The 120,232-nt window shown below is 35.8% G+C and overlaps 4 protein-coding genes across 5 annotated transcripts; 2 read left to right on the top strand and 2 right to left on the bottom strand.

Moving 5' to 3' along the window:
- The first annotated feature begins 13,254 nt into the window (after positions 1 to 13,254).
- Positions 13,255 to 40,348, top strand: LOC138315483 (phagosome assembly factor 1-like). Its single transcript, XM_069256536.1, has 14 exons — positions 13,255 to 13,442; positions 15,684 to 15,766; positions 18,772 to 18,855; positions 32,220 to 32,263; positions 32,375 to 32,454; positions 32,800 to 32,879; positions 33,231 to 33,334; positions 35,023 to 35,135; positions 35,289 to 35,365; positions 35,823 to 35,963; positions 36,522 to 36,604; positions 37,823 to 37,934; positions 38,445 to 38,576; positions 39,069 to 40,348. Exons 1-14 carry the CDS (start codon positions 13,379 to 13,381, stop codon positions 39,144 to 39,146), a joined length of 1,275 nt encoding a protein of 424 aa, XP_069112637.1. The 5' UTR covers positions 13,255 to 13,378; the 3' UTR covers positions 39,147 to 40,348.
- Positions 40,349 to 43,605: 3,257 nt separating this feature from the next.
- On the bottom strand, positions 43,606 to 73,839 carry LOC138315481 (CCR4-NOT transcription complex subunit 1-like). Its single transcript, XM_069256534.1, has 49 exons — positions 73,531 to 73,839; positions 71,930 to 72,037; positions 71,538 to 71,636; positions 70,857 to 71,037; positions 70,308 to 70,454; positions 69,998 to 70,107; positions 69,488 to 69,543; positions 65,820 to 65,955; positions 65,539 to 65,646; positions 65,065 to 65,232; positions 63,624 to 63,751; positions 63,287 to 63,419; positions 62,958 to 63,065; positions 62,483 to 62,602; positions 62,074 to 62,196; positions 61,727 to 61,884; positions 61,148 to 61,301; positions 60,500 to 60,701; positions 59,941 to 60,129; positions 59,413 to 59,600; positions 58,941 to 59,065; positions 58,690 to 58,800; positions 58,330 to 58,408; positions 57,737 to 58,006; positions 57,419 to 57,559; positions 56,873 to 57,052; positions 56,260 to 56,376; positions 55,885 to 55,995; positions 55,477 to 55,611; positions 54,805 to 55,101; positions 54,333 to 54,473; positions 53,606 to 53,770; positions 53,020 to 53,265; positions 52,657 to 52,773; positions 52,280 to 52,468; positions 51,723 to 51,877; positions 51,205 to 51,412; positions 50,381 to 50,448; positions 49,886 to 50,120; positions 48,989 to 49,225; positions 48,460 to 48,623; positions 48,060 to 48,177; positions 47,698 to 47,799; positions 47,171 to 47,428; positions 46,873 to 46,941; positions 46,422 to 46,599; positions 44,916 to 45,048; positions 44,538 to 44,672; positions 43,606 to 44,076 (listed from the first exon to the last, which is right to left on the bottom strand). Exons 1-49 carry the CDS (start codon positions 73,630 to 73,632, stop codon positions 43,992 to 43,994), a joined length of 7,287 nt encoding a protein of 2,428 aa, XP_069112635.1. The 5' UTR covers positions 73,633 to 73,839; the 3' UTR covers positions 43,606 to 43,991.
- Positions 73,840 to 77,214: 3,375 nt separating this feature from the next.
- LOC138315482 (uncharacterized) lies at positions 77,215 to 92,901 on the top strand. The gene is made up of 6 exons (XM_069256535.1): positions 77,215 to 77,324; positions 79,702 to 79,956; positions 82,201 to 82,341; positions 83,010 to 83,233; positions 85,431 to 89,907; positions 89,944 to 92,901. The coding sequence occupies exons 1-5, from the start codon at positions 77,261 to 77,263 to the stop codon at positions 85,761 to 85,763; spliced, it is 1,017 nt and encodes a 338-aa protein (XP_069112636.1). The 5' UTR covers positions 77,215 to 77,260; the 3' UTR covers positions 85,764 to 89,907; positions 89,944 to 92,901.
- Positions 92,902 to 97,810: 4,909 nt separating this feature from the next.
- Positions 97,811 to 118,858, bottom strand: LOC138315479 (BTB/POZ domain-containing protein kctd15-like). 2 transcript variants are annotated; one of them, XM_069256530.1, is made up of 3 exons: positions 117,439 to 118,858; positions 115,171 to 115,519; positions 97,811 to 99,899 (listed from the first exon to the last, which is right to left on the bottom strand). In XM_069256530.1, exons 2-3 carry the CDS (start codon positions 115,338 to 115,340, stop codon positions 99,254 to 99,256), a joined length of 816 nt encoding a protein of 271 aa, XP_069112631.1. In that variant the 5' UTR covers positions 115,341 to 115,519; positions 117,439 to 118,858; the 3' UTR covers positions 97,811 to 99,253. The 2 variants fall into 2 exon arrangements, with proteins under 2 accessions (XP_069112631.1, XP_069112633.1); XM_069256532.1 differs by lacking the exons at positions 115,171 to 115,519; positions 117,439 to 118,858 and adding an exon at positions 103,979 to 104,530.
- Between the last annotated feature and the right edge of the window lie 1,374 nt (positions 118,859 to 120,232).

Here is a 120,232-nt window from a genome sequence, read left to right as displayed (position 1 = left end):
AACTGTTTCAGCTTTATATTTGAAAACGGTCATTGAGACACTTTCTGAGAGACGCCAACGAAGAAAACTTTATTTAGTCTACAAAATCGAAAATAATTTGGCACCAAACTATCTCCATTCACTTCTTCCTCCAAAAGTCGGCGATACTAATAACTATGCTTAAAAACAGCTAACAGTAATTATACAATTCTCTTTACAGACTTTCTTGAACTAAATCCCCTAATTTTACCTTCTTCTCTTCATATGTGGAATGACTTGGATGAAAATCATCACCTCCATTAGAAACTTTAAAAAAATACATATCACATAATTCTAATGAAAATATCCAGCCTATTACAATTTTGGTGACAGAAATATAAATATTGTACATACAAAGTTAAGACACCGATGTAGTCAGTTAAATCTCGATTTATTTCTAATCAACAGTCCAAATTGTATCTGTGGTCATAAGTGTGAGGGTGCTTAACTTTTTTTCTTCCAACGTAATAAGTATGTGAATCGCAGAATTATTTTATTAGGTATCTTAAGAAACTTGGATGTTGATGTAAATTTGAAAGTTTTACTATGTGGCAGCGAGCTATAACAAAAGTATTTTCAGACACGTGCATCTTTTTATAAAGTTCAGCAAACGATTTTGATTTTATAAAAATGTAAATTTTGTATCCAATGTTATTAATATTGTCTACATCTATTGTATCTTGTTACGTCATTGTATGTTAGGAGAAGGCTTTTATAAGTTGTAATAACTTTTGTCTTATCCCTTTTTCTTTTTTTGACAATAAAATATGTTTAAACTAAAATTCAAAATGTTAGCGATTTTCACTGGAGAAACAACACAAATGGGTCGCCGAAAGCTAAAGAAAGAACAATTTTAGTTAGAAAAGTAAAAAGAACGAAAAAATCATAATTATTGAGAGAAAAAAAAATGCCGGCGGTTTACGTAGGATCCAACCGCAACATCGAGCGTGGTAGGGACAAATATCTCACTGAACGAAAACCGCAACAGCTGAAAATTTTGCCGTGCGAGCTAAGACTAAGAGATGAAGAATTTCGCTACAGACAGAAAATTACTTTTCAAATATTAACTCAGAAATATGCCAGTTTGATACGGTTTTATAATGAAATTCGGACATGCTGCATGAGGGTATTATCCCAATCGCTGTTACTAAATATCTGTATTTCCGTCATCTATATCCTCCATAATTCACTGATAGTCATTTTTGGAAATTAAGACACCCCCATGGTTCAATAAATCAAAAGTTCGATTAGGTCTAGTTTAGAACAATTGCTCTAGAAACTGCCTGAGAAACCACAACAGCTGAACAGCCCAAGTAGTAACCGCCTTCGCGGCAACCGCAATGGCGCCGATCACAGGGGTTTAATCTCCAACATGGCCGACTCGAAATCGACTGATCGTGAAAAAGTGATAATTATTGATTTTGTTTATGGACTGTGCTCATTTTTATGTTACTATTAACTTTGTCCTATTTTTCTAACTGGATATTACACATAACCACAACAGCTGAAAAATAGTCCAAGGGTGTATACAGTGAACATCGTAAATTCAGCTGATCGGTGTTAACAAATGATTATGATCATATTTGTGAAATAGTCTTAATTTTATGTTATTAAGAACGCCAAGGCGGAAATTACGACTGACCACAACAGCTGATAAATTTGTTTTCCTAGTGGGTCTTCGTCGTAACTATAATGGTTGTACCGGCATGTGCACTGGATGTGGGATTGTGTAATCGGTAGTCATGTCAATTTCGCCTTTTTAAGATTGTAATGTCTGCAAATGAACTTTCATTTTATGTTTTGCTTTTCACGGTTTTATAATCAATCTGCTTTACAAAACATATAAAATGTTGAAAAATGAATACATTTCACTGAATTTTTCTCTTAATGGGTATATTTTAGATATGATAATATCATCCAATAAACTATTTTGGGCGATATGGATTCTTCATTTTGAAAAAAGTTGTTTTTTTAACTAAGGAAGGAAGATATGCTTGATCTGTTTACCAACTAGTTTTCGCAGCGACGTAATTTGGTATGTTCATACCTAACGACTTGTTTATGGTGATTTGATTTCGCGATTTAAAGTCATATGATTCTATCTTGGAAGTTCTTCTTATCTGGGCGATCAATTTCCGCGATTTCTTATAGCTCGTGAAATACGCGAAATTTACAGTTGGTTTACAGTAAATTCTTCTAACTAAATTATTTCTGATTATTTCTGATTTGCAGGGTTTTAATTATGAACTGTTTTGTATGTGAATAATATTGCCAAGATTCCTATACAAGTATAAAGATATGTATATTGCTTTGTATACAATGTACATACGGCTGTAGAACGAATATACGTATCCGGCCTACTATCCGGGTACGAAATGGTGCCTATGTGTCCTAGTGATTTTGTTTGTTTGTTTGTTTGTTTGATTAATTAACGTCCTCTTAACAGCTATGGTCATGTAAGGACGGCCTCCCATATATGCGGTGTGTTGCGTGTATGTTGTTCGAGGTGCGTGTTTCGGGAGACTGCGGTATATTATGTTGTGTCTTCTTGTATAGTGGAACTTTTGCCCTTTTTATAGTGTTATATCACTGGAGCATGCCGACGAAGACACCAAGCAACACACCCCACCCGGTCACATTATACTGACAACGGGCGAACCAGTCGTCCTACTCCCTTTTCGCTGAGCGCTAAGCAGGAGCAGAAACTACCACTTTTATGGACTTTGGTGTGTCTCGGCCAGGGGACAGAACCCAGAGCCTTCCTCACAGGGGCGAACGCTCAACTCAAGGCCAAAAGTGAGGCGGTGCCAAGGGAGGCATTAGGAAGGATAAAGTCAGTTATGAAGAATAGAAAAGATAAGATCCTAAATTTAGTCGCCTTTTACGATCATGCAATAGGGGCAGCAGGTACAATTCTAACGCCCTACCTGCAGGGTGAAGCACTGCCTCAGAAAATCACTAGCACAATTTTCCATACTTTTTAGTAGGTAACCAATTATTTTATGCGTATACATGGCCTAGAATTTATCTATTATTTTTGTCCAAAACAAACATAACTACCATTCTTAATATCTAACGTACCGCTCATAGGACGTCAAGATCACAATTTGTAGACTTGTCGTATAAATTCCGCTCAGAAAGACCTTCATATACCATATGAAGAAAAAATTCGAAAATGGCGCGAAAATCCGACGTATTCATCACGTCACAATAGAGACGTAGACGTTGCGTATTGATTTGGAAAAATAATCCACTGGAAAATCAAAAGAATCGTACGTTTAAACGTACTTTATGTTATCAAGTAGTCTGAAAATTAATTATAAGCATTGATTTAACTATTTTTTAACTTCATAGGGTTATGAAATACATTTTGTTTGCAAACTTTTGTGAGAATCCGCTACGCGGATTCACACAGTTTGCAAACAAAATTTCTTTTACTTAAGCATTGATGTCACTATTTTTTAATCTCACAAAAGTATGCAAACAATGTTTTTTTTCATAACCCGATAAAATTAAAAAAATAGTGACATCAATACTTATAATTAATTTTATACTCTATTTGATAAAATGAAGTATGTTTAAATGTAACATTATAGTGGTTTTTCAAGGGATTCTATTTTTCGAATCAATACGCAACGTCAATGTCTCTATTGTGATGTCACGATAAAGTCGGCGTTTCGCGCCATTCTCGGATTTTTTTTCATAGTGGTATGCAAAAAAATATTGGCCAATCAAAAAGCCAGATTTGGTATGAAAACAAAGAAAAATTAATTATTTAAGCATTGATGTCACTATTTTTTAATTTTATCGGGGTATGGAAAAATTAAAAAATAGTGACATCGATATTTATAATTAATTTTATACTCTATTTGATAAAATGAAGTATGTTTAAATGTAACGTTATAATGGTTTTTCAAGGGATTCTTTTTTCCGAATCAATACACAACGTCAATGTCTCTATTGTGACGTCACGATAACGTCGGGGTTTCGCACCATTCTCGGATTTTTTGTTCATAGTGTTATAATTATTTTTTTTGTTTTCATACCAAATCTGGCTTTCTGATTGGCCAATATTTTTTTTGCATACCGCTATGAAAAAAAAATCCGAGAATGGCGCGAAACCCCGACGTTATCGTGACGTCACAATAGAGACATTGACGTTGCGTATTGATTCGGAAAAAAAAAGAGTCCCTTGAAAAACCACTGTAATGTTACATTTAAAGTTGTATTTCTTGTAATTTTCACTAAAACGATATGTCGTTTTAACATTTGATATTGGAACATGGACATGTATCTTGATGATTTAGCTCCCCAAAACCATATGTCAGCCTATAAGAGAGCCGGTACTAACCACTGTCGGTGTTTTTTTCTTCGGGTACTCCGGCTTTCCTCCACTAACAAACCTGGCACGTCCTTACATGACCCTAGCTGTTAATAGGACCTTACACTAATAAAAAAACTATTCTTAAAATGCATAGGTTTCAATTTTACAAGTACATGTACAAATGAGCGCTGAAAATATCATCATATTTACATCTTCAGTGCATTAATGAGTACATACGTCAGACCATAAGTTGTTGTCTACAATTTTGTTTGATCTTATTCGGTTCGATAATCGCCCCAAACTATCAATATTTTGGTGCCCATTACCAAATAATTTGAGGTTAAAATAGCATTGGGTGTCAATCCAAGGGGATCAAAGAACTAACGGAAAAAGATACAATGAATGGGAAGGGCAGAGTGCTTAACGTATACCGTAGTCCTTTACGCTGACTAAATGTGTTAATTGGTATTTGTTTCCCGGGGTTATTATCGCTACTATTGGTCGCATGCTGTGTATCAAAACTCCAGATTTAATGCTCACTGAAATTTCAGAGGTATTAAGAAATATTGTTAAAATTATTGAAGAGAAATCAAGGACCGAGTAGGGTTTGTTGTCAAAACGTACAGATAAGGTTGAATGACTGCAATAGAAAAAAATAATTAAAGAAAAATGAATGACGTATATTGGAAAGTTGATATACATATGAGAGAAACCTTTGACATAATTTTATGTGTATCTACCATACTTACACGTTGAAGCAGCTAAGCCTGTCTCAGGAATTTTCCTCTGTATACGCCATTATGTCTATCGATTTTGATTAGCTTGCACATTTTCTTTAATACCACATACGGAAATGGCGTCGCTGTTTATAATGTCGCCCTCGATTGTCTACTTCCACGATACCATGGACATGCACTTGCTGGCTGATTGGTTGAATAATTGAGGTCCTAATAACAGCTAAAATCATTTAATGATGACCTCCCCTGTATACAATGTGTAGTGTGTGTGAATACCTGTGTGTTTCGGAGGCTGCGGTATGTTCGTGTTGTGTCTTCTTATAATAGTGGAACTTTTGCCCTTTTTATAGTTCTATTTCACTAATATACATGGCGCCAAAGACACCGAACAGCACATCTTACCCAGTCCCATTATACTAACAACCGGCGAACCAGTCGTTCCTCGTACTCTGGCTACCTTTATGCTGATTGCTAAGCAGGAGCAGAAACTGTCACTCTCCATAGACACTGGCATTCAAAAGGTTGCTTATAGAAGCACAATATAACAATAGTTCAATTATAGAATATCAATAAGATATTTAAGTACATTCTAGAATTGGGAAAGGAACGAATATCGTTTAAATGGAAAATTTTCAGTTATCTTTTATTTTTAAGTAAATAAGTTTCTGCACTTACTGATAAGACAAGGATACCACATGCTTCTATCAGTATGTGTTGATGTTCTGTAAATTATACCATTTACCAAAGAATCAGACTCGTCACCTTCATATATTTTAAATTCTGAATAATCGCAGTAAATTAATATAAACTGATATCAAATAGTACAATTTCAAGTAACAGCTTAGATTACGAAATCATACAATAAATTTGAATTGTAAATCTCATCTAAAACATCCAATTATGCATATTAATAAAATCCATTTCAAGCATACATAGCAATTATGAATTAATATCAAAATATGACCTTCATATATTTTAAATTCTGAATAATCGCAGTAAATTAATATAAACTGATATCAAATAGTACAATTTCATGTAACAGCTTAGATTACGAAATCATACAATAAATTTGAATTGTAAATCTTTTTACAATTGTAAAAAATTGTTCTTGTTTCTTTGTAAAGTTGTTATTATGTATTGTTTGATTCCTTAGTGTTATCTTTGTATCGCTTTGTCCATTTCTCATATGAGTTGTCATTTTGTTAAAAATGAAAAATTATATTTATTTTAGTATGTACAACCTTCGCTGAATTGTACTATTTAATATCAGTTTATATTTATTTACTGCGATTATTTAGAATTTAAAATATATGAAGGTGACGAGTCTGTTTCTCTGGTAAATGGTATAATTTACAGAACATCAACACATACTGATGTGTATTTGTCTTGGTAAAGGGACAGATCGCCTCGAAAATTTGACAATTTTGTTTTGTCCACACGGTTGGAATTACTTCCTTGTCTCATATCAAAATTAATGAAATACAAATGAACCCAAACCTGAGTTTTAGATTTATTCTGTGATATAGCCGGTGTATGAAAATGTAGCGGAAGAACAGTACTTTAAAAGCTTTCATTGTTACTAAATACTCTTGTTGACATTGTGATACATTGTTCTTGTTTCTTTGTAAAGTGGTTATTATGTATTGTTTGATTCCTTAGTGTTATCTTTGTATCGCTTTGTCCATTTCTCATATGAGTTGTCATTTTGTTAAAACTGAAAAATTATTTTACAATGCACAACCTACGCTGAATTTTTGAGAGCAGACATGCCTGTGTTTCACCTTATTATTCTTTTAATCTAAAAGTTTGGCGCTAAATGATCATGACGGACCATTAAACAGAAGAAAAAAATCAATTTCAACAACAACAAAATCAATATACAATACAACTGAAATGGATCAAAATCAATTTCTATGCAAGTTTTCTCTCGGGTAACAAAATGCATATACACAAATATAGTGAATGAATATAATCAACAGTATTGTATTTTGCAATATAAAGAAATTTCTATAAAATATATTCTTAGAAGTAATGACTATACCAGATGTTATATAAATGTAAGGATACTATTTTTTTATTTCCAAAAAATATGATAATACAAATGTCTTCACCAAGTTTTTTTAACAAATATTTATTGGAGAAGTTTTGATTCAATTACTAAATTTATTCACTGTCTGGAATTGAACAAAGACAGGGTCAACTCCCTGAAGTGAGTAAAGGTTCGACTGAATAGATAAGGACTGTCCTCTTTACCGTCAAAGCTATACAATGAGACAAAAAAAGCGTGTGTGACCACATCAGAATGATTTTCTATTGTCTCTGACCTTTTGTTTAAAATTAGTGTAGTTTATTCAGATGAATTAATACAGTTGTGTAACTGGTGTAACGTAAACCCTGAAAACAACGTGTAAGGCAATGACCACCAGGCGATGACCACAGAGTTATAAATGACCATCACAACTGCCGTCCCGTCAGTTTGATAAAGCATTTACTGGAATTTCCATAAAGTAAAAGCAGGTTTTCTATGCGGGATGCTGTCGTCTGTTTTACATTGGTAGAAGATGGATCAGAAACTAACGCATTAAGCGTTAATGTATTAATTGTATATTTAAATTACAGTGACTATCCGAGTCTCTGACCTGCAAGCGACCCTTGATCTGTCTTGTTGGGGGAAAAAAACCTCGCTCAATGTTTAATTAGAATTTAACGTCACCGGTCTAAGTTTTTACCACACGATACAGTCCACGGAGATAAGATAACATCACAAGGCAGACGAATGAAATTCTTGTCTCAAGTGATAATGTGTATGGTGATACCTCTAGACTTAATTATTGATATTTTACGACATTAACAAACTGTCAATGAACTCTTAACTTAAGTTGGTTTGTAATCTTTCATTTCAATTTCTTTTATTAAAATGTGTATATTGAGTACTGTAATATATATTTTACTACGTCCTAGTAGTTGTTATTTAAGCATTAAACTATCTTTCTATGGAATCAATGGTCTATATAAAAATGGTTTTCTTTGGTTGGTCGTTTGCTCTTTATAGTAATTAACATTTAAAGAGTCACATTGTATTCAATTGGGTTGACACCAATTCGAGTAGCTATATTAACATTTGTTCTGCATTCAATTTCTCCGCCAACTTGCATATCGTCCCAAGATTCTGTCACAGTTATAAACCACCTGTGTCGTTGTAAGCTGTCTCAAACAGGGTTGATGATGCTAAAATTGTCAATTAAGACGCCATTTCTGTTGAGAATTCGTCTATCATAGTAGGACTAGAAAGACACACAAACATGATCAATAAGGCATTGAATCATTTATATACACAGAATGGACAAGAGTACTTGGACGACTCATATTTTACTACTCAAGTATATGTTTCATGTATTTTTACTTTTTTTTTTCTGATAATTTTCCTGATCTCATCTGTAGACGGTTTGGTTGCCTTTTTGGTATGAACAATGACGAAAATGACCTCAAAAAGGTTGCCTTTTTGATATGAACAATGACGAAAATGACCTCAAAAAGTTCAAGCGGTGTCCAAAAATAGTGATATTTTGAAAACGAAACTTCGGAAGTATAGAATTTTTTCTGTAAGTATGCCAGATTTGATAAACATCAATCTATAGATGAGATCAGGAAAATTCAAAGATAAAATCAATAAAATACATAAAATATAAGATAAAATGTATGAGATGTCCAGGTACTTTTGTCTGGGTAGTCTATGTAGAGAATGGACAAAAGTAATTGACACCTCTTATTGTACTAAATACATGTATTTCATGCATTTTAACAAATTTTCGATTCACTTTCATGATTTTGTTGTTTATTAGATTTTCTTGAAATTGCAGTGGTTTGAAGAAACCTACTTGCGTTTTCTTCACAGAGGTGTGAAATAACTCTCCTTTATTGAATTTTTGAAAAATAGGTTATTACATGTAGTGTGACAATCTTACTTCATAATTCCACTGGCGATAAATAAACAAGCGACAGAAAATTTTATAAATATTTTCTACAGAATTTGCAAGTATTGCAAGAAAATTTGTCAAAATACATGAAATATGTAGTAAAAATATGATGTGTCCATGTACTTTTGTCCGGTCTTTTTGATAACATAACCTTCCTCAAGGTCAAAGACGTCTGATGAATCACATTTTAACTGAATTTGATCTAACGCGATAAACCCTCACAATTACTCCTCCCGTGCGTCTTGTTCAGTACTCGTACTATTCTTAAGTGAAAGTATATAAGGGTCATGCTATTCAATCGAGAACAGTTTCTCTTTATATACTTTTCACTGTCGGCATTGCGTATTTTTTCCACCTAGATCAAGTGCGGTGGCACTTATGTTTCCTCGAGTTTGTGTTTCAATTTTGCTATGTATGGTGCTTTGAACGGCTACAGGGATTTCGTTTTCATTAAACCGGTGTTGCTGAAGCGAGTTGCTCACTACCAGTTACTATTTCGAGCAGGTGTTCGTTGCTGGTCACAAATACTGATATGGAAAATATTTATTGTATTTCTGTGGTTTTCGTTTTAGATGCAGAGCTTCGATTGTCCCTAGAGTCATCTGTTACAATTTCATGTTTAGTTATGGTTTTATTTTTACCAAAATAGACGCGGGAAATCGCTATTAAACCTGTTAGTGATTGACATGGTAACGACCAGTTGTTTGATCGTATTGGTCAAGGCCAGACTCGAGTTTTTTTTTAATTATTTGAACTTATGATTAACTATATTGGGCCCGTCCACACGCCATATGTTTTTTTTTTATATTTTATCTTTTAGCAAAAGTGATATGCGTTAAGGGATAGGGTGTTACATTTAAAAAAAAGTATATGTGTGGGATAAATATTGGGCTACCTTCGTATTCAATAAAGTCCATGTCAAAATTTTGATAACCAATACTTAAACTTAGATTTTAGTAAATGGAAAATAAAGATGGTTTAGATATGAAAATATTATATTAGTTTCAACACTATTTAATGTCAGCGTAATTCCAGACAGAAATTAGCCATCAGCTGACAATCGAGAAGTGAACTTTCCAACGTCACAGCAATATACAGACTGCATTTACATTGCCACGGCACAGTACCTATTGGTTGATACCATACCCCGTACCCAATGTATGAGTATTTCCAATATTAATATTGTCAGTCAGGCTTTGGCGTACTTATACCTTCATTCCGACAGCAGTACATGGCTTGACCTATTCTTGGCTCCTGGTATAAGCCGCATGGACTTTTATTATATTTTACTCCTGAATACATAAATCGTATTTGATGCAGTATCATAATAATTCAAATATCAAATTCACTTCATTTGAATAGCTCCGAAAGACGTTGAGGCGGATAATGAACATTTCTTAAATGAACAACAGCGAGTGTACCCTATGTACCCATTGATACTTACACCACCCTGCTGTTTATATCCGAGGGTGGACCTAATCTGGCGGGTATATATGGCGCCGTTCAACACAGAATCTCTACTTTCCAGTACACGCAGCTCTGGAAGTGTGTGAAGGACTCAAGAACACTGAAAAGACAGACATACCAAGAGAGATAAATGCATAGGTATTCCTACAACGAATTTTGCCATGGTAGTTACATTCGAGGAGTTCCAAAGACCTCTCAGAAGATGGCCTGGGGTTTATTAGTGCTTTTCCACAACAGGACAAACCTCCTATCAACATCTTTTGTGGAGGAGATGAAGACCGGGAAAGTAAAACAGATTTATCATGGCAATAAAAGACTTCAGAGGAGAGGACAGTCGTATGTACTGTGTAGGTGTATATACAGGAAGTCAGCAAAGGTAAACTGGGCCAGAGCACAGATTGTACCGCAATGTAGGAATAGTCTGGCTTGAAAGAGGGTTGCATTGGGAAGAGACCTTATTACTAATGTGTAAAGATGGTATCTTATAAAGAGAAGATATGAAGTACAGAAAAAGTTCAGACACCAAGAGGAAGCCAAAACAGGAAAGTTTTGGAGATATGAAGTCATGAGTCGTGGACCCGGTGGAAGACTGAAGTGAAAAGAAGAAACTGTTATTGGAAGAGATCTTGAAATACGTTCCATGAAAGCTCTCGTTCATCCCGAGAGCTGTCCGTGATGTTTTGCCTACACCAAGCAAAAGTTATATATATAGGAGATGGTAAAAGAGCATCCATACTAACAGTGTGACATGGTCGGAATCCTTTCGCACGTTTTGCCATCGTTTGAAGTGGCACGAGTCAAAGCCGATAATGATATGCATGGAAATAATTGGAGTATCGGATTTTCAGACAAATTGTAGATACATTGGAGAGGGAGATGAAGATGGCGAGGGAAATAAAGAAAGTACCAACATTCAGGACGTGTCAGAGGGAAGGCGAACCAACCTTGGCAGGAGACTTGAAAATGCATGTCTTTTGGAGGGAGAAAGCTTGGGTAAAAGGCAGGTGCGGAAAGGTGGGATGGCGGGCATTGAGTTCCCTGTAGAAGATTTTGGAACCCTTGACATCACTAGGACTGTAAAGAAGACTGCAATGAGAACGATTGGGCAGAGAGAGTAATCCGTCGACGCGCAGATGAGAGAGTAACCGGAAGCTAACAGTTGGAAAGACACTAAAGAGGTGAAGATTTCATACGTGTACGTAGCTACACGTACACGTACAAGTTTAGATTATTAACCTCTCTACTTACTCGACATCGTGATATAAAAGGATGAAACTTTAAGGCAGTTGAGCGACAATACCAAGAGCTGTTTTCAGATACTATCGGGCAAGGCCCATATTTCAGACAACTTTATTTCTTCACCAAATCTACACTTTTCAATGACCGTTTTTGGTAAAGCCAGAGGTCAGGATATATACTGTACTTGAACAAGACCGCGGACACTCGTGATCGACATATTTTACAAGACTATGCGCCGTGCTAATCATTTCTAAAACTGTGCCTGTTGGCGTGAGATTGTTTTCGAATGTATTGGAAACGATTGTATATTGTTTGGAAAGGCAATAAGTAAGACATATTTTTGTATTTGTGTAATTTGATTGACCTTATATTGAGCATGCCAACGCAATACATTCTTCAAGTTTGAGTTGTACGTTTCTAAATGAAAACTGCATATGCATGAATATTGCATTTGACCTTAATGCTAAGTCAAGGTCAAAAATCAAATGTGTATGAAAACCAGGAACTCCGACAGATACACGTATAGATATAATGTATACATAACAAATGTTCCTATCACGGTGTAAAAAGATACTTGTATGTTATTTTGGATCTTAACGGATAATTAGTTAAACCCAATGCCAAAACATTTTGCTCTTGAAACGAAATAATAGAAACATACATGATATATACAAATATGATGTTTCAGTGTGTTAACTGCGCCACTGCATGGTTAACACGTTTGTTGATTTTAGTGGACTTTTTTTGACTTTTGGTGAGATATTTTTCGTGTCGAGATACAGTTTTAATCTTTGGTTATTCTAGTTAGTGCAGAAAATAACTGATTCTCTGATATTCATGATAATGATAATAGAGCTCGGGATTTCGACATTGATAAAGGCCATAAATTATACCATGTAAATACGATAGGAAATAACGCAAATGTTTTTAATAGACATAAACATGAATAATATTTTGCATTATATGTAACACTGAAGTTTCCATATTTTTCTTATCAATCCCAAAGTAGACATTTAGCATTAACAGTAGGCTTATACGCTATGCTACCCCATCCACGCTATTTTTTAATTAATTAAGGCAAAATTTTAAATTAAAAATTGGTAATCATTTTATAGTGTCGTTTCATACTTATGTAATTTCATTTCAAATAACAAAAAGTTTTTTTTTTATAATGTTTAGAGTTTTTTTAATCAATGGTATAAATATTGCATGTACTGTATATACTAATTTCCTGGGTCCAGTTTCATGATTCCTTATTCCTTAATTTTAGACAAAAAAATCCATAATGCATTGCAGATTTTAAGGCAGGCTCCTTAACTTTGTTTTTTCCTTAACTTTTGTAATGCTTTTCTATGGGGAAATTTAAGTTAGGAATTTCCTAAATTTATGGAATGTTCGTGAAACTGGACCCTGGATCGTCGTGGTGATCGAAGTGTCATTCGTAAGGCTTATAGAGGGCGGGAAGATATCCGCGCATGCGTAATATATGTAAACAAACATGGCGTTGAAGTATCATAAGATGTAAACAAGAGAAACATACGGATCAGGCATTGGTTTCATAGTTTTCTTCTATTAAGCGATCTGTATATTTATTTTGATCGCAAAAATAGTTAACAATGCTTGATCTTGAAGTAGTTCCAGAGCGATCTCTAGGCAATGAACAATGGGAATTCGTTTTAGGTGAGTCATTCTTGATCGCCATTTGGCTTTTCTACGTACGTCTGTTATTGAATGTGCCCGATCGATCATAATTTCCTTCTTATAGTAGGCATACGTCTACAGCAATCGATGCATTGGAGTTAAAATAGTTTTAATTGTCTTATATGGCGGTATTAAATTTCCTATTTGACCAACAGGATTATTTCACAAGGGCAAGACATCATAACACAGAAGACATTCACAAGCCAAGGTGAAGGTCGATTCAAACAGCTGATCATGTTTGACATAAGGCTAACGTTAGGCTTCTTCTTTATTATTATTTAATACGTATCAAGGTAGCAACTACCGAACGTGCGGGTAATATTGTGTATCATGTTATAGCTGATATAGCGGTAGTCATAAATAGAGTAAATTCCCAGTAATAGAAGAATGGAAATATATGTAACTGGGCGAGAGCTTAGTGTGCCCCCAGCCGGGCTCGAACCCGCGACCCCGGGCTTAATGGTCCACCGCTCTACCGACTGACCTAAAGGGAAATTCCCCTGAGCGCAAAGCTAGAAGGCGACCGTATCTCTACATACAATTAAAACCTGCTACAAATACATGCACTTCGACTGCTCCAACCAGGAATCGAACCAGGTCTCATAATCTGGACAGGTGTGAACATTAAACAAATTTGGCATTACCCACTGAAAAAAATTAATGTAGTGACCACTGACCAGTTATAGAGTTTAGGACTAGAATCCTTCAGAGCTAAAGACATGTTCAGTCACTCTACCTAAAAGGTACTCCAACAATGTTAGAGATATAGCACGATGAGACACTTTTGACATCTAATATTATTGGATTACCTGAACGGAAGTCTCCATATACGTTACTTAAGTCTCCCACTACGCCGAAAGAACACTTGACTTTAATTGGTGGGTAAGACCAAACTTAGCAATAGGCAGAGTCATCTAGATGATAAACAAGTAACTAACTAGGCTCTACAAAAGGTGATGAGGACAGAGGTGAGACAGAGCCTAGTATTAAATAGGCATGTATAGGTACATGTGATAAACCAGTAACTAACTAGGCTCTACAAAAGGTGATGAGGACAGAGGTGAGACAAAGCCTAGTATTAAATAGACATGTATAGGTACATGTGATAAACCAGTAACTAACTAGGCTCTACAAAAGGTGATGAGGACAGAGGTGAGACAAAGCCTAGTATTAAATAGGCATGTATAGAGGTATGTGATAAACCAGTAACTAACTAGGCTCTACAAAAGGTGATGAGGACAGAGGTGAGACAAAGCCTAGTATTAAATAGACATGTATAGGTACATGTGATAAACCAGTAACTAACTAGGCTCTACAAAAGGTGATGAGGACAGAGGTGAGACAAAGCCTAGTATTAAATAGGCATGTATAGGTACATGTGATAAACCAGTAACTAACTAGGCTCTACAAAAGGTGATGAGGACAGAGGTGAGACAAAGCCTAGTATTAAATAGGCATGTATAGGTACATGTGATAAACCAGTAACTAACTAGGCTCTACAAAAGGTGATGAGGACAGAGGTGAGACAAAGCCTAGTATTAAATAGACATGTATAGGTGCATGTGGTAAACCAGTAACTAGCTTACACTTCTCCAACTGATTTCCAACTTCAAGTGAATTGTTCCTGAAGGCATTAAAAAACACAGGCAGACACATGCAAAGCTCTTTAAGTCTAGTTGTGTTCCTGAGTTGGCACCGCACAATGAAGAAAATGATTAAAGCTTTACTGCTAGACCAAAGTTCAAAACCTTAATCTCTTCAAACTGAATTTGGGCCGTTCCACCGTTTTCCAAAATGGTTGAGTTCAGGGCTCATTTGATCAAAAGATAATGAACGTAACCAAATATCATATTTAAACACAAATATTGGCACCAGCTAGGTCACCATCAAAACCTATTTCTCTGCCATTTTTGTGTAAGGATAGATATTGTCTCAAAATGGTCAATGGTCAAGTGAAATAACCATTGAGTCCATATATATTTTAACAGGAGTGAAAATTGTTTTTATGTATGGTGTACACTAATAAATATGTATGTTAAGCCTGTGTTCACTGCTCTGATAATCAAAAGAATTTCTGGGAAAAATGAAATCTTTGCATTTTGGGATGTTAAATCTTAATATGAAAAAGAAGGACTCAAGGAAATTAATGGTTTTGTCATTGTTCATACATTTATCATTACTGTGTAGATCTATGTAACATTGCTTAATTTTTTATAACAGGAATGCCATTTTACCAAGCCGTGAGCATCCTCAGGCGACAGGACCGTGTGATCAAGGGGGTACAAGTATGGTACAGTCAGCAGGTTAGTAATACTTATTCAGAGGATTAGGTCATCAGATTTTCAGTCTGTAATCTTTAAACCATTTACTAGTCCAAAGATAAGGACAAAGAAATTGAAATGTTAATAATGTTAACTCAATGTCCTTATCCGATATGTCAAAAACATTTTTTTCCAGATTCAGACTCTTTTAATGCAGTGTCACTTTGAAACATGAAATGCTGTTGACCATGATAATTACTCAATGCTGTAGTCTTTATCTTTCCACTTAACAATTCTATTAGGCTATCAATGGCTGATGCAATTGTCTGTGGAACAGTTTAAACTTGTTCTCAAGTTCCATCAGTGGGGAAAAGGTGAAACTTTTTTGCCCAAGTGTTGTTACTTTTTGGTTCGTCACTAATCAATTCAAGATCGCTGTCACAATTACCATTTGAAAAACACATTGAGTACGGTAAACTTATATCCAGCAACCAGATCATACACTAACATAATCATCCCAGGAGGAATTTTAGTCTGCAAAAATGAGTGTTTAAATGTGAGTCAGTTTCCATTGTTATGAACAGTAATTACCCTTTGTTTTATGGTTAAATTTTCCAAATGAATGACCTTGACCATCATTGAAGGTCATACATGCCAAATGGGTAATTTGTACTCAACCTTAATTGGAGTAAGTGACACATTGACCTAATATTGGGCCTATAGATAACTGAGGTAAATCTTAACTATCAAGTTTGTTACAAAAAATACCTTGAATTTTATCCAAGGTTATATGGTCTGAGTTAAAGAACTTGGATAACTTTACATGAACTTACTTACAGCATGCCAGGGTTACAGTAACGACTACCAAGTTTGTTAAAGTAACTTTGAACTGCCTTTGACATATGCATTCATCCAATGTTCCTGGACTCAAATGGCATGGCTAGCATTAAATGACTCACTTGATTCTGCTCAATAGCCAAGACTAATTAGATGTTTCTAAATATTCAGAGTTGTTGAACTTAAAACTTTCTTTGATGATTCAAATATTAGATATTTTAGGAATCAAGCAATGTCCCCAAGAACTTGAACGACAATTTTGATGGGCCTAGATTTGAAAATGAAATACAAATATAGTTTATTTTAATATAGTGTAATTTGTATAACATTTTTGGCAATACATTTCAAATTCTAAGAGACCCATTGGAAAGCATGAAACAGTTTCTTCTACAACTCAGGCCTCTACTTATACACTCAGTGGTGTTACGATTAATTGAGTTTGTCGAGTATCGTTGGTTTGAGGTGTTTGATCAATTAATCGCGTAAGAAATCTGTAATCGAGTTTGTCGGAATTTGCCGACACCGTGATAAACTAAAGAATAAAGTTAGCTGATCAGTAAAACATGCAAAAAATCATAGCCAACTTACTAAAATCATTCCCTTGTGTGTGGTTGTCACTCATATCATTTCAAATTTTAAGCGTCTATTCGAATTGAAGAGCACATAAGCACTACATAGTAATGTAAACGTTCAGATGAGCATGATTTGTGAAGAAAATAAGTGACATGAAAACATGACAGCATAGAGAGAGGCCTCGCGATCGTAAGCCTTTTTATATGAGACTTGTTTATACATCAAGAAAAAATAATCGATTTTAATCGATCATTGATTGGTTAAATAAAACTGGTGATTGACCATGAAATTTCAACCGATTCCCAACACTACATACACTACCATTATGCATTTATGTATTGTACAAATAGGAGAACCATCCTTATGAAAATTCATACAAACATGCAAGATAAAAAGAGACCTCGTAAAGCTTCAGGATGAGCTGATAAAAACTGCTAGAAACATCACACTGACATTGCACAGATGGTAGCATCATATCCACTTTTTCATTCTCTCAAATTTCAGGAAATCATATAATGACCAATACAATTGGTCCTAAATGCATATAATGGACACTGTCATGGTCAAGTGAAGACATAAAGTGGACAGATCAGATTTCAGCGATGCTGACATCTTTGTCCAGTTCTGTGTTAAGATGATTGCATTTATGTCCTTATTTTGGTCAATAGCCGACAGTAAGTTATGTTTTTTGGTTTCTGTGGATGGACTGGACAAAGGGTTAAGGGTCATTACTGGTCGTGTTCGGGTAGCGTCCAGTCAGAGGTATTGACAGTTTATTGTCTGAGGGAAGTCCCAGATATTCATTATGGTATTTGTATAGGCAGATTAGTACAGGGGACTTGTTAAACAAGGTAAAATAAAAAATTACTTCTGAATAATAACCGGTGTCGGAATATAACAATGTGATGGTCTGCTTCTGTTGTTATCTTCACTAATGAACCAACTGGCAAATATGTACATTTTCTGGCCATGGTCAGTGGATTATTCAGTGGAAGAAGGAAAAAAAAAAGAAGAAATTTCCATAGAACGATTTTAATTAGCTAAATATCCTTGATGAGGTTTTAACAAAGAATAGCTATAAAGCTGTAGAAAACAGTCTGCTGATTACTTATAATTATCAGTACTCTTGTATAAAATCACTAATCTATTGATTTCCTATGGAAGAATTTTGGACAATGTCCACTTTTCTGAAGTAATCTTTTGCCACAGAGAAAAAACCCTTACCAATTAATAGATCAGTCATACCATTTTTCCACAGAATTTTAAATCACAATATACAGCTACTTAGTATCTAAATATCAAAACAGTTCACTAATTTGGTAGTATTTATTTCTGATGTACATAATATTATTGATTAGTACTCCATATTTTCTGTTTCATCATAATAATTCTACAGATATTTCTAGCTTTGGTTTTAATGTAGTTAAAATTATGTAGATTTAGTGAAAATTGGAAGTTACAAGGTATTCTGTAGTCTGAGAAGGACATTTTGGTTACCATCTTCTCTCTTTCATTCCAAACAAAAATTTTGTGAGAAAATTATGAAAAGGTATTGTTTACATTGATGGAGTCCGGATACTTCAGCTGATAAGGTAATTATTAACAGATATGTAAGTGTTTTCAATGTTTTATTATAGTACCCACTACAGATGGATCTGGTCCTCAACCTCTCCCATGATGGTATCCGTCTCATCTTTGATCCCGTCTCACAGCGACTCAAGGTAAGTTACAATATCAGATGTTGTAATGACTAATCTAAATAACATCTAAATCTCATGGTTGCTTATTATTATAGCCCTTCACCATGGATATCACAATATCATATCTTTTATCTTGCCTCGGCAGAATTTCTACTCGCAGCTAATAATCTCATTTCAATGATGGCTAAGTTTTTATAGGAAAAACCTAGGTATTTTTATCCCCCGCCCAACAAAGTTGGCGGGGGATATACAAATGGGTTCCATCCTTCCGTCCGTCCGTCCGTCCGTACGAATGGTTTCCGGAGCATAACTCTAAAACCAGTAGAGATATTTCCATGAAACTTCATACACACATTGGTCTTATGGTCTAGTAGTGCCTTTTGCTATTTTTAGGTCATCTGACCCAAAGGGTCAGGATGACCTATTGTCATCATGCACCGTCCGTCGTCGTGCGGCGTCCGCCGTGCGCCGTCAGTCGTCCGCCGTCCGTAAACTTTTCATTCAAACGACTTCTTCGGAAGGCCCAGGGTACTCATATTTGGCCTGTAGGTTGCTGGGATGAAGGGCTACCAAGTTTGTTCAAATAAATGACCTTGACCTTCATTTAAGGTCACAGGGGTCAAAAAGGCTAAAATCTTTAAACGACTTCTTCTCAAGAACCAGAAGGCCCAGGGTACTGATATTTGGCCTGTAGTATGCTGGGATGAAGGGCTACCAAGTTTGTTCAAATGAATTACCTTGACCTTCAATCAAGGTCACGGGTCAAATAGGCTAAAATCTTTAAATGACTATGTTGTATTGTACTAATAGTCAGATGACCGTTAAGGCCCATGGGCCTCTTGTTAGGTTTTCACTTTTTGTACTTTTTTCCGTAACCATGGAAACATTGCTGAAAATATCATATTTTTGTACCAGGTTTGTTTCCGGAGCATAACTCTAAAACCAGCTGAGATATTTCCACGAAACTTCATAGACACATTCTTTTAATGGTCTAGTAGTGCCTTTTGCTATTTTTAGGTTTTCACTTTTTGTGCTTTTTTTCTTTAACCATAGAAACATTGCTGAAAATATCATATTTTTGTAGCAGGTTCATTTCCGGAGCATAACTCTAAAACCAGCAGAGATATTTCCACGAAACTTCATAGACACATTCTTTTTATGGTCTAGTAGTACCTTTTGCTATTTTTAGGTTTTCATTTTTTGCACTTTTTCGTTACCATGGAAACATTGCTGAAAATATCATGGTAAATGGTAAATATTACTTTGCAAAACTCGACCCATCTTTGTGTATATAGTCTAATATAAATGTCAAGGCTGTATACCTGATTCAACAATTGCAGCCCCGCTCTACTTGAATATTACTCCATCTTTCTTTAGCTCAACTTCCTTTTTCCTGTTTTTTTTTAATACATAAGTCTCCACAATCAAACTTACTTCAGCTTTGATATCTCCATTGGCGGGGGATCTGAATGACTATGTCCTTGTTTAATTTGAAGATTTTTTAATTGATTGAAAATTTTCTGTATAAATCACTCATTGTGTAATTAGGGTTTAATGAAATGGATCCAGAAATTCTTGTCTATTATACTTGTCTTTAAAATTTCAATTGCCGCTGACTGTAGGGGTGGGAAAATATGGAATTGTTGTATTGTAGTTACTAGTAATTGTCTGTGTTGCAGTGACCTCAATATTACTGTAAATTTTGGTCTCCATACCATTTTCCACTCTAACATTAACTCTGCCTGTGGACTTCGTCTTTGCTTCTACTCATCTATTTTTATCGACAAAAACGAACATGAATGAGCTTTAGTAAACAGAACCCGGGGTGTAAATTTTCATTTTTGTAATAAATCAAAAAAGATTAAAAATTAGCAGTAGCGGTTTTGATCCATTGACCGCGGTTACCACATATTTCCTCATCAGGTTATAGAAGCCCTGACAATGGCCAGTAATTTGAGAGATGACCATTTCTCATGTTATTACATTACCGCAGCAAGCTTTGTGTGGTTTTAGTCCTCAATTAGGCGCTGACAGTGTACATTCATGTAGCCCGTATAGTATCGGTCAGTAGTGGACAAAAGTCGTGTCTCTCCATCATAATCCTGTCTGTCTGGGGTATCGTCACTCAAGCATTGTTAGGTTGAAACTCTACTGTGCTACAGTAGTAGGGCGTCAGTGATATAATATTAAGGATTTTAGACACAATCATGTATAGTGATACACTAATGAATTATGCTTGCAATGCAGTAAAACTTAACTTGATGAATTGTTACAGGTCATTTTGTACTGATAATATTTTATTTGCTCTTGGTAAAGATATTGGTATTTAGAAAGTCTAAAATATAACAATGTACATTGTATACAGTCAATTATTCATGGTGCCATTTAGGATAAAAATGGAGAAAAAAAATTTAATCAACAATAGAACATTTTATCTTGTATGCAAATAACATTCCTAGAATAGTAGGTCAAATGCATTAAATCTGTTCATTTATTTAGACTTAACATCAATTTTATTTTAGAATCTTAGAAATTTACTGTGTTACATTACTGGTGATGCTATGGATACAGTATTTAATAAAAAAAAAAAGTTAACAATACACTGTGCACTAGCTATATAGTACCATTACCAAGTTGTTCACAACGTAAAGAAGCTCTGTGTCAATGTATTATACTGGTCCCAATGTGGAACAGGCTGGTCTTCATTAGTCGAGTAGAGCCTGTGTAGGTTAAATGGTGGTCAGTGACAGAGGAAAGTTAGCCTGTATTACAGCGGAGGTCATCAGGGTGGACATGGTGACACACCCCCTCGTAATGGATGACTTTTATCTCTTTTTTTATCAACTCAAAACTGCTGGCTTCATCAAATTAATCGGTTTTCACCACCATGGATCAGATTTCAGCCCACATATTTTCTGGGTGTTGACCAAATGTTGGAAGATTTTTTTCCTTGATATTTTATTTTTGGGCTTTAATAATGTTTCCTTGATATTTTATGTCTGTTTATATTCCATGTTCAATAAAACTTTGCTGTCTTAAGTTTGACCATTAAATGGCTATCACAAAATAATAAACAACATTGTCTCTTTGTATTTAGCAAAACCTGGAGTATGCTTCATGATGACCAAAATGTGACATACAAGAGAGCTGAGACTAACAAATTTTTACACTTTTCATTGTTTTATATGGTATAGATTAATACTGTATATAAAACCCAATGTAAAAAAAGTCCTGCTACATGACTATGCAACCTCATTAGACAATAGCCTGTCCACTCTATCGTATGTTCATATGAAGTAGAAAAATTGACTTTTTATGACCGTGTTTTTTGCCTGACCTCCAATTTGTAATGATCAAACTGTTCCAGCGTTTAAATTAGTTCACATCAAAGAGTTCACATGCGTCTTCAGTTGTGAATAATTGGTTTATACATTTCTGAAAGTATTTTTTCATCAAAAATATTGTGGAAGAGATATGTTATTGGGTTTGTAGTCAAGTCATTAAGAGGCCGTGCCAATAAGCATCAAGCTTTAGGTGGAAAGTGAAAAAAATAGAAATTCAAATTATATACTGTAAAGTAACCCCCTTTGGTTAAGAAACAAATTCCATAAAGAATTAAGTTGTTTGGAAGGCCATTTTGTACTGATTGGCATGGAAATTTGGTTGCCATGGCAACAAGGTCTCATAATTGGAAAAATGTTGAAAAAGAAGGATATTTGTATGGAAAATTCAAGCATTTATAAAAATGACATTTGTATGAAAACAAAATATATTCATAATATGAAGTATATTTGATTAAAATAAATCATCAATAAACAATCCAAAATTATAGGATGGTTGCTATGGTAACAGTAAATAGCCACATCCCTGATTTCCAAAAATTGACGAAAAATGTGTACTTTTTGTTGAAAAATTATGGAAAATCCGTACATTTGCCATGCAATTTATATTATTGAGGATCATTAATGGATGTTTAAGTAATGAAAGAAAAAATAAAATTGGGTAGAAAATTTAATCTGTTTTCTTAATGGATGACTAAAATTAGGTCATTTTTTTCACATTTTTATTAGAAAAATAGGGTCATTTCTGTTTGTTATTCTTTCAATGTTGTATTTGTTTCATTCAAAAAAAAAATATCACTGCTGGAAGCTTATTGAGTATGCTTAAAACTGATTAATTATATAAAAAGTGAAATTTTAGGACCATTTGTCATTGCAAATATCCCTAGCAACACTATTTATTCCTTAGCAACAGCTTATTATTACTTATATTTCTACTGCCCCTCTTTCAAATAGAAATAATTATATTGTCACTATAATATGTGAACTTTGACATTACTTGACACCAAAAATACAGTTAATTCCCACACCAAACCATATAATATATATGTAAATGGATTTGAGGGAAAAGGCAGATATAGAGACAAAACTGCATCAATAGAAATTCTTTTGTCAACTTTTATTCAGCTTATATAATAAAAAAGTCATCACACTATAAACATATGCCCTCATCAGTCATCACACTGTAAACTTGTGCCCTCATCAGTCATCACACTATAAACTTGTGCCCTCATCAGTCATCACACAATAAACTTATGCCCTCATCAGTCATCACACTATAAACATATGCCCTCATCAGTCATCACACGATAAACTTGTGCCCTCATCAGTCGTCACACTATAAACTTGTGCCCTCATCAGTCGTCACACTATAAACTTGCGCCCTCATCAGTCGTCACACTATAAACTTGTGCCCTCATCAGTCGTCACACTATAAACTTGTGCCCTCATCAGTCATCACACTGTGAACTTATGCCCTCATCAATCATCACACTATAAACTTATGCCCTCATCAGTCACCAAACTGTAAACTTATGCCCTCATCAATCATCACCCTGTAAACTTATGCCCTAAGCAGTCATCACACTATAATCTTATGCCCTCATCATTACTGAGACATCAGTCATCAGAGTGTAAACGTATGTCCTCATCACACTATAACTTTTGCTTCTCATCAGTCAGAATTACTTGACTGTAAACATACACTTATTACATCAGTCATCACACTATAAACTTGTATGCCATCATTCAACATTCCCTCACCAGACTGAAATATCTTCATTAAACATCCTTTCACAACATTTGATGTCCTCATTAAAAAAATTCAACTAAAATGATTTGTCTATATGGCTTGATAACAGATCTCTGTAGACTCATTTTGTGAATGTATCTGTTCCAAACTGAAATTAAAACCAACACACTTTAAGCTTATTAATTTATCTGAATTAATAAGCATCACTTTGGTCTTTTGATATCACACACTTCACCAAACTGTGTTGGTCAGTTCACAACTAAGAGTCTGCACAGTGGTTAAGATGTCCCGACATATTACCACAAGCCCTCCACCTCTTGAATGCGGGTTCGAATTCCATGTGGGGCAGTTGCCAGGTACTGACTGCTGGTTGGTGGTTTTTCTCCGGGTAGGCTGGCTTTCCCCCATCAACAAACCTTGCACGTCCTTAAACGACTCTGGCTATTAAAAGGACGTTAAACTAATATTAAGAGTATCCAGCTTCATTTCAATTGCTTGGTGAAAGTAGAGTGATAAAATGTCTGCTAGACAGAACTCCATGTATTTTAAGTATAGAACAAGCGCCTTCGATGGTATGTATAATTACTATGGTCTATGGGTCTCGCACTGGTATTTTGTGGAACTTTCTTAACTTGGTACGCCTTGACAATTGGTCCATCAGCAAAATGCCAATACCTGATCCACTGAGTCTTTTAATGTAGATGTCATTCTAGAAGTAAAAATTGAAAAAAAATATTTAAAATTTACTACTAATTGATTTCTAAAACAGAATGTATGTTTGCAAAATTAAATGATACAGATAATATTGCCATAGGCAGCACAAGTTTCAGAGTCAACATTTTAACAAATTAAGCTTAATAGAATCAGAATTAGAGACAGAAAAGTTTGTACAGATGGTCAGAGGGACACTACATTAAAAACACACACACACATATGTACACGTTTGTGTATGTTTTATGGTGGAACAATTAAATGATATGAATTGCAGTAAAACATCCGATGATTCAATTAATCTGTGTTTTACTGTTCAAGAAACATTGACACTTAAGTTATACAGACTGTACCGACTGTGTCCAGGTTGGTGTTTTACACACATATTGGTTTAAGCACTGGGGTGTCAGTCTTTTATATCGTTATCTTAAATATTTAAAATGTCACAATATGAAATATTCTTGTTAAGAGAACAATCAGTAACCTATATTACTAGTATTAGAGTACTTGAAATCATTTCTGTTTTGTCTGACTATACATAAAAATAATTTTATATACCGGTATGTGAATGTTTCTACATAATACATGATATAGTGCTTTTATATAGAGTCTACATAAGAAATAATTCCTGTACTACTAACGAATTACAGTAATAAATGGCTGTACAGCACTTAAAGGACGTACAGAAACTGAAAACAGAAAAGGAATATCCAACAATCATTCATTCAAGATATCAATAATTTAATAAGTTACTTACACTTACTAAATATTGCATGTTTTTTAAGTTTTATTTTTTCATGTATATTTATAATAACTTATACACCTAGATTATTCTAGATATTATAAAATAGTCAGTTTCTTCAAAATTTTCATCAATTTATCTTTACCATATGGTCATGATCAGTGATGGATCCAGAAGGGTTGAAAAAGTTTTGACAGTCAGGCAACCGCCCCCTCCACCCACCCCCACCGGAATTGTCTTTGATTCTGCCACTGGTCAATGTACTCTCAACGAACTATATATAGCTATAAGGTTATACACCGGCAATAGAATAGAATATATGAAGTGATTTTTGTTGGAATTCATTCAATTTCTGTCTCATTAAAACATTTGCATAATAAAAAAAACTTACCAAAAGTAATCCTGTCACTTCTTCTCCATTCCTCCGCACATATCAAGGCCAAAGACATAGTTAACAGCACATTTATGCAGGCTTGAAAACATGCTGTTCTGTAAATAGATCGCCTTTTGTTGTTTCATGAATGGAGAGTTCCAGGCAAGGGAGGTAATTATATACTCAATCACTGGCTAGACTGGTTCCCGCCTCAGTTACCTCCCTTACGTACGCTTCACTGAGGACCGGTAGCGGGTAGCCATCTTGAGTGGGAATTCCAACTCCAGAGTAGTGCGCATCATTTCTGCGCATGATATGTCATCATGGAGACGGCTACTTCCGTTAAGAGAAAATAACGTCATTAACGTCGTTCCTATGAACACTCTAAACTCTGTTAGCACGAAATGATTTCAAAACTTAAGATCTTATTTACTTTTGTTTATAAATCGTTCAAATAAATTATTTATTCTTTACGTTAAGGTCCGTCGCTTCGTGCTTAAAGGGGTTTCCCACGCCTAAAAAAAGTGATGCAGGCGAACCGGATATGTAGATTGACCAATCAAAAAAATCATCATGGTTACCCGCTACCGGTCCCTAGTGAGCGGAGCGCAGCCTGGCGGAGAGTAGAGAACTAAGGGAAGGGAACCAGTCTAAATCACTGGCAAGGGAGATAATCCAAATGCTCAATTATGCCAAATTTCAGGAAATTCACAGGAAAAATATATAATTTATTCTTTCAATTTCATTTTTCTACCCAATTTTATTATTGATTATTTTTAACCAATTAATGCTTATTGTTTTAGTATAAATAACATTATCAAGCAATGTATGGATTTTGAGAAATTTTTCATTACTTTTAGCAACATTTCAACATATTTTAACTAATATTTTGGGGGTTTCCGGCCTCTTGGATCTTAAGAAAATTATGAAAACATATTTTTTGTTAATTTTTCACACGCCTATAAGGATTTAATCAATTTAAAATGATGTGCATTATGAAACATGGCATAAATTTTAAGAAATTTCGTTATTTTTAGATTAATGCATTTTTTCACATACATAATTGTATATACCCCCGGTTGCCATGGATACAAAAAATATTTTTTCATATCAACCAACTTTTTATGATTAGTTCTTTATATATAACAAATAAACAAACAATCATCAACTTCTGTGATTTTCACACTTTCCACTAATATAGTGTATGAAGCTCGATGCTTATTGGCACGGTCTCTTAAATCTTTAGACTTAACTCATTGACCCCTAAACACACATTTGAACTCTTCTGATTCAAAGACTGGAACAGTTCATCAAAAAAGTTTCAGGTGTAAATAAAATTTAAATTAGATCATGATCAGGTACAAATTGTCACATAAGGTCCATAGATTTGCCAAGATAGTGGTGTCTTTAGTTGGTCAACACCTTTCTGAACTTGGATTGGTTGGGACATTTGATTCGTTTAAACATTATGGAGTTTTATTGGTTGATACATTATGACATTTTATTGGTTTAGACATTATGACATTTGATTGGTTTAGACATTGTGACATTCTGATTAGAAGAAACCATAGGTTACTGGGTTGGCATAAACATAATGGCCTGTAGATTGACGGAGTGGTTGTCTTGGATTGACTGAGATACAATGGTCTTAGATTGACTGTGATATGAATGCCTTTGATTGGCTGAGATACAATGGTCTTAGATTGGCTGTGATATGAACGCCTTTGATTGGCTGAGATACAATGGTCTTAGATTGGCTGTGATATGAATGCCTTTGATTGGCTGAGATACAATGGTCTTAGATTGGCTGTGACATGAATGCCTTTGCTTGGCTGAGATACAATGGTCTTAGATTGGCTGTGAGATGAATGCCTTTGATTGGCTGAGATACAATGGTCTTAGATTGGCTGTGAGATGAATGCCTTTGATCGGCTGAGATACCATTATGACTTTGGATTGGGGGAGATGTTTTACATTAATTACTCTTGTTGTAAGGAGACATAGCAATTTGTTTACTGATGGCATGTCATATATTTCCCAGGGCAATAGAATGTTTTTGTTTTACCAGGATTCAACTCCTTCTAGCATGCGTACATTTCACTGCTTCAGTCTTTATGTTATCTGTGTCTATTATCATGTGAATGTTACTTTATTTCTCCTCCTCAAGCATATGAAACGTCCTCTGTTGTCATATCGTTTGTTTATTGGTATACCTTTGAGAGTGAAATCTCACATGCAACATCTTTAGACCAATCAGAGACTTTGTGAATTTGCTTAAGACTTATATAATTTACCAACAATGTATAAAAGATGTTTCAGAATTCTGCCCTAAGTGCATAATATTGTAGGTAAGTGATTATATGTACCATTGATGATGAGCTGTTTAATTCATCGAAAAAGCAAATAAAGTGAGAGATGTGTATTAATCTTGCTTTTCATGGTTTGATTAGTGGTTGTACGTTCCAAACATATTGATTTTGATAAACACATTGATAATGGTACAACTATAGAGAAGATGTGATCAGATATTCTGTAGTACAGTGAGGATAAACGTGGTATTTCTGAGGTCATTGAACTGTTTATATGGTGATTAAAATCTTCACTGTAAACAGACGATGACTTATAGGTTTACATCGGATGCAAAAGAGATACATTAAAAACTTTGTTATTGAGTAATGATTGAACTGTGATGATAATAGGCCATTTTAGGTTTACAGATATTGATGCATATTGAGTGGAAAACATTATCCATAAACAGCACAGATGTGACCTTACTCAAGGTAACACAGCAAACTATTGTTGAAAGGCTACCATAAAACAATACTATACTTTTGATATTTATTAGCTTCGAAACAATATGAATTCAAAAAACGAAGAAAATTGAAATGAGACACATTTTTGTTTTGAAATTTTTAACCGTATTTACATATTTTTGTTTTGAAATTTTTAACCATATTTAAATCCATGGATTATTGAACACCATGATAAAGCAGTAGGGGTCTTTCCTATTACTGTACTGTAGATATCCTCTGTAGATATAATTGTTGTAATATAGCTAGTATGAAGGTCATTGAAGCTTGCTTATCAGATCTCATTATAAATCCATGTATAAAATCTTAATATTTGGGGGACATTCACTGTACATATGGACACATGGTGCCCAATATTCTCCCTTTATGCTTCTATCTTTGGGTTATGATAGTTGATTGGTCACAATGCCAGCTACCTCAAATTTCTCACTTGTCATCCATCTTGCTGTCCTAGTCTACACCTAGCCACATCACATTGGCTTTCTATTATTTGGGATGGAGTTTGAATCCTATGGGACAGGTACTAGTAGTCAGCCTAGTCTAATGTATACTTCAGCTTTCCTCCATTTGAAAATCTTGCATGTCCTTGAATCATAGCATTTATTTGGATAAAAAACTGACAAACCAAACATTTTATATTTGTATACAGTCAAACCTTTCAATAAAGGACACCAAAGAAATATAGCATACATATCCTTTATAGACAGCCAGGTGTCCTTTATACAGAGGTATAGTAATATAAATTGCATCAAATGAGGTCGATAAGACAAATTTCCTTTATAGAGAGGTGCACTTTATAGCAGGTTTAACTGTACATTGTATATAATTTTGGTTCTGTCATAATGGTCAATAATCTTCTACATTATTTTCGTTGGAAAATGTGTATGCATTTCTATGAAATAAAAAATGCATATTCTAAAACCTAAATGTTTGTAGTTGATGCATGCGGCAAATTCGTTGCAAACAAAACATATTTGTAGGGAACAGCTGGTTTTCCTCCCTCACACAATAGGAACACTTTACATCGCCGTAGGTAGCCACTTGATGGATACGTTTTGGAGGGGGAGGAAAACAAACGCGAAATCTGATCTCCTCTTTTCTGTGGCCTTGCTTCCGCCTGACACAGGGGCGCAGGGATGTCAACCTCCCTAGCATCCCCAGACACACTCACGCGGGATAATATGGTCCGCGATCCATCGGAGAGACCACTATAAAACCGATTCATCATGTCACAGATCTATCTATTAGGCGCCTGCATTTGTAATTATCTCATTTTCTACATCCCTTATCAAAGTTGTAATGACACAACTAACATGGTGGAATGGTTTCCACAATAAAACGATTGCAAGTGACACCAAACTAACCCTTTGAGGTCATTTGTAAAATGTCAACACTTACAGTTTTGTCGGATAAGTCAGTGTTTGAATGATTTTTTTCAATATTTTGCTATTGAAAGGAGGACGTTGGTCCTATAGTCAGTTGTTAGTTTATATGTCATTAGAATTAATTGTAGATTTATTCAAATGGTAATGAAAGCAAGTTGATTATGATAGGGATAATTTGTTAATTGCTATCGTTTTTTTATTACATTATTAATTATACAACGTTTAAAAGAAATAAGACCATTGGTCTGGTACAGTTACAGTTAACATTTGGCAGAGCTATTGGTCTTTGTGCCCTTTCACCTTTTGTTCCGAGTCAGATAGAAGTAATTATCTTAATTTCACTCATTTTAATTGTGAAATGAGGGGTAACTGCCCAAATGCAGGCATCTTCTGTTAATAAAATGGAGGGGGCAACTGAATGTTACTGATTCATGTGTGACTGTCTTTTCCTGTCACATCACATGTCAACAGTCCTCTTTGTAACTTTGTAACATTATGAATTTGATAGAGCTGTATGTCTTAAAGGGATTTCTTGTTTTCTATTGGTTGATGTTGTCTATATGGTTTATCTCCACTAAGCCTGGGTGATGGTGTCTGACCTTGTATAACCTTGACCTTATATGACTTTTCATGAAGGCTCAGTGGACACACGTTATTACTGACCTCAGATAACTGACCAGTCCATGAATATCTTTAAATGTGATGCAGATTGCAGCTGACCACAGAAAAATTATTATTTATGGTCAGAAATAAAAATCACAATGGTCTTTTTTTCTGTTTTAATCAAAATAGTTTCCTTTTTGCCATATGCAGTTGTCCAGAATGGCCGTAGCTTGACCAGCAAGGCCAGTTCATGGGTCATACTGAACAATGAAAGTGTTAAGACAAGAAAACTTCACTTTTTATGGCCATCGATACAGTTGGTGTATTCTATATTAATTGGCTACTGACCATTGTCCGAAGTGCTAAAGTTTGACCAGGTCAGGACAGAGGTCAATCTGGACACAATGCTAGGCCAGTGGTCAGTTCGAGACAATAGGAATGTTTAAAGTGTTTTTGAAACTGCAATCTGCCTTGCCAATGACAATTGGTTGATTTATACGCTGGCAGTAATGATCGTACTCTCTTGGGCCGAGGTACCAGTCACTTAGTCACATTATTAGCATTGGATAAAGATTTCAAAAAAGTCATTTTTCACCTAAAGAGATTTGTAACTGTCTGTAGATTTTGTTCCCTTTGTTGACTTGTATAAATTTGCCTTGATTGGACCGATTTTGTACAAGGAAACTGTTAATCTGATTATAAATGAACAGATTTAAAATAAAAGTCTCCTCATAATTTATTTTCGGTGCAAAATCATATTTAAAAATTGAAACTACCTGGGTAGTGTATCCTTAAAGAATTTCATTTTTTAAAGGGATCTACGAAACATGCAAAAAAAAAATAAAAAAAATAAAGGTATTAAATGTATTAAATTATTAGATTAAATTATAAAATAAACAATAAGTAATGCATCTAAAACAATAAAAATGAGTTTGATTTAAAGATTATACTTTTGCTTGTATCAATTGGAAGAAGAATTGTATACTGTAATTTACATTGTTTTATTATTATTCATACCCTAGTATTTAAAAGCTTTTAGTGAAAGACTGATGATCAGCATACTTTGAAATGTGATAAAACTGGCAAGATAATTAAAGATGCTCCACCGCACAGCATAAACAATACTCATCATTTGAACAATAATTGGTGTTTAATCGTGTATATATATATATGTCTATTTAACACAAAAAATAATATAAAATAACAGATTTTGCTTTTGATTCATGCGCAATCAGTACTTCATTCCATATAGGACATAGTGTCACGAAATTTTATCGGGATGCAATTAATTATTTTCAATATTTCTATCTTAGTAAAATCAGAAGCTCAAACTTTTCAATGGTGGTAATGGTGTAAATTAAATAACCTTTGTAACTGAAGAAAAATACTCAATTGTCTGCTCCTATTTTGTATTGAGAAAGAATACCATTTGTCAGAGGTGAAGCATCTTTAAACAATAGTAAACTTTAAAATTTACCCTGTAGTATAGATTTGTCAGTGTCTCCAAAATGAATCAGTTCCTGTCATCAGTCGATTTGTTTTCTCATGTCATTTAACATTTATGACCACATAATTGGACTTTTCAAAGATAAAGTATAACCATAATCTTTACAGTAAGGACACCTAAAAGTTCACACAAGTAAAATGGTGATGATGTTTGTATTTTTCAGATCATGGAAGTAAACAATATGAGTAAAGTGCGTCTAAAATATTGGTAAGTATACAATACTGAATGTGGAAAAATAAGAACATTTGATATATTGATGTAATAATTACAAGTTCTACACTACCACATGGTATGTCAATCATCCATTTTACATTACAGTGGAGTACATTTCAACTCCCCACAAGTTCAGCCAACCATAGAACAGATTGACCAATCGTTTGGCGCCACACACCCAGGTGGTAAGTAATTAATTAATCTAATATATACATCTATCAAAATGTCAGATTTTGATTTTCTATAAACAATTTTCGGAGAAATCCCTCACTGTGAATAAGTTTCATTACTGATATGGTAGGCCTAAACATAGACATTAGTCCTAAAGTATTTTAATTTCAAACTTTAATTGAGAAACTAAATCACTTGTAAAAAATGTTTAAGTAAATATAGTAAATATTAATGATCTTTTACCACAAAACTTTATTGGTTTATTTAGCATCAGTAATAATGATTTTCATGGTAGCAACTCTAGTATAAAGTCTGATTGTTAGAAGGACCAACTTAGATAAGCTCTTATCTGATTTCAGTTTACAACTCTGACAAACAGCTTTTTGTTTTGAACTTCCGAGGTCTGTCCTTTGATTTCCCCATTGAGTCAAAGTTTGAGGTAATATTTAACACTGGAATTGTCTTTATTATTTCTCTGTGCATGGGTTCTAAATAAAAATCAGTACTAATTGTTTGATTTTGAAACAAATTTTATAGATATTATGTCAAGGTTATGCATGGCTTATATTTGCAACCAGAAGGCTTTAACTAATATTGTTTTCCCGAATGGAAGATTTAATAGACTCATAAATTTTTCTCTTGGCTTAGCTCAGATCAAATCCTATGATTTGTTCCTTGGTAAATCTGTGTATTAGAACTCTTTACTTTATTGTTCAAATCAGCAACGTTGATATGATAATTATGATAATAAAGGTAGATGAAGGTTTACCATCCTTTTTTCTTTCTCCAGCCTAAGTATGCCCACGGCCTGGGCTCCCTACAGTTCCCTAATGGGTCATCACCAGTTGTGTCCAGAATGTGTGTTTATACAGGAAATAGTCTCCTAGACACCAAGTAAGTGAAACACAACAGGCAGAAAAGGACCAACATGGCATGATAAGCTTCAAACAAAAATAATATTGATTTTTATAGCCAAGAAATCATATAATTATTGGTCATTTGGGATGTGGAGATTAAAAAAAGGTGGTCGCTAAGGAAGGTTTTGAATATTTACAGCAGTGCTACCCCAACTGAGAACGATGCGTGTATATAAACCCCTACCGCTCTGCCGCTGACTTGTATCGATGTATTGAATGAGTGAAGCTAGTTATTTATAGACTCGAGTACTGTCGCCAATCCACAGGTAAATCGCGGGCGCTCTGGCTACATCAGCTGTACCAAACACAATCGTAAATGTTACAAATACCGTAAAATCTTGTGTTACTTACACACCAGTGTACTTTGCACATGTATTTTTTCTTATGGCTTCTAATGCTGAAAAAATCTACTATCTACTAGTATCGGTATATTTTTGCAATTTTGGGGAAAACGATGTCCGGGGAACCACAAATTCAGTGTTATAAAGGTGGTAATTTCATTGCAAAACATTCACAATAAATACTTGACAACTTGCACAAAAAGTGTTGTATTTAGAAGAAATAACATAATATAATTGCACTGTGTTTGTTTTCTTTTATTGGCCACCGTAACTGAAACAGTGAAATATATCTTGCAGAACATGTCAAAAACATTGGCAGTCCGCCGTACTCGATCCGTACACATGTCAATGTCTGGAGATATTACACATGAATAGTTATCAGAACTATTTGAAAATATTATAATTTAGTTACTTTAAAATTGCCACAATAAGTTATAAGTGTGTTTGAGATCATTAACAAACTTTAAAGAGCAATCCGATAGCATTTACGTTGGCTTGCAATAATCACATTGTGAGTAAACTCACTACCTGTACGGCACCAGATCCAAGCTGATGGCTAATTATATATTACAGTACGGTTAAAATGCCACTAACCTTGTAGCTTGTCAGTTTTGCTGTAATAATATTACAAACCACTTATTGAAAATCCTAAATATAGGACAGTTTAGGACTCATCTTATAAATCCCACGTGTGTTTTGACTTTTTGCACATGGCCTGCAGCCGGGACATGTTATGGCGGTTCCCTACGTAATGAGCATCGCTAGATCTATAAGGAGTTTCATAGGCAATTTTACTAGAAATATGAAGATTTGTTAAGATATATAAAATAAAGAAATACTAGTCAAGTGAATTTTTATGCAATTTGAAGAATAGTTGTTTTGTTTTTAAGTAGATACAGACGCATTGTTGATGATATATAGATCGGTTAAGCTAACTAGCCATTCAGTTTTGTTAAGCTGGATGAGAGGCCCGAGCGTAGCATCCAGTACCAATTTACCTGTGGATTTGGCGACAGTACTCGAGTCTATAAATAACACGGCAACAGTACACTCATTCAATACATCGATACAAGTCAGCGGTAGAGCGGTAGGGGTTTATATACACGCATCGTTCTCAGTTGGGGTAGCACGGCTGTAACAGTGCATAAAAGGTTGAACTTGTCATGAAGGCCATATAAGTCATGAAATGTCTACCATGACAAAAAGCTTTACCATTGCACATAAGGCATTACAAGGTGTACAATGTCTGAAGATCTAGGTCTTGGATAAAGGTATCCCTAATTCAGAAGTTGTTAATATTTACATGTCGGTTTATCTGTTACAGAGCTCCTCCACTGCCAATCATCTGTTTCCAAGGCAACTGTTTTGTGGAGTGTGTGGAGGTGCTCCGTGACCACAGGGTATCCAAAGGACTCAAGTTTTTACTGATTACAGAAGGTCAGTAGTATCAATATGTTAGGAACATTCTAATACAACACAGATCAAATATATGTATTTTTCATCAAATAATTTTTAGCAGATTAGCTGTATCGTTTCTTGATTTATTCTTTTGCAAAATACTGAACAAATTGACTTGGTTGTTTTGTACAGGTAACGGGCCCGGAAAAGTGATAGACCCCAGGAAGAAATCTTTGGAGAGGATGGTAATGTTTGGAGATTCCTGTCAGGTATAACATCATAACACTATTGATCAACCGTACTAAGTTTGCATTCCCATTGGTAGACAGTATGTCTCTTAACTTGTGTAAAAGAGAACAGGGGAAACTATACATTCCTCTCAAATAATGGCCAAAAGTCAAACCTGTGTCTCTGATGTGTAAAACTCTACCGACTGAGCCAAAGACGCATATCATCATCCGTCAGCTGAATGATAAAAATTGTATTTAACACGATATACAAGCGACACTGACCCGCTCCTTTTACATTTATGTTTGATTCTGTTATCATTGAGAGAATATGAAAGATTTGATCCATATAGGATGCACTTTAATGTTTAGTCATTACCGGTATATTTTGATCCACAAGATGTGACTGGTTATTTGTATCCATATGCTGCAATTCTTTAGAGGTTATATTCTGATTCACTGGATGTGAATGGTTTAGAGATTATATTTTGATCCCCAGGATGTGATTGGATCCCTTGGTTGTCCTGGTAAGGTGTTCTACAAGGCCGAGGATAAGATGAAGATCCACTCTCCCGATGCTCACAGAAGATTACGTTCTCGCTGTTCAGACTATTTTTTCAACTACTTTACCATGGGAGTTGTAAGTAGATAAACTGCTGATCATCTCGCATATCACATGGTTTAAAATAAAGGTTACCATAGAAACATAACATTCTATTATGCTATAAAGAGATTAAATTTTTAAGGAAAATCATACAATCATTATGCATGGTTATAGTTTTCAACTCATCAGATGTAATTTTGTTTGCCAAGGTCACCACTTTGGCGTTACCGTAATTAACAATGATTATAAAATTTGGATCATTGGTGAGCATATTTTATCCTATTTTCACAGGTAACTTGTCATTTGGTTACCATGGTGTCAAATGAACTGTGACTAATGAAATACAAATGCAATGACTTTCCCCTGAGAATTTATTTGTTAATAGTGATCGAATGGTGTAGTGGTTAAGCTACTCGCCTTTCACCTAGCCTGCTGTAGTTTGATCCCCGGCACAGACGTGAAAAGGTTAGGGGTCACCTGCCTGATCACCTGGGTTTTCTCTTCGCGTTCCGGTTTCCTCCCACACTAAGACCCCTCACACACTTTCGCAAACGATTTAAAATAAATGAAGTTCGTTTATTTTTCTGTTTGTAGGACATTCTATTTGATGCCACCACCCACACAGTGAAGAAGTTCATCCTACACACAAATTTCCCCGGCCATTATAACTTTAACATGTAAGTAGAATACAAATAGAAATGCAGAGTTATCTACCTTCTGGAGAAAAAGGGTGATGTGTTGTCATTAATATTTGTAAGACGGTTACATCATTTTCCTACAAACCAATGACAAAGTCAACCAGACCAAACAAACTGTGTATTAAACATCTGTCAGTAAAACACTTAATTTGTTCATTGTGTTTTACAACTTTATGTGAAGAGCCTATTAGCTAAATTTTGATCAAGCCTTGTTACTCATGTTATGTTTGGTTTTAAACACCATTTTGTAGGAAAAGATTATGTTTGTTGATGAAATGCAAAGCTTTGATCTGATATTCACCGATATGTATACGGTTGTAGGTATTACCGATGTGAGTTTGATCCAATATTCACTGATATTTATACGGTTGTAGGTATTACCGATGTGAGTTTGATCCGATATTCACCGATATTTATACGGTTGTAGGTATTACCAATGTGAGTTTGATCCGCTAGTATTACCGATGTGAGTTTGATCCGATATTCAACGATATGTATACGGTTGTAGGTATTACCGATGTGAGTTTGATCCGATATTCACTGATATTTATACGGTTGTAGGTATTACCGATGTGAGTTTGATCCGATATTCACTGATATTTATACGGTTGTAGGTATTACCGATGTGAGTTTGATCCGATATTCACTGATATTTATACGTTTGTAGGTATTACCAATGTGAGTTTGATCCGATATTCACTGATATTTATACGTTTGTAGGTATTACCGATGTGAGTTTGATCCGATATTCACTGATATTTATACGGTTGTAGGTATTACCGATGTGAGTTTGATCCGATATTCACTGATATTAATACGTTTGTAGGTATTACCGATGTGAGTTTGATCCGATATTCACTGATATTTATACGTTTGTAGGTATTACCGATGTGAGTTTGATCCGATATTCACTGATATTTATACGTTTGTAGGTATTACCGATGTGAGTTTGATTCGATATTCACTGATATTTATACGTTTGTAGGTCTTAACGATGTGAGTTTGATCCGATATTCACTGATATTAATACGGTTGTAGGTATTACCGATGTGAGTTTGATCCGATATTCACTGATATTAATACGGTTGTAGGTATTACCGATGTGAGTTTGATCCGATATTCACTGATATATATATGGTTGTAGGTATTACTGATGTGAGTTTGATCCGATATTCACTGATATTTATATGGTTGTAGGTATTACCGTTGTGAGTTTAAGATCCCAGTAGCTGTAGAGATGGTCAAACCCAAACTGGTGCAGACAGACGACAGCTCAGAAGAGGAGGTGGTCATTACAGCGTACTCAAAGGTACAAACACCAAGGGTCAATGATTGGGTTTTAGCTCAATTGCCTGAAGGGAAAGTGAGCTTATACTGTGGTGTGGTGTTCACCCTTTGATATTTTCTGTTCTTGTCATGATTTTGAGGGAGGCATATAGTGTTACCAGTGTTTGTCCCATTCTGTCTTGTCCCTATCTACTATGATTTAAGGAGATGGAACCACTTATGTCTTACAGATATATCTCTTATCTACATACTCCATTTAAGTTTTTAAAAATCAAGACTTCAAATTCATCTCAGAAGACTCATTTGAAGTCTCCCAACACTAAAGCTGCAACAGCTCATTATGTTTCATGGGGGGAATAAATTAAGGCTTGCAATATAAATCAAGTGAACAATGACATGTGTCAAATATGAAAAATTGTTGAATGTATTCTTCTCAATAAAACAAAAAACAATAAAATATACGTGGTATGACACTACTATAATAGTTTGCAATTGATCATCACATGAATATTATAAAATCTATTGGTTGTAGTGGGATACAGTCCAGGACTACCTAGTCAGGCCTGACCAGCGTCCAGTTATCCTGAATCGGTCATCCTCCACAAACACCAGCAATCCGTTTGGATCTACATTCTGTTTTGGGGTACAGGACATGATATATGAGGTAGGATTTGGTGTAGATATAAACATAGGTCTAGACATATGATATAAAAAAAATTCCAAAATATTTAATTTAACAGTATGAAGGAATATTAAATCAAATTTTATTCAGTAGTATAATTTTAATTCATGTATGACATTTTTCAAAAGTAATTGAGATGTTTATGTAAACATGTTACACACTAGCCACTTCATTGAGGATTTTAAAAACTTACCAATTGAAAATTTGAGTTTATTTAATTCACGTATGACATTTTTCAATAGTAATTGAGACGTTCATGTAAACACACTACACACTAGCCACTTCATTGAGGATTTTAATACCTTACACACTAGCCACTTCATTCAGGATTTTAAAAACTTAAGACGAATAATTTAAAATAAAATTTGAGTTCAGTAATTGTCAGGTCATGGTCTTTCTTTTCCTATTTGATAAAATCCCTGAACGCGGGGACATGTATTACTTCAGCAATACTTAATATGCTCGTGTTTGTAGGTGATGCATAACCAACATATCGCCTCAGTCACCATCTACCAGAGTACTACTGGGTCCATCCGTGACACTGGATCGTGACGGGTCGCGACAGATGGAAGAACGCCAGAATTCAACCTCTAAAACGGTGTCAGCTGATGATGCATTTACGTTCTGGGATACGCTGCTATTCGAGTCACCGAGAACATGTGAAACAGTGAAAATGAATGTCCAAAAATGCATAAATTTTACATGCGTATTTATGTAACAAGGTCAAATAGCCACATGTGAGTGAGCTTATGTTGGTCAGTTTGAGTGTAATAACTGGTAAATATATATCGAGTAATACTCCTTTTGCCTCGAGGAAAACTGATGATTATCAGATTTAAATCTAACAGCTGTGCAAGAAGCGTAGTGAAATAACTTGGAATCCTTGCCAATATTCATTCAGGCAATCGAAATAATCATGTGATCGAGACAATGGAATACCAAAAACATTCATAGAGACAATGGTATGTTTGTACTGTAACAGTGGCAAGTCTACCCAAGGGACAGATATAAACGTGTACAAGTGATAGTCTTGAAGGGCAAGTTTCCTTAGACATATAGGGATCTCACTGCTATAGTGATATTATCTGTGATCTTTTAAAGCATCAACGACCATAGAAACGAAGATTATTTTAATTTGAATGGACTAATTGGAATGGTGGATTTAAAAGAATGGTCAAACTGTGATGTTATTGTTCTGATATTGACCTACATGTATTTATTTCACTAACTTGATGGTATGCTATTGTACATACTTTTGTGGCAAAAACACTTCGTCCATCAAGAAAATGTTAGTATTGTATTAAATGTTGGTCAATTTTGGAACAAGGTTTTAATTGAAATTTTTTATTGGGTACAGTGTATATCTTTTTCTGTTTCTAAATCAAAGCATATTGATCTTGTTTTTACATGTATAAACATTTTATTTTCAATTCTCTTTTCATTTATTTATGATTGTAAATAAATAACTTATTATAAATCACAATTTTATACTTTGTTTCTGTCTTTAATATATCAAATACTGCTCTTTGATTTCCAACTATTTTAGTATGATGAATTTTTCCCTTCGTCATCATTAGAGGTGCCATTTAGTTTACTATTTTATAAAAGTCGCTCTTTGATGATGTTAGAGAATTGATATTTGATATACCAGGTATCAGAACATATAAATGGTCTTGAGAAATTTGGGTAGTACTATGTAACAAGTAGTCAACATTTTTCAGATTACCAGCAATAAAATGAATATAATACATGTATTGGTCTTTCATTCATTTGTAATGCTTACTCCTATGGCTTTATGTTGGAGATGGTGATGAAAACAGAAATAACAGACAACACTTCATTACAAGAGATCCCAGGGGGGTTAGTGCCCACCAAAGAATGATCTATGTTTGACAATGGAAAGATGGATCTTTTCTCTACTTTTAAAACTTTTTCAAACATACTACATATAAAATTTGAGACAGATCGCTTCAGTACTTTCTGAGAAATAGCAGTAACAAACTTCAACTATCAAAATCTAAGATGGCTCGTCCCAAAATGCAATATGCACAACTAGGGCCCTAGGGGAACCTACACATGAAATTTGAGAATGATACATTCAATACTTTCTGAGAAATAGCAATAACAAACTTTAAATATCAAAATCCAAGATGGCTGCCTGGCATCCATCCAATCGGATTTCCTCGGGCCTTTCCGGCAAGCACGGAAAAACGGAGGTTGCCATGTTGAATGTAGTTCCAACGAAGTAGATCCAATATGGCGACTTCGGTGGTACTTCAGAGCAATCAGACTTCCTCGGGCCTTTCCGGCAAGCACGGAAAAACAATATTCTTTCAAGAATGCCCGAGGAATTACGATTGGGCAGCCATCTTGTAGACCGATCAGTCCCAAGACGCAATATGCACAACAAGGGCCCTAGGGGAACCTACATATGAGTGGTTGAGACAGATCCATTGAGTACTTTCTGAGAAATAGTGATAACAAACTTTAAATATCAAAATCCAAGATGGCGGCCATCTTGCTGAACGATCGTTCCCAAAACACAATATACTCAACAAGGTCCCTAGGGGAACCTACATGTGAAATTTGAGACAGATCCCTTCAGCATTTTTTGAGAAATAGCGATAACAAACTATAACTATCAATATCCAAGATGGCTGCCTGGCGGCCATCTTGTAGACCGATTGGTCCCAAAATGCAATATGCACAACTAGGTCCCTAGGGGAACATACATGTGAAATTTGAGACAGATCCTTTCTGTACTTTCTGAGAAATAGCTATAACAAACTTTAAATATCAAAATCCAAGATGGCTGCCTGGCGGCCATCTTGCTGACCGATCGTTCCCAAAACACAATATACTCAACAAGGTCTCTAGGGGAACCTACATGTGAAATTTGAGACAGATCCCTTCAGCATTTTCTGAGAAATAGCAATAACAAACTATAACTATCAATATCCAAGATGGCTGCCTGGCGGCCATCTTGTAGACCGATTGGTCCCAAAATGCAATATGCACAACTAGGTCCCTAGGGGAACATACATGTGAAATTTGAGACAGATCCTTTCTGTACTTTCTGAGAAATAGCGATAACAAACTATAACTATCAATATCCAAGATGGCTGCCTGGCGGCCATCTTGTGGACTGATCCGTTCCAAAAAGCAATATGCACAACTAGAGCCCCAGGGGAACATATACATGTATATGAATTTTAAGACAGATCCCTTCAGTACTTTCTGAGAAATAGCGATAACAAGAATTGTGCAGGTTCCCCTAGGGGTCGCATTTTCGGTTCGAACGGTGAACAAGAAGGCCGACAGGACGCTATCTTGGATTTTGATATTTGAAGCTTGTTACCACTATTTCTCGGAAAGCATTGAAGGGATCTGTGTCAAATTTCATGTGCAGATTCCCCTAGGTCCCTGGTTATGCATATTGCCTTTTGGTACCGATCAGTGAACAAGAAGGCCGTCAGGCCGCCATCTTGGATTTTGATAGTTGAAGCTTGTTACCACTTTATCTGAGAAAGTACTGAAGTGATCGTCCTCATATTTTATATGTAAAATCCCCTAAGACCTTAGTTGTGCATATTGCATATTAGGACTGATCGGTCAAAAAGATGGCCGACAGGTAGCCATCTTGTTTTTTTGATAATTGAAGTTTGTTACTGTTATATATCTCAGAAAGTACTCAAAGGATATTTCTCAAAGGAGAAGGTACGTCAAGACTCGAATATGGCCGCAAAATTAATTCTCCAGTAAAGAACAACATAATTTGCCATATAAGAGTTGAATATATTTGCTAACACATTACATCCCGAAAATATCCTGCATGTGCCAATTATGTTCATTATGACGTCATTAACATGCAGTTTCCCGCCATTTTTCACAAAAATCCTTGAAAAATCATACTTTTTGAGTGGTTTTCTCTGAAAATGAATGTGGCCGCCTTCGTGGAGCAGAATTAGATTTTCACACGTTGTGTATCATGTATTTACGCATATCCATGCAAAATATAAAGTTGCTCAAAGTTGGCGGCCTAATCGATTTCAAGCCTTTTCTAACCTAAAGATGATGAACTTCTAGCAAAATTTGGCGAGAAGAGGAAAATCATCAATTTGCGCCTTCGTGGAGCAGAAAGAGATTTTCACACGTTGTGTATCGTGTATTTACGCATATCCATGCAAAATATAAAGTTGCTCAAAGTTGGTGGCCTAATCGATTTCAAGCCTTTTCTAACCTAAAGATGATGAACTTCTAGCAAAATTTGGCGAGAAGAGGAAAATCATCAATTTGATGACGTCATAGGTGGAGCATAACGTGTACATGGTTATAAAAAGTTATGTTTTGATGAATGGCAAGTATGAGAGTATTTATTGATGTGAAATTGATGTAGATCAGAGTTAATATTTTTCGGTCTGAAAAATTATGGCCAAATACTGGTCCTATCATATCTGCTCCTTTCATATGTAGTAATAATGTACTAAAAGTTTGAAAAGCAGAGAAAAGATCCCTCTTTCCTTTGTCAGACATAGATCATTCTTTGGTGGGCGCCAAGATCCCTCTGGGATGTCTTGTTAAACATAGAGACTTATTTGTGTAGATACTCGATCAAAAATCTACCTATGGATTCATCGACTGCCTTGACAGTACCATAGATAAATGAACTTCTCTCAAGTAATGATTAGTGAGACCAGGGCCCAGTTGTTCAAAGGGTGATAAGCTCTATGTGAAATTTTCATTTGTCATTTGCTGCAATATTTATGATTATCTTTTCACCAAATTCAGCAAGCAGGTAAAGAATTAAGTTATTAGAAATATAAATATTTTTTTTGTTAAATTTGTATTTATACCAGAAATTATTTAATCTTGATATGAAAATTCCCATTTTGTAGATCTATAAACTGTGATAAGCCTAAACAATCACTTTTTGAACTGGGCCCTGCTGTTCATTGTATTTTGATAGTAATACATTTGAATATAGTAATGATCTATAAAACGAGACATCATATGCAAGCAATAAAGATTTATTTCAAGAGACAATAATTCCAAGTTCCTGGTAGACAGGAAACAAACATTCTTCTTAGAACTTTGCCATCTATACATAACTCACAAAATCTACACACATTATTTATAATAACAATGGCCATTCAGTGCCCAGTTTCCTCGGAAACTTCTTAACGTTATTTTATAAATGTCTCTGTCATACGAACACAGTCTTATTTATTTGCCTTGGCAAAAATTGTCATATAATATTATTCACACATTATTTTCGAAGAATTCCACTTCAAATTCTTGTAACAAAATCACATGATCTGACTTGATAATGATAGCTGTCTTGTTTCAAAAAATAAACTTTGACTGTTAAAAGCCTTGTTCCTTCTGTACCAATAGAGATCAGTGAATTTCGTTTGATTCAGTCTCTCTCAGACTTTGTCCTGACTTGGGCTGCATACAGGATCGGGCGACTGACTCAAACAATCTGTAAAACAACAGGACATTAAATTAGGTTTATTTTGTTTAACATCTTTATTACTGCAAACCAACTTATTTTTCACAGTGACTTAATTTTGTGTTTTAGGTCGAGATACTTTCGTGGAAATTTATTTTCACGAATTCTTATCACGTGCAAAACACGCATAATGTAATGGCTCATGTTGGTTTACAGTGAACACTAGGCATTCTCTAAGTAGATTCAGACTACAACATATTATTCTGAAAAGAGTATTAAGAAGGACAATATTATTGACTGTATATCATTCTTAAACAAAACAAATCTTGTACTCAATATTTTCAACTTCATAAACCCATTTTTGAAACAGTTTTCATCGTGAAATGAAAATCTTTAGTTTAAAATCCTATCTTTTCTCTATGATAATGCTTAAATTCCACCAACAAAATCATTGAATTTTGCAACTGGCGAAACAATAAAAGTGTATTTACTTCTCAATCTCTGGAGCACAATGCACAAACTCGTGATTCCAGAACTTGAACTGAGGATTTTTTATGAGCTCGATGAATGTGATGAGAAGTCCCCAGGGATGAGGCCTGTTGACAATCAACCGTTCCAGTAGCACCCTGAAAACAATACGTAAACACTAGTCTAAAATGGGATTTGCATCATCAGATAACTTCTTTAAGATTTTTTTCTTGCAAACAGATAAAGGTTTCTAAAATGTGTATAAAATATTTTGAAATCAGTTATACTTGTAAATAGAATTTCATGCTGCTTTTCTAGGATTAATGTTATAAAAGTGAAGGCTGCAGATAATGACAAGGGTTTCCCTTATCAAGGATTCAGTGTGATGTTTGTGTACATACCTTGTAATTTGTTCCTGTATGGCCTCAGTGTTGGCTTCAGCGAATAGGTACAGTAGTGTACAGCTGAAGTAGTAAGTGTGACTGTTTGGGTATCTCAGCTGGTTAGAGATGGAGGTCAGGAACAGGTACCGACCTGGAATGAAGGGGGATAACTTTAATACTTACATTGTAACATATAGGAATACAAATCAAACTATAAGGAAAACAACCAAACATATCATAATTATACATTAAAGACAAATGTTAGTAAATAAAGCATGTCTATAGCGGCTTTTCAAAAAGAGAAACATGCACTGTACAGAGACCATTTCTTTTTATCAATAGTTGAGATTTACTTTTCAAATAAAAACTATGGAATTAGCTTTTTACCATCAGAATTGACTTTTAAGTTTCATTTCTATATACAAATTTGCATACATGCCATATTTTTCTAGGGGTGGTGAGGGAGATTGATAACCATTTTGAGGGATTTTGGTCTCAAAAGAGGGAGGTATACGCGCGACATATATGAATAAATTAAATATCTGCTTTTTTATGATGAAATTCTGCATTCATATTGAATTTTACTGAAATAAAGGAATGTGTGGTTTTGCAAAAGTAGTCACATCCCTATATACACCCAGTTCTGGAGCAGTTTTATTGTTCGAAATATTAGACTGGGCTTTTTAATAATCTTTCACAATAACGGATAATTAACTTAGATAAAGTTCTTACATTTACAAGCACCAAATTAAAAAAAAAACAGAATCGTTACAGTAGTATTCAAAATGTAATTTAATCTGAGAGAGAAAAAAAGTAAATTTCTTTTTAATTTTATTTATTTAAATTCAGTTACTACTGATAATTTTTTATAATTAATATATTTTTTTCTAAAAATAAATTCACACAGAAATTCTAAAAAAAAAAATACTTTTTCCATTTTTAAAAACGTGGTTATTAGGAAATCCGGAAATTCTATAAAATCCGGATCATTTTTTACAATTACCAAAAATGGCGGCCATTACGATTGCAAAGTTTGTGACATCCATCAAATACAGATAGGCCTATTTAACATTAAAAACGTGAGTAAATCATTCACAGTTGTAAGCAGTATTTGTTTTGTTGTAATGCTCAGTAGCTGTAGTCATAAAATTTATTGAAAGGCCAGCTGATTGTCTTCTAGGCAGCCGATCGCGATCGGCTGCTTGACATCAGTTTACGTAATACACAGACGTGAGTGAAAGTGACACCACAAGCCAAGGTGGAAATGGCCCAAGGCTGCTAATTAGGGCCACTTGGGTGTTGGTCAGGGGGTCAGGGAGTGGTTACTCTCGTGCTAAAATTAACCTAGCATGTACACAAATGTGGCAACGAAAATAAAACGGAGGGGTTTATAGAAATCGGGAATTTAGACTCTCCTGCCGGGAGACAATAAAAGGCTTTAAAATACGGGAGGTTTTGTCTCACGCCGGGAGGTATGGCATGTATGAATTTGTGATAAGGATACTCTTTGACACAAGAACTCACCTTCTGTATCGAGATCAACGCCAAGGTTCTGGAAAATGTCCATGTGGGCAGAATGTGCGATGGTTGACATACTTGGAGTGAGGCCCTTACTATGGATATGCTGGATGGACTGGGTACCAACATACAGCACCAGGGCATTCATCAGAGGGATGTTATACCTCATACCAGGCTCATTCAGCTGTAAAGGTGAATCAAGCTATGTACAGAGCAAGACTACTCTAGAATTGCATGAAATAAGACAAGATAATGGGGACAAGTATAGTAACTTAAAATAATCAAGACCTACTGACATAAACAGCTGAACTCTACACAACTAAATTCTCAACATATATAAATATTGTTCATGAGGTTCATGAATTTTTATTTTGATCTCATAAACATTTATTTAAAGATATATGCATGTGTACCGGTACATCTTGATAAGGAAGATGGGCCAGCAATTCTAACATACCTGTAAATTACTGCGCAGGTCTGACAGGAAGGTGACAGGTGACCTCGTCTTCAGGTAGGAGTCCAAGTCCTGTTAAAAATTAACATCAATTTACTATCATTATATCAGACAAAGATTTTCCAAATGAATCAAACATTACCACTTCAAAGATCAAAATGTTTATAATTCAAGGACTTCAGAAAAGATTCTGAATATATCACATAAATGCTTTGTGGAATTGAATTGTCTTATTATTAATGATTTAGGTAAGAATAGGTTTTCATATCAATGTATCTTGATGTTGTTTATAATTGTATACCTTTTTAAAAGAGGCTGGCTCAATCATCTTGGCAAAGTTGGTAAGTATGCGGGGTGGATGTGCGATGTCGGCCAACATGTCCACCTTGAGATTGGGTGTGAATGGGTCGGGCAATCGCATGTTGCGCGGGAATGCACTCAGAATGAGATTGCGCATTTGAATACAGTTGGGTGGGATGACATCACAGAAGGCATAATGGTAGTCACATAAGAACTCTGGGAAGTCATGGAGTAGCACTAACAGAACACGCAGTGTTCCCTGGAAATAAGTGTCCAATATGGGTTAAGCATCAGTAATGTAGAGAAATTGTTTGTCAAACGTATACTAAAATGTAAGTAAAAACAATATTGGCAGCTGGCAGGTGCCATCATTTTCTCATAGACTGAAACAGTTAGGTCTTTTTTGTTCTTATGTAGAAAGATCCCTACCTTTTATTTTGGTTTATTATGGATAGAGTCAAATAAACAACAAATTGTCCTAAGCTTATGTAATTTTTTTATTAAATGGATTTTCATGTTATAACTCACCTTGTAGAGGAGTTGTGTTGGCTTTGTAAGCTCAGCATTGCGTAAGAACGGGGTCAAGAACTTGAACAAGTCGAGCAGCAACTGTGCGTACATTCCCCAGCCCTATAATATATCAATGTAATCAGTATCATTTGTCTATAGGATAATAATATCATTCCAATAATCAATGTTTAAACTTCAAAGAAGTATGTTCCTGGATATGTGTAGCTAGTTTAAAGCTTATATCATTAGATTGGATACATTAAAAGTGTTCCAATTATGTTTCATCACTTGATCATAAGTCTTTCCAACATAAAGGAAGGGAAACAACTCTAAATTATGGCTATGATGTTTCTAGTAAACACAATATTGACAGTGCGTACCTTCTGTTGGGGCGTGAGAGCCAGTAACCTCCCTATGAACACTCGGTGTGAGAGCAGCTCCAGCCAGGCGTATGCAAACCCAGGAGCCTTAGCTGGCCTTAGCACATGGAATGTGTTGCTACAGAAACCAAACAAGGTGATATTGTTAATCTTTGTTATAACACTTTAGAAAGAACAAAGTGTTGCAAATATTTTAATGTTTTTATAAAATCAGAATAGCAACAGAAGACATATTACAAATGAAACAGTTAAATATAATTTAACCAGCAGTGAAATTTCTTTGATGGTTGATATCCTAAAATTAATTTTGGTTTCAATAGAAAAATCAGATAGATTTTGAAGATCAAATATTTTTTAATGACACCAAACTGTCACACCAGTATTGCTGTTGTAAACCTACCAGAATGCAGTGAGCACTTGGAAGTTGATGTTCTCAAGGATGTGTTCTGGAGCGTTCAGCTCAATGAATAGCATGATGAAGATGCGATGATATGGTAGCTGCTGAAACTCTGAGTGGCGTACAGCATGGTCCTGTAGGAGTACTCCCGCCACAATACCCAACACCTGTGTAACACAAATATCAACAAAGCTTGTACCAAGTCAAAATAATACACAAAGTTACCATAATTCCATCAGAATTTTTTTTAAAAGACCAGTATTAATCTCTTAAAGTAATCATCATATAAATAAAGTGTTCAGACACCTGAAATGTTGAAACAGTGGTGGTTAAAATCTCATTCTCATATTTTACCAAGGACACCTATTAATGCAATTCTGTTGATGAGTAGATAACTCACCATCCTCTCGCTACAAACTGTTAAAATTTGTACTTTATCTGAATAACAGAAGTTCATGATCAATAAGATATTCATAAATAAAATAAGTCTGAAGATGTCTGTTTTACAGACCTAATACTTTATCTAGTTTACCTTGTTGAGAAGGTTGATCTTGGTGACGGTGTTGGCAGTGTCACCCGAATGTTTGATGAGGAGTGCGATGAGTCGGACAAAAGCATCGAGTGTGTGAAAGCACTTGGCACGGACTAGAGCAGGGTTCTGAGACTGTTCGCCCAGAGCGCGGTAACACAGGTCGACACACATCTCAGTACAGAGGCGGAAGAACCGTGTGATGAGATCATCAGTCTTAAGGATTCCCTGCTGGTGCATCTGAAACATCAAGCTTCACATATAGACTGCTGATGCAAATAATGAATTGAAGATGATTAAATTAGTTAAGACTCACTTCATCAATACACATTTTTCATTTTTTTTTTAAATTGTATTTGTTTTCCTTTCTTTAGATTTTCTAATAATCTGTTAAAAATAATTGCAAATTAATGTGATTTTTTTCTTCAGTTTTGGTGTCAGAAATTGCTGTTAATGACAACAGATCAAACTTCAAACTAAGTTTTAATCTTAAAGGTAATGAATTCGTCATGCAGAGGAATAGTTTTTTTCAAAGGTTACATGCTAGAACTTGACAGTTCTAATAGCATTTAACATATGACTTCTGTGTTTTTCCATTTAATAAAGCCATTTCATAAATTCTATTTATTACAGGTGTAATATAACCTATTTGCATTGTGATTGGTTGATTCTGATGAATAGAACATATTTCTACGCATGGGAAATGGCCTTCTTTTTAACTATGAAAATCACTACAAAACTATGAATTGAACAACGACACTATACGAAAAAATTGAAATATTCTAAACTTGTATCATAAATCTAATATGAAGGGACGTATTTAATGTTTAAATCCTTCAACAATACCACTTTTACAAAACTTTTTAATAACACAGGTTTTTAGACCATCCATCTTCTTACCTGTTGTACAAATGCAGTGAAAGCTTTGGTACTGTCCCGGCCAGCAGCAGGAGAGTGGTACATATTGACCCACTCTCGTAACAGGAACTCGGTTTTTTCGTGAAGACCAGGCGGATCGTCTAGTTCCCTAGCCTGGGATATTCCAGACTGCATCATAGAGGTCGGACCTCCGATAGCCCGCTCCAACAGGCTGAAGTCCACAGGGGGATGTAGGCCTTCCAGCATTTGGGCCAATCTGTAAAAGGTCGTATTTTGATCACATCTAGTAAAAGCATCTGTATGTTTTGTTCTATAGGCAGTCAATATACATTTTCTATGTGAATTTACTGGTTTGGTTAAGTAAACTGCATGTTTATGGGCTATTCCTAAAGTATGACTGTTTTTTCCTCATTCCTATGTGGATATATTTGCATACAGTATTTTATTTCATATCATAACCCAGAAGTTAAAACAGGTTTATATGAATGAATCTTAATCCAAAACTGAAGAACTTACCCTTCTGGTGGTCTTTGGTTACGAGAGTTCACCTGTGTTAGGGCCTCAATCGTATTGGCAAAGTCAACCTATAACAAAACAGAAAGTTACAAACACCTGCCTGGTATATGATTACACCCATTTCTTTCTTTCATAAATACAGACATTCAAACTAGAACTGGACTAATACCTCCCACTGCACAAATTTAGTGAAAACTCCATTAATAGGGGACATTGCAGAACCCTATATAGTTTACACAACACCCTTTATGTCAGGGTTCTGTGTAACAAATTTTATCGAAATCTGTCAAGTAGGTAGGAAGAGTTCGACAGACACCAATTCCAGTATCCCCACCTTCCCATTAACTTTGTTGCGGGAGGGTATAATAATTTTTTTGACTTTCCATTTGGTCAGTTTCTATTTTTTCATTTAGTTTTAAAACATTTTTTTCTCATTTCTTCTATATAGAGATTTGTGACATTCACAATTGTGACTTCAATTCCTAATTCTAACACAAATCTTATACATGTAGTTCTTTTTATTGTAAGGCCAAAAGAAATAATATGTCTGTTTAGGGTTACCTGACCGACCCTAATTTTTTACCTCTGACCCTAATTTTTTCCCTCACTTTTCTACAATTTTTTTATATAAAAATCCGGATTTCGATCTCAGACTCTGGAAGCGGCTATTACTTTAGAGTAAAAGACACTAATAAAAAAAAAAGTATCGCGACCTACCCACCCTATTTTTTTGCCAATGTAACCCTAAACAGGCAAATATTTTTTTGGGCCTACCCTAAAATACAAAAGACTTTAGACCCTCTGCATCCTTTGCTATTATTTACCTCTGTGACGGGACTGTTGGCCTTATCATCCACACAGTATCGCTGTACCAGCTGCATGGCAAACATGACTCCTACGTAGTTGAGACCATTCTCCATGAGCTGGACCAGGTAGAGATCATACTGTTGCATGCTGACCAGACCTGATCGTATCAGACAGTCAACAGCATCAGCGTTGTACTTGTTATCTCCTCCCACCTCAATCAGGCACCTGTACATACACAAACCATGGTATGCTGTTAACACAATGGTGAATTAAAAGACATATTCTGGCTGTTAATACTAAATAATACATTAGTTTGGACAATGCTATTAGGACATGCTGTGGTGGGGTGGTTGGTTAATGTATCCAACAATTCTATCTGAATTAGTCCTTCACCTCCAGTTTTCTAGTTCTATATTGATGTGTGGCAATTGTAGTACTGGTTCAGTGTGTTTTCTCTGGGTACAGTAGCTTTGCTCAACCTCTAAAACCATATCACTTAGTGGCCATTGGACATAAACCAAAGTTATTCCTTTACCTGGTGATCTGTTTATTGGTCCACTGAGGTCCATAGGCTCTCTGGTCCTGTAGACTCTTCAGCACCATCAAGTTACAGTCCCTGAACCGTACCAACAGATCCTGGTCACTCGACAGCTGAGAGAAGTTGTAGTGGTCCAACAGCCCTTCAACCGCCTACAAGTACAGCAAAACAACTTAGATATAAATAATCAGTAACATGGGGCAGTCCATCTATATTCAGTTAAAATATGACTTATTAATGGTTCATATAGATGACCCTCACTTATTTAACTTATTCACCCCTGAAGGCACATTTAAGCTCTTGTGATTCAAAGGCAGGAACAGTTCATTATGAATTTTCAGGGGTGAATGAGTTAAGCCAATTTGCACTAAGTTATGATAATGAGTGAAGGATAGGTTTAACTGGTGTTAGAGGCATATGTAGGTCATAAGCAATAACCGTAATCATTAGTTAGGCCAGGGCCATTATCACTTGGATAGCTAGCTTCAGAATGAGACGAGGAAGATGCAGGTGTCCCCTCTTGGTCCAAGAAAGTTTGACGTAGGATAGCTTACCTTCTGTAGTAGGGCAATGGAGGTGACTACCTCTCGGTTGTTACGGGCCAGAAGAATGGCCTCCATTAGGCTATGGAGCTGTACCATCAGTGGGTTACTGGTGGGTATACCCATCAACTGCTGCATATATTGTTCCATGTCTCGTCGGATACGGTCCAAAATCTGGGTCAGGTCGTCAATTGAATATGTCTACAATACAAGAATGTTTCATGAGACCAAAATCTGGGTCAGGTCGTCAATTGAATATGTCTACAGTACTAGAATGTTTCATGAGTACAAGATTGATGACATTTGATTTGATTGCTAATTCTTTTACAATTTGATGAGTAAATTGTTATTGTTTGCGAATTCTTTGGCAATATGGCCAGACTACTAACAGGAACTGGTTTTGGTACTCCAGGAGGAAGTGATGGATCATTTGTAGGTTGAAAACCTGGGATATTCTGAGCGAACTCCTCATACACTGCGATCTGTCCAGCAGTCACACCTCCAACCTGTAAACACCAATAACTAATAGGTTAATTGGTCAATTAATGAGGTAGGTTTGTCTGTTAACAGCTCAACAACAGCCAGGGTCATTTAGGGCCAAAATTACTGAGAAAACTCATACATCATACTCTTGATAATTGTATATTTTTATCTAAAATCTGAAAACTTACACAATCCATAATTAACACAAAAGAAATCAATATAGGACCAGATAATATTTCACTTCATCAAAACAAGCTGCTATGACTGACCTTAAGTCTGATTTGTTCTGGCATGCGCTCAGCCTGGTAGGTCAGGATAACAGGATCACAGTATCTACGACCCTCCGATCTGGCATGCTTGCGGAGATCAAACTCAGTAGCTAATCTCTTGTCTATTTCGGGGATTGCCTTCTCCACAGCTGTCTTCTGTATGAACACACAGGCCAGTTCTGTGTTTTCCTGAGCCACAAGTTGAGCAGCCTGCTCTATCATCTCCTTCTGGACTGGGGGAGTACCCTGCAATTACAAACATTCTCTCAAATATTATCAATCTTCTAATTAGTGGGAAAAGAATCAATAAAATCTTTTAATCATCACAAAATGCAAATGTGAAACTTTAACATCAAATGCTTTATCTCGAAAGCTCTTCTTGAGTTTTTAAGTGACCTCTCACTTAAATGCAAAATACAAGATTTTGTACAAAATCCAACTGGTTATCACAAATACTCTTAATTTGTAAGTTTTCCAATGTCGGACATAGAATAGAATTCCAATGGCTGTTCTTCTTATCCATATTAAAATTTGCTAGGATTTATTTTGAACAAGTCTGAGATACAGAAATGGTATGGTAACTTACCTCGTTGACTCTGAGTGTGCCCATAAAGGCACTCTTGAGATTGTTGTTGATACTGAGGTAGAGAGGCTCCCGGGATGTAATCAGGGCCAGACCAGCTGTCATATTGCGTACCATATGGTGGGCTGCTGCCCGCATTCGGGTCTCCTCAGGGTCCAGGGCAAAGTCCTACAATACCAACATAAACCAAGCTATCAATGGTTCATTACAAAAATAGTCCAATTGGTATGTGTGAACAGTTTTTTTGTAACATTTAACATATTTATTAAATTTGCCTCTTATCTATAAATGAAATTATTGTTAACCAATATTAATGCCAAATGGTGTTTATTTTTAATTTAGATTTATTTAATTTATGAAATCAAATAAAAAACCTTTTTTTCAGAATTCTAGACAGCATGCCTGCTGATTTTATTTAGGCATTTGCATCACCAAATATGTGTGCTTTAGAAATCTTTTGAAAACTAGAACTGTCACCAGAGCGGACAACTATTACCCTCCGCTTCACAAATTTAGTAATAACTCCATTAATAAGACCCTATATAGTTTACTCAACTCCCCTTTATGTAAGAGTTCTGTGTACCAAATTTTATCAAAATCTGTCCAGTAAGTTATGTTGTGGGGGGTATAATAAGATATTTTTGAAATTAACTATATACTATCACAAAGTATCATGAATGACAGTTTCCATGAAAATATATATATATATATGAACATTGGTCTGTCTCACCTTCTTGATGATCTGTTCACAAGTCTGTAGTGTGATTTTGATGGTTCGTTCCACAACAGGAGGCAGTAGTTCCTGGATAGACTTTTCTAATGCCATCTTAACCACCTGCTTCAGATTAGGGTGTCCTATGAACAGTGGAATCTAAAATACAAATAAGAAATACATCTTTAATTTTAACAATATATGTAAAGTATATCCAGAAGACTTGCATTCTACACATATGCAAATATTGCAAACTACGTATATATTATTGATCTTTCTTTGACTTGCTTAGCATAGAGTAAGACAACATAAATTTCAGAGCTATACTGAGGTACTGAAAAACTTCAAATGTTTTAGCAAAACTGGTAGACATACAAAAAATACAGATGACAAACTATCCTGAGCTTATTGCGATTGAATATGAACTTTTAATCTACTGAGAATACTTAGAATATTCACAAGGTTAGAGTAAAAGACTAAATAACTTTACATGATCACTTGTCACTATGTGAGCTCCAATACTGTTGAGATTTGACGTCACAATTTCATCAAAAGCAAACTGCGGTCTTGGTGGCATGTTTGGCGTTGTCGTGGTGACTGTGGATGTGGGAGCTGTTGTAGACACTGGTGGGGTGGCCACCGGTGCTGTGAGCTGTACCAAGGGCTGTTCAGCAGGCTGTGGTGTAGGCATAGGGGGAGGGGGCAGGGTCTTAACCATGTTGGATAGCTGGGGCTCCGTAGTAGATATACGCGAAGTATCCTTTAGGTAAGTGCTAGGGTTCAGCTCCTGGCAAACAAAACACTCACATTTCACTTCAACACATTTCTTGAGATTTCTTCACAATTTCTATTCGTCTATAATCTGGATCTCAAGTTTTATTTATTTATTTTTTTGTTCATGTATCAAACTCAAGCTTTCGGGATGAAAACGGATGCCATGTATATTAGCTTATAAGGAATGTGATCATCTACAAATTTTGGTTTTGATTTTAATTTTTGAACAATATACAATAGATCTCAAGATTTTAATCGAGTACTATTACTTACTTCTGCCATGTATAGTAAGGAATACGCGTTTTTTTAACAAATGAAATTGAATAATATCAACTAGAATTAGACTGTGTACATTTATAGGTAAAACAATGCAAAATCATGCACTTACATTAAGATCCAGTGTCAATGTTTTACATAGCACTTCTATCTCAAACTTGAGGTTGAGCTTTAGGTCTGGCTCTTGGTGAAGTTCTGCTAGAACATTCATTATTCCAATTGTCCAGGGATTTGGGGGCCGGAACACCTACAAACAGAGGCAAATGTTACAAATCAAAAGACACTTTTATCGCTTTTTACTACAAAGCTGTATCTTCCAGAGTCAAGAAATATTAAAGAAATTTATTTCTTTATTTCATCATAAAGAATGCTTTTCTATCATGTACATTAAGTTCCAAATAGTACCTCATTTAACTCATTTAAAGGCTTCACACAGTAAGTATCCCTCATTTTACCGAAGCTGCAATGTCAAAACAAGAAAAAAGTGCTCTCAAGATAAATACAATAATGTATTCCTTACCTTGCTCTTGGCACAGGACTCCAACACTTTGGCTGTGAATGGTACGACGTACAGTAATTCCCTGGCTCCTTTGTGGTAAGCCTCGTACAGCAGTGCCTTCAGATCTATGTCCTGTAAATACCACGTTCAGGTTCTTAGAAGCCGTTTAGAAGCATGTATTGATGCAAATATTCAGGCTGACAAACAATGAACATGAATTTTCAGTAATAATTCATGAAGATTTCATAACTACTGAAGACTATGAAACAAAATTTCCAAAATCAACTTTGATATCATACCTACAAATAAAATAAGACCATAATCCTAAACTGTATATTCAAAACATTTTATTCAAAATTTAATTTTACAATTAAAGTATGTGAAATGGTTACTTACTATCTGTAGAATAGGCTTGTTCTTGGCCAGTGTGAGCATGCCAAGCCAATGACCAAGGTTCTTCAGCAGAGTTCGGTCAGAGAAGTTGGCATCACCTTTGTCACTCCTCAACAATACCTACAATACAAATGATCATATATCATAAATAATCGAGATAATTCTAAAATCAGCTATAACTCATGTGCATGTATGTTTCCTGAAATCTTTAAATAGGTAACAAAGCACACATATATAGAGGTAACACAATGAGTGGTTGCTGGATATGGAATTTATTTCACACGAATCTGAAATAAATTCCATATCCAATAACCCTGAGTGTGTGACCTGTTTCTACCACAATTTGAAATTTCTACACGACGGCCAAAATAAAATAAAAGTTATTTTCCGATCATCATAAGCAAATAGGCACTTATTAATATTCAAAATCTTAATTGCTTAAAGGATGTATTAAGAACAAAGCATTCTCTCACTGCTGTATCCCAAGTGTAGAGTTTCCATGTCATTATCTATACAAGTACATAGGAGCTTAAGGAACTGCATCTTTCAACAATATCGTACCGCTGTGTCATATCAATGATATTCCAATAAGGAGATTGATCAGAAAGTGTTTTACCTTGATGTTCCTAAAAGTCTCCCTAATGACCATTTGAGTGATGTCGGAGATTTGCAGTGCGTCGAGGAAGTTCGCATACAGGGTGTGGAAATTGGGTTCTATACTGGCTCTCTTCATCACAAGGTACTGGGCCGACCAGGCATAGTAATCCTCGGTTATCTCCTTCCTCAACTCCTCTGCCTGTAAACAGTGGTGATAAACTCTCCGATGAAGGACAGGTATCGTTAGTGAATCCAAGTAGTTCATTTCTATCCAGTGTGCTTTACATTTTCATGGTGCAATTTAGTGCTACATAGACCCAAAAAGGACAGTCTGTCTGCTGACATACCGGTATAAAAGGTGATAACCATTTAACCAATTATAAACTAAATTTAACTCATTTATGATCTGTACAAACTTAAATATTACGAAACTATAAATCTAAGCTAGGTGAAATATTGCTGACTGACAACTTAAGTAGGGTATATCAACTAATTTGAATACTTCCATTGCTGATAAACAAATAAAGACACAATAAGTTACAGCTAATGTATGACTCCACTTTACCTTCTGATTCATGTTGGCCATTGACAGATTATTGAAGATGAAGAAGACCTTGTCCTGGACTGACTCTGGTGGTATGGAGGACTCCTCATTGCCTTGACCAGCCAGCAGGGTGTCGATGTTTGTAGCACTCGCAATGGACGGCTGAAGATAAAAGGTTTCGTTACAGACAATATACAAGTTATGATATACAATATGTGTAATTTACAAATGCGAAGCAATCATTAATTGGCTGGTTTTTCACCAAAGCTGATTGCACTACTTATTTCCTATGTATCATTGCTAGGCACAGTAACAGACTCTTCATAGTTTCACATTTACCTTGGGTAAGCTGCTTGGTTTTGTGGTGCCCGTGGTAACAGCTGTGGTTGTGGTGGTGACAGCCGCTGGAGATGGAGCCTGGGTTGGTGCTGGAGTCAACACTGGTGGTACAGGCATTTCCACTGATGTGATTGCAGCACTGGTAGGGGTAGGGTTCGCTGTGGGGGCAGTCCCTGTAAACGACACCCCACCAACTGCTGTTGGGGTCAAAGTTCGGGATATGGAAGGCATCACAGGGGGCTCTTGTGATTTTGCTCCAAACTCAACAAACTGGAGGAAGAGAAAATAGATAGTACTGTACAATTTCGCCTCCCAGAACGACATCTATTTTAATTCACCTACATATTTACATTCACACTTATGTGATGATACTGAGAACAAAGCCTGGTGATAGGTGTTATAATACTTGTTTACATGGTTTTTTGCGTTTAAATGTTTACTTTCCTCCTTCAAGAACAACATATTTTAAACTCTAATATTGTCTTTAGACCCCCTATAACACAGCAATGTCCTGTCAAGTAAAATACTAAAAACATCAAACTAACCTGTTGGTTTATTATTTTTATTCATTCATCTATTTTTGTGAAACTAACCTCAATAAGATGTTGTGGAAACTGCTGGAAATGGGGGATAGCCGCTAGATGTTGGCAATACTGAGGGTAGTCCTTTAGTCTGAAATAGTTATACAACATAGATAATACTGAGGGTAGTCTTTCAGTCTGAAAATGAAATCATCCCATATAAATCTAAAATGACATTTCTTCACATAAAAAATTGTAAGAGCATACAATTCCATATTATTGTTCATGCTGATCATTCTAATGAGTATTGATGTCAACAAGGATGGACAAAATAATTACTTTTACTGAATCCTATCCATGTCTTGAATTATTTCCCCATATATTGTATGATGAGATGTCTCTTTCAGATTTTAATTGTACCCAAAAACATACCGTGTTTTGAAGCGATCAAGAGCAGCAATTCCGAAGTAGTACATCTTAGAATTCAGCTGTTTCTTTAAGGCCTCCAGCACATATCGCAGAGCAATACCAAGTGCCATGTAACTGGAATACAAGAATTTCATAAATGAAGAATATGTATGTAATTGAGGAGGAAATTCACAGAGCACTAACAGAATTCCATTGTTGTTACAGTGCTAAGAGAAAGTTTGGATGTATAATGCTATAACCAATGAACCACTCACGTTGCCAGTCCCTTTTCGATGATCCCACCAAACAGAACAGCCGTAATATGAAGCTCTCTCTCGGGGTATTGGGGGAAGAACCTGTACTCTTCAAATAAATTACGTAGCATACACTCATATACATCCTGGAAAAACAAAATAAGATTTTAGTCAAGCATTTGTCTTTTGATTTTTCATAAAATTTCAAAAACAATATATTATAAAATATCAAACAATTTTCCTTTAAAGCTTTAAAAAATGAAAAGTCTTTCATCAGTGTCATTTTCTATGAGAATCATAAGTTTTGTTGATACACTCCCATCCATTCAAAGGTTAAAGTGTTTGACACTTGTATATATTTGTCTCATAATTTTCTTTCAATATTTTTTAGAATAAATATTTAGAACTTTATCATTGTGGAAATGCACATAATACTACAGTAGCTCTGTCCATAGTTAGATATGGTATGGTGATGATTTACTGTAACACCTACCTTCTCCCTCCTGTTAGGCGAGTCCTTGAAGCGTTTCAGCATGTCCAGCACTTCGTCAATTGACATGGTCGGGTGTGGGTGCTGGTTGTAGATCCTCTGGAAGTATGAGTTAGCCTCATCTTCTACCTCCCTTGTAAATTGCTGTGACATGTCCGGGAAAATGGTCGACATTTCACCACTAACCTGGGCTGTTTGTGAAAAAAACATGACAATTACGATCATGGTTTTTTTTCTTGGACTTTTACAAAAGTATATCAAAGAACTTCATTCATTTATTTCTTTAATTTCATTGAAGACCATAAAATGACTGTAAAATTCAAAATAATACTACTTCAAATTCTTAAATCAAGACAGCTGCCAATAGTAAATACACATTCGTGTTAAGTAGAATGTTCTGACCACCAGGAATAAAATATGTGTCTTCAATATGATGACCAAACATGTGTCTTTAACTGAGAGATAGAAGCCATATTGAACTTCAAGTCATATCAAGACTAACAGTGTCTGGTTCTAAATACCGTTACTTACACATTCCACCAGCGCGTAGCTGCTGTTGTTGTTGCTGCTGCTGTTGCTGTTGTTGTGCTTGCTGCTGCTGCTGCTGTTGTGCTTGCTGTTGCTGTTGTTGTTTGATCACAGCCTGAGAACTGATGGTTCCTAGCGTATTTACACCCGGGGTCCTGGGTGGTACTCCCATGGGATTAGACATGGACAGACCTGTGTATGTAGAGATTCTAGCATTAGAAGATTAGTCCTGATGTCCCAATAGCAATTATGGTTATTAAGGACAAGGGAAGCTTTAATGGTGGAGGGGAAATAGTGTACCTAATAACTACTCTATGTATATTATGATATCATGCAATCATATCATAAAAGATTTATGAAGCCAAATTCAATCTTATTTTGGTTAATTTCATGGGGTGATGATTTGAGTTGCTCCTGAAACAAATTGAATGTACTGTGGAAAGTTTCTAGCATGATGTAACTTTTGTGTAACAAAGATTCTGGAGTCAAACAATGTGCATCACTATAGATGGTTCATGTGACACGGGTGTTACTGAATGTTTATATCCTATAATAGCCTTACTTTGTAGCTGGTTTGTGATGTTCTGCATTGCTCCAAAACCACTTGGCTGTGAGATAGGCTGGAAGCCAGCTCCCTTTGCTGGTGATCCGGGTGTAGCCGTCGTGCTTAGAGAAGTGAGATTCTGGGGAAAGCCGGAGTTGACTGCTGACATACCCCAGGATTTAGGAATCCCAAGCGTATTGGCATTGTCCAAACTGTCCAGCTACAAGTAAATAACAATCACATCATCATGGGATGACAGCTATTTCCTATTCCTAGACTTTTTAATAATAATGTAGTCATCTCGAATTATGATTTTATACATATGAGAAATATGTTCTTTATACACTTTGAAAATAAACCCAATTTTTACAATTTTTAAATTGTCTTATTTTAAACATGGTAAAATTAAAGCAATTTTGCCTTACACATTTGCCTGCAAATGTAAAGCATGATATGGTATGTTTATGTTACAGTAAAACATGGCTATAACAAACTTCTGGGACCAACAAAATTACTTTGTTATAAACAAAATTTGTTATACACATATTACAAACATATCATAGAAATCTTGACTGGGAGTGAAAATTACAACGCTATAACTAACGAATTTGGCATGTTTATTATATGTTTTACTGTAGTTACTACTGTAGTTACAACTGTACATACCAGATTTGATTGAGACGTGGGTTGGTTTAACAGAGTGGGTGGTAGGTTGGTTTTTGGTACTGGTGGAGGCTGTGACTGTCTTGTTTTGTTCAGGATCATACTGGCATTGGTCACCATGGTTAGAATTGCCTCAGACAACTCTTGGGAAACTTGGCTGTAATTAAGATATACCATGATATGCAACTTAAAGGACAGAGAAATAGAAAATAAAATCAAAAGGGTGTTATTATGTACTAATATTTCTTATTTCTTCCTTTGAAATATTTTGTGATGGCTTCCATCTAGTCTTGAGGTGATTACTGTATTTGTTTCTGACTTATTTGGTATTTGTTGTGGATTAAGGTAGCTTTATGCATTTTTTTCATCCAGAGTGTTTAATAACAGATGAAACATGAGAAACTTCTTAAATACAAAATTGTTGAATACCGCAAACTAACATGAGTATCTTTTAGATGGACATGCGTTACAGCTTTAACACTGATCTGCTGACAACACTTATGAGGCAAAATTGTCTCTTAAGCACAGAGAAATAGATTTGGGTAAAATTAAAAAATCAGAATTGTGGTTCGCTGTCATTACCTGGCACAGTGCTGTAAACAAGACAACATGGTGGCTATGGTATCCGTCGGTAACATCTGACTTTTAGCCTGTGGCAGTTGTTCGTCTTTAGCTGGAACTCCCATCAGCTGTGGACAGCGCCGCTTCAGGAAATTCACTGATGTCTGTATGAAGGGCTCCTGTTGAGAGGGCAAGGTTCTCATGAAACATTGTTTTAGTATCGTACACCAAACAAAATCTTTGTTTAAAGATTGACCATTTTGCCTTTATAAAAATCCAATTTATTCTATTTATTGGAGATCTTTGCATTTTCCTTGAGATGTGTTAATTGTTTGCAAGCAAAATATACTTAAGTTAACTATATTTACCCCATGCTCTCTGATTTTGTCAGATAGCCATTTGTCCAACTTAAGATATTCCCGTCGTGAAGCCAGACAGGCCAAATCAATTACAAAGGCGAATGGTGTGGCATTCAATAGCATGGACAAAGCCTGAAAACCAAACAAAAACATGGGGAATAAATCTCTTAAATTCACCGTGATAGGAAATAAATCTTCTTATTCACTGTACGCTAAATAATATTCATATTTTATAGTTGGAATCTTCTTATATAAACTTTTCATTTAGAACCAAGTGTTGTCCGTGAAATCTACTTCACCTATAAATAGGCTTAATGGACAAAGAAAGAAATTTAAAGATAACATTAAAATTGTATCAGTATTGGCTAAAATTTTACAAAGGTGAATATTTTGTTTCAGAAGATAGAGAAGTATGTACCTTAAGATCTTGAGCGACATCCAGAATCCTTGAGAGACGTGTCTGGTCGTGTTGTTCTCCACGCATGTACCACTCGGCCATGGAGTGCATTATTAGAGTTCGGATAGTACTGGAGTGACCCTATAAATATTAGTTATAAACATTTGAAAACCAAATCATTAATACAACCAAGGATCTATTATACTGTACTTTACTCAATAGTGATAGGATCATTAAGTCAGGTTTCAATATGACAAAGTGGAATACCCCCAAAAAATCAAGGGAATCTTCAGAATTTAGCTGGTCAACCAATTTGTGGGACATCTTAAATTTTCCTTTAACCATACGGATAACTGAAGAATGCTAGAAAAGTAGTAGGTTTAACTCATTCATCTCCCAAACTTCTTAATGGACTGATCTAGTCTTTGATTAAGAAGAGCATAGATGTGTCTTCAGGGGTGAACAAGTTAAAGCCTTCAGAAAGCAGAACACAAACCTGGCAGTGCCAAGCGTAATGAAGAACCACCGCTGAATTTGGATGATTCCCTAAGAAGATCGGCATCAGTGTAGAAATCAGCTCCTGTTTCAGGGTGTTCCATGTTGGCTGTAAACAAACATAAGCTTTGATCAATCACAAGAGGTCATTAAAATCATAAGATATAAATAGTCTTTGAAAAATTTGCTATAAATCTAACACTTTATAATGAATATGATTTGCCTCAATAAACTCTGCTGGGAGAAAGCTAAAAAAATTCAGGCAAAATTGTGTCAGATTTGTCCAACAAACATTTAACCAGACTTTAAAGTGATGCGATGAAAACTTACTGTGATCTGCAGCAGGGCCAGTACAAGCATGTCTGGACAGTTCTGGATGGGGAACTTGAAGAGTTCCGACACCTGTTGGTAGTATCCCGCCTCAGATAGTCGTAGCAAGGTCTCAACAAGGTCCAGAGATTTCCTAAACAAACAAGTCTTCACTGTTAATCACATGACCCCTAGTATATATAGTAGCATATAACTCTAATAATGATCAGGACCACAGATGTCCTATACACGATCAGCTGTGAGATAAAATGTAACATTTGATAATCACATCTATGTATTTTACTTTCATTTTTTTTTTCTTTTTTCTAAATTTTTGTACAATTCCTTTATCTCTTACCATGTTCCGATGTCGCGGTTCTCGTCATCGGGAGCAGCCTTAAGGATATCTATGACAACTGTGTGACAAGGGTAATCCCCAAAACAGAACACATCTGGGTTACGCAGAGCTTGTTTGATGAATGACAACTAAAAACAGAAAAAATACATTGAAGAAAAGATGCACAAACATACTAATGGAAAGGACTGTAACTTTAACCAAAGCTTTGTCACTTAAAGAACACGTTTCGTTAAAATGTTCAATAACTACAGCTGATATACTTCATCAACCAGTCAAGAAAATTTAATTACAGTGTAACTTGTCTAAACCGGACCCTGTACAAACCGGAAACTTGTCCATACCGATTAAATTGTGTGGTCCTGGCATATTTATTGATAAATTATAGTACCTAAAACCTGTATAATCCAGAACCTGTCTACTCTGACAAACTCTGTGGAAATATATTTCTGTTGCAGTAAAATATTGTAGGTCATTCCTTATAGGTACACTTGCCATATTTGGAGCGCGAGATTTTCTAACAAGAAGTATTATGGCGACCAAGTGAGCCGTATCAGAGATGTGAGCCATTGAAATGTACTTACAAAAAATAGACAATCAGTTATGTTAGATATTGCTCAATTTAATAATTGCAAATTTACTTAACACATGTCAATGTATCATTTTCACCGCTGGATATTTAGTTACACTATGGTAATGATTAGGGTTGGATCAATATATCGATATACCGATATGTATCGGTTTTCAGCAGTGTATCGAATATCATTACGCAAACATGCTGTATATCGCTGCATCGTTTTAACAACTCACCCTACTGTTTTCGTTTTAGAAATAGGAAATTCCAAACAAAATTTATTTTAAAACATTATTCAAGTAGAAGCATTTCAATCAATAGGAAGTGTTTAAGGCATCTGTGTCACCTAGATGGATTAGAAATGCCTTTTCATAACTAAGAATACGAATTGACAGAAATCAATTAACACAGATGATAAACTGAATCAAATGTTTGGTAGATTTTTCCTGGTTATAGAATGTTTATCAAAATTGTCTTTTATTGTCGCATTGTTCAAAACACAATGGTCAACTGAATTTGAAAAAGAGGTTCATTGTATCGTCAATACGTATTGTGTATTGTTTCAGTGTATTGTCAATACGTATCGTATCGTTTTAGACCTTCCAATACCCAGCCCTAGTAATGATGGTTGATGGGATGGAGTCGTAGCTTTAACATCTGCTGGCCATCCTTCAAAATTACGTCATCGCAGCTAACTATGAAAAGGTTGTATTCTCTCCAAACCGAACACCTGTATATACTAAACAAATGGACTGGTCCTGTTAACATCCAGTTTAGTCAAATTATACTGTACATTTCACTATTTCCATTTAAAGTCAGGAAAGACAACTCCAGGTTTACTTTTATGTGATGTATAACAGTATATCTAACCTGTCCCTCGGTGTTTTTCCATGGCCGATACACAAACTCTACAGGAAACACTTCTTGCAGACCTCGGATAAGGCCTTGCACCAAGAGTCGCAGTCCCTTTTTATTGACTACCATGAAGCCAGAGTGATCAAGTTGCAGTACAACATCCCTCCAGTTGAAGTGGGGAGCCTACATCAGATCAAAACATCCTTGTGATTTATCCAAATCATAAAGAGTATGCAATGCAGTTGAAGTGTTCCATTAAATTAGAAAATAGAATACAAGTGTCTTTAAACACGATTCATTGAATAATCATATATGGTTTTGGAACCTTATTTATATAGAGATAAGCATTATCACTAAATCAAAACATATCCAGATACGACCTTCCTTATCCTAAATAAATCGAACATTAACAAGACAATTATTCTAACAAACACAGATCCTGACTGACATTGACAAACACTTATAAGATCCTAACTGACAAACACTCACCAGATCCTGAATGACGCTGACAAACACCTCCACATTCCATGTGTTTACACCTAGTTTGTCTGCTTTTTCTCCCATATCTGGCCAGCCACTGCCCGGAGCAGCGTTCATCTGTAACATAGTCAGTTCAATATATTCAGATAAGGAAAAGAAGTCAGGAAAGCAACAATGGGAAAAAGGTAACGGAAACAATTTGAATTAATAGAAGTTATAGTAACATGATTAATGACCAATGACAGATATCTAGGAAAACTCGAGAGTAGAGAGGGACTAATTATAAATACCTGAGCTTGGTTGTGTCCTGCCGCCTCTGATAGCCCTGATGGAGTTCTTGCCATCATTCCTAACACTTTGGCCACAGATGCTGGAGTGATCTCCCTGATACCAAACTGTAGGAGCTTCCCACGACATTCTTCAACACTACAATCATAATTATGGCATTGTAATGTCAGCAAAGGATATATCTCGTGTATAGTGGAATTTTATAATTCATCATGTTGATTATATTTTGCAAGGGCTATTTCAGTCAAATTAATGTCTTAATGGCCATAATTAATATGGGTGTCAAATATTTTTTTTTCAATCTTATAGTTCCTTGTCTGTATCTTTCGATTCTCATATATATGCTAATATATAGTAATTGAAACTTAAAACAATATGAAATATTTCTTTGACTAAACTGTTATGCACAGTTACATTTATATGTTAATTCCATATTACTGTCGACACGGAATTACTTCGAAAGGCACAGGTGAAGTACTAACCAGACAGTTGGAGCAAGTTCCTTTCATCACTACAGGCACAAATTGAATGGGATAACAGTATACGCGTGGCGATTGGTCGAGTCTGACTTCATAAGCCCCGCCCCATAAACAACAATGACAGCACGTAAAACTCTTCAATTCAGTAATCACGGAGATGTGACGGCGTAGTTACATGGCCTCTCAGTTTCGGTGTAGAACAAACAACTCGATATTTTAATATTAACTTTACATATATACTGTGTGGTAATGTCCCGGTTAATTTGAACCGACGGAGAGTTCAAACACGCATTTTTTAGGGAAATAAATAATTCTTTAACTAATGACAGTTCGAACACGTCAAATGATCAAAGTAAAGGTAAGATTTTTGTCGGCAAATCGGCACAATGGGATCCCCATAAATGACGGTATTTTGAATATTGCCACAAAGATTTTTGAATTAAAGACTGAATGAATGATCATTACAATGACTTTTACAACAGATAATAAATTAAAATGAACATTTTAAGTAATAAATAAAATTATTTGCGCTGAAATATTGTGCACAAAACAGCACCCCAACAATGTACATATTTGTACTTCATGTACGTGGAAGAAATCGCCAGTGTTCCTTAGGCCCAATCTAGATAAAGATATCACTTAAAATCGACATTAAAATTCAACATTCGGTCTTATTACATGTAAACATGTGCCGTACGCTGGTTTGGGCAAGCCAGTTACGCGGTGTCATGTCAGCGAGCAGTCATGTCAGCGAGCACGCTGGATATTCAGCTCCGGCCAAAACAATCCACTTGTTGGTAATGTTTTAACAATGTAAACGTAAACTTGCATACTTTTCATCAGTTTGAATATATCAACATAATCTGTATCTAATTTAGACGCAGACAATCTGCGATCGGGGGGTAGACAATCTGACAGTTCGATTGTGACCTAATTTTACGAACAGAATGTAAACATTTTCAGCAGCAGTTTCGTAAAAGCAACCGACTCTATTTATAATTAAAAAAACATGTTAGTTACGAAATATAACAAAGGACTAATACTTAAAGCTGACAATGCAAGTCAAAAACGTGCAGTTGAAATTTAAAAAAAAAATAAATTTATTAACAATTTTTTTTTCCTCAAAAATTGTTTCGGAGACATCCCCTAGTTATGACAGTGTGGTATCTAAGGAAGTGGCAGCCATGTTTCTTTTGCTCTGCTTAGTAACCTTCACTGGCCAACCCCCTATATAAAGCACGGGACAATTGACACACGTGTATCATTCTAAACATGTCTTGTCTCAGATACACATGCCCCGATATTGCAAATAACAATGTCAAATTGAAAATAAACACTGCACTCACCTGACAATATTTCATTGAAGTAATAGATGAATGTGTTGTCCGCTATATCCCAACATATGTCCAATACGAACTAATAAAACACTTCAATATACACTAAGTTTTACACGTACATGAACAACGACACGTGTGTGTCCTTGATAGTTGTCGTTCGTTCGGGTCAGGTACGTAGTCACGTGATTATGGTCAGTTGAGTGAATCGGGTACGTTGATATACGGGGAGATATGTGGACGGATTATTGTTTGGATTTATATTCGCTTGCGTTGGAATTTTATTTTGAGAAACATCTAAATGACAACTTAGAGGAGTTGACATGTTTTCTTGCTAAAAAAGTCCCATATAGTTTTACAGGTGAGGGTTTTGTGTACCTATTTGTAGGTGATATAACCTGTGGACTGCTGGGTGTATAGGTACATGAATGAGCGCACGTGTGTCGAATCACGCGCTTTATATAGGGGTCGGTGAGTCGTCGGAATGTAAAACAAAAATGGCTGTCCTCAACCGGGGAATGTCTCATAAACGATTCTTGAAAAAACGAGTAATCTTATTTAAAAAAAAATCATTTTAATAATTTTAACTTGCATTGTCAGCTTTAACTAGATTTTCTGTGGTTTACTGCCAGTAAATAATTACGGACGTCGTTGTAGATTCTTAGGCCTCGATCAATGGTGCTGTTTTGGGGCTTTGACTACATGCATGGCTTCTGTTACAAAATTAACATTAGGCCTACAGTACATGTTAGATTTCTAATTAAATGTACAAATAAATGCTCACGTTAACGGAGAATTCATCTTTCAGGTAAATCAGAAAAATGTGTGCTTTTCCTAGAAATTTTCTGCTTTATGTCGCTTATGTCAGATATGTATCGGTACTGAAACTGATTTTTAAATACCGATTTCAACTCGGATAGTTCGAACGCACGTTTTTTCTGAAGCTTAATTTTTTAGGAAATGGATGTGTTTATAGAAATGAATCGACCAATGAAAACAAGCGCTGCATTCCCAGAATAAACAAGGAGCCGCAAAGCTTGGCATTATCCCCCGCGCCCAGTTGTGTATGAAAGCTCAAACATAAAATAAATGAAGCTCATTGTAACTAAGAGTTTAAATCTTGATATTGTCATCCATGTAGGTTTAACTATTTGAACAGAGCTTAGTATTGTCCTTGAATAAATTCATACAACAATATATAGCCCGGAATAGAAAGGAAACTTTAATAATATGGTATTTTTGAATAAGTTTCGTGTAGCCAAGTTGAACGGTTTTCGAGTTATAGCCCGGAATAGAAAGGAAACTTTAATAATATGGTATTTTTTAATAAGTTTCCATGGTAACAGAAAAAGTATTGAAAATGGAAGGTTCCCATTAGAAAAAGGCACAACTAGAGCACTAGCCTAACATGTACAGAAAGTTTCGTGTAGCCAAGTTGAACGGTTTTCGAGTTATAGCCCGGAATAGAAAGGAAACTTTAATAATATGGTATTTTTGAATAAGTTTCCATGGTAACAGAAAAAGTATCGAAAATGAAAGGTTCCCATTAGCAAAAGGCACAACTAGAGCACTAGCCTAACATGTACAGAAAGTTTCGTGTAGCCAAGTTGAACAGTTTAGGAGTTATAGCCCGGAAACGATACTCGGACGGACGGACGGACGCACGGACGGACGGACGGACGGACGCACAGAGCCCAAATCAATATCTCCCGCAAACGCGTTTCGCGGGGGGTAATTAACCACACTAGTGTGTATAGATACACAGGTAACTAGTTCATCCACGTATCGATGAAGTAATGCAGCCGTGCCTTTCGAAGTAATCCCGCATCGACAGTTAATACATCTGATTTATCCTACCTGATGGTACAGCCGTACCCAGCCTCCAAAACCATATCCGCCAGAGATGCATCTAGCTGTAATCAGTAATCAGTATAAAAGTAACTTCAAGTTTCATATCATATACTTTTGCAGCAATATCATGTTGGTACAGGTATGCAAACACAAATCCATAACGCCACTTTTATTTAAAACCGAGTGAAATATCAGTAACGTAAATGCACCTGCCTACATATGAAATAGGATGCAACACAAAACAGAACACTGTGCCCACTACTGGCATTAAAAATAATCTCAAATTTCAATTTGTCAAGAAAGACACTTAATTAAACAGTACATGAAAAGTTATTAGTTACAAGATCTAATTTAGGAATATGAATGAAGGATATTGGAATAAATTTCCATACCATGAAATAAGCCTTTAACAATATTCAACCATTTGCAGATTTAGGATTCATTTAGATTTTAAATATCTAGAGAGCTTTTAATTACAGATCTGAATTATCATTGTCACTTTTCAGAATCACTTACCACTGATTTTGGCATGTTTGTTGTATCCGAGAGCTTTGATATTGCTAGGTCTTCTGCTTCAGGGTATAGCAATGGTCCTAGTATTACTGGGACTCGGTTGTGAGGGAAATCTACAATGGAATGTCATCACTATTTAACAAAGTTTTCTTTGCATCAACCTGTAGAACTTTTACAAACAAAACAATAATTTCCTCCATGTAAAATAGGACTTAAAGGTCAAACTTATAAAACCAATAACACTATAGAACATTGTCATTTTTTCTCAGATTCTGCAACAAGTTACAAAGTTACTACATTAGGATTTTTTCACCTTTTCTAAGTGTCCGGTAGAAAGCGTCCCTCTGTTCCGCACCAAGTCCAAAGTTGTCCTTGTTACTCTGAATTTGGTTAAGCAGGAGGTGGAGTATCTCAACGTCCACGTCCTGTAGACCGCCTTCCTGACGCAATCCTGACTCTACTGCAAACAACATGTGAACAAGGATATTACTTAAGTGCTGAGTGATTAAAAGTTACCTAAACAAACTGCTTTTTTTGTTGTTTTATAATTATTTGACATCTCAAAAACATTGTAATGTATAATGAGAGAAAAACAAAACTTTGGTTATATTGATTTCAAACAAAAAGCATGTTTGCGATGGCTGTCTTGCTCATTAAATTGTCTGTATAAATGCCACATATTGGAAGCTGATGCTATACGTAAGAAAATATGGAGTGTGTATTTTGAAAATTCATTTTATTCCAATTCAAACCTAAGTCATGTCCTACATTGTCCAATCAAATGTGCAGAGGTATAATCAACCAGAAGATCTAGCTTTCTAGCCTTGAGAGAATTATTTTTTTACTGGAGATTAACTCTCACCTGCGTCAACATAAGACCTGATGAGATCCGGTAGCTTCTGTTTGACAAATTGTATTGCGTGAGGACGAGTCTCTGTGCTTGAAGAGTTTATCAATGCTAATCCAAACACAACTTCCTGTACACGGGTTAGTTTCAGGACCCGACTAATTTGAGGGAAGAGTTGTGCCGATGGACGTAAACACTGAAACAGACAAGGCATTTGTAACAATGATTAATAATCTCAACTGACAACTGACCAAGCAAGTGGCATGTCAGGCCTACTAGTAAAAAAGAACACACAGTATGGAGTACCTGTCCAAAATTTTACTTAATCTAAACCATTTGACAACAGTTTCTATTTTTTTTTTAATTACACACATTTTTTTACAAATGTTTTTCTATAACAGTGATGGTCATCTCAGGCGATACCAGGTTATGGTAGTGAATTAAGCGTCCAGATTTCCATTCTTTCCCCTAAATAATCAATGCATGAAAATGGACAGTAACTGGTAACTACCTCACACAAACCCGAATTCAGAACATACAGCTGATGAGTTATGTGATGGAATGCCACATACAATAACCTATTGTAACTCCATTGGTACTTAAAATAGATGATTAGAAGTTATTAGTTCCTTACAATTACCATGCTTTCCATTTACTCTGAATTTCTCTAATACCAAACACGCTTTGTAAGCCTACCTTTTGATGGTGTAATGGATTGTCGATGGCGTAACACAAAGTTGACACAAAATTTGGCTTGCTTAGCAGAGAACCAAACTCCTGTATCAGAAACTGTGTCTGTGGAATAAACAGAACAATTATATTGTAATTACTTGTTGACCATAGAGATCCTTAAAACATAAAAGCTACCTAAGTTTCAGGTACTATTCTGCTTCAAAATCAACACATGGACTGTGGTACACATAATAATGTTAAAATAAATCGAAGCTTATACCTTACAGAATGATAATTATGGCATTATTTTGAAGAGTCTATTAACATTTGTTTAAGCAAGATACCTTCAATACCAGCACAGTAATGAAATCTATCTCCAACATTTCTGATAACGGTGTTTCTTCATTAATTAATACCTGGTGAAAGTCTTTGCCGCTGCTTCTACCATCACCGCTGAAGTCTACATGAGAGAAAAGGCACCTAAACAAATGCCTATCAGCTTCAGCTCCGTGTTGCAGAACAAGCTATGAAAATTAGAAGGAAAGCAAAAAGGTTGTAATTATTCTTCATTCATTATGTCCAGAATTGACAGAACAACATGTTTAAATAATAACAATCTTAAAAATTATGTTTAAATAATAACAATCTTAAAAATTATCATATAGGGAAATTATCTTCAATTGGGAATAGAGGAGTTGATACTCAAGATGTCCTGTGGCTGAGATCATCAAAATATATTGGGTAGATCACCAAGATTGTCTAGGACAATAGTCCTGTAGACCACATAACACCAAATTATAGGTCCTAAATCTATATGATCTGATCAATGTAGACACTTTTTTGGGTGAATGGCAATTGTGAACAAATCACTTAAAGTAGTGGAAGTTATTATTCAAATATGTAACTTGTTTCTACTTTCTTCTTGCTATCTTGGTTGAATAGAAAGACCTCTAAAATTTAAGAAGGACCACATGCAATTATCATCTGGTGGTCCTGCTGGCCATCGAATAAAATAAGTAAGCATTGATCCCTGTGGATATGTGCATGATGGTGATTTCCAATCATACTCCATAATTTTATGGGCCTGTACCTTTTGAATTGCGAAATAATATGATTTTTTTCCCTTGAAATGTGCATTTTTAAAAGATTTTTTTCTTGAATTAAGAAAGTATTCACATGAAATAGAGCGAAATAAAGAAAAATAACTCTGGAAAGAGCTTGGACTGAGGTCTTTATTCAACCCAAAATACATCCAAAAAAGTCACTTCAAGACAGGACTGTGTTGACTACCTTCAACCAGGTATTCATTTAGTACCATTCGCCTAATATTCAGAAATCCAAGGTGTGAACAATGGTCCTACGGCTACATTTTCTTCTCGCTCAGCAAAAAAACGTGGAGTTTTGTCAAAGTAAGTGTTTTAAGGCTTAGAAATATGCCTTTAACAGGGGTCACCCAAAGTTGGGTTATGAATAGTTGTTTTTTCAGGACCAAGGACTTGAAAACAGGAAGGGTCAACTGTAGGTGAAATGACAATCTTACTTGTGTTTGGTGATTACAAATATTAATTATCTCTATAGAATAAACCTAATTAACTTATCATTGGCTACAAAACAGAGAATAAATGGTGAAAGAAATGGATCAGAACCAGGTGTTTCATCACGAATTGTTCTTTACCCCCAAAATGTAAAGCAATCCTACTGAATTGGTTTGTGAGCGAATCGACCTACACCACTCCATTCCATAAGCCATTTGGAAGATTTAAGTATAGACAAACGCTTGGTAACAAACCTGGGGGTCTGAGTTGCGAATTGTAGACCAATATTAGACATGCATTTTACTCTAACAATACATCGATTACTTGATATTGAGATGAAGTGCGATAATGTGGTGTCAAAAAAATGTTGATCGTGGCATTTCTTCACAGCCAACTCGTCAAAGAAGGAAAATCGATACACTTGATATGCAATATAAAGTATGGAAAATACACCATTTACACATAAATCACGAAATACGTACATGACTTATTTCTCCAACGCTCGATTTGAAATTCTTCTTTGTTAAATTGGACACTGAATAGCTTATTTCTGCCAAGGCAAATGATAACGAGTCAAGATTCATATTATTCCATTAATCAGCTTGCGAAAGCCCCAAATCCCTTTGAAGCTTTCTCTTTCCAATAGTCTCGCTTACTATACAGATGATATGTACAAGAGTCATTTGCGGCCAAAACCGGCCTTGCATCAGGATATTTTCCTTTCTTCACATTGCGCTCATCGCTTTCGACATGGCGTCACAGCGGCCATGTTCTTTTCTGACACCGGAGATTCCCGATGTTAACCGGAACTCAAGTTTTGGATCACGTGCTACCTGACGAAACGAAATATTGCACGAGGAAATTAATTTGCATTAAACTCATTTTCGTTTCTCTTAACGTTTGAAAACATAACAGCATCATAATTAAATATTAAAGAAGTGCTAAAGTAATCATGCATTTGCAAATCTAATCGTATGATACTTATTAAACGCAAAGAAAACGTGTACAGTTAGATGCAAAGCACGTGCTACTGACGAAACGAAATATTGCACGAGGAAATTAAAATCTGCGATAACAACTGAATTTAGATATGGTTACAGTTAAAAAGCAAAAATAATCTCTATCTATATTTGCAACTTAAACAGACCCCCGTAGTAATGATAGTAACTACGACCTGTGGCAGCATCTGCGATATTTCGATTGATGCTGGCATTTGAAGAAACTTCATATTGTAACTATCACAGGCATTTAAATGTTGATTTTTTCTGTAAATGTCAGAGGTGATTAGACGTGTAATAGGTTCTGACAAATTATAATTTATTAAATGTAATTACCGAGTCTACTTACCATGCTGTCTGGCTAGCGATCTTCCACACTTCTTGAACCCTGTTATAGTTAGTGAATTTGGTTGATGTCATTTTTTCTTATGTTGATAAATATTGAGGCGAGCAATTGCACGAGGAAATTAATTTGCATTAAACTCATTTTCGTTTCTCTTAACGTTTGAAAACATAACAGCATCATAATTAAATATTAAAGAAGTGCTAAAGTAATCATGCATTAGAACAAACAGTACTTGAATGACTATCTTTCTCCGACTTATATTTTTTTGCCACATTTTGCAAATCTAATCTATATACTTATAAACGCAAAGAAACGTGTACAGTTAGAATGAACAGAAAAATGCAAAGCATGAACGTTTGAATATATTGAACGATATATTCTCAAGTTCATAAAAACTAAAAGCAAGTATTTATAAGTGAGTCATATACATGTACATGTATATACGTCCGTGATAAAAGCAGTTGAAAAAAAAAACAACCAAATACATGTACATATTTATATATGCATACCGATAGGTGACTTTAGGAATAACCCAGTGAGTGTTGTTTTACGCCAACTAGATTTTTAAATGGACCAACTATATACCCTTTGCATTGCATGAACGGATATAGCCAAATCAACTTATCAAGTGAGATAGCAATGAAAGTTAAATTTGCGTATAAATTTAATAATTTCTATTGCTATACTAAATACACAAATGTGATGTATTAAAGTATAATATATATAAACTGTTTAGTGTTTCAAGTAGTTCACCTCTCTAAGAGAGGGCTGTAAGGTTTTGGTGTAAGTTGTGAAATGTATCCATAATAACAGCAATAATTTCATTATAGAATTGTAATCATTGTGATTATGGCAAGCCAAGTTACTTTTTATTCTATTCATTCCGAAATAGGAATTGAAATTTCCGATATGATTTTTCTTATATCGGGAATTAATTTCCGACATCGGAAATTATAGTTCGATATCGGAAATCCTAATTCCGTTATCGAAAATTCTAATTCCGATATCATTTCCGATATCAGAATTAGAATTTCAGGTATCAGAAATTAAAAGCTATTTCCGATATCAGAAATAGAATTTTCGATATTAGAAATTCAATTTTCGATATCGGAAATAGAATTCCCCGTATCGGAATTAGAATTTCCGATATCGGAAAGTCGGAATAGAAAGTAACTTGGCTTCTATTTAAATTTCTGATATCGGAATCGATGTCGGGAATTCTAATTCTGATATCGGAAAACCTAATTCCGTTTTCGGAAATTCTTTTCCGTTTTCGGAAATTCTAATTCCGATATAGGAAAGTCGGAATGAAAAGTAACTTGGCTTCTATTTAAATTTCTGATATCGGAATCGATATCGAGAATTCTAATTCTGATATCGGAAATCCTAATTCCGTTTTCGGAAATTCTAATTCCGATATCGGAAATTCTATTTTTGATATCAGGAATTAAAAAAATCCAAATCAGAAATTCTAATTTTGATATGGGAAATCCTAATTCCGTTTTCGGAAATTCTAATTCCGATATCGGAAATTCTATTTTTGATATCAGGAATTAAAAAAAATCCATATCAGAAATTCTAATTCTGATATGGGAAATTCTATTTCCGATATCAGAATTATAATTTCCGATATCAGAATTATAATTTCCGATATCAGCAATTAAAAGTAATTCCCGATATCAGAAATAGAATTCCCGATATCAGAAATAGAATTTCCGATATGGGAAATTAGATTTCCGATATCGGCAATAGAATTTCCGACATATAGGGAAATAGTATTCCCCATTCCGGAATTCGAATTTACGATATCGGAAATTCGGAATAAAAAGTAACTTGGCTTTCCAGGCGTAATTGGAATGAACAATTGTATGTATTTAAGGAAGAAAGCGTTGAACTTTGATAATTTCAATAGGCATGTAATGAACCAAATATGCCAACAGAAGAAATTCCAACATTTAGGTCCCATGCTGTGTTTTAGCATTTCGGGACCAGACAAACATTTCTCTGACGGGACGAAAGAAGTTTATGGTTTTCTGTATGATATATTGGTTAGCCTACATGGACAATCTCTGAGTCGTTACAGACAGATTAGAGACAAATACTAATTGTTTGGGCTATAGGGAAAATGGACGTAAGTGTGTTATATTCATAAGTTATACGCAAGAACAAGGGAAAAGTATGATGCATGTGCATATGTAAGTATTTGAGCATTTTTAAAGACATTTTCTTTCTATACTGTGTTACATATAGTATAGAGAGAAAAATGTCTATAGAGCCAAACGCCTATGGTTACGTGTTACACTTATATTAAAAACCGATCCTAGAGTCCATGTATCACTTAACTTTAGTATTAAAATTAATAAATTGTATATAGAACCAGAGATTTAGATGTCTCTGATAGAACCTAGAGGTGCGATTTTAACGAATTTTAACTGCATCTGTTTAGAAATTGACCTTTTGGTTAACGAAATCTTTCTCTGTAACTTTATAGACAAAATATTTGTCTCTGTATCTACTCACAGGCACCCACATTTCGTTATAATAAGACAGAGGTCTTGTAATATTCTATGTTCCATGACAATCGTCAGATTATCATTTTTCGAATGTTTTTATTTGAACGTATGTATGTATAAATGAGAAGCATATTGCAGATTATAGGACAACTCAAAATATGTAGATCGTATCGTGACTCCTAATCGATTTGGCTCAACTCCTAAACTCTTGATAAAAAAATTGCGTCTCTGAATCTGACTTGTGGTATCAAGTAAGGACTTGTGCAAGACTATGATTCTACTTTCGTTTCAGGTATCACGTGACGTCACAATATTGACCGGAAGTTGATTCTCATATCTGACATTTGGAAAGAAGATGGCATCCAGTCAGGTTTTCGTTTTGTTGGCCTGTATACAATTTGCGTCGGCGATACGTACATGTAAGTTGTAACTATAGAACATAATCTGTCGACTTCAGTAAATTTAATGAAGTAAAGGATTTTGCAACAATACTACCCACCGGCTGGATTGCTTAGGATAACCATTGTCAGTCCCTTGGGAGTTTGGCAAACCCATTTTGTAATATTAACATATAAAAATAGCAGTAGAATTGTAGAAAAGGTTGAAGATCAATCTGTATGTAAACGTTGTTGAGAGTGCGTAATCCGGATGTGAATGTGGATAATTACTGGATATATTTTGTTACTAAAACCAATTAAGGTTGGGGACACTCCCGTATATGCAGGATAGTCCTGCATTTGAGTAATAGTCCTGTATTTCGGGAGTGTCCCCAACCTGTTATAAGTGAGAAATCCTTGCTAAAACAATTACTTTGCTATTAATTAAATGTATCAACCACAAAGATGAATTGTAACTTTGTACAGAGCTGTAACTTTCAGTTAGGACCAGTAACTTTTAGGGTCAGTCGGTCCTTAGGACCAGCAAGAAAAAAGGGAGAACACTGCATGGAATCTATTAATAGCCTGCTGTATAATACTGAAAATTTCATTATAGAATTCTTCTTTTCATGCAATATGAGTAACAAAAATAGATCAAGGTAGGGGGTTTAGGTCACATAACTTACTGCTGAAATTGTTGTGCCCCAAAATCTTTGCTCATCTCCCAAAAATATATTTAAGATTTTCATTTACTATTTATTTCCCCAAATAAAGAAATAAAGTTTCTTTCCAAATATTTTTGCAAAACCCTACTGGTTAACAATAAACAAGTTGAAAAGCACACAATGTACTATATATAGACATTGTTTGTTCTCCCTAGTCCCTATGCCATATGCTCTGATCACCAAGCAATAAATTGGATGGTACTTAATTGTAGATTGTAGTTAAGGAATTTTTAATTAATTTTTTCACGTCTCTGCAATATTGGGACATAAAGTACCGGTATGGTACTACCCATGTTTGTCATGTCTTGTTACTTCTTGTCATGTCACATAGTGTCCTGCTTTGATATATTCAAGAAGGCTTATATATGATGTCATATTTCAAATAAAAATGAAATGAAAATTCAGCATTTTAAGTACAATGACTTTCATGGTTTCGCTGAGCATAAACATACATGCACAGGTTTATCTCAATGTGGTGACAACGTAAAATCATTTATTATTTATATAGTGACATACCACTCTATGTTAGACTAAATGTCACACAGTTATCAACTTATCGTTAAGGATTTACCAGTAGAAGCATATGAAAACTTGTTACACAGCTAAACTAAGCTGGTATAGTAAATGTAAGAAAGGTTAACTTTTAATGTTAACACAGTATTACCATATTCAACCCAATGAGCATTCTTCACCTTTTTTAGGCCTCAATTTCACTTACAGGTAATTTGAATCACCGACAGTTCAAATTTGGTTCTACAGTATTAAGTGCACCCTTACCCGTATTTGCTTCAAATTGATTGAATACTTTAGTTACTGTAGATACATACTTTGAACAACATAGATTGAATATATAATTCATCAACGGAACAACTCCCCATCAGATCAAACAAAATAAGGAAGTATTGAATCAGGTTAAATCAGTAGTAAAGGCATGCTGACAAAAAAAAAAAAATAGAATGATGTTCAAATCATCTTTGGGTAGGTCTGTCGATCTTGCTTCTAGATATATACAATGTACTTAAAAGCAGAGGAAGTAATCATCTTGCATTTAATTCTAGAATTATAAAAAACAATATTTTCAGGAAGGACATTATTGAAGAAATCTTTCTTTAATTTTATATACTGTATTCACTGTAATTAGCACCTCTCTCCCACACCTATTCTGGAGAAGTTGAAGTTGTATAAACGTCCCTCTCCCATCCCATGGATGTTTTACAACTATGGGATTATATCCCATATTATATCAACTTGGGATACTTTACATGTGATTCACAACATAATAATGAGTATCAAAGGAAAGAAATGCATGTTTACTAGGACAGGTTTATGTGCCATTACTCGATAAGTACTGAAAGATTGAAAAGATGGTTGACTTTTTTAGAAGTTTTTCGTCCACAACTTACATTTTAGTTGCCTGATAAGCTCCCCTTTATTATATTTTGAAGTGCCATGGGCTCTTTTTATGGCAAATATGGTACATCTTTACATATATGTTTCCCTAATTTCTGTTTTGTTCATCATTTTGGGACCTGTTTGAAAGCAATATGGCTGACAGGTAACCATTTTTGATTTTGATAATTGATATTCATTATAGCTTCCAATACTTCACATATTAATGAAAATTCATCTGAAAACCCTGGCTTCCCCTTGGCCCTATGACCACTATGACTTATGCTTTTTGTTTGTGTTTGCAGACTATATGGACCAGCGTTGTGGCGACACATTAAATATGACAAAGTTAGGGGTAGAATCGGCCAAACTGAAGCTCACCCGATGGAGTAAATACAGAAACAATATGGCGTGCTACATGACCATAGAGGCTCCAGAAAACAAATTTGTAATGATCACATTCCGTGATGTTGACATCAAAAGTGGGGTGTTTGGTCGCTGTGATGGTGACAGACTCCAAATCTTTGATGGCAGGGACTCAGCAGCTAGCATGGTTGGTGGTAAGTTTCCTGATTATAAAATACCCATGTACTCCAAAATTCTCAGAACATTTTGAAATAGTACCTTGTACTTTACTAGCAGCCTAGCAGGAATCTGATGAGTACTTTAATGGTTTGATTCTCCCTTCAAGAGTTAACTCTAGAGAAGAAAGTGTGCTTTTTTCTCACCTAAGCCAAAACGTTAGTCATCTTAAGTCTGTTTATTTTTATCCTCTGTAAATAACATACATGTGCAATTTACTCTTGATAAGAAAATGCGTTTTCACATACTTTTGGATCTCATTTGTATGTACATGTATGTTTTTAGTCACCTGGCCTGAAGGGCCGGTGAGCTTATGTCATGGCGTGGTGTCCGTCGTCCGTCCTTCTGTCAACATTTCCTTAAAATCGCTATTTGTCATAGAGTTCTGGAGCAGAATGAGTGGTACTTAAAGACTAATTAGTGGTATATATTTAAATTTCTTCAGAAAAGGAACAATGAATCTTTATTCAGAACATTACTTGTTTTTACAAACCAAGTGAGCGATACAGACCCTCTGGGCCTCTTGTTTTAATGAGCATATTTTAGTGGTACCATCATGATATTTCAGCACTTTTTGTGCCAGACCTTTTGTACTAAAATATGATTTTGCTAATTGCATTTTCTGTATGTCTAATATTTATAACAAATGGAAATAGGATGGAGCATCAACACCAAGTATTCCGTTCAAAAAATGATTTATTTGGTTTACATGTTTCGGATGGTTAGGCTAACCATCATCAGAATATAATATTTATAAAAATGTGACTGAAAAAGTATTTCTTTTTAATTCACTAAGCAGATAGATTAATTATATTGAAATGAGGCATCCACATAAGGCATGAATTTCAGCAGTTTAAAAAATCATTACAGTATTTGTAATAATCTGAAGGTTCAACACAAATTTACTAATACTGTACCTGTTAGATTGTAGACGTATACTTTCAGACAAATTTTATATATAGGTGTCTACAATACACTTTATTGGATGCCCTGTGTTGATACCAAAGTTTTGAGATAGCAAAATGATGTGCATAAAGTACATTATACAGATTTGTCCCACCTTCCAGTAATCGTGACATCGCAAAAATCACATCAAGATGCTATCATAATCTTCGGAAGGTGGGACTTACTGACATGACAGTAAATCGTATTTCACCCACATTGTTTTTGTATCTCAAAATTGACACATTGAATTGTATTGTACAACACTTGGTGACATGAACCAGTATAGATGTACCATTTTTAGCTCACCTGGCCCGAAGGGACGGTGAGCTTATGTCATGGCACGGCGTCCGCCGTCCGTCATCCATCCGTCCGTCCGTCCGTCCGTCCAACATTTCCTTTAAATCGCTACTAGTCATAGAATTCTGCATGGATTGTAACCAAATTTGGCCACAAACATCCTTAGGGGAACAGAACTTGTATAAAGTTTGGCTCTGACCCCCCAGGGGCAGGAGGGGTGGGGCCCAATAGGGGAAATACAGGTAAATCCTATAAATCGCTACTTGTCCTAGAGTTCTGCATGAATTTTAACCAAATTGGCCAGAAACATCCTTGGGAGAAGGGGAACAGAACTTGTATAAATTTTGGCTCTGACCCCCCGGGGGCAGGAGGGGCGTGGCCCAATAGGGGAAATAGAGGTAAATCCTATAAATCGCTACTTGTCCTAGAGTTCTGCATGTATTGTAACCAAATTTGGCAGAAACATCCTTGGGGGAAGGGGAACAGAACTTGTATAAATCTTGGCTCTGACCCCCTTGGGCAGGAGGGGCGGGGCCCAATATGGGAAATAGAGGTAAATCTGATAAATCGCTACTTGTCTTAGAGTTCTGCATGGATTGAAACCGAATTTGACCACAAACATCCATGGGGGAAGGGGAATAGAGTTTGTATAAGTTTAGGCTCTGACATCCGGGAGCTGGAGGGGCAAGGCCCAATATGGGAAATATAAATCGCTACTAGTCATATAGTTCTGCTTGGATTTCAACCAAATTTGGCCCAGAAACATCCTTGGGGTTAACAGACAGAATTTGTATAAATTTTGGCTTTGACCCCCTGGAACAGAAAGAGTGGGGCCCAATAGGGGAATTAGAGGTAAATATTCAAATTCCTTCAGAAAAGAAACAATGAACCTGTATTCAGAACATTACTAGGCATTACAAACCAGGTGAGCGATACAGACCCTCTGGGCCTCTTGTATTGTTATGGCGGTGTGTTTCTAGGCCTAACCTACAAATTATGTGGTGAGCGGCGACCTAGAGGAGCCTTCTACTCAACCCAAAGGTACATGACATTCGTGTTCGAGAGTGACTCCTTCTTTACTGATGATGGGTTCAGTCTGATCTTCACCTCCTTCCATACAGGTAAATTTTGGAGTTAGTGTAATAAATAATTACTAAATAGAAAGGATTGAAAGATGAAACATGGAATACAACATGAAGTTGAAGAGAATTCTAGGTTATATATTTTTCCATCTACGTGGGTTTTAAGTTTATCATATTTAATGTCCTATTACATCTAAGGTCTTTTAAGGACCTGCCAGGGTTCAGAGGTGAAGGAAAGCCAAAGTACCCAGAGAAAAAAACACTGACATGGCAAGGTTTTAAAACTCGCGACACATGGGTGGAAGTTTTATACTAAGAATTCAACAGATGTTAATGTTACTATTTATTAACTCATCACATCTGGGTGATCAATTTGAGGACCAAAAAAGGTACAAGTATTTATAAAACCATAGTTGTTTTAGGATACAAAACATAAACAGAAATTATCAAGTATTTTAGATTAATGATATTTAGTAGAACCTATTGCACCTATGATTCTTGGGAAACAGAAAGAATGTTCAACCAATAACATGGAAGTAAAGTAGTAAAGAAGTAGAGAAAGTCTTTTCTTCACTGTATAAACTTATAACCATCTTTGTATTGGATTTATTATATGCTTTATCATCAGAGACAGTTTGTGAGAAAGACTTACAAGTGTTTAAAAAAAAAACATGTAGCAGATCAGATGTTGTATGATTTGTTGATAGGGACTTGCTTGTCGTCGGAAACAGCCTGTAAAAGAGGCCAGTGCATAGCAAAGTCACTGGAGTGTGACGGATATAACCAGTGCGGGGATTCTACGGATGAGTGCACAATGAATGGCGGGCCCATAGCAGGAATCATAGTAGCTGTTATTGTTGTGATTGCTGTTGTTGCAATAATATTTTTTTGCTGGCGACGTCGCAAAGCCTCTTCTGGTACAGTTATTAAGGTGAGAACTAATTAAATACACAAAGATTTTTAGCTCATCTGGTCTGAAGGACCAAGGTGAGCGAGCTTATGTGATACCCCGGCATCCGGCATCCATCAACAATCCTGTTCTTTTCCATAACTGCTGGTCGGAATTTAACAAAATTTGACTGATAGCATCCGTATGGGGTACTGACTGAAAATGTTTTAAATGGTTGTGCTGACCCCCCAGGGGCCTCTGGGGCGGTGCCAAAAGGGGTCAATTTGGCTATTTTCATATTTATAACGACTTCTCTGAAACTAAGCATGGGATAGCACTCATAATGCAATGGTAACATTCTTATAAGGTGGGGATTCAAAATTGTACAAATGTTGGGGCTGACTCCCTGGGGGCCTGAGGGGTGAGGCCAATTTGACTATTTTCATATAAACGACATTCAGCGTGGGATAGCACTCATAATTCAACGGTAGCATCCTTATAGGATGGGGATTAAAAATTGTGAAATGACGGGCTGACCCTCCGGGGGTTTGAGGGGCGGGGTCAAAAAGGAGTCAATATGTCGACTTACATATAAACAACTTCTCTAAAACTTAGTGTTGAATAACACTCATAGTCATATGATATTGATAGAGTTTTTGTGATGATTAGTGAAAACAACAACAACAAAAACCAGGTGAGTGATACAGTGCCTCTGGGTGTCTTGTTTTACCTCGACATACAAGTGTACAAATACTGAATAATATGAATTTTCTATCCCCCGCTTTCTCCGAAACGAGGGATATTTATTTGGGTTTGTCCGTCTTTCTGTCTGTCTGTCTGTCTGTCCATCTGTAACACTTCGTTTTCGTGCAATAACTGTAACAAATGTAAACTGATTTTTCTCAAACTTGGTGACAAGGTTAAATGCCCTAAGGGCTCGGCCAAGTTCAATCGCAACTGTCGATGGACTTTATTTAGGGGAGTAATGGCCCTTTAAATTACTAAAAACGTCATTTTCTGCCATTTCGGCATCCTCGATACTCGAGGGGTTCCGATCACTAACGATCTCTAAATCCTTGAAATATCTCATAGTAAAACTGGAGGCAACAGAATAGAACAGGTAATTTAGTCTTTTGATGTACATCAAAAGAGCCGTATAACGATACACTGTGGTTTACTGTGTGGCTTTGATGTTAGGCGTCGCTCTCTCTGTAGTCTTCAAAGGAAATCTTTGCTAGCCTGTGATTGGTCAAATGTTTTCTGCTGAGCTGCCTTCAATTTCACTATGAGATAGTCCAGGGGTGTAGAGATCATAAGTAATCGGAACCCCTGGAGTATCGAGGATGCCATTTCGGTGCAATAAGTGTAACAAATGTAAACCGATTTTCTTCAAACTTAGTAACAAGGTTAAATGCCTTAAGGACTTGGCCAAGTTTGATCGCGACTTTCAACGGACCTTATTTAGCGGAGTTATGGCCCTTTGCTTAAATAAAAAAAATCAATAATGTTTACCTACAATATGTCCTGAAAGTGGGGGATGGAAATTCGCGAATTTGCTTGTTTTCTTGTCTGTCACTAAAAGTATAAATGTAACAATACAAATATTGTGACATGTTATTGTATGGACATACAAGAAAATTAGTATCCATGGTAAATTAATATTTAGATCCAAATCATGAAAGAATTTGAAGGAACACAAACATTTCATGATATACATTACATAGTTATTTGCTATTTTAAGAAGTGTAACTCAGGCAAAACATTTGCTGTTTTAAAATATTACAGAAAGTAGAGAAATGTTAAATACCAAATTACTGGTAGAATTATATAATGATAGTGTTACACAATGTGAGGTAATTTTATATGTGACGTTTCAATGACTAGTACGATGTGTACACTGTCACCTTCATCAGACAAATGACTAGTACGATGTGTACACTATCACCTTCATCAGACCAATGACCAGACAAGGTGTAAGAGTGTATGAGAAAAGATTTGCCTTGGTGCACTTTAACACATTTGTGTACTTGTGCTGCCTGGTCAATACATTACATGTACATGAACCATATTTGCCAACCTGTAGAAAATGTTTAGAAAAAATCTGGTAGAATTAATACTATACCAGACAGTACATCATGTAATAATAGACCAAGCATGTTTGATTTGCTACATTACAATTCTTTTTATGCTGCATTTAACAGTTTCAACAGTTAATATTTCTTAAAATGTTCTTTTTCAGTACAACTCCCCATCTGAACAAGCTACTGTGATACCCCCTCCAGCTTCCTATCCTGCCCAACCTGTCCCTGCCCCTCAGGCCTATCCCCCAGCTCCCTATCAACAGCCTCCACCACAGGGCTACCCCCAGCTCCCACCACAAGGATATCCTCAGCCCCCACCACAAGGGTATCCTCAGGCCCCACCCCAGGGCTATCCACCAGCTCCTCAGCCCTACCCTACAGGACCACAAGCCTATCCTCCCCCACAACAGCCTTATCAGGGGATGCCACCAAGCTACAATGATGCCACACAGAACCCATATCCATACGGAGCTCCACCGGAACCGAAATAAGGAATACAGTGCTGTGAAAAGATTACCAATATCATGGTACTGGGGATGGATGAAGAGAATGGCAGCATGAGTCCTGAGAAACAATGTAAAATGGTACTGGATTAAGTTTGAGGTAGAACATTGTGTGAGCAAGGTTAAAAATAATTGCCATTTTTAATAGAGTCTTCTTTTGAAACGGTCTTTAAATAAAAAAAAAGAAAAAAGTTTAGAAATGCATTTTTTTTTTCAAATTAGAATTAACATGACACAATTTAAAAAAAAAAAAAGCTGCACCATTGTGACCCACCACAAATTTCCAAGCAAGTATTTGAATTACTCATACCGTAGATATGAAATCGGTGACCTGTTTACCTTATTTAACAATATTTGATATGGTCCATAGCTCTAAAAGCCTGACCAGGACCTGCCTTAACCATCATGTTCATGTCCACATAGTCTGTAGTCTTCTTTCTATACTTAACATACTCTATTTCCCAACTTATCATATACATATTTAAAACGTTTTATATATATATACGTGTATATATATAAAGCTTAGTAAGTGGTTAAAATTTTCTTGATCCAAGTTCATGATACAATTAGACTTGATGTTTTTCCATAAGCAACTTCAGATAATGTGAACTTTTAGGATGTCATCATTAGTTGTTCAGTGGTACCATTTTAGACTAGAAAAAATCTTGTGGTCTGGTCGGATTTCAAAGACTTATTGTAAGAAAGTTTTGCTGTTTAAAAACAGGACACTTCCATCAAATCCATTCCTAAAGGAGGTCTGAATTTACCATCTACAATGATTTTTAATTCTTCTGTATTCCACAGTAGATTTAAGACTTATAATTCAGTCACATGGTACTACATGCATATCTGTGGCTCTGTTGGGATGGGTCATTTGATAGATTCTGTTGATATTGTTGAAACCTGGAAAGGAGAATGGCATCTTTTATTATTTGTATAGCATTTAAAAAGGATGGCAATTAGCAATATATTTAAACCTTTTTTTTATTGTTGTAAAATTGTGTAATTTGTCATAGAATGTCCTATTTGAAGTAATTTACATGGATTATCACATTTTATTGTAAATAGTAATGTTTTCCTGACTTTGCTGGTCTTTCAATGGTGATAATATGAGATTCAATGGATATCTATTTCAAAACCAGAAATTCAACAGATATCTGTACTTCTTGTTTCCACTGAGATCTTTTCATATGTAACTACTCTGTAACTGCTAGAGAGTAGTGGTATTGTTCTTAACCTTAGGAAAAATGACAAAACACCATTGCCAGAATGAGAGTGAAATTTTATATCGATATTTCTCTTTCCTAACAACCATTCCAAGATATACTTTTCAGGGATGGGGTAGTTTCACAAGTTTCCTGATTTGCTTGTGATTAATGCTGTCTAATAGACCACAAGAATTCCATCAATATGCTTTACACGAGGAAATTCCTAAAGTTAGAATTAGGATTTGGTTTGATTGGTTAAACAGCCAGGGTCATTTAAGGATGTGTTTAGAAGGTGGCGGAAAGTCAAGAGTACTCTGTGAAAACCCCTCAACCTGAGGTCAGTACCTGGCAACTGCCCTACATGGGAATCGAACACTCGACCAGAGGTGGTGGGACCCAGAGCATCCTCGATACTCCAGGGGTTCCGATCACTTACGATCTCTACACCCCTGGACTATCTCATAGTGAAATTGAAGGCAGCTCAGCTGAAAACATTTGACCAATCACAGGCCAGCAAAGATTTCCTTTGAAGACTGCAGAGAGAGCGACGCCTAACATCAGTCACACAGTCAACCACAGTGTACCGTTATACGGTTCTTTTGATGTACACCAAAGGACTAAATTACCTGTTCTTTCCAGTTGCCTCCAGTTTTACTATGAGATAGTCCAGGGGTGTAGAGATCGTAAGTGATCGGAACCCTTGGAATATCGAGGATGGACCCAGAGGTGGAAGGCTTGTGGTAATATTTAGAGACTTTCTAATCACTTGTCCACTGCAACCCCTTATCCATAGGAAAGCATTACACAAGCTCCTTTATAGGTTACACTTCTTCCTTAATCAGTATTGCTCTTTCATGGCAAATTTCAAGTCAAGGAATTTGCTGAAGGTACTGGACATTGATGGAACCAGGACATATCCAATAATGATGTAGTACATTGTACATGTCTACCTCCTTCTGTGTAGCAGTAAAATCAAAATAGAATAGTCTCCCTTTGTTCATCGTGTTAGTTTTCAGATGGTGGAGGTTACAATGTAATGTTATGAAGTGGATACTTCACAGTTTACATTCAAGTTGATTCATAATTTAAGAGTTCTGATGTGTTCATTTTATACAAGTCGTTTCCAAATTCTACTAGATAGCTTATATAGCTCTTAAACCGTCTGACTAATTTGCCATATGTTAAAGAGTGAAGTGAATTCATGTCCGTTTTCCATTAATATTTATTGGTTGTATCATTGTTATACGATTACAGTACTAGAAAGTTTTGTGATATGCTGATCATTGTAGACTTTCTTGTCTACAATAAAGTTTTGCTAGGGTCCTAAAACGATCAATTTCAATATAATTTAACCTGCGTATAAAGACCACCTGGTTATAAAAAGCATTTCCCTCTGGTCTATGGGTGGCCTTTACAGAAAAGTTTTTAGAAAAAGACTAAAAGTTTTATTTTATTAATAACATTTATATACATACCATAATAGCTTCTGTGATTTTCTTAGTAATAGAGACACAAACTGTGTAAAGTGATTTGTTGCAAAAATGCTGTTGAAGATGTGTAAATATCTAGAAGAAATTAACATATGTACAGTATTACACAATTATATGAAAGTCACTTGGAACGATTGTAGATATTGGGTTGTTTAATTTAGCTATGGAGCAGGTTGCATGAAGGATTGGTTCAGGAATATGGGTCAGTCATCTAAGCTTTTAATTTATGTTCCCATATAAGGCCCCAATGTAATTCCACAGTGTAAATACAAAATACTGCACAATTTACATATACATACATGTTTGTGATAATTAGTATTCTGATAGGTTTGTAGATTTTTATGATTGATTATTAGATCATTTACTGTGGCATAACTCAATCTTTAACACTTACCAGGATATACATACAATAACCTTTTTAAGATACAGTTTATATTACATACGCTGAAAAGATTGTTGCTTCTTGTTACAATGTAAATATAGACATACATTTTGTGTTGTATATATACAATTTTGTATTTGTTGTATACTATTAGTACTTATTGTTTTTATATAGGGTAATTCAACCAACTGAAAACTGATTGTCCAGCTTCACAGTTCAATAACAAGGACACATGTTTGCACACTAAATTTAAAAACAGATGTCACATGTCCGTGTTTTAAACTTTGATATTTTTATGCACTGACCAATTGTCACCTTTTTATATAATTTTTATCTATGCTTTGTTTTAACATACCTTGTAAGTTGTTGCTTTGACATCGGATGCTTTGAATTAGCTGTAGCAGATCATTTTGTTTGGAGGCTTTATGTGAGGAACTTTTTATATCTCAAAAATGAACCATGTATTAAGTAATCTTATTGTGAGAATTTTCACAAATGTCTACTAAAAATTGGTATGATTCTCTTTATTCCAACATGTATATAAAAATATACCCACATTCTTTCAAATATAATAACTGTTTGATGATTTGAAAAATAGGGTTAAAACTGATGACGTTGATCAATTAAGAATGCTTATTATTACATATAGTGTATTGTTTCATTTGTATTTACACTTTAATGACTGTTTTCATTTTTTTATTCTGCATTGTTTGCATAGAGGCATCGTATTTCATTATGCATAATGTATAAATAATCTGTTTTGTGATCTTAATATAAACCTGAAAAAAATAAGCTTTTACCAGGTAATTTAATATAGTAACTGTACCACACCATGAATGACTGTCTTCTTTTACAGTAATGCTTTTAATACATTGAATTGTAGAGTGGTTGATTCATAACGTTTTCAAAAAGTAATGTGTTTTTAGACATTCGTCTATTTCTAAACATTGATTTACTGTATAATAAGAATCTACACGTAAAATAGAACTTGGGTATCGCATTATTGGTACATCTAGGTTTGTTGAATCTCCAATAATATTATTTCATCTCAGGTTTGTTGAATCTCCAATAATATTATTTCATCTCAGGTCCGATGTTTTTTTGACAAAAATATTTCTGTTTTCTGTTATTTTCAGGTATAAGGTATATATAATCTGTACTATAAGTAGTGTGTTGACTTGTTTATTCAGTACATGTACAAACTGCACTTATTTTATCAGTTTTGAAAGAAATGATTTTGTATCAATAAAACTTTAGGTTTTGTATCAATAAAACTTAGAGTATGAAGTGTATTTGTTATATATGAAATGAATTCTGTAAATGTCCTCTATTATTTTAAGGCCTAGGCTTAATGATGGATGTAAAATGTATTATTTGTTTCTGTAGACATTATATCTTAAAGTAATCTAAAAGTCTATTCATAGTGTGTACCTATAATTATAACGCTTCATGTATTTAGAAAACCGTATTCTTGAGAAAAAAAATAGATGATTGAATCTATACATAAATTTATATAGAAACCAAGTGTATTATATTTGGGCATATTTTTAAATTGTCTAATCTGTTTGATTTGGCATTTATTTTTTTACCTTAATTGCCATCTTTTTGTTGATAAGATTTGTCACCTGGTATTCTGTATGTGCATATAACACTCTTGTCTGTAGGTATTGATTGGGGCATAATTAGTTTATGAGGGGAAATTGCATGGATTTCACTGGAAAATATGACGCTGCACTCTCATATCCTACAAGGGCAGATAACTCTGTAATATACAAACACAGAATTGGCTATTAGCCATTGGTTTATACATAGATAGAGAATGACACGATTTTGGTGTCGAGTGATGATGTAAGAATTAGCATCTACAGTGGACCCGCGATAATCCTGACACCGATCGTCAGAAAACCTCAAAATGTGGATGGAAATTGATTATTGACTTTGGTAGATGATAGAATTCGTTAGTCTGGAAATTTCACAATCTTGACTTGAGAAGCAACTGTCTGGTTAATCAAGAGTCCACTGTACTGTTAATTCAGATTGTGTTCCCATATCAAAATTTGAATGATAGAAACACACAATCAGGATTAAGAGTAATCCATTTGTTAAACACTCAATCAGTAATGGACATACCGTATTCGACCCAATAAGCGTTTAGCAAGGGCATTTAGAAAATTGAAAACAAAACAAAAAATGAAAAGATGCTTACTAAGACGAAATTATTGCAAAGCAAAGTGCAAACCTATACTGTTTTGATAGTTTTAATCTTTATTTATGCCCGGGCAATTGAAATTGAGGAATCAAAATGGGGAGGGACGCTATTAGGGATATGGGCGCTTATTGGTTCGAATACGGTAGTTCATAAATGATTTGGATGAAATATTTTTTCAGATGTTTAAACATTGTATTCTTTTGACTTGACTTTGCTGCTTCTGATAGTTGCTCCAAAGAACAGAAGCATAATCATGCATTTTAAGTGAATTTAAATGCATTTATATTTTAAAGGTACAATTCACTCAGGCTAATTCTTTTACATAACCAAGAAGCAAAATATGGCATAAATGTATTGTTCTACATTTCTTATGAAACATGTATCATAAAATATTGACAAATTCCACGTCATTGTTTAGTATTTTAAAGATGCTCCACCGCTGACAAATGGTATTTTTTCACTATCATAAACAGGAGCAGACGATTAAGTATTTTTCTTCAGTTACAAAAGTTACTTACTTTATACCATTACCACAGTTAAAAAGTTTGAGCTTCTAATTTTAATTCGAGTTAAATAAAATATGAAAAATAATTAATTGCATCCCGAAAAAATTTCGTAGCACTATATCATATATGGAATGAACTACTGATGGCGCATGCACCAAAGGCGAAATAAAATATTTTATATTATTTTTTGTTTTAATTAGGCATATATATACACGATTAAACACCATTTTTGTTCAAATGAAGAATATCATTTATGCTCTGTCGGCGGTGGAGCATTTTTAATCTATACCGTTGTAATTATAAATCGTTGATCAATACGATTCAGCAGGTAAAATATGTTCGCTGTATCTATACCCGAGCCAACCACGCACGTTTAACAAATGAACTGCATAACCACTGAGGAGGTGATAAAATGATTTTTTTTAGAAAAGCCAATTCACCTAATAAGGTAAACACACTATTGTCAGAGCGATTTGAGCAGTTCTAGACAAAAGTAGCATTACTCTACGAGCAAGGGACAGGGTTCGGCATACAAGAAGTTCGACCACAATGTGTAATGGCGGACAGCGAGCGAGTTTGAACACTCCACACGCATTTCACCACCATGGGCTTTTCTGGCATATTACAGTAAAACCAACTGATCTAATTTCCATTAGAACTGTTTTTTTCCGATATATGTACAAATTTTAATGTTCTTTTAGCCTGAATTGTCCCTTTAAATATCATTTGAGGATAACATTTCTATTACATTAAATGATAAGATTTATATCAAACATACCCCAGGTGTCCATTTTCTCCAGATGAAAGTGTAGGTAAGACATCCACTTGTTAGAATGTCAAAAGTCTATTATCAGGGCCAGAGGACACTCAGAGAACTGAAACATCAAAACTCACGGCAAGCTTTGAGGTATTGAAAGGAATACTAGTATACAACAAATGTAGTATTACTAGTATACCTTGTTTATGGCTCATGAAAATATTTAATGTATGTCACAAAATGGTTTAACAAGGAAATAATGATTCTATTAATGAACAGTTAAGTGAATACAAATAAGCTGGTATATTTATACAAGCAGAAACACTTTTCTTATACAAGTTATCAGAATTATATAGAATTGATAGGTTGCTTACTGTCTTTCTTTTTTAACAATGGAATGGCATGTGCCAGCGGTACCAAAGCAAGTCTTCAATGAAAATTGTGCCTGTCATGGAAATTGCCCTGAAAATCAAATATTTTCCCATTGTTACCGTTTCTGTTGGTTTTATGTGTTGTTTTTGTGTAATGTTCTGTTATTTTATTGTTTCCAAAGAATAAATCATCACCAACTCTTTCTGGTTTTGTCTTTGCCTGTCTCCCTTTACCACATCAACCTACTTTCAGGACTGTGTCAATTTCATCTATTCCAAACGTAAATAAAACATTTGTATCGCAATTACCCCTCTTTTGACAAAGCTGGTTAAGGTGATCTGTCACATTACCATTCTAGCTCTCCAACTCTAGGTGTCTAGTCCAAATCCCACTTAGTTGCCAGGTCGGGGTTTTCCTCGGGTACACTGGTTTTCTCCAGCCTCCTTAATTTATAACAGGGTTAAAACCGAAACATTGTATGTATCGTGGGAGTCAGTTTGTATAAAACAAGCTAAACAACTGTACTGTACTGCGACAAAAGACATACATGTTAGCCACGCAATCACCACCATTTTCATTTCAGGGAAATCATAGTGTCCCGTTTTGCCCACGGGGATCCGAATATTGATTTCAGTTTATAGATACATGTCTATTTTGACCTATTATTGTGTTCATATGCCATTTAAGACGTTTTAGAAGTCTACATGATCATTACAAAATCGGTATAATTCATACTTTACATGCATATAACATGACTAAAGATCGTGAGAGTGATCTTTGCGTCTACCTTTTTAGATCTGCAATATAAAATAAAGGACATTTAGCCTGATTTACTTTCTTTTCATCTAATCCTTAACGTTTTTAGGTCATCTGATCTGAAGGGATCCTGACCTATTGTCATCATGCATCGCCCGTGCGCCGTGCGCCGTGCGTAAACTTTTTATTCAAACGACTTCTTCTCAAGAACCAAAAGGCCAAAGGGTACTCATATTTGGCCTGCAGCATGTTCAAATACACGACATTGACCTTCATTCAATGCCATGGGGATCAAATAGGCTAAAATCTTTTAATTAAATTCTTGTGAATAGCTAAGAGGCCTAGCGACCTGATATTGGGCCTGTGGCATGCTGGGATGAAGGTCTACCAAGTTTGTTCAAGTGAATGACATTGACCTTCATTCATGGTCAGCGGGGCCAAATCTTTTAAACAAACGACTTCCTGTGAATAATTAAAAGGCCTAGAGACTTGATATTGGGTCTGTGGCATGTTGGGATGAAGGGCTACCAAGTTTGTTCAAATTAATGACCTGGACCTTCATTCAAGGTCACAGGGGTCAAATAATCTAAAATCTTTAAATGACCTCTTGTAAATAACTAAGAGTTCTAGTGACTGAATATTGGATTTAAAGCATGGTGGGGATCAAGGGACCTTCATTCATGGTCTAATTCATCAAATATATCAGAACCTGAACTGCTTCTAATTATAAAAGAGTTCTTTTGTAGTGCTTTAAAGGGACAATTCAGTGAGGCTAATTCTGTTACATAACCACGAAGCAAAATATGACATAAATGTATTGTTCAACATTCCTTATGAAACACATAACAAATATTGACAAATTCCACGACATTGTTAAGTATTTTGATTGATACCGTTGAAATTCCAAATCGTTGGTCAATACGATTAAACAGGTACAACATGTACGCGGTACCAATATTCGAGCAAAAGTAAGGCACGTTAAACAAATGCAATACATTTTTAGACAAGAATTTGCATCTAATAAGGTAAACACACTACCGTAAGAGCGGTTTGAATAGTTCTAGACAATTCTTTACTACACTAGCAAGGGCCAGGGTTCGACATACAAGACATCCGACCACTATGTGTAAGGGCGAACATTTCACATACATTTTACTACATTGGGCTTTTCTGGCATATTACAGTAAAACCAACTAAATTACGATTTAAATCATCTAATGTTTTAGAAATCGCATGCAAGTAAGTGAAGTTTTTTTCCATTTGTTCATTTTCAGACATTTTGTCGTACAGAAATAGTGACCATGCTTTAAGGGTTGGTCTTGGTATCAAAGTTCCTTTAGCTGATTGGATAATCGGCGTTGTCCTCAGGTTAAGCGTGTGAAGCAGGAGTCTACACAGAAACGGCAGAGATGTCGGAGTTAATATGCTCGCTTTGGGGAATATTTTCGATAGATATTTTAAACTGATTATCGAAAAGTCACTGCCTGGACGACCAGGGGCACGAATTATTCTATTGAATTACATCATACCATGTTCCGAAAATTCCGAAAACTCTGTCAAGGACATTGATATAAAAAAAAGACATTCTCCAGCATTGCTTCCGATAATCTAAGGTCATTATGCTTTTAGTTTCTTGATATTTTTAGCCAATTTAATGTCTTTCGTAAGTTTCTCATTGTCGGAACTGTAATACCACTGGAAATATAACATTTGGTATTATCTATGTTAAATCTTGTTTAAGGCAAGCATTAGTAATGTTGGTGTTTTTATCATGTTCTTGGATTGGTTGACATAGGGATATCACAAAAATGGATACTGCAGTTTTTTTACTAGTTTTTTTTCTCGCAATAGATACCAGTGACGCAAATTATTGTCTTCTAACGCAAAATACCGAAATACGAAATTGCGTTCAAAAGCACATTAACTATTTGAATGGAGGTTAAGGTCATCCACTGCTAATCTTTTGTCAAATCATGCCACTGATCATTGTATAAAGTCTCAAACATAAGATGTTTCATAGAAATAAAAAAAGTGATTTTTTTTTTACCTTTGATGGCTTTAGATTTTCATATGACATTGAATAACGGACCCTGCTGATCACCGTATCAGCGAAAGTGAAGGTTTTTCATTTGACCTTCATTCAAGGTTGCATCTGTCATATTAGATGAGCGCCATCTCATCACGAATCGAGAGTTCGAAACGTCCGTGTAGTTTATTTTATGCAAACATTTTTTTTTTAAATATGAAATTCTTAAAGCAATTTGGCGAATCAGTCTAATTTTATAATTCATTTCACATGTAGTGACAAATGTGTTCGACATTCTATTTGGACGACTCTAAATCAATTGCTAATTGCGTCCTTGTTTTACTATGAATTACTTAATACAAATGTACATTATAGATCTATAAAAGTACATAAAACATTTTGATCAGCGTCCCATTTATCTGGAAATATTTTTATTTTTGTCAAATTTCTGTCGCATCTTAAACACAACATATGATCCCTCAGAGTAGTAGCTTGCCCAGAGGTCAACCTCCGACAAAGGCCAGAGGAAAATTAGAAAAGGATGATCAATTTACCTCGCCACCTCCCTCCAGCGCTCTGTAAAAAGCATCTGTTTTCGTCGTTGCCGCCCTCGGCACTGTTTCCGGAGATAAGTGTGGCCGTGTACAGCTGCCGTTCATCTGACACAAGGCCTGGAGTTAGATGTAGATATATATTCTAAACCACTGGCTTTAATAGAGTTATCAGAAAAATGTAAGGCTTCGGGCTTGAATGATTTCTCATGTAGGCGTATACAAAGGATCTACTGCCATCATCGATTATTGCCTGGCAACGACACATATTTCCAAAAATTATTTTTCAAACCTATTTGATTCTACATTATGTATATATTTATGTGTATTTGTGTCTATCCTAAGAATCTCTGTGAAAACGCCAATCAAAGGAAAACACAACTCTCGCGAACGAAAAATAAGCGCTATATGATAATTTCTTATAACTTTAGAAAACGCAGAAATTGCCAAATCGGGAACCATCGGCATTTTCCGTAAACGCAGAAAGCTTAGACTGTCTCCCGTTTGCCAGACTGTCGTGGTGGTTCAAATAGTTTTAATAACTACGTCACAAAACCATAATCAAAGCCCGGTATCTGTGTCACAACTTAATTATTTGTAGGGGGACTACCGAAAACGTACTAGAATTTTACAATGTAGAAAGGAATGTTTTACCGGAAAATAAGCATCACGTACTTGATTCCTTTGTCGATGACTTCATACATTTGAGGATTTTTTTTATTGAATAACGCAACCATTATGGTAAATATAGTAACACCGCTCATCATTCGCTGTACCATGTTTTCAAAGTTTTAGTTCCGTCACAGGGCGTAACAGTTTGCTGGTGTTGATTTGTAGTTTATTGTCAGAATAGTTTCCGATGATATACATCGACATAGCAACGCCATGGGGAATTAGGAAGTTTACCTGCAATACACATTGGTAATGAACTCAATGTTTGGCATCGTTATACAGATCTATACATCCGGAGGCAACAAGGTGGCGTGGACTTGCCGCAGGGCTGGTCCAATGAACTCATTAATTCGGATGGTCATGGTGATCATATTTAATAACATGCGTCAGTTGGACTTAGGTACAGATTATTAAAACGCAGTTGTTAGATGGATTTGTTAACTTAACATATGGACTTTACGTAAGGTTTTTTTTCAAATCTAAATATAAGAGTTGTGTCTAGAATGTGTTCATACGTAGAGACATAGCCGGTTATTTTTTCCATAAATTTTAACGATACTTCAAATATCGAATGGAAGAGATCATGTGGAGACATTTTGTAAACAGCCAAATTTAACTCGTGTTTAAGACAATCTGCTTGTTACCTGTGGAAACTTGATGTATACAATCAATTAAATGATAACGATGTCTCTGAAAGTTTCGTTTTCTTGCTTGTTAAAAAAACCTTAATTTGCTTTAAAATATTCTTTGTGTTGACTAAAAAGATCTTAAAAATAAAGTAATTCTTTTGGAGGCAAAACCGATCAATAAGATATTATTATTTTAAGAATCGATGGATAAGGACATGTCTTTATATGATCCTGAGGAGGCGTTGTCTCGGTATCATCTCAAAGGTAACACTAATGATATTGCTATTGCTTTCCATTCAAACCTTTCAGTTACTACATCTTCAGAATGGGACAGACAGCTGCAATTAATTGCATAATTATGGCTTTAACTACATACCTTTACTAGATCTCTATAATTTTTCATTTGGTAAAGATATGATCGGACGACTAGGTTCACGCTGAACAATCTAACTGAATAATAATAACAAAACAAAGATAAGAAATTTATTCATTTTAATGGCACATTCAAATAGAAGTAAAATTAAATGGATTTCATGATTCAAATTCAATTAAAATACTTGGCATCGGCTCCATGTACACAATTAAGACGAAACTAACCATAACAATGACATTAGTAATTAGCTAATTATCTGTTATATTATTAATTTGTCATTTAATATACAGTAAGAGTGATGAACCTTTGGTCAAGCACAAGAATTTTGTGTGGCGCAAACAAAAATATGATACATTTCCCTCTTGATAAATCATGATTCCCTCGGACAACGCCCTGAGGAAAATAATTTATCTCGGGAAACAAGTCTTCATGTCTCCCTCACACCAGGGCAATAACTGTATAATGTATGCACTGATAAAATGTAAACGGTCGAGATTTTACCTATCATAATGCAATGGTACATTCTTATTTTGTTTTAAGATTTCTTCAGACTTCATTGTTATTCAGCCAAGAAAATAAATTGCAAACAGAACATATTCTCAAAATCATTTCACTAACAAAAACAATATGCCTTAAAGCATTGCAATATCCCCCGCATCTCTCAGTAGTATATTATTTGTATGTAGAACATATTTGATTGGTGCTTTTTTGGATTCGATTTAAAAACACAAAAATTTCAAATGCCCAGATAACAGGCAACCAGAGTATTAACTTATACCCACAGAAAAAAAAGTTGAGTCGAACGGCTTTGAAATTATAGACCGGAAAAGCATCTCGGACGGATGAACAGAGCCCAAAACAATATCACCTGCAAATGCGTTTCGCAAGGGATAAAAAAGAACAACAGCACTGAACAGTCCTACGGTAAGGATAAGCAACTGTTTGTAGGTAAGTGCTTTAGAACAATGCCACGTCTTGCGCAATACGACTCAAAACAATATTGCGTCATCAAAACGTGCGTATAGGTAGCAGAAACATTATAATTACAATAGGACAGCCTATCAACAGTGATTGATAATGTGCCACTTTCTACAAACGCATAACATATCATTAACAAACAAAGTCTTGCACAAAAATGGGACTATCATCAGTCAAAAGACCAGGGCAACAGTTTCGGAATCATAACGTACTTCCGGTCGTCTCTTCTGAACGGTATCAAGAATTGTAGTTTCCGGTCCAAAACTGCACAAACATCACGAACATCCGAGTATCAATTGTCCAGCATTCGGTTTGATTTTCTAAACACAATGTTTAAAAGAAGTAATTCTATGTCCGCCATTTCGAACTTCACTAGCAATGGTCGATCTTTGTGCCGTCCGTAAAAATATTATTAGAGCTAGTGTGACCTTATCTTTTCCGTTGAATGAATAGCAATACAACATGTTTATTTACAAAAAGCATACAAATAACTTGGCATTGTACATCTGTATACGTTTGAACAATCTGTATCCGTTTGAACATGCGTGATGTTTGCTTAAGACATTTCCTTACAACAGTTTACAGTTGGTTCGAAGGAACAAGTACTCTGTGAACTGCTGGCCTTCGACGCCTCCTCCCGTGGAAGCGTGAACCAGAAATCGGTGGTTGAACAGTCGCTGTAGGACTTGAATCGAGTTCAATTTACAGAAACCATTGACAGGGAAGCGGATTACGTAGCGATTATCAAGATTAAATCCGGAGTTCCTCGAGTCCATTAAAGCTGATGTTAGCTCAGGGAAAACTTCTTCTAGAAGATGTTTTTCAGCACTCAGGGAAATCCTTTCCCCAAGATCGGGACTGATGCTTACGGCAATGCAGTCGGAAAATTCGCCATTGCGCAACTGCTGTGGCTGGTGCTGCTTCTGCGCACTAACCGAACTTCCTACTTCCGATTTCTCTGTTTTGATGTTTTTGCATCGGCGCAGTATCTCCACTTCCCTAACGATACCATGTAGGTCATAGTATCGGGCCTCCTCAATGAGTTGGTCGTACTCTCGAAAGCCCTCGGGCAGCATCAGTCGTGAGGATCGGAGATAGTTGAGGATGTATCGGAACATTTTGCCATCTCGATCAATGAAGTAGTGTTGCTTGAGGCTGTCCAAAATGATAGGAATGTTGCCATTGAACATGCGAGCTAGTTTGGACTCTGGGCATCTGTGGAGGCAAACAAAAGATGTAGTTAGTATTAGTGGAACAGTCCCCAAGGTACAATTCACAATCGATACACGTGCATTATCTGTCCTAACAAAACTCTTTGATGTCTTTGATTTCAATACACGTACAATGCTTAGAGCTAGAGCCCCTGGCTTACAGCAGCTCTGGTAACGTATCCGAAACCAAAAAGGCTCCAACATATATGACACATTCTCCGATATCGTTTTCCATCAAAGCTAAATTTCGCCAGTATGACGTCCTTTCATGGCGCTTTTTCTCATAAGTAATATAGGCGTATTGGGTATATAGAATACAAACCAATATTCACAAATGAACTTTTCATAACTGCAATTGGTAAAGACAAGTTGTTTTCGAGACGAACAAATGGCTTTGAATGGAAAGAAAAGTCCAAAACCAAAGCAAAAATTCAGTTAAAGTGTATATTTTGTGGCATTTCTAATGACAAACCTCAATTTAATTCATTTTAAAAAAGTCACGTATCTGTTATTTACCAAAATATGATGGTTGACTGTAACAATTATAACTTTTCTATGGGTAAAGATAGGAGCCATCCCTTTTGGATTTAAAAAAGTAGATATATCTGCCAAACAAATGACAATACACAAGACCTTTGTTTTCAATTTTCATATTTTATGTTTTTATTTCTAAAAACATGCAAATTAGTGGAGAATGAACGATAAGTTAGTGCTAGAACATCAATTTCTCATGAAAAGCAATAGCGTAACAAACAATATACTTGAATGAAGAAAACTACCAATATAAGCTATACAAGTACTAAGTAATGTACCATCTGATTGTTGTTTGATATAATTAACGTCCTATTAACAGTCAGGGTTATGTAAGGACGGCCCCCCATGTATGCGGTGTGTAGCGTGTGTGTAGTGCGAGGCGCGTGTTTTGGGAGACTGCGGTGTGTTCGTGTTGAGTCTTCTTGTGTAATGGAACGCTTGCTCTTTTTATAGTGCTATGTCACTGAGTGCTGTCACTGAAGAATGCTGCCAAAGACACTAAGCAACACACCCCACCCGGTCACATTATACTGACAACAGCGAGCCAGTCGTCCTCCCATAATGCTGAGCGCTAAGCAAGAGCAGTAAATACCACTTTTATAGACTATGGTTTGTCTTGGTCAAAGGACAGAACCCAGAGCCTACCTCACAAGGGCGAGCCTTCCACAGAAGGCCAAAAGAGATGCGGTGTCAATGTTAGGAAGTAAAGAAAAGATAATATCCTAAATTTAGTCGCCTTTTTACGATCCTGCAATAAAGATAGCAGGTACAATTCTAAATCACTAGCTGCAGGGTCGACACTCTGATTATGATTTACAATCCTTATTTTCGTTCTGTTTCATGTTTCATAAAGGATCTACCAATATCCCATATGGATTAACAGTCCGATGAACCTTTCATTTGACCAATCAAATTGCCACCTCAAAATTTCTTAAAGGGGACGAAATAGTAAGAAAGAACTGTCGGAATAAATTTCCCATGTAGTCATTTCGCCCAAAGAGCACATCATAGCTACATGTATATGTATACTGTGACGAAATGACGTTCAGTAAAAGTAGCCAGACGGAGAAAACACATCTGGATTTAAGTACAGCGACTAGAAAGGTCATCAGTACGTGGCCCCATATGAGATGTTGTCAGATCCTCTAAAAACAGGGTAAGAATAATCTTATTAGGTATTGTAATGTCTCAGACGCCATGTGTTCCTTGGCTATTTTGGATAACAGCCGAAAAAATAGTTCACGACTGCAGGGCAAAATAAGTTTCATGGCTCTTCTCAACGATCATTGGTAGTTTAGGTCAAGATCGATTATACTCACGGCAATGATCATTTTATTGAGCTAATACAACTTTCTCTATTGTCAAAGATATATTCAGAACAGTTAGAATTGTACCCGCTGAACCTATTGCACGAGTGTAAAAGGCGACTAAATTTAGGATATCATCTTTTCACTTCTTCCTGATGTTGGGAAAGGCGACTAAATTTAGGATAGGATCTTCTCTTCCTAACAGCTCACCATATCCCCGCCTCACTTTTGGCCTCGAGTTGAGTGTTCGTCCCTGTGGGGAAGACTCTGGATTATGTCCTCTGGCCGAGACTTACCATAGTCTATACAGGAGGTAGTTACTGCTCAGCATAAAGGAAGTGTAATGACAGGTTTGCCCGTCGTCAGTATAATGTAGCCGGTCGGGGTGTGCGTGTTCGATATCTTCGGTGGCATGCTTCAATGAGATAGCAGTAAAAAGAGTCAAGAGTTCCACTACTACAAAGAGACACAACACAATATGCCACAGCCCCCCAAAACGTACAGACTTTCACACACCGCAACACAATGTACACATGAGAGGCCGCCCTTGCTCTTTATGACAATGACTGTTAAAAGGACGTTAACCGTAATAACCCAAACCGCACCAAGGAGATGTCATTAGACGTAAACAATCCTTCTCTAAGGAGAATCTGTATCAATAGGACGCATACAGAATACTACACAAAACCAAGACACAAGTAATAACTAATCTTCCATAGCTCAAGGCTCATTGATATTGAAGAGAAGCAATGACGAAGAATTTGTCCTTATTATGTGGATTTGTGATGCCAATGATATTGGTGATGAACATTATTGAAGTGTCCTTTTTGACCTTTGAAAATTTTGAAAGTTATATGTGAATAGGTACTAAGTACACGATACCAAACTAATTATTAAGTTTTACAGCTTATGAACTCTACGAATATAAAATTATCAAGAAATTTAAGGGCGTCCAGTAGACCCCTGAGAGTATGTTTTTGACTACAAAAAATCATATTTGACTCTTGAGAGTTTGAAGCACATGTCTATGTGACAGTATGTGTGATTTGACGGTGTAAAGTCAAGGGTCAAATGAATGCCCTGAGTTTATGTAATTCATCAAAATTCTGTTTAAAAAGTTATATAATTTTCCCTCCTTCTACGTTGCATTTGTTGAATATTGCAAATACATTTCTCTGTACACCGTATTTTTAAAGAGACGAAATAAAGTTTGAAATTTGCAAAGATACTCCAAGCCATTCTTGTCTGTAATGATCGTACAATGGAAGCACCAACTACAACTCTTACCAGCATGGAACAAATTACACTAAAGCGAGATGATGACGATAGGAAGTATCGTGAGCTTTCCATTGTATTACGTGCTTTTCATTGGCATTAAGGTCACACTATACCCGCTACAAAGTGTATGACAGATGAATGCTGGTTATCCTTAGAATTTGTCTCTGTACATCGTTTTATTCCATCCTTATCAGTCAATCCAATAATATTGCCATCGATAACCCTTATTTCGTGTACTCTGTAGTATTTGGACGTTTAAAATTCGCGCCTTGTAACAAGCACTCAAAACCTTATACTTACAGAATGAATAACTCCTTTCTACGAACGGTATTTCTCTATTTTAGGTGACTACATGACACCTTTTCCGACAACTAAGACCATGCTAGCAATTTAGTTTTATAAATTTATTTGCAATGGCTAGACGCCAATTCTCTACGTGCAGGTTTGAGATTGCGCATTTTAGCCTTATATTTTAACTTTACACGTAATAACTAAATGCATTTTGATCTGATATATATATATATATATATAACCACTTGGAGCTGATTTATCAACTCGTAAATTTCTACGGCATTGTCTGTCACTGGTTTTATCCAAAATCTAAAACCTAACAATTTGATAAAGTCAATACTACACCAACGGGACAACGAGATATACACGGAACGTATTACGGAATTAAATCCTTCCCGAAGTCATCATTGATATTGCTTTAATATTTAATAAAAATACAATCAAATTATCTGATATTTTTTCTGGAGAGTCGTAAGGTCCTTATAAAACTAATTACGCCCTTTTCCCTTGACATCTCATGTCAAAAATATTCACACAATTAAGCCTGCGGGGTGTAAGAATTAAATATTTAATCCCAAAAATTCCCAAATTTGTTTACGGGGGTATTTAAATGGTGCCAGCATTTGACTTGGGTTCACAGAGTATCGGGAAGTCTGTACATAGAGAAATTTACTTTATCGGCTGGTACGACACCAAGTGTCTCATTAAGCCGGCTCCGGGCTATTATCGCTGCTTCTTAAAAGTGATTCCCTCGGCTATAATTCTATCCAAACCTTTCACCGTCATACGCGCTCCAATTAAAATCTTTATCCTGCAGCCTGGGGCAAGACTGGCACTAAAATCAATGTTTTCAGCGAATTGCATTTTAACTGAAGAAGCAGAGCCTCCGGCAGGTAGATTTTCATTTAGAAATGAGAACGTATGAAGCTCTTGGCCATTCTGTGTGTAGGATTTCCGTCTAATTATTCTTGCTTCAAAATCTCAGCTCCGGGCGGGGGATTGTTTACATTCGAGACTGTATTAAAAGGTTACAGGCACACAACTCGATAGGTATCCAAATACACAGACCACATATTACCAGTCCAATCACTCCGCCATTGTCGTCGGCGTTTCTCACGAGCTGGTGTAATCTCCTCAGTCTAGGCACACATAGTTAGTACAGAAAAAAAACCTTACATGTGAAAAAGTGCATTGGAATTCAAAGTCACGCAGTATGTCGTCACACGTTTATCATGGTACAGGAAATGACGCATTTCCATTCTCGCGACATTAGATACGTGAAACGTTGAGATTGAACGATATTGAGGTGAGTGCCGAGTCGGAGTGTCCCGGCCAGGATTCGAACCAGAGGCCGCGGCGTGATCAAGCGTTGCTTACCTTGAATCGAACCAAAAACGCATGTTCCGTCAGCAGTAGAACGACAAAAGCCTATTTCACACTATGATTATTGGCCCCATAGTCTGCTAATTTATATATCACAATAGCGGGATTAAATGCTGCCATAAAGGTAAGGCGTTCGAATCGTACCTGTTAACATCACTGCATAATGGTAAAAGGCAACTAAATTTGGGATATTATTTTTCTCTTCTACCTAGCTGAATTTCTTGCTAATCACAGGGACATTAGAATTAGTTAGTTTATATACATTAGGACCTCATAGACTTATTTTGGACGTTGTATGGACGTAGTTAAAAATTCGGTAATTCTTACTTTACACATGCTATACCACAGCAGAACGAACTTGCGGTTTGGTCTGGTTTATTACATAAACGTCCTATTAACAGCCAGGGCCATTTTCAGGACGTCCTCCCATGTGGGCAATGAGTAGTGATGTGTGTATGGATGGATTTGGGAGGCTGCGATATATTCGTGTTATGTTTCCTTGTAATACTGGAACTCTTGGCCTTCTTAAAGTGTTATCTCGCTGAAGCATACCACCTAACAACACATCCTTCCCGGTATCAATATACTTAAAACTGCCAAACCTTTACGCTGGGGCAGAAACTACCACATTTATAGACTGCAGTGTGTCTCGACCGGTCTTCCTCACACGGGCGAGCACTTAACCCGAGGCCAAATGTGTGTCAAGGGAGACGTGGGGAAAGTCAAATCAGAAAGAGAAAAATAAAATTCTAAATTTACTCGCCTTTTACGATATCATGCAATAGGGGCAGCAAGTACAATTCTGCCGCCCTACCTGCAGGACTACAAGGAAACTTGCGGTACCACATTTGCATGTAATCTAATTGCATGACTGAAAAAATAACTTCGCTCTTTTCGTGGTAAATCGTCGTCTATGTTCGACGCATTCCGTCAATGTGCCACAGCCATTTTACAAACCCCATTGTAGATGACTCAATCCGATTAATATACATAATATCCTTATCGTCACTCCGTAAGTATATGACAACATCCCATATTGGGACGCATTCTTGTGACCTTTCGAATTGGCCAATCAAATTGCTACTTCCAAAATCTTAGTATTGAATTTTAGGGACGTTTGCAAGAGCTGTCGGAATCAATTTCGCCCAAAGAGCACAATATAGCTAAATGTATACATGGACTGGGACAAAATGTCGTTTTCCGTTAACGAAGTTTTTTGTTTGTTAGATTCATTAACGTCCTATTAACAGTCAGGGTCATGTAAGGACGGTCTCCCATGTATGCGTTGTGTAGCGTGTGTGTAGTGCGTGGCGCGTGTTTTGGGCGACTGCGGTATGTTCGTGTTGTGTCCGCTTGTAAGTGGAACTCTTGTTGCCTTTTTTATAGTGCTATATCACCTAAGCATGCCGCCGAAGACACCAAGCAACACACCCCACCCGGTCACATTATACTGACAACTGGCGAACCAGTCGCCTGTATGCTGAGCGCTAAGCGGAGCAGGAACTATCATTTTAAAGACTTGGGTGTGTCTCGGCCAGGGGACAGAACCCAGAGCTGGGAGACGTTAGGAAGGATGGTAGTTAGGAAGAAGAGAAAAGAAAATATCATAATTTTAGTAGCCATTTTTACGAATAGCACTACCTGCAGGATTACAAAAATGTAGTACAAAGTGAAATTGTAACGAAGAGTGTATAAAGGTCACCAGAACGTGACCCCATGTGAGATGTTGTCAGATACTTACAGGGTGATAATTTGTTTGTTTGTTTGTTTGATTTATTAACGTCCTATTAACAGCTATGGTCATGTAAGGACGGCCTCCCATGTATGCGGTGTGTTGCGTGTATGTTGTGCGAGGTAAGTGTACTGGGAGACTGCGGTATGTTCGTGTTGTGTCTTCTTGTATAGTGGAACTGTTGCCCTTTTTATAGTGCTATATCACTGAAGCATGCCGCCTAAGACACCAAGCAACACACCCCACCCGGTCACATTATACTGACAACGGGCGAACCAGTCGTCCCACTCCCTGTATGCTGAACGCTAAGCAGGAGCAGAAACTACCACTTTTATAGACTTTGGTGTGTCTCAGCCAGGGGACAGAACCCAGAGCCTTCCTCACAGGGGCGAACGCTCAACTCAAGGCCAAAAGTGAGGCGGTGCCAATGGAGGCATTAGGAAAGATAAAGTCAGTTAGGAAGAAGAGAAAAGATAAGATCCTAAATTTAGTCGCCTTTAACGATCATGCAATAGGGGCAGCAGGTACAATTCTAACGCCCTACCTGCAGGGCCAAAACAGGGTGATAAGAAGGATATGTATTTTAATAAGATTGTGAACGACTTTGTCAAATTTGTTGAAAATGAGATACTTTTGGCTTACTGACGATACACTACTATAGTGTAGGATGGTTTTAAAGGAAAATTTCTCGACCTTTCCAGTGGTAGTAACTGTTTTTGTGACAACTCATTAGAAATATGTTTTGGTCGATAAAGCCAGGTAGGGTTTATTTTTCGTCACAGCGTGATTTCCATCCTTCTCCTTTAATACAGCATATATGTAGAGTACAAATAGTCTTTGTCTAGACCTAAAACGTGTCTAAAATGGTATAGGAACTCTAGGAAATATATAGAAACTAATTCTCGGATCCCTATGTTAACAATGTCTCCCATGTCATCGCCTCACTCTTGAAAATTAGTTGATCGTTTACCCATGTGATGAAGACTCTGGTCTGGTTCTATTCCCTGGCCGAGACGCACAATACTTAGTTTATAAAAGTGGTAATTTCTGTATCCGATCATCAAGTATCACGGAAGCCGGGTTAAATTGTGTGTATTGTCGGGTAAAACGGCAGCGAGTTGTATACACGTGACAGTAGCGGAGTTGTGTCTACAGTAGGATAAAACGGCAGCAAGTTGTGTCCACGATAGTCAAATTGTCTGCAATCGGGTATCACAGAAGCCGAACGATGTCTACAGTCGGGTATCACGGAAACCGAACGATGTCTACAGTCGGGTATTACAGATCCGAACGATGTCTACAGTCGGGTATCGCAGAAGTCGAACGATCGCAGAAGCGAACGATGTCTACAGTCGGGTATCACAGATCCGAACGATGTCTACAGTCGGGTATCACGGCAGCCGATTGACGTCATCGCATTACGTATCACTGGTCATTGAAAACGAGGTGATTGTAGAACTATTCCTCATTGTCAAGTGTCGTACATCTCTCACCTTGTATATTTTTGAATTATCTAAAACAGCATGGCTATTTATTATATTAGTAGCGACACGGACAAGTCTAAAGGAGCGAGTGGCCAGATTACATTCTTGTTATTAATTTTCTAAAAGAACCATGGCCGCGATCAGGCCCTGTCAAATGATTGAAAACCAGTAGAAATGTGTTTAGCCCGGGGCTACGTCTACGGTATAGTCGGCGGGTTCAGCCAAGTCTTTAAAGCTTTTATCAAGTGGAAGGAATAAGCATGAGCCGAGGCTAAAAAGGATCATAATTATTTTGAAAAACTGCCTAGGGCAACGCACAGACATTATTATCCAGAAATATAACACCCAGACATTCGGCGGAGAAACTACCAAACTGTGAAGGGATATATACACAGTCTACATATACATACGTAATTCACCTACAGGGGTGGAACAAAGTAGTTTCAACTTTCCTATTTTTTTTTGCTTTTTATTTTAGTATTTTGATGAATGATATAAAACAAATTATTTTTCGTAACTTTAAGTGTAATATTTAAGGGCAAACAAGTCCACTTTTTACTTTTTTTCCTCCATCTTGTCGATTTTGCTTTAGATTATATTGTCAGGTACGTTACAATGACTTATTGATACGAACACTATCCCTGTCATTATCATCACAAAAATATGAGGTTTTTTTAACAACCACATTTCAAAGTCTATCTTATGGCAGTCAGTTACATTTTCAATATTTATATGACACATTTAATTCACACATTCAAATGCACGTTCATTCATCAAATGCGTGGTTAATTTGTTGGTTTTATTTTGTCAGAGCTATGGTCATTAAAGTGCGGTCTCTCCCTGTATGCAATTTCCTGTCGCAGATAGGAATGTTAGTCTGTTTTGGGTGGCTATAAGTATTGTGTTTCTTTGTATTAATAGAAAAACTCTCTCACTTTTAGTTTTATCTCACTGAAGCGGGTCGGAAAAGACACCAACCTGCACACCTAACTCGACACATTATACTGACAACGAACGAACCAGTCCTCCCACTCCCGCTTTATTGGTCCCCAGCCGGTAAAACCAGGGGGGACTTGTTTGGTCCCGTCTGTCTGTCTTTCTGTCCGTCTATCTGTCCGGATTTGGTTTCCAGAGAGCTAGAGAGTAGAGATCTAGACCGAATAGAGAGATTTTGAAGAAACTTCACACAGTGGTAACATATGGGAAAATACAGTTTGGGATTGAATTTGGGGTCAAAATGTCAACTCAAAAAGTCACTGTTACTAAAATAGATTGTTACACAAATTTTAATTCTCGGGTGATACCTTGAGAACACGTCAAAGAAATCTGTTCAAACTTCATACAATGGTAACAGGAGGTAGCATAGCTTGGGATGGGTCAACTACAAAGGTCACTGTTACTAAAAATACATTGTTACACAAATTTAAATTTCCAGATGATACCTTGAGAACACATGCAATGGTAACATAGGAGATAGCAAAGATTGGGATTGAATTTGGGGTCAAAAGGTAAACTACAGATTAAAGGTCACTGTAACTAAAAATAGATTGTTACACGAATTTTAGTTTCCAGACGATAACTTCTGAACAGATCAACAATTTTTCATCAAAATTTACACAATGGTAAGATAAGAGAGAATACAGCTTAGAATTGAATTTGGGGTCAAAAGGTCAACTAAAAAGGTCACTATTACTAAAAATAGATAGTTACACAAATTTAAATTTCCGGGTGATAACTTGAGAATACATCACATCAAAAGAATTAGTGCTTCATACAATGATAGCATCGCTAAGCATATAACCTGCTATAGAAATAGAAAATGTAATTGATGGCAGGGGACGTGTGTTGCTAGCAACATTTACTTTAATAAGCTTGTTTATGGACTAGGGTGTGACACGGCCCGGGAACAGAACCTGGAACCTCTTCGCAATGGCGAAAGATCAACTCAAGTCACTAAGAGTCAGTTGAGAAGTTAAAAGAAAACAGCTACAGGAAGAGAAAAGATACATAAACAAGAGTACATAATTGTTGTTAGGATACATCAAATATGAAGTCATTTGGAGGTTATGGCATTGTGAACAATAAAGAAATGCGAAATCAAGAATGAATCCTTTTTTGGTAACCGAAAATTGTTCGTGTCTTTACTCTTTATGGCTTTGAAAGTACGTCTTATCCCCCTCCTCATTTTCATACAAATTAATTATGTTTGCATCCGTGAAATTACTATTTTTGCTACGTCAACGAAAACGGATACCGGTACACGACAGAGTAAACTTTTGAAAAGCAGAATGCTAACCTATTAAACATGACCTTTCTCAACGGATACTCCTATCTTTTATATTATATAATTTATGTCTCGGTCATTTACAAAGATATCGTCAAATAACCAACATAATATTCAGTTCGATCTGAACCTTGACCAGTTTGTAAAGACGGTATTGGGCCTTACTCGATTTATGCTGGCGAACACAATGCGATGACCGCGGGCTAGCCTATATAGTCCAATACTCAATGGGGTATTACATACAAGACCTAATCTAATCCCTAGTTTTACAATCACATGGGTACATAACCGTATCCTCTGCACGACTAACCTGATCAAAGTGATTCACTTTCGGTTTGAAGCAGGTCAAGGAAATGAATTAGTTAACGCAAAATATCATTTATTCACGTCATCACATCGGCATCTTTCTGCATAGCAACATCATATCGATGTCGCACAAGACACCAAAAAAAGCACCTATCGATGTCATACTTCATACCAACATCACATCAATGTCATACTTCATACCAACATCACATCAATGTCATACTTCATACCAACATCACATCAATGTCATACTTCATACCAACATCACATCAATGTCATACTTCATACCAACATCACATCAATGTCATACTTCATACCAACATCACAACAATGTCATTACACCAATGTTACAATTCACATCAATGTCATACTTCATACCAACATCACATCAATGTCATACTTCATACCAACATCACATCAATGTCATACTTCATACCAACATCACATCAATGTCATACTTCATACCAACATCACATCAATGTCATACTTCATACCAACATCACATCAATGTCATACTTCATACCAACATCACATAAGTCAATCATACCAACATCACATCAATGTCATACTTCATACCAACATCACATCAATGTCATACTTCATACCAACATCACATCATGTCATACTTCATACCAACTCACATCAATGTCATACTTCATACCAACATCACATCAATGTCATACTTCATACCAACTTCATACACATCAATGTCATACTTCATACCAACATCACATCAATGTCATACTTCATACCACATCACACAATGTCATACTTCATACCAACATCACATCAATGTCATACTTCATACCAACATCACATCAATGTCATACTTCATACCAACATCACATCAATGTCATACTTCATACCAACATCACATCAATGTCATACTTCATACCAACATCACAACAATGTCATACTTCATACCAACATCACATCAATGTCATACTTCATACCAACATCACATCAATGTCATACTTCATACCAACATCACATCAATGTCATACTTCATACCAACATCACATCAATGTCATACTTCATACCAACATCACATCAATGTCATACTTCATACCAACATCACATCAATGTCATACTTCATACCAACATCACATCAATTCAACATACTTCATACCAACTCACATCAATGTCATACTTCATACCAACATCACATCAATGTCATACTTCATACCAACATCACATCAATGTCATACTTCATACCAACATCACAATAATTCATACATTCATACATACAACATCACATCAATGTCATACTTCATACCAACATCACATCAATGTCATACTTCATACCAACATCACATCAATGTCATACTTCATACCAACATCACATCAATGTCATACTTCATACCAACATCACATCAATGTCATACTTCATACCAACATCACATCAATGTCATACTTCATACCAACATCACAACAATGTCATACTTCATACCAACATCACATCAATGTCATACTTCATACCAACATCACATCAATGTCATACTTCATACCAACATCACATCAATGTCATACTTCATACCAACATCACATCAATGTCATACTTCATACCAACATCACATCAATGTCATACTTCATACCAACATCACATCAATGTCATACTTCATACCAACATCACATCAATGTCATACTTCATACCAACATCACATCAATGTCATACTTCATACCAACATCACATCAATGTCATACTTCATACCAACATCACATCAATGTCATACTTCATACCAACATCACATCAATGTCATACTTCATACCAACATCACATCAATGTCATACTTCATACCAACATCACATCAATGTCATACTTCATACCAACATCACAACAATCATGTCATACTTCATACCAACATCACATCAATGTCATACTTCATACCAACATCAACAATGTCATACTTCATACCAACATCACAACAATGTCATACTTCATACCAACATCACAACAATGTCATACTTCATACCAACATCACATCAATGTCATACTTCATACCAACATCACATCAATGTCATATACCAACATCACATCAATGTCATACATACCAACATCACATCAATGTCATACTTCATACCAACATCACATCAATGTCATACTTCATACCAACATCACAACAATGTCATACTTCATACCAACATCACATCAATGTCATACTTCATACCAACATCACAACAATGTCATACTTCATACCAACATCACATCAATGTCATACTTCATACCAACATCACATCAATGTCATACTTCATACCAACATCACATCAATGTCATACTTCATACCAACATCACATCAATGTCATACTTCATACCAACATCACATCAATGTCATACTTCATACCAACATCACATCAATGTCATACTTCATACCAACATCACATCAATGTCATACTTCATACCAACATCACAAACATCAATGTCATACTTCATACCAACATCACAACAATGACATTACACCAATGTTACAATTCATACTTTTGATACGATTCGGAAAAAAATGTTTCTCTCATACCTATGGCAAGTCAAGTTACTTTTTATTCCGAGTTCACGATACCGGAAATTCTAATTCCGATATGGGTATTATATTTCCCGATAACGGAAATTCTATTGCCGATATCGAAAATTAAATTTCCAATATCGGAAATTCTATTTCTAATATCGGAAATTGCTTTTAATTCCTGATATCTGAAATTCTAATTCTGATATGGAAATCTTAATCTGATATCGGAAATTCTAATTCCGTTATCGGATATTCTGTTTTTGATATCTCGGAAATTAATCAGAAATTTAATTCCGATATCTACCTTCCGTAGGTAGGTAGGTATGTATGGCAAGCCAAGTTACTTTTTATTCTATTAATTCCGATATCGAAATTAAATTTCTGATTCCGATATCGGAATTAAATTTCTGATTCCGATATCGGAATTAATAGAATAAAAAGTAACTTGGCTTGCCATACATACCTACCTACCTACGGGTGTAACACTGACTGGTATAATACAATACACTCATGTCGCCTGAGGCTGTATTACATGGCTACCCATGCAATACAGCCTTTTCACGTCACGGCGTCAACAACATTATTATTTTCTTGGTAAACTTAATGTGTTCTTTCCAGAATCTAGGATGGTTGAGCATTTAAAATATCGCACAATTTTCTCTATCCTTCAAGCATAAAGTCACGGGTTTTACAACATTTTGTGATATCTCGGGTAGAATATCCCTATCCTTCGTATCCACATATAAAACGGTCTTATATAATTATACATCAAAACTGACGAGTCTCGATATGATTGTAGCGATGGTCCCGAGTCCTGAGTATATTAGTGAGGCATCCATCTCTTGGTATTAAGTTCGTTACTCATGTGTGATAATCGTAAGGTTCAGACTGTAGTTCGATGGTTTATCTTTGGGTACTCCTACAACTTGGGTACCAGGTACTTCATCCTTAAATGTTCTCGGCTATTAAAAGGGTATTATATTGATTTGATTCAACTGACCAATTTCCTATTCCGTTAGAAAGATGTCGGCACATGTTGATTTAATCCATATTAATAACCTCATATTCTTAACCGTTCCATTTAGTATAACTAAGCATCTAGGGCTATGTTCTGTAGCCGAATCATGCAGATACCGCATATGGATGCGGATTTTACATTTACTTGTACTATTACATGTACTATTAAATCCTACGAAGCCAATTGGACTTCAATCATGATCCGGATGTTATAGCTTAATAATGTGTAATGTAAGCATTAAACTATTTCTAATAGCAACTAATGTAAATATAGATGTAATAGTTTTTTGGACAATAATTTCATTGTGCGCGCTTTGCACTAGCGCGCAATATTACGAGTTGTCTGCAAATTCACCTTACATCGTTATCTAGACAAAAAATGGCATTAAAAGATACATGCAGCTTATGCTTAGATGCATCGTTAACAAATAAGCAAATCAGTGACTATGTAATAACGATTAGTTGCAAAATTTTTGAAACGTGTAAACGCTTATAAAATCCAAGGCTATGGATGTTATTTAGTTTAATGGAAACTTATGAATTATTCATTCTCAGCTTCTGCTATTAAGGTTTGCTTCTCAAAATCATCTACATTGCACAGTATACTCTAAATTAAGCGCCCGATTGAACGTTGTAAGTTTAACGCTTGTCAGAAAAATATTAACAAGGATGATGTCGTTATTAGAAAATGATGAGTATAAGCAAGGACGTATATGAGAAGGATAAGTCACACTGGGTTTTGGGGAAGTCCAAGGCAGGCGCTTTTGTGTTTGTGCACTGACCGTGACGTTGGGCGACGATGATTTTCTTGATATCCCGGCGCAGCCTTTGATGTAGCATGCGGGTGCGATGGTTACCGTCTTATTCTGAAGCGGGGCCGTCATTCATGAACTGTCGATCTTTTTTAACGAAAATTAAGACATATCCTCTAATATTCCGTCTTTAAAGCAAGTAATATACGTCATGAAATTAATAACTTTACAATGGTGTTTCGTTTGACTCGATAAGACAGTATTTGTTGAGAAAAACGGTTTTTATTCCCGGTTCATAGGCGTCTCGCGTGGTGTTTAGTAATGTAAAGAAGTGTCGTTATTAGAAAATGATGAGTATAAGTGACACTATGTCTTTCAGTAAATATCCGTGACGAGAAGTACTTACTTTGTGAGCGTTTCCAGTGATGACGTATATATAACTCCTCCGACGTCAATGTGGACGGGCGCCGTGTAGCGGGTCGGCGTCGCTGGACACGGAACTCCGGAAATTTTGGAAAATGCGTGTCCGTTCTGAGATATTGGGGGAGAAGCGACTGGTGTGTGAGGAGAGGACATTGTCCTGCCGTTGGTGTTGACTTTTAGTCCAGCGTTAAGTCTCTCTTATACTTGTTCCACTGAATGTTTTATCTCCCCTTTCGCAATAGGCAAAGCTTCTGTACTCCCGGCGTTACATGGAGATTATTGTTAGATTGTCTTTAAGTTGAACGCTGGCATTGAGATTAGCCTTGTCTGACCTACAATGGAACAAATTAACACCTATTGATGAAGTTTGGCACCCCGATGACTATACATATGTTTACACCGTACTATATCTACACAAAACTTCACTCGAACAATACATTGGGACAAATAAATGATCACAACGTATAGGCCAAGTCCTTTGTGTTGTTGTATCTTGATGAAAGCTACACAGCCCCATACCAACCCCCGCGGGTAATTACAAGGTTCAACACTAAAGAGAATTCAGCCTGCCGCCAGTTATGTCGAAGTTCCGGTCATGCCCAGAGGCGTTCTAATATGGCGACATTTCAGAAACACCTGCGGGTTGCCAGAGGGGGTTATTTATTGTTAATGAGAAACCGAGTTTCACTGCAGGCAGACTAAGCCTTTGCCAGTACACAGTCATACCCCATGGTTATACACAATTAATAACTACCAAACGATACACACGATTCCAACATTTAAAAAATTTATATAGTTTACAGTCTACCACAACTTGATTAAAACTTCCAACGTAATTAGTAAACAAGTGCAACGGTAGTGCACGACGAAGAAACATGACTAGATTAATAACCAGTCGATTCTTTGCTGCAATAATTAATTTAGCTTCCAAAAATTCATCCCCCTTTTTGCGGGAGGGGCAAATCAATCGACCTCTACAATTACAAAGGAAACCCGCGGCCATATCTCCTTCAAAAAATTACAATGATTGCTCCATATCAATTCAAATAAACACAGCGACGATAAGTTTTTAAATCTGCCCATTATTAAGACATGTTCTAATGTAACTAACAGACATCAAAAGGCTAGAGCAAACATGAGCTATTACACAAATCTCAGAACACTTGAATCGTAAATCTAAACATTCTTGAGATAACAAACTTGGGTTATTACAAATAATGTCCCAGAGTCATTATTTCACATACTAAAATAGTACAGGTAAAAAGCAGACGCGTCGTATTTTGGCGGTGGGTAAAATCTGAAAAGTTTCATGAGAAAAAACACGGAGCAACGACCAATAGCTCCAAGAGAACAGACAACTTCTCCTACCAGTCACCGAGCTAGTATAGTTTTAAAAATTCTGACACATATATCACCAAAACACAAATAAATTTGGCTTGATTGGAATTGGAACATTAATGAATGACCTGGTACTTGTAAATGACGATGATAGATACACTGAAGACGAATGAAACAATCATATCGATATACCTCTCTTCTCTTCTAACATTAAAGCGTAAAAATAAATATGAGAAAAGCTGCCAATATGTACTTTAAGTGACAAGTCAGATTATTTCTTTGCTTTTATTAACCGTGATAACTGTGGTCCAACGTTTGACCGTAAAGACTAACGAATAATTTGAACACACGTGCACGTCGTTTTGGCGCATGACATGATGCCCAGACCACGTGCGCAAAATAGACCGGGGCCCTTTAGTACCGAGATAGGCGCAACGCGGTGATAGAGCCCTTGTTTGACGAGGTAACACTTCCAAGGTGACAAATAACTAACACAAGTATTAATCTACCCCACGGGCATAGATATTCCGGGTAAGCTGACGAAAGTATATTGTGAGGACATTCTAATAGGTGTCATTTAGAACGTAAACGGGACGTTTCTGACTTTACCATAACCAAAAACATATATAACATTTGATGAGAAATCAGTGTCATTAGACAAAAAACAAACGTATAAAAACATATCTTTTTCATGTCGTGAAAGAATTAAATTTATATACGATACACATGTATACAACCGGTGTACAGCCATTCAAATACAGAACTATACAAGAAAAATCAATCGTGCATGACTTCAGCGAATGAATATATATATGTGTAGTAGACTGGCTTCTTTTTGACTGTTCACACGCTAAACCAAGTGTCGAATACAACGTGCTGTAATTTCTGATATAGTATATAAAACGTAACCTACCTTATAAATTTGGCTGTATTTTCACTGGAGATACACACTGGTCTAGTTTGGGAACAAGGACAGTAACACCTCTCGTCGGCTTTCCCTTCGTAAATGAGCTTAGACAGCCTTTCAGTGGGATTTAACTCGCGGGTACGTACCCTCAGGCCATGTTTCTATTTCGCGCGAGATCGGAGCTCGCTGTCGGCCTCGACTATAACAAACACTGGCGTGGTAGGAAAGTGATGTGCCCGAGGCGCTTCTCCATAGCAACGGAACAGATGCTGCGAGAGGCGCCATCGTGCGCTAATATCAAACTCAAATTAGATAGGAAAAAGGCATATAATGGAAGCCTGGTATTTAACCTTTGAACTTAACACACATAAATGACTAATTGATAACGGTTATATATTTTATTACCCGTTTACTGGTATCGATATTGAAAGTCACCACCACAAGCAAACAAGCGGAAATAACAACATATTCATGCAGAAATACTATATCCTTAATTGGCGACAACTGGAGCTTCGTAATAATTAGATAAATAAATCCTACTGAAAGCGTAATTTCCAATTTGAGTTTGATAAAACATCAAGTAAAAATATGTTTGGATACAATGTCTGGTGATTTGTTATAAGGTTTTATGTCAAATTGGTACATTCTCGTAATACGATTTAGACCCAGAAGATAGTGACCACAGGATCAGTTATATGCAGATATTTGAACCGGGGATTTAGATAACTATTATCCTGAAATCTCTTGTTAGGACCATATTTTGGTTTTACAAAATCACGAATATATGGAAGAAATGTAATGTGATATCATATATTATTTGGTATTAATTTGCCATCAACTTTTATTTTTAAAATATCACAAACGGAAAAGCTAGATTTCAGGATCTACACTAAAATAGTAACCCTCATTGAAAAGATGTTTGATTAGCCAATGAGGTACAAATTTAACTTCTAAGGGAAGTAACTCTGATAGCAGAATAGGAAATTCCGGGTCCCAGTGGACTAGTCCGCTAAACCTGCCTATATTTAGTCTGCTCGCGGTATCTCGACATCAGCTGATTTCAAATATCACGCCAATATTTTAATGTGTTGTTTTTAGATATAGAATCAACTAAAGTTTACTGTAATAAATCAATCAACACTTATTGAAACTATATTTCTTTTTGATCGTTTGTCATTTGCAAAAAAAAACAAAAAGTCTGAAGACTGAAGAAGGCCCTATAGCGACTGAATATATATTCCATAGAAATGATTTTGATTTTCCTTTGAATTTATTTTGGCTTTTTATTTTGGATTATCTATATACTAACTTTATACCGTTTTTACCTCATTATGAAAAAAAGTCGACCGGGAGGCGGATTCTTGAAAACGTGACGTTGTGGACCGACTTTGTCATCCAGCTATTAAATCTCGTTTCTCGTCGTATATGGGTGTCATAATTTTAAATATAATATAGAAACCTTTCAATAATCTTTATTTTCATAAATTCTTCTAATGTAAATATATTGATTTAATGTATTTTTCTAATTTTCATAGTGACTGAATAGCAGAAGCTATCTACATATCTTCAGAGGAGATATGTAGATGGCTTCTGCTATTAATAGCCGCTATGAAAATAAGAAAAAAATATCTCCAATCCCTATGAAACATGGAGTACAAGCCAATAATATTCAGTTCCATGTGGGTCAAGAATACAATTTAATTTTTATTGAAAGGGAAGCTACTCTTGGAATACAGTATAGACTGTGAAGTCTTGAACGTGAATCCTCCTCCACTAGCGGTCAGTAAGTTTATCATAGCTAGAATTCTTATTTTATTTTGTTTTCAATAGTTTTGAATCAATAAATTATTCACTATTGCTCTCCTCATAAATACTATTTGTCTTCACTCTTAGCCCGATTGCTTTAGCTATAGCTGAAGAGTCTTCAATTACATGTATGGACTTTTTATTAAGGCAACAAGGACATAGTCATTCAGATCCCCCGCCAATGGAGATATCAAAGCTGAAGTAAGTTTGATTGTGGAGACTTATGTGTATGAAAAAAAAACAGGAAAAAGGAAGTTGAGCTAAAGAAAGATGGAGTATAATTCAAGTAGAGTGGGGCTGCAATTGTTGAATCAGGTATACAGCCTTGACATTTATATTAGACTATATACACAAAGATGGATGGAGTTTTGCAAAGTAACATTTACCATGATATTTTCAGCAATGTTTCCATGGTAACGGAAAAAGTGCAAAAAATGAAAACCTAGGTACTACTAGACCATAAAAAGAATGTGTCTATGAAGTTCCGTGCATATACCGGTTTTCCAGTTATGCTGCGGAAACGAACCTGGTACAAAAATATGATATTTTCAGCAATGTTTCCATGGTTACGGAAAAAGTGCAAAAAATGAAAACCAAAAAATAGCAAAAGGCACTACTAGACCATAAGAACAATGGGTCTATGAAGTTTCATGGAAATATCTCTGCTAGTTTTAGAGGTGTGCTCCGGAAACGATTCTTACACAAAAATCTGCCATTTTCAGCAGTGTTTCCATGGTTACAGAAAAAAGTGCAAGAAGTGAAAACCTTAAAATAGCAAAAGGCACTACTAGACCATAAGACCAATGTGTCTATGAAGTTTCGTGGAAATATCTCTTCTGGTTTTAGAGTTATGCTCCGGAAACGAACCTGGTACAAAAATATGATATTTTCAGCAATGCTTCCATGGTTACGGAAACAAGAGATCCCAGAGGGATCTTGGCGCCCACCAAAGAATGATCTATATCTGACAAAGGAAAGATGGATCTTTTCTCTA

This window comes from Argopecten irradians, chromosome 2 (assembly GCF_041381155.1).
Source record: "Argopecten irradians isolate NY chromosome 2, Ai_NY, whole genome shotgun sequence".
NCBI classification, from domain to species: domain Eukaryota; kingdom Metazoa; phylum Mollusca; class Bivalvia; order Pectinida; family Pectinidae; genus Argopecten; species Argopecten irradians.
Note: the sequence above shows the minus strand (reverse complement) of the source record. Positions and strands in the feature narration are given on the sequence as shown.

Coding starts and splice junctions, on each gene's coding strand:
- LOC138315482 (XM_069256535.1), top strand. CDS start 77,261: ATGGCATCCAGTCAGGTTTTCGTTTTGTTGGCCTGTATACAATTTGCG. Junction 82,342..83,009: donor CTTCACCTCCTTCCATACAG/GTAAATTTTGGA, acceptor ATTTGTTGATAG/GGACTTGCTTGTCGTCGGAA. Junction 83,234..85,430: donor CTTCTGGTACAGTTATTAAG/GTGAGAACTAAT, acceptor GTTCTTTTTCAG/TACAACTCCCCATCTGAACA.
- LOC138315483 (XM_069256536.1), top strand. CDS start 13,379: ATGCTTGATCTTGAAGTAGTTCCAGAGCGATCTCTAGGCAATGAACAA. Junction 33,335..35,022: donor AATAGTCTCCTAGACACCAA/GTAAGTGAAACA, acceptor TATCTGTTACAG/AGCTCCTCCACTGCCAATCA. Junction 38,577..39,068: donor TACAGGACATGATATATGAG/GTAGGATTTGGT, acceptor TCGTGTTTGTAG/GTGATGCATAACCAACATAT.
- LOC138315481 (XM_069256534.1), bottom strand. CDS start 73,632: ATGAATCTTGACTCGTTATCATTTGCCTTGGCAGAAATAAGCTATTCA. Junction 72,038..73,530: donor GCGTTGGAGAAATAAGTCAT/GTACGTATTTCG, acceptor TAATTTTCATAG/CTTGTTCTGCAACACGGAGC. Junction 45,049..46,421: donor CGTTGATCTCGATACAGAAG/GTGAGTTCTTGT, acceptor CCTTCATTCCAG/GTCGGTACCTGTTCCTGACC.
- LOC138315479 (XM_069256530.1), bottom strand. CDS start 115,340: ATGTCCTCTCCTCACACACCAGTCGCTTCTCCCCCAATATCTCAGAAC. Junction 99,900..115,170: donor TCACTGGAAACGCTCACAAA/GTAAGTACTTCT, acceptor TTGCCTCCACAG/ATGCCCAGAGTCCAAACTAG.